This window comes from Xylocopa sonorina, chromosome 8 (genome assembly GCF_050948175.1).
Source record: "Xylocopa sonorina isolate GNS202 chromosome 8, iyXylSono1_principal, whole genome shotgun sequence".
Lineage (NCBI taxonomy): Eukaryota > Metazoa > Arthropoda > Insecta > Hymenoptera > Apidae > Xylocopa > Xylocopa sonorina.
Window position 1 is genome coordinate 11,538,043 of NC_135200.1, and position 144,179 is coordinate 11,682,221.

Genomic DNA, 144,179 nt, shown 5'->3' on the forward strand with positions numbered 1-144,179 from the left:
CTCCTCGGTCAGTCCCTCTGAGAAGCGGCGCTCGTTCTTGTAGCCGTCCTTTCCGCGTCATCCTATCCAGCATCGCCATATTTCTTCCTGGTGTTCCACGTGCCTCGAGTATTGAGGGATTAAACGGTCTCCGGTCGCTATTCGTGTTCCGGCGGGGCCGCACGCGGAAATATCCGGATTTTTACTGGGCCCGACCGATCCCAGGACCACCGCGACCGTGCACGCTCCGTTCAGGTTTCTCCGTTGTCCTCTCGATCGGTCCCCGTCGTCTTATCGGACGTTTTTCTGCCCGATCGAAGCTCGTATTAGTAGAAAGTCGGATCGTCTAAGCTGCCTCGTAATTCCGCCACGCAGGAAGTGAAATATGAACGTACGCGCTCAGACCGGCCCCGTCCCTCTCCTTGTGCATCCCGAGGTTTCACCTTTGGAGCTTTCGAAATAGGAAACGGGACCTTGGGCGGGTGTTGAACGGCATTTAAATTAACTCCTGAATTCAAAGTGCACACGCTCTCGTCGCCGAGTGCCTCGCGAATACTTACTTTATCCCTTAAAGTATAATTTATTTGACGGTTCGACGTTCCACGGACTCGACGCGATCGTTACTTCAAAATTACGTCTGTCATCGGTCTCCACTCCACGCGTCCGTTTTCGCGGCTCCGGTCTCGAGCAAGTATTTTCGAGGCGAGCAATATTTCACGGGGAACGTCCCTTAAGCGCGATTTATTCGATGCGTACATCTGGTAAGCTCGATAAGCGTTTCCACTCGGGATTATACCTGGCAACGATTCCCACCGAAGACATCCGTTTTTACGGGCGGACGGATTACGCGATCCTATTCGGCTGTGCACGAGGAAACGGCGAGATTTATTAATTACGCGTGATTTATCGTAACGCGTTTTACGATCGAGCAGCGGGCTGTTACTCGGGGCCCCCTCCGCGAGCCGATTTTCAACGCGCGCCGGGCATTATCAACGCGAGAACGCCGCTAAGGCCCGACGCTATCCCGATTCTATCGGAAATTTATATCGCGCGTACGCGTTGCTTTATTATTGCTCCTTTTATGCGCCGGTTGTGTAATTACGCTGCACTGTTATAATTAGAAAGCAACGCACGATCGACGCGCGCAACCGTTAGAAACGCCGGTGCCCTCGCGCCCGGCCAGACCTTAATTATCGCCTCCTTCCAGCAAGCTGCCGCACTTTTTTTTACCAGCCTGGAATCGATGAACCGGTAGCTCGTCCGATTTACGTCCGCTCGCCACGCCGGAAGCGCCGTTACGTAACCTGCCCGTTCGACTGACCGTCGATGGACCCACGTCTTATTCCACTTGCGCCTCGAGACGTTTCCCTTCCCTCGCGGGAACACGCGCGTTAAACCCTACACAATTCCTGGAAGCTGTTGCTCTTTTTACGACAGTCACATGTAATTAGTGTTGAGTAATTTTAATTAAAGTTCGCTTCTTCGGTGTCCGATCGGTTCTTGTTGCGTTCTCCAAGCAAGAAGCTCATTACTATTTGTCGCGCATAATCGCTGATATCGCGACACGTCGTTACTCTTCTATTTTTTCTTTTTTCTTTTATACGCGCAGTGTCTCTCACGCGACGCAGACGTCGGACAATACGAAAATATCCGCGACCGTGCGATCCGATGCCAATGAAGGATTGGATATTCATCGAGATCGTGCGTTCTCGAACGGAACGGAAGAAGAAATCGAGCCTCCACCGACGCGGTACCTTCTTCGACGCCTCCGTCTTATCCCTCGTTAAATGTCAAGAGCGTATCGAAACGGGCGAGCGGAAAGGAGCGAGCTAACGGTGTCGAAGCAGCGGAGAACAAAGGATCGATCGACGGGGTTGCGCGGATCAAGGTCACCGTCCAATTTCTCGATCCTATCGATCGTCCGTGAGCCAGCTGTGCGAACCATCCCAGGTGAAAACGCGCGAACAGCACCGTAACGGCCGACCAGCATCCTCCGCGAAGAACCGCAAGAGTACGCGATCGTCCTGGCGCGCGCGCGCGCGCGCTAACGGTAGCCAGCACCGGTCAGGAGCATCTCCGTGAGCTTTGACTTGATACAGTTATGCGAACAGCCATTTTTTTTTTCTCCCGTCCGCCGCGCTCGTAAAGGTGTGGCGCGGCCAGGATGATTCAGGTTCAACGTCGGAGAGGTCGAGGGCGAACGATCGCGAAGCAGCCGTTGCGGAACGAGCGACTCGACGAGTCTTCGCGAGGATTCTCGCGAGGATGAGTAGCGGTTGCTTGGAATTTCTGCCTCGCGACTGGTACCGCGACCCCTGCAACGCTTGCGTTCATCCTGGATATTAAACGTCCGTGGGGAATTTCGCGTTGCACGCGTGGACAACGCGGAGGGATTAAAACAGAGATTGCGGACAGTGGAACGCAAGGGGTTTGTTTGTACTTTTCAGCCGGCGTTTATCCGTGCAGCATCGAACGCAAACGTGAGAACTGGACTCGATCTTTGACTCGGCGATTGGCGTCGGTTTTCCTCGGCTCGATCGCGCGGAAAAGGAGCATCGATAACGTAACTGATAGCGATTATACAGTCGTAATAACGCCACGATGACGTATACCCCCGGTGATTCATTGGAGTAGCGTCGTGGAGGAGAATAACGATCGTTGGAGGTATAAAACATGCGAAACCGATTAGAACGGATGAAAAACAGGATCGATCGGTAACGCGATTTCCCACCGCGCGCCCCGCCGATCAAATAATTCACCACGACGAGCCTGTGTGTTACGCGATCGTCTAATCCGTAACGAGCGATCTCGAGATGGAAAACATTTCGTATCGCGGTCTACTTTTTACGGTCTATCGGTCGGAAATCTTCCGTAATCGCGCGCTACGATCGAGAAGGGAGGCTCCCGCTGTCGAGGCCTGACCTTCCGATCGCGGTGCGCCGCTCTTCATTTCACTTTCGCAATGGCCGCCTGATTAATCCATCTTTGAATTTCGAGGACGCCCTGTTGCGGCTGTCCTTGAATGCTACGCGCATTCAAGAATGGCTCCGTATATCGTTCGACGATCTGCGTTCTCTAATTTTCCCATTTTCCAACGAGTATTTTCTTTCAAAACGGCCGAGCGAGCCAACGCGCTGCGTTAACTCCTGTGAGGTTGGAGAATCGAACGCGTCTCGCGGCGCAGAGGGGTTGCTCGAAATAACGTTCGAAAAGCGAGGAACGTTCGAATGGCTGGAGAGGGTCCAGAAGAAAATCGCGGGAAATGGACGCGGTATCGTGTAATCGAGAGGAACGCTCGCGATGGAAATACCAGGTCGGCCGTCCGGATTGGCGGAGATAGGATCTCTCGAAGCGTTTCGAGGATTTAGCAAGCTGCTGGTAGACTTTCGTTCCGGTGCCCTACGAACACCCACGTAAGGTAACGCCACGGAGTATCGATAGGAGAGGGCACGGTACCATAGATCGAGCCAGCTATCGACACGTTTCGAGAGGAGCACGGAGAGGCATGGGTTCCACACCGACGGGAGGGCCCGTGCACGTGCACAGGCCCGCGCAGACCCGAGGAGCACGTTTCAACGGTTCAGACGTCTACGGTTCTGGTTGTGTGTGCGCGCGGCTAGGATAACGTGTAGACTGAAACGTAGTCTTGCACAGGGCGTGGTCGGTTTATGTAAGGCGTACACGTTTTTTCGTCACCCGTTTCGCGGTCCTCGATTTATCTCGAAGAGCTACTCCCGCGCTTCGAATCGCCGGTCTAACGAGCCTCGTTAACAAGCGAATCGCCGTTTTTCCCCCATTTTTTCCACCATTGGGAAAGATCGAAACGAGCCGGCTCGCGGCTCGTTCCACTTTCGACCACGACATTTGCCACTAATTCGTTGGCTTTGTCTCGCGCTCGCCCGTAACATCGGTTTCCTTTTAAAGCTCGTTCCCACATACGATAACAAACTCGATCTCGAAGCCGCTGTTATTATCCCGGGGTTCCAGAAAAATTCATCGATACCGCCGATTCGACTCGTGGAGGAATCGCGGACACGACATTTCCACCGCGGCACGGATTGTCACTCGGTTCCACTCATGTGAATGGGATGATCTTCGTTCGCCGGCTCGATTCATGGGATCCCCTGACATTTCGCCCGTTGATAAATGTGGAAGAGGCCGGTGATCGTGTGTCAGGTACTACGGGCGCACACGCGCGCGTACATCGTGCTCCTCTACCCACGATCGTTTCCCCTTTGATCCTTCCCTCGGTTCGCGAAAAGAAGAATCGAAGAGAACCGGCGACGAGGCAGGCAGGAATTCTGCTCCTCGCCGTTTGACGAACAACTGACTCTCTTCCATTGCGTAATCGACGCGCGTCTATATCCATCAACGGAGCCGTGGACGGTTGTCGAGTTTCCTTCGATTTTTCGCGACCAGTCAGACGGGACAGGGTGTGGAAAATGGCGGTGCTCCCGTCTCGACTCGCCGCCTAAACCGCAGGCAAAGTTGTTTGCCGTGGCGTAACATCGTTCGTTATTCATCCGCGGCGATTATCAGTAGGAACGCGATTTCGCTGCTAATTTCCATCGCGGATCGACCGTCTCGCTCGGTTGCCAGGGATTCCTTGAAACGCTTCATATATCGACAAGGCTACCGTCCTCGCGGAGATTTATGCGGCCGCGGATCGGTCCGCGGGTTTATCTGATCTGTCGAGTCGCAGCCCTGAGTTTATGCCTTCTGCTACCGATGTCATCGTCGGTGCTGGGCGACGACGCGCACTTCCCCCTTCTGCGTGAATGGAGCCTGGCTCTCCTTCTCCTTCTTCTTCTTCTTCTTCTTCCTTTTCTTCCTCTACTTCTTCTTACTATAGAATCCGATTCACCGTGGCGTTGCACGCTGACATTTCGCCCGCGTCTAACCGATACGCCATTCGCGTGTTCGCGCGTTCCACGCGCCCGTCCGCGCCGCTGTCCTCTAATCGTGACCACCGCGATCCGGTCCCGGTGATGCCTTTGCTATTCAAACGAACGACGAACGAGGAAAAAAGAGCCTCGGATTCTCCTCTTCCTGCTTATCGCACGGTAGACGTACATGCATAAGTGGATGTAATGATCTCGTAACTTGGAACTTTGATCCACCTATCGATAAATATGTAAATCGACGCTATTACTAATACCCACGAGATCCAATCAATTACGCGCTCTCATCTGATTGTTCTTGACAATTTCCAGCCATCATCCCGCGCTCTTCTGGATCGTTTGCCATTTGCCAGCCAGTCCACGCGCGTAAAATCGCACACGTGTCTCCGCGCTCTTCCGCCCGACTCCCACACTCTGATTTGCTCGCGGTAGGATCGCGATTCAGGATTCCTGCGAGCGCGCGGACGATCTCTCGTCGTTCGAACGCGTGCGAGAGAGAGAGAGAGAGAGAGAGAGAGAGAGAGAGAGAGAGAGAGAGAGAGAGAGAGAGAGAGAGAGAGAGAGAGAGAGAGATCGCTCGATCTCGGATCTGGCATAAATTAACTTTTCAATTAGGTCCTTATTGAGACGTAGCCGCGTTCCGTGAAACAACGGACGCTCGCGACGGAGCCTCCTCGAAACCACCCACGCGGGAAACGCGATTACGATCGCGTCGTTCGCGACGCGAGGTGATAGGTCGGCTCGGATTCCCAGCGGATTCACCGCGGTTTTTCGTCCGCGAGCTGTCTCTCGATCATTTGCTGCCGCGATCCGATCGATCGCGATAACGCCATATGGAAATTTCCCGTCGCCGCGTCGGCGTCGCGAAGCGTTACGACGATTCGTTATGTAAAACTGAACCTCTTCTGCCGCGCTTTTTGCGCACGGTCAACGTGATTATCAATGCCGGCCAATACCAACGGTCGAGAGTCCTTCGTGCGTGTGTATGCTGATCTTCGATTAATATTTACCATCTTTTTGCCGATCCTCATCGGTGGGACGCGTTAACGTCGAACTTTACGATTGTTAATGGACCGATCTCTGCGTGTGGCAAGTGTATTCAAGGTTCTCAACATTGGTCTTGGCAATTATATCCGAAGAAGCGACCACGGATCGATCGATCTCGGTTTTTCCAATTTTCACGGTCATATGGAGACGCGAACGTGGAAATTCCGCTCGCCTGGTTCACTCACGGGAGAGAAATTCGCGGAAGTTGATCCGGGCGCGTATATCAGCTTAGAACCAAGATGACGTCGGCCTCGTGTCGAAACCAAGGCGGAGATAAGCTCGTTTTAGCGCGAGATAGTTAATCTTCCGCTTAATCGGCGTGTTTATCTCGACGTGGTACAACCGAGGGAACCGAGGTAATGGAGGACAGCCGCGAGAGGTATCGCGGGCTTCTTCATATTCGACGCTGCTTGCAATTTGCCTCGCGTGCGATATTTCAATCGACTCGATCGGTCGCTCGCATCCACGCGTACACGTCCATCACGTCCGGGAAATTAATTTCCAATTGACAGAAAAAAAAGCGTAGAAACAATTCTAGAATCTTGAACGTTATCTTCTGGAAGATTTCACGAAACACGAAAGCTCTCGACTTTCTTCCAATATCCTTCTTGCAATAACTTCGTTGCTCCATAATTTGATAATCGATCGTAAAGATACGAATTCTACTCGGAATAGCAGGAATCTCATTAAACGCGAATCTTACCGTATCATTCTATGCTCGATCGGGTGAGTTTCATTTCGGTAATCGTCTCGCTGAACGCACTCACCGTTGACTCTCACCGCGTGCGATACGTAACGGTGGTTGAAAACGCTCGGACGAATTAGCGGCGTCGTCGCTTTCCAGGAACGGCGGTTGGAAAAATCTCGCGGATAATCGCAGCTTCGATCGAGCTTCGTCAAACAGTGAAAGTAATCTAAATTTATCCTTTTGGCGGAACGAGGGGAAGCGCGTATCTGTGTGCACGCGTGCGCGCTCGGCGTTCACCGTTCCGGTCTGGACGCGGGAGATCGCGGATCGATCATGCCGCGGGACGGAAGAAGAAATCGATCGCGGTCCTCTTTCCCGTTATACGATCCATGGAAAGCGGCGTTTGTGACGCAAAACGGTTCACCGGCTGGCCGAACGACGAGGAAAGTGAGCGGCGGAGACATATTCCCGAATGGCGATCGTAAATCGTCCGCGCGACGCGTTTACGCGGCCGTTGTCGAACACGTGTGGGCAGTTCGTAAAGATCTCGCTAATTTATTTGATGGGAACCAGCTTTTTCCACGATCCGCTAAGATAACAGCCGGAATTCGATTAGCGATGAATCACTCACGAACTGCGTGGAAACGAGCTTCGCTCTCCGTTTCGGAAACGACGGATGAGTGGACTCGAACGGTTTATTGGCGAACGATCTCGGCTCGATTGTTTCTCGAAGGAAGAACCGTGGCATAGCCTCGACGTTTTCTATTCGATCGTGGCTGGAGCGGCGGTGCGTAGAGCGGCGGATTAGAGATCGGTGGGTGTGTTGCTCGTTCGGATCGGGTGCGCGATCATGCGTTAAAATGAAAGGAGACGCGCGAGACGTGGCGGGATGAGAGACGAGAAAAACAACGAGCTGGCCGGCTGTCAGCTTCTGGCTTCGTCCCTCGAAAGAATCGCTGGATCGTTCGTGACCGGTGACCATCGCGGAAACCGCGTCGATCGCTCTTCTTTTTTCGTTTTCCACGGACATACGGAAACCACCGAGTCGATTGTTCCACGGATCGTCCGGATCGACGCTCTTACGTAGCCACGTCTCTACGAGAACCATTTCTGTTTCTCTTTTTCCTCCTCTTCTCCCATGAATCTTTCACCGTTACCGATACAGTAAGAATAAATCGAAGATCGTGCGAACGGGGGTCCGTGGTATCCTTAACGAGACGCATGGATGCGCGTTCGCGAAGAAAACGACTCGAATTCGCTTGCACGTAATCGGACATCGGCGTGCACAGCCGGGTGTCTTTATCTTAATCGCAGATATCAGCGCCGATAGAAGGACGACGAAGCGTGGAACAATGGAAGCCAGCCGTACGAAATCGGCGTGTCCCGATGCAGCGATGGTGGCGGATCGATTTTTTGCACTTTCTAAACGCGCTGCACGGGAGCGCGCCGGAATTTCGTGATTAGCTCGGCCGTTTTTGCGAGCGTTGGCAATAATGTTCGTTCGCCCGTACAATTGTTGCCACATCGTAACCAGAGCCACCGGTTCCGCAGGGCCCGTCCGGGTGCCGATCGTCGACGGATCTTTCGTGGACCGTTTCCGCCGCTCTTTTCGCAACCGGCGGTCCCAAAGAAACGGCCCGTTTCCGTTTTTACGCGCTCGCATTCCTGCCTCTTGGTCAATTGGATCGCTCTTTACGACCGATCGAAGTTCCTCCCAGCCGATCCCGGTGGCTCGACGTCGTCGCGTGCTTCCCGGGGACATTCCATTCCCTTATCGAGCGCTTTGAACTTCGATGAGAGTTGCATGGACGAAGTGCCATTCGAATAAAAAAAGGGTTCATCCGGGAGGTTTTTCGAGCCCACCGCGGAGAAGATCGTCGAGTCGCGGGTCGTTCCCCAGCGCAATCGAAGTTCCGACAGCGAATCCGCCGTACGAAGAGGAATTTCGAGTCCGCCAAAAACTGTTCCACGTAAACAAGGTTCCTAGTAGCGAATCGAACGCCGTCTCCATTTTGCTGGAAACCGGAGATTCGTTCAAGCCGCGCCGCGCGTTCGCGCGATATTTTCAATGCATATTTACGAGTGTACTTGCGGCGGAACTGAACTCCAGGAATCTTGCTCGCGTAATTGAATTACATAATGAGATGAAAGCCTCTGGCAGCGATTAGAAACGATTAGCTCGCTATTCGAGCTGCGGGATCAAACGATTCGTCGACGGATCTGTAACAGTTTCCATTTTTAGTAGATTTTGTTGACGTAACGGGACGAATTGTAAGCGTTTTGCGTTAATGAAGCACTTTTTCCGACTGCATTAATTCTCGTTAATGTCGAGAAGTCATTGAGGATAGCAGAATCACCGTAGATCGATAGTACTCCATTCACTTTCGCCGTTTGACATTCATTATCGATTAAAGGAGTCTTCTTCCTTTCACAGGGAACTCATGAATCGAACGCAGCGCGCGTGCGCGAGGATCGTTCAATCAAACGTTGTTGTTGAATGAAATCGAGCACCGCGGTAGAACGCAGCGGACTCTGAGTAGGCGTCGAGGGTCAATTCAAACAATCATAACGCGTGTAGAGGCAAAGTTCACCGCTCATTAATTCAACGCCGATTAACTCGTCACTGTGCGACTTCACTCGCGATTTCGATCGTCGCCGCTTTAATTTTTTTCGTCAGACATGAAACAATCGCTGTCGCGAACCCCTCGTCGTTCGGAACATTGGACACTTTGCATCCTTTGAGAGATACGATGGATTTATGATACGATATTAATTAGTAATCGAAAGGACGTGCGCGATAAATTTGAATTTCGAATGGTAGAGACACATGACTCGAAAGTATCAAGCAGCGTAATCTAGTGCGCTACGAGGAAGCAGATTTGAAAAGGGGATTCTTGGAACTTGAACGGTTTACTCGCAGTCGATAAAGCCGTGCTCTACGATAAATTTAAATGACATCAAGTTATTGGCTCGACTTTCTACCGCGTGGATTAAAATACCGATCGTGTATAAATTTGATTACAAACCTTGGGTATTTTATAATTAAACTTTTAATCATCTCGACGATATAGTTATTAATAAACATTGAATATTCCTATGTATAGAATACCAATGATTTGTGACTGATGATAGTTATGAAATTATTGCAATACGTCTTACTTGCAGCATATTGAAATTAGAATAGCTTCAAAAATAAAATGAAATTTTAATCGCTTGGCTGTACGCTATAATTGTTAATAAATACTAAAGCTTACTGGAACGTGAACGTGTAACATTTTTAGTAACTTCCAATGACTCGGAAATAGAAAGTATGCCATTTTGGTGATCACGAAATCAAGTCGTATTTGAAGTGTATTATTTTAATAGTAATCATAATGAAGTTACAGGATGCTTTTATACAGTATGTATAGATAGCGTCATAATATAATCGTTCTTAATTCGATCGACGTAAGTATGCTTAATCAATCCGTAAGTTTATTATCGTCTATTATTCAGAGAGAAGGAAGAGAGAAAGAGAGATATGTAGAACACGTAGCCGTAGAATCTTACGTGAAAAAAGATGTGAGGTCTCTATGCTGTCGTCAGCGCGGTTACCGAAACGCCGTTTGCAGTCCTCGTTTGCGAGACGACCGAACGAAACGAAAAGAAAAAATGAAAAAGATCGTTATTCTTTTTTCTCGCACACGCCTACGCCTGTACAAAAGTCACGAACGTTTCTCGTTCTTCCGCTGAACATCGACGAGCATCGTTCTTGAACATTGAAAACGGGATGGGAACACGGGCGATCTTTTCTTATTAACTATCCAGTGGGAAATAAACGTAACAATTACGCGGTTCTGCGAAGATTTCTTCTCGACTCGCGCCACGATAAATCGCTAAGATCGCATTCGTATTTATATATATGCATATGTATAATATCTATATATATATATATTAAAAATCACGAAGAACTTCTGTATTTTCTTTTTCATTTTTACAAACCTTATATCATCTAATGGAAATTTGTACACAAATTCTCATAGAACCTATCTCTCTTAATTACACTCTCGTTTCGCTAATCGGTATCCACGTCGCTTTGGCTTCGCGTCGACTAACACAAGAACAAGCTCGTGCGTTTTCCCTACCTATCCGAGGACGAGCTCCATCCAGTTCCTTTCGATCCCCTTTCCTCGAGGATTACGATATTTCTTCCTCGTCTACTTTCTAGAAGTGAAAAAAAAAGAAAGAAAAGAAACGTCGATCTTCATCTCGCGTCTCCAAGCAGAGGTCTGATCTCAATTTTTTTTTCCTCGTTTTTTTAATTGTATCACGATTAAATCGTGTCGCACGAACGTACCGCTAAAACAGGGAAATCGAGTTTCACAAACTCGAAACGGGGCTCTTGTTTTTCGCGCGAGGACAGGTTTCGCGCGCGAAGTAACTCGCGATGCGAATAAATAATACTACGATGAGCGATCGATTCTGCGGTCGGTGAGAGGGAGGGGGTCAACGGTTCGAATGATTATTAATTACAAGTGCGCGTGTACGATGAAAACGAGCCTGTAGGAACTACGCTATTGAACAGCTTGCCCGTAACGAGCGCGGATGCGTGTAAGTGTTTCTTTTCTGCTCGTGTACGATTAAGGACAGTGGTATTTCGCTCGGCTCTCACTCTTGCGGTGCAAAAAAATAGATTCGTGGCGAACGAGTTCCCGTCAGCTCCAGGGTAGTCCATGGATTACCAGCGGCGCGGCTCCCTTCGGTTGTCCTCGAAATCTCCGTTCGACCTGTCGCCTGGGAAAAAGTTCGACGATCCCAGCCACGGTCACACACTTTTCACTACCAATTACTTCGATACACGATCGACGGAATCTAGCTACGATTTGAAACGTTACATCGAGACGAACATCCCTCGCAACGGTGTCGCGTACGCGCGTCACTAAAACGATCTTCATCCCCTTCAGACTAACCGACCGCGTGGCTATGTGGAGATCTCGATGACAGGCTCCGCGGTGTTGTTGTTCAGCAGCTCTTGCTTGTCCCTCAGCTTCAGATCGTACTGCGGCGGTGGCGTCGACTCCTTCGCCTCGACCGGCGACAACCCGTCCGTCTCGTCCAACGGAGACACGCCGCCCTCGCTGTCCTCGTCCTCGTCGTACTCGGTCTCCATCTTCGACTCGTGCATCTCGTGAAGCCGACTGGGCAGATACGCTGGATGCGGCGGCAATCCGTAGCCAGCCTCGCCGCCGTACGTCACCTTGCCCATGAACGATCTGATCTCGTCGAAGTACGTGTCCTCCCTCTCGTTCTCGTTGCTGCTTCCGGGTGAATCCGCCACGGAGACAACGCCGCTCCCGTCGTCGGCCTCGTGTTTCTTCAGATGTCTGTCGAGATTGGTCTGCTGCCCGAAGCACCTCTCGCAGAGGGGGCACTTGAACGGCCGTTGCTTGTCGTGGATGTTCCTCACGTGCCGTTGCAGATTGCTCGAGATGCTGAACGACCTCTCGCAGTACTTGCACTTGTACGGTTGCTCGCCGGTGTGAGTGCGCAGGTGTCTGGTCAGATTCGCGGACCTTGGGAACACCTTGCCGCAGAACTTGCACGAGTACCGGTCCTTCATTTTCCCGTGGGCGTGATGGTGGTGGTGGTGATGGTGAGGCGCGATCACTGCCTCCTGGAACGGCTTCACGCCGGGGAACGGCCCCAGCGGCGGCCTGGCGAGCAGGTCGAATCCTCCGCCTCCTGGCCTAGCGCCGCTGAGCCCGTTCATGAGCGTCCCTAAAAAAGGAAGCCCGCGCGGTGGTCCGAACGGTGGTAGCGGTGGCAGCAGCCTGGATTCGGGGTTCGCGCCACCTGGGGGCGGTGGACCGCCTGGGAACCCGGGAAACGAGCTGGTAGGTCCGCGATACATGGCCTCCAGGAACATGGGGTGGATGGGTCTCGGATAAGCCATGTGAGGCGGAGTGTTGGTAGGCGGTTGTTCGGTTGGGATGCTGGTTCTCAGCTGTGGACTCCTTGGTACGTCCTTGGAGTCGACCTCCATCGAAACGGAGGCCTCCTCTTCCAGCTTCGGAGGATCCGGGGGCGGAGGTGCCTCCTCCATTTGAATCGGTGCCGGTGACGGACTGTGACTCTTTCTTCCAACGGTGTTCGAGTTCGTCTCGTGCTTCTTCGTTTGGATTCTCAGGTCCAACGGTTGATCCGCGGTCTCCTCGTTGGAGGTCACAGCGGCGTGCTCGGAGTTCATTTTCTTCTCGTTGCCTCTGCCGGTTTCCCGTTTCTTCGAGGGATCGTCGTCGCTCTCCGGAGTCGGCTGGACAGACGGTCTAGCTGGCGACGGTCTGAACGAGGACGTGGCTTCCTCAGCGGTGGATGGAGAGACTTTACTGTGCTGCGGTAACACCCTCGGCGGGGTGAACCGTTCCTTCTTCGGACTGTCGCTTCTCTTCTCAGCCTCCTCGACTTTCGGCGGGAAGAGAAGCGGCGTGTTCAAGAAATTAGGCGCGTTTGGAAAGATTCCCGGATAGGGTCCCATCAGACTGGGCGGATAGAAGGGCAAACCACCGGGCAGGCTGACCGGTGGTCTCGGGTAGACGAGGAACGGGCTGGGCGCCGAAGTTGGCAGCTGCGGCATGGCGCCAGGCGGTCCCGTTGGCGGGGTCGAGTCGCAGAATCGCTTATGCTTCGACAACGAGGTGACCGTGCTGAACGACTGTCCGCATTTAACGCACTTGATCTGCATGCGACAGTCCGCGTGCATGCGCTTGTGTCTGCATAGATTCGAGAACTGCGTGTACGCCTTGAAGCAGACCTCGCACTGGAACGGTTTCACGCTGCTGTGGATGTGGGTGTGCTGCTTCAGCCCGGAGCTGGTCGCGAACGTCTTCCCGCACTCGGTGCACGCGTGGCTCCTCGCGCCTACGTGGTGGGTCCTGATGTGGCGCTGGAGGTTCGACGGGTCCGTGAAGACCTGCGGTTTGTCCGACTGTTAGCGAAACTTTGAAGATCTCACTCAGGGGACAAACGTGTCAACGTGCCGCCGCGTTCGCCTGGGAGATGATACATACCTTCGGACAGTTCTCGCAGGGGTAGTTTCGTAGATCGCCGTGGACGATCGCGCGGTGTCGAACCAGAAGCGGTCGCCAAGCGTACGCGCGGGGGCAGCTGTCGCAGCGATGCTGTTCCGCCGGGTATCTGTGACAGGTCACCAAATGACTGTCCAATCTGAAACAAACGGAGATCCGCTCGATTTTAACCAACGAATATCGTTTACTTGGTACTGTGAACACCGATCGATGGAGGTTCTCGTAAAATCGTACGTGAAATGTCGCTCGCGGTCGTTGATGACCTCAGAGTCGGTGTACGAGAATGACGAGCGCGTCTAGAGGAACGGCACGTCCGTCGTAAGGGTTAAAAGAAAAGAAAAAAAAAAAACAGCGGCCGTGGAAACTCGTCGAGCGTAATCGCGTCTAAATCTCGCGGCGGGCCTGGCAAGAAACCCCGAGATATAATCGATCCGAGGCAGCGCGGCGACGAAGACTGCGCTCGGTGCAGTCGAGGATGATGACTAAGTGACTCCGGTAGCGCGGCAGCGGACAAGCTCTCGCGTAATAACGGTCGCACGCCCCCTCCTCGGAGGAAGAGGGTGGTGATCGTGTAACGGGTAGAGAGAAAAGAACGGCGCGACGGTGGCCGTTGCGCGGCGTGTGCACACGAACGACGCCTAAGGTAAGAGCGCGTCGGGGCTGTCGCGAGGCTGGCCACGGGTTATGGTCACAGGATGTGCCATGGTGTGGTGGCGGCATTGATTTTACACCCTCGAACACACGTGTCGCGTGAAACCTATTCGTGGTGAGATAGTAGGCTGACGGTGACGGTGCGCGGTGCCAGATGAGCTGCGGGCACGCGACGCCTTCGATGATGCATAAGGGGGTGGCTCGATGCAACCGAATGCGGATCTCGCGCGTACTTTATGTGCCACAACAGGTGACTCTGCCGGGCCCGAGGCTCACGGAAGCGGCTGGTGTCGCGGGTTGTCGCCGTGCCGGGAAACAGATGCCGGAACGGCTCGAAATTGATGTCCATGGACGCTCGAAATTGGACCGGGGCGCTGTTGTGTAACGCGGAAAAATTTTATGCTGCAGCGAATGATAACGATTCTCCGTATAACGCGAGAAGGTGGAACAGTGGGAGTGTTTGGTTCTAATCAGGCGATCCAACCGCGCGTGGTAATTAAGATGACACCGTCCACCCTATCCATCTATGGAATCGTGGGAAGGTATTCGAGGGCGAGTAACGCGAGCTTCCATATGGCGATCGCATCGTTCAAGTATTTGACTTTTCGTTTAATGCCGCTACGCAAACAGCGTCGACCCCTGAAAAAGCTATCGTAATTCTGAAAGCAACCCTCGAAATGGTTCGCGTGCTCGGGGCCCCCCTTTTCGCTGCGGAGCACGAGCAACGCACAGATTTCGAGTGGATAACGCGCCGCTCGTTCCTGTATTTTGACGATTAATGAATTATTTATCCGTCGAATCAAACGATCGCGCGATTACCAGACCGCTGGATGGCTCGACCGTGTTCTTTTCGAGTACTCATTAACAGATATCTAAATTTGACCGTGTCTATCTCGCGTCGATGCGCTGATTACCCGCTCGGAGTGCCGATCTAAATGGCCGGTTGTAGCGAAATGTATCGATTTCGATCGCGATTCGCCGCCAGCGTGTCGCTCGACGGAACTATTCTCAGCGATCTGATTTCGAGAGCGTATAACGCCGCGTCATGAATCCTTCATGAGCCGCGCTTCGTATCGTTGATTCGTCCGCGATTTCTCGGCCAATAAAACTTAATAATAAGGTCGTCGGGTTGACGATAAAGACTGAAACGCATCGCTCGTCGAATTACCATCGAGCCACCAGAGGACTTGTGCGGAGTGAAAGACATTCGTATTCCCCCAAAACACTTACAGTTCGATATCTTGAAACGGTTTGTCGCAAACGGTGCACCTAGTCTCGCCCTCCTCCTCGTCCTCCTTGTCCTCGTCTACGGTGCCGCTGTGTTGCGAGGCTGCAAGCACAAAGAAGAAAAGACACATGAAACGAGCACGGCAGTGTCAGAGACAGGCTAGAAGTCATGATTCCGTTCCAATTTGTGACGGGCTGCGGCTCAATAAATTACAACCCCGAGTACGATGATACGTGACCCGTCCTGGTGTCGGCGAATTACGTGATCGCGAAGCGCGCGGGGAGCCAGCGCGGAGTGGCGTGACAAGTGGACGCCAGGATTATTCCTGAATTATTTAATCGAACCGGCGTTACCGTTTTATCAATCCACCGAGGAACCTGTCCTCTTTCTCTGTCAATTGTACCATCGAAACACGGTCGTTCCAAAATTATCGCGTCGCTGCTTCTCTCACTTTGCTCCCGAAATATTTCAAGACGCGGGTATTTTTATAAAAATTTCGTGGCAAACGGTTTACTCGTCTATCGAACTAACCGCTCGGATCCAAAGCGAGGAGAACAGAAGTTGAACGAAGTGGACGCGTCACTTTCGGCACAAAGTGTCCCTCCTCTGTCGCTAATCGGTCGCGATGCTGCACTCAACGAAGACAATGGTCACAATGATGCACCAGTTAGCCGGTAGCACATTGTCCCGCGACTGAAAACGCGAACGGGGTGCACGGAACTGCTTCCTATTGGTAACGACGAGGCCGGAGTCCAGCCAATCGCAGGTGAGCAGCGTTTGCCCCCTGCGGCCGCTCTTCAACCCCGTCTGACAGGAGAAACGGCAGGTAAAATCAGGAACCCGTGAACGAGATAGCGTATGATTTTTAATGACGGAGATTCCCGCTCGATTCCAACGGTCGGAGTAACGTACTTCGTTTAGGAACAATAACGATTCAAATATTCATTTCCTCTCGATGCAACTGCTTCCGATTGGGACGCGCAGCAACTGGTACGGTTTAATTGTTCAATTTTAAACGAGCTCGCATCGAGAATCGATGAAACGATAAATAGAACGAGTTCGAAACGCGAAAATAATTAGCCAATCGATGTTCGTCGATCGACTATTAGCTGGGCGAATGGCAAAGTCGAAACGATACCCGTCTAACGGTTATTTAAATCTGCCGCTACACTTGTCCCAACCATATGGTCGAGCGATGGCCCCCAACGGACCTTCATGGGAACCGGGCACAGCCCCTACGCCACCAACTACGCCCCATGCCCCACGCCACGCAGCCAACCCCCTATAGAACGTTAATCGTGGCTCCATCCACGACTAATTTCAAACGGCACGCCGTGAATTTAAACAATGAAGGATGCGGTCTACCTCGCGATCCGCTAAACAGGGCCCTGCACCGGTCTCACAGAAAAAGTACCTCGCAAATAGCTGTTGCATGGAGATGAAGAATGTCGATTTTTTTTAAGGAGGAAAAAGATTGCAAAAACTAATAGGAAACGGTGCATTGATACGAAAAGTCATTAGAAGTCGAGACTAGCTCGAATAATGGACGCGTTCTGTTTAACGTTCAGTGTTTAAAATGTCTAGAAAATTTGTTCAAGAATGATACGTGTCCCGAGGATACATCGCGCATCACTCTCGAGCGTGTCACGAAAAAACCTGGCAGAATGTTTCGTTACGGGAAGTCAACAGGTGGGATCCACTGGCAGCACCCCCTGCAGCCGTGTCAGTTGGCGGTTGCATGGGAAAAAGTAACGGAAATCAATGTTACCGTGGCATCCTGACCGTCCAGGACCAAGTAAGTAGACGCCACGAAGAATTCGAGCGAGACGACGAACACCTTCGAGCGGAACTAGCACCCCCTCGTCGACACGATGCTAATCCCTCCTCGTTGCACGTGAGACATTGACGGAACGAGAAATTCGTGCGGATATAAAAACGAAAGAGGATCGATAAATTAAAGGAATTATTACATCACGTATTATCCCACAATACAAGCATCGTAACGCGAGTGAAACGTCAAACAGGACGTGTCATTAGTTCAATGATTCAGATAGGGTTGTCACGCGTTTTCGCTTGGCCCCCGCGCGTGCCACCCCCTCGGAAAACAGCGTCGCGTGCCCTTTTATGCGCGGATACCCCTTTTTTTCTCCTCGATCCGCTGTACCCTTTCTCTTTTTTCCTCGCTCGACCCCGTGGCCCGGGTTACGCGCGTGTTAATCGACAATACCAGGCCATAAATTATCCACGACCCTAAATAGAGCCATCCAGGGAGAGAAAGCGATGCGTCTCGTGGCTGGAACGAAAAAACTGCGGTACGACAGAGGAGGAAAAGGCGGGCGCCGCGAAAAATCGGGATCATAACTCACGTTAACTGCTGTCGCCAGTTGCATCTACGCCCCCCGATTCACGGTGGCGCGCGGCGTGGTTTACCGAATCGTCAAAAAAAAAAAAAAAAAAAAAAAAAAAAGGAAAAAGAAAAACACGGCTGTCCCGTCGTCATAAAACGTCCTATCGCTTGTCATTCGACGCGGGATTAGCCTGCTCGCGGAAGTATTACCAGGAACGGTTCCGTCCGCGTTCGTACGGCTCGCTTCGATCGCGATAGACGACGGAAACAATCGAGCGTAAATAAAACCGCATGCCCACCAGCGCGAACGCGGCCGTGTTTTTTAACCGCCCCTCTATAGAGGAACCGTGTAAAACGCTCTTTTCTAAATCTGTTCCGAACGGGTATGAAAGAGATTTTGTCGCCGGTTTAATGCGATTCCATACGCGCGCCCCTCGCGCGAGGCTTTTGCTAGGCGTGCTCCGGGGATTCCCTTCGTGCACGGGTTCAATCGCATCGGCGAGAAAAAAATGATCCGCTCGAGGGAGACGGTGCGGGGATGCCACTCGCCAAGGGTTGCCACCGGGTGTGTACGTCGTTTGTTTGACGTCGTTATTCTCGCGTTAAATTTCTATGAATTTCGTCTACAAATTACGATGTCGCTCTGGTACTATTTACATATTGATACTTTATTGTTCTGTAATATTTGAATGAATTTCTGACGAACGAAATAGTGTATCCAAGTACGTAACAGGGTTGGTTGCGAGTAAGCGTTGACTAGAATGGTCGGAGTTTACTTCCGTTACGACCACTCCGGTTCGGAATTGGGACCGTTGTCGAGAAATCCGCCCCTTGGTCGCAGATAATTTATAAATGGCACGGGAAGCAAGTGGAAATCTTCGAAATTTTAATTGGCCAGCGGGTAGAGGGTGGCTTAATTAAGAACGAGTCGGCTGCGCTCCGTGTCTTCTGTCCTCGTAGCGAGACGTTTACGAGCCGGCGAAATTACGAGGAAAAATCGTCGGCAAATTAACCGTAGACACCGCGCCGCCTCGAACTTCGACGATAATCCCGGTTTTAATTACCGCGACATCTGGGTGTCGCTTATAACCCTCTTTAATCTCCGGCTCGCAGTCATCCGGATCCTGACCATCGCGCAGGAGTTACAACCAGATAATTGTCGAGCAGTCAGGCACCTAGCCGCCACCCCCTTTCGCAAACGCGCGGAATATATTTCCCCAGTTTCACCTAATGAAACTCGAAGACGAATGACGGTTGGGCTCGAAACTTTTCCACCCGCGCTTTCAATCTCGAAATTCACTTTCACACGAAAAGAGACAAATAATCTAACGCATTGATGATGTCGATTTCTTCTTTTAAACGAAACCAAAGTAAAAACGAAGCCTCTCGATGTTCTTTGAAAACCGTAACAGGGTGCGACGATATCCTTTCCCTTTGGTGTTTATGCGTTCAGTGACAGTAATGATAGTTTCGTCGAGAAACGAGGAAAAATTGAAACAGTTTACGAATTGGTACGTTTGCACGCGAGCACGGAAACGTGGTATCGACAGTAACGAAGAACGATTTTAAACAGAGGTTTTAAAGCGGCACGGGGTAAAGTAACACGCGGCACGAGTGCGTCTATCTCGCGATAATCAGTGCTTATTACCACGGACAGGGGTTAATACGCAACGGCCGACCAGGTGAATCACGCCAGAATCAAGGGTGCATGACGAGCAGCTCGTGCAGTCAACGATTCACGATTTACCCTCTGTCCTTCCTCCCATCACAGCGGTAATTCCGCTTTCCGAAGACACCTGCCCTCCCCCTTCTATGTGCTTTCCTATTCCCGCGCAAGTGCGCACGAGTCACGATGTGTATCGGCCCGAAAAGTCGTAAAGCCAGCTTGTCCGTATGTATACTGTATCGGGAATGCTTGAACGATTTCGATTACATTTCCATTCGCCACCGTGCTTCCGCCCTCGCGTCAGTTGGCCAACACTTCGTTTCTGTTTCGAATCGTTTCGCTGTTCCTTCGAACGCAGCCACTCATTTTTAAGCCAATGAATCGCTCGTCGAAGGGATGTTCGAGGGATAAGAGCGTCCGCGCGGTAACCGCAATAACGCGTTGAAAGAACGGACAAACACACCCCTCCTCGTGACAAGATCGTACTGTTCGATACTCACCGGTCTCTCTGTCGCTTCGATCCTCGGTGGTATTTTCGCCAAGCATGTCCTGGAGCTGAAGAGGTTCTCGAACACCGAGAAGCAGCTCTTCACCCGCCGCTATGTCCCGTACCGCCTCGTACACCATCTGCGGACAACGACGCCATTGAATCTTCCGACCCTCTCTCGTTACCTTTCATCGCGAATTATCTCGAGCTTCTTCCGTCCTGCAACCTCGAGTGCCGCTCGAGAAAGAGTACCGACACGACGCCTCGATAATCACGAACACCGTGTCAGATTGTTTTACCACGAGTACTAAGAGGATAGATCACGTTCATTACCGGGTGTCGATCGAGATCGTAGATTCGCGCGACGCATATTTCCCGGATAAATTCGTAACGTTTGAAAGCAATGAAAGGATGTTTATGGTGTCGTCAGAAGGCCCCCGTAAAGTCATTACAACGGCGATTCTGTAGGGCTCTGATAGAGCGGGCCACATTCCCCATTCCCACAGCGATTGCGAACGGGGCGTATAGGAAGTCAGCGAAACGACCCCATAGGGTGACTTAATAACTAAACACCCTGTATACACGTAGCTTAGGGCGCGCCCACGACGCCGCGCGTACACCATGTGCCAAGGTTCACATAGAGGAATCGAAAGGACGCGGGGCCGAGATCAACCCCAAATTGACACCCCGATCTCCATTGCCTCTGTTCAATTTATTGCTACGCGCGCGAGATTCTCGCGGTTTCCACCAGAAGAACGCTCTTAACGCGCAATTTTAGGTTGCCTCTAACGATCGCGATTGTAGAGAAGTCAGGTAAACTTTTCACGAAGTGTGAGCAATTTTAGAAAAGTCTGATCTTTGAGTGAAACGTGATACGCGTGCAGCTACGTCGAGGTAACTGTAGTAATAATTGAGGGAGCTGCACGAAGGTAAACGGGAGAACTAGAATTTTCAAGCAGTCCATTTGGCAGTTACAATTCTAAACGTAAAATCGCGAACTTAGTCGTCTCGTTACCGAGTCCACGGGCCAAGCGGTTGCACCCCGAGCGCGCGTTATTTTTTGTTAACCCCGCCGGCACACGTGGAATTAACTACTGCATCTGACGTCGTGTAATTATTCCTTCCTATTAACTGCAACTGTCGATCGAGTGTCGGTTGCGTTCGCCGTCGAAATTTGTAAACGACCGATACCGAACGCCGCGCGCGAACTTCCCACCGACCGGTTGAAACGAACAATTATCGAAACACGGCCCAAAAAGGGCAACGTTCCTCGATCGTCACCGGAAGTTTCTGCCCGTTACACGAACCGATGACAAAGTTCGACGAGCGCGCGTTCCGCGGTTCTGTTTCGAATTTCTCGAGAAGTTCTTTCGTGCGAACGAACGTTCATTACCTGTCCACCAATCAGCACGTGTCGCATATTAACGGAGTGCGGACTGTTGGTGCTTCGAACGTACTTCAACCAATTATTCGTTTCGTGGGATGCGTCCAACCACCCCCTGACTCCGCTTCCAGCTGTACGAACCTGAAAAAAATCATTTCCTGGTAACGTACCATTGAAAAGAAGCTTCGTACTCAACGTCATCGGTCGCACCTGACGTTGCTCTGTCGACGCGACGAGAAACGCTTGTTCGAGCGTCGTTAACGAGCGATAAATTTTCGTCGGGAACGCGAGGACGCGGTGCACGTGCGAGAAAGCAGTTCGAACGAATCAGTAGTTCCGGAAAGGCGAAACCGCGATGTCGTGGATCCGGGGCATTGCGTTTAACGGACTACCGGCCACGGATATCGCCCTCTCATCGCCCACGGAGTTGCTCGCTCGCTCCAGCATCCACTGGGGTGGTGCTCTCCCTAGTTTCAGGGCGAGACAAGTGATTTTTTCAATTGTCTTGCGCGACCACGCAACGCTCTGCGACGCTTGGCCAGCCAAGCGTCTCACCCTGATACGCCCCTTGGACAGCCCGCCTTTCGATGCGTCTCCCGTACGATTCTCACCCTCGTCTCACGCTGTAAACACGTTTCGCACTTCCACCCGGGAGCTACTTAGCTGTCTCCGATTCGTCGTGGAAATACTCGCCTCTGATATAACGGTGAATTTTCATTCGAACAAGAGAAATAATAGATGATAAAAGGGGGCCTTGAGAAGCAAGAAATATGCCATCGACGTTAAGTAATGGGACATTTAAATGGATTACGTGCGTCTTAAGTGACCGATAACAGGGTGATTAAAAAAATCTCGTGTAAATCCATGAAAGTGTAGGTTTTTGATAAGTAATGAGATATTTTATTTTTGCCAAGGTCATCAAGGTGAATGATAGGGGAGTCTTTCGTATTTTCTTTAAAGGTACATGCGTGAATGTCTAGTTCGCGTGTCTATGTAGCTTTTCACATGGAAAGATTTTTTTAGACAAATTTTTCATTGCCACGGAAATGAAGGAACCACTCGAACGTTCTCTTATCACGGATATCTGGCATAAGAGCATTTCGTCCACGTCCAGTGGCGAGTTTGACCCTTCCACCTGCCGGTAGCGGGTGCAACTAGGTGTGCCCATAAAAATCAATGAATCTCGCAGGTGGATAAGCGTCTACTTCGCAGGTAAGAAATTACGGTTACCGAGCCTCGAACTACCCGGTGGTTTGTTCTCAACGGAGAGTTTCTCTCATCCGTATCGCCCGGATAATCCGCGGGCCGAGTAAACTCTGAAAACATCGGATGAACCGGCAGCCATTTACTCACGCTTTGACGCTTTCCGCGATCGTGTCTCTCAGCGTTGACAAAATGGCAACTGTTTCGCGTGATCGCGTTATCGAAATCTCTATCAAGAGAGAGACATTATTGACAGTCGAAGAAATATTTAGTAAATTTCTAGAATATTTCGATTAAGTAGATGCAGTGGACTTGCCAGGCGGCGACTTCAATGATTTCCCAGAACACGTTCGTCCCATCGAGTATCAATGATCGACGCATGGGTTCAGGTAGACGCGGCCGAATAGCAGCACCCCATAATACTGGAATAAGAAGTGGGACAGAGTTGCGGGAAGGATAGGCCATAATGGCCAGTTTAGCTACCGGCCTGCTAAGGAGCGTTTCTCGAAGATAGGCACGAACGAGCCGTCACAATGGGACTTCGAGCTGTGTAACGCGACAGATTAGGATCTTACGCGAAGTGACACCATTCACAACGATGCGCCAACTCGGATGGTGCGCACTTATTCGTGCAGAGAGGAGTACTTTTACAGCGGAGAATGGGAACTCGTTAAAGCTTCCACTTCATCGCGGATCTCTATCAGCTTCGTTCGCAAAGTGTGGCTTTAAATAGTTTATTACACGATTGAAAATTTGTTAAATCACTCGCAAGTGAAACGATCGTTAATATGGATGGATCCGCGTTTGAACCAGATTTTCATTGCAACTCGTGGAATTTTTGGACGGTTTCCAGGAAGAGACCGATGACTGGCCGTAAACCTCTCGGTTGGAACTTCTATCCGCTTTGTCGGTCGTGCTCGGACATGTGCTAACAATTCGAAGGACAGATTTGTCTAGCCGTGGATCTCGTTCGGTGGCGGCCTTCTGCGTGACACGAGGGGTGACGGTTCCGAGAGTTCTACGCTCGCAACCGAGACGCGCATTAACATCGGAACTCTTTGACATTAAGAGAGCAGAAATACCTATTCCGGGAAACGGCAATAGAGGGTACACTCGAATTCTCACTGTCGGCGCGTCTGTTCCCATTATCAAATCGGGAGGAATTAATTACGAGGCCCGCGCATTATCTTCGCACAATGACGACGAACACCCGAGCAAAGCCGTGGAAAAACCGCGGCTCAAAGAGGGAAAGGAGAGCGAGGCGAGTTAAATGGAAAAGCGGAAGAAGAGGGCGGAGGGGGCGAACGAGCCGTAGCCGGCGGGCGACACGCGAATAAATTATAATTGCATGATTCCTTGAGCCTCTTTACCGGGTTGCCGCGCGTCGCCGCGAAATTGCTAAAATTGGCAGAAATGCGCGACCATTTTAATTACATCCCCGGTGTTCCTCGTGATTTTTCTCTATGAACATTCATCCTGCGCAACGGCGTTCACGAGTCGACGGGTGGAGCGCAACGATGATAATTGAACGTCGACTTTCGCGCGAGAGAAACGCACCGGGGAAATAATACATTAATTTCAAGAGAAATCCATAGAAGCGACGCTCGTAACCCAGAATTTTTTCTCCTTTCCCTTCGAAATGCCATTATCGATCTTTCGTGGCCGCGAGCCCACGTAAACTGTCCGTCGAGAAAATCCTGCAGGACGAAGACGTCCTAATTTGTCGGTACAAGAGGCGAGAGCCGTTCGAACCGACGAGAAGGGAAAGAAAGATCTACAGGGACGGACGGGAAGAGACGCGGACAAGGCGCATCTCAGGCCGTCTGGTCGAGGTGTGGGACACGCGGTCAGGGGAATCCTCGTTCGCCCAGTATGGGGCCCGCAGGACACAAACGTGTCGCAGAAAATACGCGATCTCTCCTCTATTGCCCCTTTGTAACCTCACACCTCCAACAAAAACGAGCCGACGAGAGATCCCTACGCGTCGACTGGGTTTTACCGAAAATACCCCGCCAGAAAGGTGACCGGGCCAGACAGCGCGGCAGATCCTCCTGCATCCTCCTCTCTCAATGGACCCTCATAATCGGCGAGGTTCCGCGTCGTTTTCCACGTTTCTCGAGGATCAACCACCCTACGGAGGGGTACAGGGCGATCGTGATCTTTTGCCGTCGAATTCGACGTTTCTTTCTCCTGGCAATTTCCGAGGGTACGTCAACGGTGGAACGTGTCCATTCACAAATTAAGATATCGTCGGTTCGGCTCGAGTTCAGTCAGCTGGATCTCTTCCGCTCGCTCCTTCGTGGAATCCCTTCAAAGATGACTCTCTTCCTTTTTTTTTTCACCCGGGCAAATTGTGGTTCGAACAGAAAAATGATTTCGAACGAGCGACGCTTAATGGCGTATAGGTTCGTTTCCACAGCGAGGAGAGGGAAAAATAAGTCGTCGAAAGTGGGAATTTGAAAATAAACGAGAGCCGTTGTTCTTGCGTAATTTCAACGCACAACTGTAACGGCCGCGGGGTGAAAAGTGGCGAGGGAGGCCGGCTCGTTCTACGAGGCAACGAGGGACAAAAGTTATGAATAAAGTGGATCGATAGTGTATGATAGTCCCGTGATGGCCGACGCAAAAATGCTTTTAGCCGACACAGCGTGTCCTCCCCCTCCTGCGAAAACCCATCTCGCGCTTTTATGATTCGCCGATCTCGCGGCATCGTGGCTGGCGTATCAATTCCTACTACCTATCGGTAACGATTTTTATTACAGTTCCGTGGTAACAGCGCGCTAAAAATTTCGGTGATAATCAGGGTAATACAGGCGGCTGATAAAGAGCCCCGTTGAATACTCTCGAATCTCATCAGCGTCACGATCCAAGCGCAGATCGCGCCGATGACAATGAGCCGTTATTATTGTCGTGTGACGCAACAATTCCGTATCGAATTTCATTTCCATCCCCCAGGCAGTCGACGCCAGGACGAAAGAGAGGCTCGTAAACATCGTGTGCCCCGGTGCGCAGCGGTGAATTTCCCAGAGTTTCGAGAAATTCGTTGGGCGCCGCGCGCCCGGGGAGACTGAAACGGTCAATTATCATCCCCTAAATAACAGGGCTGTTTACGATTCCGAGCGTCGTATAGCGCCAGCGCGATTCCCCCGACCGAACGTCGCATTAGCCCTGGCGACATCTTTGCTTAATTTCCTCTTAGTTTAAAGCTCGCACCCCACCAACACATCGAGAGAAGATCGTGGACTACTCTCTCCGGTTACTGGAGCCCCCTGCCACCCTTAATTAATCGGATCTTAATTAATTTCCGTCGATCGTTCGAGTGCTCGTTGAACACTTGCCACGCGTGCCACTGTGATCTGTATTAAAAATCATTGCATCGTCCAGAAGAGTTCGCCTAGCGTCGAAACGAACTTCCAGATAGATTGGAATTCGAAGGAAATCATTATCGCGTGAGCGGATCAAGCTCGATTAGCCGTTCGATAACCAATCGCGCGAATGATAAAGGGACGAGGCGCGCGAGCACGTATCGTAAATCAAAGCACGCGTTACGCAAGTGTTTAATTGCGCGTCTGAGTCAAGTCGGAACGAACAGATACGATAACGGAAACTCGATTTGGAAAGAGTTAGAGGCGTCGGGGGGTTGGTCCCCGCGTCAGTTGGGTCGGTTCTCCCTGATTCATAGTCGATTCCTCGTCCGAGCAGGGTTTTCTCCGCGATTAGATACATATTTCCCCGTACTTGACCCACTTGACTCGTGCCGGGAAAGTAATGCAAGTAATGACGAGGCAAACGGTGCCCTACGACCCGTGTCTAACGCGCAGCAGATGCCACCCCCGACGCGCGTTCACGGAGAGCCAGGCCTCCTTCTCCCCGTGTTCCATCGCGTTTCTAAGGGAAGCTACCCTCGACCGCCCTGTATCTAGCGGTATAAATTATATCGGAGTCGCGTCACTGCCAGCCCTTTGTATGATCGATCATTAGAGAAGCTGGTCTGCCAGAAAATTTACCAAAATCGTCCGATTCCCTTGTTCTCTCGGAGATCCCGGAAAGAATAAGACTTTGCTCGACGTTTCCTCGTTTGACGGATGATCTTCGAGCTTTCGAGAGCACTAACGAGCCGGCTCGTTTCTTAGCCGCACGACTTCCCTTTCGAACGCGTCCTCCGAACTATCGATCTCCGGGTAAACGCGATGGAGGCAACCACGATTCGACGAGCAACATGACGCGCTCGCCAGCGGGAAGGTAACCGCGACAGGTCGATGCAAGTGCATCCCAATTAACGAAACCTTGGCGAAACGGCGCGGGACAATTAAGTCGACGCCGGGACCCGTGCACCTCAGGCCCGCAAGCGGCGTCGTGATTAATGCAAGCCAATAGCGGAAGGCACACACGAAACGCCTCCGGGTCGCAGTGTATTCCTGTGTATATTGAACTTAGGCTACCTCCCTGGAACCGGACCAGATTAGTTCGGTCATTGTGACGGAGCCTGCGCGCTCGTATACACACAATCTGTTAACCGTGCGCCCGCTAAATTCTGCCAATCTCCGCGACTAAGTAAGACCCACACACGGTGCGAAACCGTCGATATTTCCGTATCCGTTTCAATTTTCCGCCGATACCTCCCGTACCGTAATCCAAGGGAATTAGACGCTCCGAAGGCCAGAACGGTTTGGTCACGCGATCGAACGAAGTATCGACGCGACCAATATGTGTCGACTGGAAATCATTGAACCTATCAAATATTCCACGTGAAACGTGATTTCGTGTTTTTTTTTCCTGTGTTTTTTTTTCGCCCAGGGATACCGGAAAACAATGACTGCCGCTGATTGCTCGTCGATTCATAGCCGGGATATTGAGTTTGCATTTTGAATGGGGCCGGTCGGTGGGCGTCAACGATGAATATTATGAATAACGTCGAGCGGACGGGTGTACTTAATGATAGGTTCATTACGCTGCGGCTGGGAAATCATTTTCAATGGATAACTGGAAACTTCGCTCCGCTTGAATGGCAACGCGACGCTCGAGCTTTCGCGTCGAGGCAATTTTCTCGTCTCACGTTTGCCTTGGCCAATTCCGGAAGATCCGACGCGGTTCGCGTTCTCCTCGTCGTTCTTCGCGGCTCCTCCGCGCTCTTAATCGAGATTCTTTTCGAAAATTTCAAGTCCATCCAGAGCGGTTCCATTTAAGAAACGCGACCCGACAACTCGACGAGAGCCACGCGCGTATTTGGGAAACGTTCTTCAAGCGACGGTTAATCCGGGGGAAAGTCTAACAGTCGCACCGTTGCCCCGGGGCCACCCCTAAAGAGTAACAGTTCCGCAGATTCGAGACAATTGGCGGGACATCAAAGGCGCCGATTGTTTCCCGTAAATTATAACCGAGAGGGCACTTGCTCGACTTCTCGTTATGAGTTGGCGAACAAGTTCAATTAAGTTCGCGCGCCGGCGAAGACGAGGAACGGCTTCCTACACACGGCGAGGCCCTATCCGTAGGACGTGGAGCGGCGTCAACCCCGCCGCGGTGCCCGAAAGGGAACGAGAAACGGATCTCGGGAGGGGACGCGCGGTGACAATGTGAAACCAGGAAGGCGACGTGTTAGTTATCAACTCGTAAAGTTTTAACCGCCGTCTGCGACCGTCGAGCGTTTCGCATTCACGATCTCGCATTGTTACCAACTATCTCGACGAGTCGTGAAATCGAGCTCGGTTAACGGTTAACGAGCTTCGACGGGAATCTAATAAACTTCTTTTACGCCTTCAGGGGGGAGGGGGGGGGGGGCGAATTTCCAGCGTTTCGCAGTAAATTCGTGGCGGGTCGAAGGGTGAGCTACTTAATCGTGGAACGGGTGGACCGTGCCAAGGAGCGATCGTCCTTTGAAGACGACGCGTCTCCACTGTACGGGACACCCGGGTCAGCTTGACGACCGGGCAACACGTGTCTGTTATGTCTATTATCGACAGATAGTGGGGTAACGAGCGGACGAGATTTATCACCCTCCGTAGCCACCCTAGAGGAACGAGAGGCAGGGATGGGGCGGCGAAGCGAGAGAGGAGGCTGGTTTACAGCTGGTTTGACAGAAAGAAAGCCCGGTTAAAGCCTTACAGTCGTGTCTAGCGCGACGCGTGCTCGTTCCGACGAAAGTACACAGTACGCGAGAGGCGAAAGGGAATTTATTGGCCCGTTCGGACACGTGTAGCGATCTCATCGCAGATCAGGATGAAATATTACAGTCTTTATTAAAAGCACGATCTATTAAGGAAGAATTTTGTCAAACTCTGTGATCTTAATCGTGGCGCGTTTCGTATATAAATTAACCAGGGGAACGTTTACACGGCGCGATGCGATCGAGGGGTGGAAACTCGTTGGTAGTAAATTTAAATGTCAAAATATACGCGTTAACGATTCAGGGTGTACAATGATGTATCATAGGTTGATTAACATAATAGGAGAAGCCGAAGCCGCGAGCAAGCCTGGGCAAACCTGTCAATCAAAAACCCGATCCTCGAGAAAAGGGTTAGTTAGCCACTGGCCCTTGCATTCCCATCTCTTCGTAGAGGATAACGTATGCGTGTCCTCGGTGGACGTGAAGTTACATTCTGTCCGCGTTATTACGAGCTTCCACGTTCCTATACACGATCCTATACAGAAGAGAACACGGTGTTCCGCTTTCGAGAAAGGCTCGACAGTTACGCGTGTTAAGAGTGCAATTCTCCGCGCAAAGGGGTGCAAGAATTCGCGGTGCGCAAGCGATTCACCCCGTTGACCGGTAGATTCGCATAGATGACCCAGGTTAAGGCCTGGAACCGTCCGTCCAGTTCCACAATGCGAAACACTCCCAGCGTCACTGATTGTCACTTGTTCTCTGCCGATTCCGACCGCCGCTTTCTTTCTTCCGATTTCGAATTCATATGCCGGAAATCACCGGCCGCGTAACCCTACGCCTTGAGAAAGCGAAGGTCACCGCATCGTCTCGAAGAGGAAGCGCAGCGTGAAGCACGGTAGGGAGAAAAGAGAGAGAGAGAGAGAGGAAGGAAAACGCGCGTTGCGAGTCGCTCGCGCATTGGCCGAGTTAATAAGAAGCGAACTGAATCGAGGGACGAAGGGGTGGCGGAGGGTGAAGGAAAGGGAAGAGGAGGGTAAGCATAATGTGGCTCATTGTCGAATCACTTCCGGGGCTTGACCTCCAGCAACGCCCTAAAGACCAGTTCACCTGGACAATGTCCACGAATAATGGGCACCGGTGTGCCTGTGCATTGTACGGGCGAAACGACGGACACGTCGATTGTCTAGAATCCGTGCTTCGAGATCGAGCGAGAATTTAATAACATCCACAATAAGACTCGACGCTTGGTACCACCTACATAGGTGTAGAGCTGCGGATTCCTTCGGGCCTTTCCACCGTTTTCGACGCGATTTAAGCGGTAGGCGTGCGAGGTGAAACGCTCCATTATTGCGGGGACATTGTTGTTCCAATGAGGATCGTCTCGAAGGAATTCGAGAAGGGTGCGTTTCACGCTCGTTGACGGCGATTAAGTAACGCTTCGAGGACCTACGAATTCTCAATGGAAACGCGTCGAGCAAACGGTGCACATCCTGCCAAGGATGGATTCACCGTTCCTCTCCTCGCGGCGTGTCACGATTTGTCTCATTACGGGCAATCGGGGTGACTCGTGCGGTTCGCACGAGGACAGACCTCGCCATTTATATGATTTGTCAGCGACATGCGCCGCTAATGGTGCAGTTTTCCAGTTGATTTGTCGAAAAAGTGCGGCCGCGCGATCGGCCAGGCGCGTGTGCCCGCTTCGATATGAAAAACAACCGATCTTTCCTCTCACCCGTGGCTGGTCGAGAAAGAAGCAGCCGGTTGGTTCGTAACGCGCTCCTACTCGAGAGGAGACGTCGAGAGGGGTTGTCACCGATCACGTGGAAAAATCGACGACTCTTCCAATATGTCGGCGAGCGAGCGGCTAGAGAAATGGGGTTGACGGGGGTGGATTTCAACCCCCGTGTCCCATATGGAAATAAACGCGTTAGAGGGTAAAAAGAAATCTGGACTAGTATAAGACCAATCGTATATACTATAATATAGAAAATGTACAAAAAGAATGGAAACATCCCCCAAAAATATATGATCAGAGACATCGCGTTTTTCAAAAGCCACGATCGAAACGCGAAAGGACGGCTAATGCAATAAACGCGACAGGATTGATCATTTAAGGCGGGTTCTCGAGATCATTCGGTAAATTGGACCCGTACCCTCGACGGGAGGGTCTCACGGCCGAGTGAGCTAAGCCTAAGATTGGTTTAGTCGCCACGAAGGCACGCCGCGAGCCGGCAGTTCTGCGGATCACGCGTCACCGAGCAAAACGCAACCGGAAGAGAGATGTATCTCTCCCTTCTGATTTCCACCGGTTTTCCACTTCCCGCCCTTCCCGGGAGGATCCGAGAAACGAGGTCTGGCCATCGTGGCAGGTGGGGTACCAGCGATACCCCGACTGCCACCCCTCGATACCACGACCTTCCCTTCGTTCTGCCTCAGGTGTGTACGCGGCGAATAAGTGTCCGCGAAATTTGGGGAAAAATTTCGGTTTGGGTTCCTTTTTTTCCCTTACCCCTCCTGTATTCAATCGAACGCCATTCAGACGAGATACACACGTCTAATTCTGATTTTTCGGTGTCTTCTTTTTGCTTTTTCTTTCGTTCCAAGTATTTCTACGTATATATCCATCGTTCCGAATCGATACGCGGTTCATGTTTTCGACGAAACGCCGAGTGAGTCACATTGATAACGGTTTATCGGTAATCCAGTTTTCATCTTCCCTATCTCTCCCCTTTCGTTCGAGAAACGCCTTTCCCCGGGAATGTGAGAAAAGGATTAAGAGCAGGGGATAGCGTGCGAATCGAGATCGAAAGGGATCCCTCGTAGATTTCTCGAATTTCAGAAAAGGATCAACCGCGGTCCGCTTAACCGTTCGATAGGTTCGTTACCCTGCGCCACGCAGCGCGTACACATAATAAATCGCATTTTCCAGCTATTTTACGAACCTCTCCCTGCTACTCGTACAAGTTTCTCCGCGAACAAGCGAAAATGCTCGAAATCCTTCTGCGATCGATCTTTCCTCAATCCTCTCGGCCCGTCCTCCACGATTTAAAAAGGACATTGAAAATTTTGTGAGAACTCGAGGTAGAAGTCTCTCTCCCTCTCTCTCTCTCTCTCTCTCTCTCTCTCTCTCTCTCTCTCTCTCTCTCTCTCTCTCTCTCTCTCTCTCTCTGTCGCGATGTTTTCTCCACTCGCGCGCGTCGCACGTTTACGCGCGTGGGGTTGATAGATCGGCCCGACGAAACGAAGGGGTAGTTTGGCTTTAATCGATCCTGTAATCGCCGGGTCCGACAGTTGGCCCCGGCTGCCTTTTTGTCGGCAGTTAGATGGATGGCGCCATTTACATTTTGTCAGTGCGACATGCGCTAACGTAACATAACGCCGCCGCTATCATATCTATCACACCCTCTGGACCGGTACGCGCCCGATTTTCGACTCTCTCCGCGCGGTAATCTCGCTACGGAATGGACAAACTTTTTCCGCGGGGTCGCGCAGACAGGGAATTTTCAATCTTTCTTCCACTGACGATTTCACGCACTGGTTCTTCAATTTTGACCTCGTTTATCGATTTTACGGTCGACTTAGGAAGCAACTGACGCGTTTCTCCGAACGAGTCACGGAAAAATTCCTGGCGAAGGGGGGAAGAGGGAGAGGAATCGAAAGAGAACTGTCCGTGGCGAGCCAATTGACAGATCTGTCAACATGGATGACACCTTCGACGAACGAGCCGACCAGGTGTCTACCTTCCAACCGAGGAGACGATTCGCTCTCTGCCCTCTCTCTCTTTCTCTCTATCACCCCTCTCTTTTTCTCCTCTTCGCTTTCCTGTCTTTGGCATCTGCCGGATAATGCTGGGGATTATAGCAGGAGGATAGCGAGAGCCCACTGACACTGGTCTCGGGCAAAGTATTCCTCTACCAAAACCCGAACCATAAACAGATCGATCATCTTTCAAACGGTTCCACGAGAATCCCGCGCGAGATGATATCGCATGCGAATCCCTAGTTCCGCACAAAATCCTCGACTCGTCCTTTTCGAAAGGAGAACCGTCAATTCGATCGCTCGTAGTTACGATTATCTATGCGTTTAAAACCACCGTGCGAAACGCGAGTAGGAGGTAAACGAAGCGGCAACAAAACTGGCTATCATTACGATTTCCCAAAATCCACAGGAGAATTGGCGATACCGTGTCCCCGGTTCGATGGTGCATCGATACGCTTCCGCTTCGTTTACCTAGAGCCCGCTCAGCAATCCCAGCGAACGAGAACGGAAGCGATAAGCACACTCGCGTATCGTAAGAAATGAAACTCACCTCCCACGCGTAACGGGGGTTGAAAGGCTCGCTCGCCCATTTACCGAGGAAAGGGCCGAATCTCGCACCCCTAGGAATATCCTTCCGCGCACGAACCTGCGGACCGCCCGGTGCGGAGCCACCCACCTCGACTTCCGGCACCGGCGACACCCACTCGCGGTTCGATTGCTCCTTCTGCTCCTGTTTCGTCGCGTCCTCTGCAAAAACCCAACCGCAAATTAAACGAACAGCTGAAATCGTGGCTATCGTCTCGCAACCTGGCGGATTACCTACCAGACGATCGAACGCCACGTCCCGCGATGATTTACATCGTAATTCGCCACATTAGCCGACACGATTGACCCAGTATTCTAATTAACGCGATCAGCCTCGCTGTTCGTGACAGTGCACGACGCACAGCGGCAATTTAAAGAAAAATACTAAGAAATCTCTTCACTTACGATACGTGTCGTTTCGATAGCCAACGTCTCTCGATCCCGAGTACTCCCTTCTGTCCTTCTCGGTGTAATCCCACGTAGATCTCTCCTCGTCCCTGGACGAGGGCGGCCTGTGCTGTTCCTGCTCGTAATTCGTCTGCTGCTTGTCCATAGCCGGCGAATAACCGCGTTGATACGGTGGCCTCGACTGCGGATTGTAATCCTGTGGCACGTCGTGCGCGTTGGTCGCGTGAAGGGCCTTCAGGTCCCTGTACACCGGGTTGCTGGCGGAGCTGTTGCTGCCGCCGCGCATGGACCCGTTCTCCTCCATTTCCTGGCCCTCCGCGATTCCCGTTCCTCCTACGGCCGGCGCGCTCGACGTCGACTCGCCTTCGTCGCTACTTCCTGAAAGAATATCGCGAAACCTTTAAGAAAACGCCGTCGATGCCTTCTATTAATAATAAACGCGGCGTCGAAGGGCACGAAGGTCAAAGAACGTCTGCACGTGGCCCGAGGAAGGTTAAAGGTACGAAAGTCGAGCATCGTCCCACGTTCCGCGTACCCCTCGTCGATCATCCACCGATCGAAAGGTCAGACCGCCCACGCTCGCGAGATGAGATGCATTCGCGTACAGAGAAACTGGTTCGCGCGTGTGTGAACTCTGAAAATTCAATTTTCCCGCAGAGACCAGCTAGCGAGCGGGTTTTTTTTAACACGCAGCCATCGACGCTTGGTCATTTCCGTGGAAATGGTAGCCGATCTTTTGAAACCGACTTCGTTCCTCGTTCGCCACTCAACGGCGGGGATTTTGCGTGGGTGCTTTCGCAGGATGGCAAAGTACACGGTGAATGAACAGAATTTTCAACTCGCGCGGAGGAAGTTCATTTAAAGTACCGTGTGATATCGGAAGTTTTGGAGGAATAACGCGAGCGAAGAGCTATTTAGAACATACTTGGAAATTCTTGCGAAGGAACTGTTTGTAGACTCCCCATCGCGGCCCGACGAAATCCTAGACACACGAGAACAAGTGGCGATCGGACGACAGTATCTCCTCGACCCGTCGGTCGTGTTCCCAGTCGAGAGGGCCGCGAGCTGCGAACGATCCGACACCCGAGCCGAGCGTATTTGACGCGATAAGCCGAGGACTTTATTGTTCTGCCTATCACGGCTTTCCGGGCGAAAACGAAAGAGGCGAGCGCGAAACTGCTACGCGCAGCGTTTCCTAGCGCATACTTCGCACAGAGAGAGAGAGAGAGAGAGAGAGAAAAAAATATCTCGACACCCCCGTTATCTGGTTCGCGATGTCTCTCGTTCACGGCTCTCTATTTTTCCCTACCTTCGAACGCTACCACGAAGGGACTATCTTACGAATCTGGATTTATTTATATAACTCCAGCCCCGGATAAGACGGGGCCTTCTAATACCCGAACTTATCTTCGAATCGAAAGATAGCCACGAGCGTTGTATAGGCTATCTAAAAACAAACTGTGAACTGTACACGCGAGGCGTTAACGGTGACGCGGAGGGACCTGCGACGATCGAGGGTCCTCTGTAAATACCGTAAGCTCTCTGTGAATCCGTGGCCGAGCAAATTGCCGACAAGCTCGCAGGTGTATCCGAGAGAGAGAGGGAGCTTGTAAAGCAACCTGGTTCTGGTTTCTGCGTCCGTTTCTGTCCCCGTTGCGACGAACTGAAACCACCCGCTCACGGATCGCACGTGAAATTTTCGCATCGAATCGAACGATTTTCGGAACCTTGTCGAGGATCATGCGAGGGTTCGATTGACGATAAAAATTTGTATTATATCGACGATCGCGGCGTTGTACATTCTTCCGTCGTATAATAAAACGTTAAAAGTATCAATTTTACGAGCAACAGCGTCGATTCCATTCTAATCGAGAAAGTCCACACCGGATTAAGGATCCAGTCGTAAAAGGAAACGGTGATCCTGCGCGCCTGGCCAGTAGACACGAAACGCGACGCGAAGACGGACGATAATATCGATACAGAGAGATATCGGGACGCGCAGGCATCAGCTCTCCCTCAGCGTCGTACGAAACCGTAACACATCCTCCTGGAACCCGATTTCTTCGCGATCGAGATGAAAATAGCCGTAAAGAGACGGTTTCAGCGGCGCGAAGGGATAATCGCGCGGCGACGCCTCGATAAACGGAAATCCGGGGGCTGATCGATAAAACAAACACGATCCTGGCGAATGCCCGTCCCGCTTCCGCGGACGATCGTAAAGAAGAGATCTGCGGACGGTTTAGGAGGGTTGCCAGGTTCTCTCGTCCCCGACTAGGCTCCGATGCAGTCGATACGATGCAACAAAAATATTTAGAAAACTCTCGACCGTCACAGGGGTCTTTGACTCCTGAGCACAAGTGCTCGGCCCGTTTTCTCTCCCTTGACAGAACTACGAGTACTTGTTCCACCATACGCGATATTATCCACGATGATAGCGGCCTCGAGAGGCTTCCAACCCGATTAGAGCGAAGTGCCTCGCCAAGGCTTAGAGAATTGAAAATTAGTCGTGGGAATAATGCCGCTCTACTCCCGCCCTTTTCTTCTTGGCCTGATTCATTTTCTGAATCGACTCTCTCCTTCGTTAAGAGCCGTGCGCGCGCGTGTTTAGAAGAGCACCTCTTGATACCGATACGGAAGGATCAGCGATTTAAAATTACTTGCGTCTCTAAAGCACTTTTCTCATTCTATTCGATGATCGATGGGCCCCGCCGAGTCGTCTCTGAACAATCGACCGCGCGAACAGGACGCGAATTCGACTCGAAACATCGCGAAGAACCGACTGGACTGGCACGGAACAGGGAGATTGGGGAACGGTCACAGATATTTCTTGACGGATCCCGGAAAAGATAATTAAACAAATTGGCAACAGGGTGTCGGAAGAGCGATTGCACCGTGGAATGTGTTCACACGCGCGTAGATTGCGTTTCTTTGACCGCACAGGACATCCTGGCGATACGGAAATCCTGATGGAAAATGAACGCGCACCCATTAGCACGTATCGTAAACGTGAACGATTGCTCTGCGGATCGAGGAATAATTTCGCGGCGCTGATCGAGCAGTCGTCGATCCCTTCCGGTTTCGCCGGGGTTTCAACGAACAGAATCCAGTCGCGGCGGTGTTAAGAAGCGGTCGAACGCGCGGTCGGATTCTGTGTCAAGGATCATTGCTCCACTGGCTCGGAGATAAAACTATCAGCCCGTCAGGGAGTTAGCAGTAAACGGCAAACCGAGGCGGACAGAGGAACGAATCTCTGCAGAGACCAGATTCCGGAGGTTGCGGTTAAGCTCGCTCTTATCCTTTTCCTCTTAATTACAACCAGAGATATAACGCCTTTTATCGTCAGCTTTTTATAAAATGCAACTGAATATTTTTTCGGACACGACGACTGAAACTGGCAGATCGCCGGTAAGTGATTTCGTGATTTCATGTTTCGCGAATCACGTAACGATACCCGTCGATTATATATATATAGACGAAGAAGCTAATTCGACGATCGATCGATTAGACGATTCTATCTAATCGAACGTGAACGGGACAAAAATAGCTGCACAATGAATATACATGATAACGTTGTTATTTTCTGTAGTCCGCAACGAGGTACAAACGGTATCGAATACTTTAACGAGTACTTCACCTTCGATCGTCTGTAAACGCGAACTAACTGTCGTTCCTCCTCATCAAAGTAACTCCAATTCTCCACGATGTCTCATCCCTAACAACCATGCGTAGACTTTCGAAACTTACCATTCGCCTTGCAGTCGGCCGTGGATTTGGACAAATCGAGACCGTTCATCGCGACCGATTCCCAAACGAACGACTCGCTGGAACGAACGAAGAAAATCACTGACTGTCGCACATGCTGTCACCAAAAAGTGTCACGTTAACACGTTTATTAGCACAATCCAGGAGACAAAGTGGTCTGGCGACTTTCCTCGCCGATCTTGTCCATGATCGATCGATGGATCGATACGCAGGGATCGTTGGCTGGATACGATAGACGCTGGCTGGATCGTGCGAAAGGGGCTCGAGGTGCTGTGGACGCTCGCGAGGGGGGTGGAACGCGCGCGATCGTCAAGCCCGTGGTGCACGAAGACGCGAACGGAATAAGAAACGGATGACGAGAGAAGAGCGCTGCTCCGTGTCAGCTGGCTCTTGGCAGACTAGAGGATCCGAAATCTGTTGAGAAGAGGATGGCACAACGAGGGTTCCCAAGGGAAGCTAGGGACGATCCACGGGGTGTGGCGAGGCTGGTTCCATCGAGACCTCTGGTTGGCCCACGGGCGGAGCAACCCCTATCGCATTCAAGTCCCCACCAGTCCGCCACAGCATCCCTCGAGAGTGCGAGCAAGAGGACGAGAACGAGAGAAGAGGCGAAGGTATACGTGTGCCGGTAGAGGAACGAGCTGCGGTTGTCTGAGTGAGGCTACGAGACCGCCGCCTCCGGGAGAGGGAGAGGAAGAATCAGAAAACGTGGCTCTGATAACGAAAGAGACACACTGCCGCTCCGAATATTAAACACCGGCCGGCGTTGCTTCGAGCGATTCGCGCTTGTTTCGCGGGACGATTTATCTGGCAGATATATATGATAACGATATTTCGACCTTCGCAGATCCTTCGTCTTTGCCATCGAACTTGCTTTTTTGATATCAACGCGAACATTTACGACAATTTTTTTGCCAACTTTTCCGAATTCCCTTCAACGGTACACGAAACGAGGTCGAAGCTTCGATTCGACGGCGAGCAGGGGTCAAATGTCAGGCAACGAAGAAATTTTTTCCATCGCGCGAACCCCTCGCGCGCCCTGAATGCCGGCGAACGCGTGGAAGTTGGAGAGGACCCCACGCAGAGTCAGGGTCAGTGGAACACCCATCGATGCCTTTATTGGACAGGCTCGGTCACCTTTTTCTCGTGGAAAGTAGCTGTCACGAAGCTGTCTGGAGGTTTTTTTTCGGCAACCGCCGTTCACAATGGGTCGCGGTCTCCGACAGTGGCCTGGATCGACCTCGAAGTCGATCGAAGGAGTAGAATTTCAGAAAACGTCACTCGCGCGTCTTGTTTTTTCGTACTCTTTCGCCAGCGAGTAACGTTTCTGCATAACGGAAATAGAGCGTGTAACCGAAACTGCGCCGCGATCGTTGCGCGCGCCTCCGTTGGGAACGTTTCGAAAAAGCACTGGGTGAAAGAAAATTCGGTTATTCTCTCGCGTGGTTACATCGTCCGGGCCGGCAGCGTTCACAGTAACGATTTAAACCCGCGCGGCGCGCAGCGAGGGAGAACGGGGCTGCGAAAATGAATGGCGTTGGGAAGGAACGCCGAAACAAATCTTCATTCCCCGCGTGCCGCGGAAATCGGCGAGAAAGAAGGTCGCGGAGGCGACGCGGGTACGTTCCGCAGCCAGGAAGACATGTGTCGCGTGCAGTTATATCATTCTTTATGGCCGGCTACGCCGGTACCCTTCGCTCATTCAACGCAAACGTCGCGCTCGCAATATTTGGCCGGGCGACTTGATTTACACCGGCATAAAAATTCTCCCCCTCGCGCGCCACCCGCCGATGTAGATACCACCTTTTTCGTCTACCTGCGAGCGCGGCTGCTAAATTCGCGCGCTTTTTATACGCGCGAGGCCGTGATAAATGTGACCCAGAATGGGATTCCTCGTGGAAAACTTGAGTTAGAGTTGTGATTCTGAGCGTTCGAGAATTTTCTTCGCGCGGGTATCACCTTCGTTCCACCGATGGGTAAAATATAGTTTTAATACCGTTTCAAATTACATCTTTCAACGAACAAAAATATAAAAAAATAATATTATAAATTAGAAGGATATCTATTATTGGAATACTGTTTCCACGATAGACTTTTTGCCGTTTTAATTGTTATAAAATACTTTTACCCCGTTGGAAATAGCGGTTGATCAATCGATTCGTCGGCGAGCAATGAAATTCCCTCGGAATTGTTCGCGCGGCTCGATTAATACCAGGGTCGTGTGTGCGCCGTCAAAGAACGGGGAATCGATTCGAAGACGTCGGACGTGGGACGCTCGGCTTAGCCGATGATGGTGTCGGCGCAGGGGTAATAAATAACGGGAGTATCAAAGGGTTATCAGATCTAAGCAGAGGTTTTGGGTCTCGCGCAACTTCTGACACGTAGAGTGACGATGCCGTTACGTCGGTGGCAAAGTGTGCGCATGTGGGGTGAGTCCGTGGGACGAAAGGCGGTGGGGGAGGCGCGCGAAGCTATTAAACTGACAGAAACACTTGCCACCCCCCTCCCTCCGGCCCAGCCACCCCCGCCCTGCCCCGTCGACCTCCGACTCTCTATGCCATCCCTTACTCGGAAGCCCTTCGTCCCTTACTGCAACACCGGAGTTATTAATATTTTTCACACCCCCGAAAATTGTCTCCTCTGTGCCCGGCGAGCCGACAACTTTGCTGCGCCGGAGAAGCAATTTTACAGGCGTGTCACCCGCCTGTCGCTGTCAAAACGGCTGCGAGAAGATACACGGGAAGTCTCGGCCGCGCCATTGTTCCCCGCGATCGTTCGTGATTATCGATAAATTGCAAAATTCCTTGCCCGGTGCGAACTCTGGCCGGTGGTTGAAATTCAATTACCCTCCCCTGCCGCCTGCTCTCCGAGGAATTTGTCATTTCGCCGAATTACACGGCGCGAACGGCGGATTAGAACGCTCAATAAAGTATATCGCTACCAGCCAGCGGGAGTTCCTCGTTAAGCGTCTCGACGAGGTTCAACGACTTATTATTCGCATGTAAATCAGATAGACGAATTTCGAGTGACTCTCGAGATCCGATCGTGGTGGGCTCGAGCCGAGGAGTCAGCCGAATCCGTCGACCGTTAACGGTCGAACGGAGAGAAAGGAGTAGCTAGGCCGAAGAAAGAAGTCAGCGCTCGATGCGATCGAACAATCGGCTGCTGCTCGAGTGGTCGTCCAAGAGTCCGCGTAGTCGACTCCTTGATCTACCCCAAAGCGAATTGCGCGCGTCCCTCGACAAAGACACGGTGAGAGCGTAAGGAACGGTCCCGAGGGGTCGGGGGAGAGGGCGAGGCTGATACGAAGAAAGGTAGACAGAAGAAATAAGTTGGAGCGCGAAGGTGAAAAGGATCGAGAGACGTGCGTGTCCCGTGAATGGCGCGCGCGTTGCGCGCCCTCGGCAACGGGCACCGTGCGCCCGTGAGTACCCGAAATACCGATTGGTGAGTCTACCACCTTGGCTGGAGTCGTCTCTCAACGGTCGTCACGGGAGTCTATAATTTGTGTTCGAGTCGAGTTGGTTCTCCGCGTTGCGTTAGCACACGCCTCGACTGCCTTTCGAACGCGCGCTGCCCTCTAATGTGCCATTGAGAGCCACGTTATGTGGCATAAGTAGTCGAGCAGAAGAAAAAAATGAAAGGAGAGAGAGAGAGAGAGAGTAGACGAAAGCAGTCAGGATGAGAAAGAAAGAGAGATGGAGAGAGAGAGAGAGAGTGCTCTCTATGAAGCTCAGGAGCACCGCCCTCCTGCCTCGAGGAACTTGAGACGCGATTGTTGTGCGCCGCGTGCACGCCGTGTACCAGAAGCATTGTCCCTCGTTAGAGGCCACCGGAAGTCACCGGAAGACGATCAACTAACGGAAGACCCTCTACCTCGGAGCTCCTCCTGCCGACGCCTTCCCTTTCGACAGACTTTGCAGCTTGTCTCTGACCTATCCCCCCGCGGAGACCTTCCGTTTATTTCGACTTAACGATCTCTCCACGCGCGCGTACCTCGTCCTGATCGAGGACACCGTGCGATTTCGCACCCTTCGCTGATCGCATTCACGTAATAGGTACGCGCGCGAACTTTCCACGCTTCCACCATCGCTGGAGACCGGATTCGATCGTTGGCTTCGAACTGGTCTCGCGATTAGTGTAGACCAACGCGACGTGGTCCGCCGTGGAGATCGGGGTTACGGGGTCAAGATCGACGGAGCGTAGGAGAAGATCCAGATGCGAACGATAGAATGGTGGCACGCGAGCGACCGGAACAGAGCGAAGCGGGGAAAATCCGGTATACGTTGGGCCCTCTCGTGCGACACCCTCGTTCCTTCGCCGCCGCGCCGTCTCCTCGGCGTTCGCTTCTTCGAGACCAGTCTTCGTCCACGCCTCTTTAAAACTTCAACGGTTCTGACGGTACGAGCCGAGGGTAAACACGAGCGCGCGTTCGACTATCAATTATTTATAACCGGCCGCGAAGTGGATGGGAGCATTGTACCGGCATAATTTCGCGCGAAAGTAACGAAATAATTGCTAAAGGCTCGCGATTGTTATCGACAAATGGCGATCGGTCCGGGCCCGATCAAAATTCAACGACGAATTAAATGTTGAAGCGCGCTCCGTTCGCCGGCGAATTGCGATTAATTTAGGAAGGTTTGCGTATCAAGTTTACATCGCGGGGGGTTTAACAACGAGTCGAGTCGGGTGGTCTCGTCGTAAACCGCGAACAGGGGCGGAGGGGGCGGTGGTCTGGTTATACGAATACATTCTGGCCGATCGACAGGGGGTGGGGTGGGTGCGACGGAGAAAGAGACAGGAGGGAAGGCAATAGCGGGAATCAACAGCCGATATTCGCGTAATATCGACGCAACAAAGTGCAAGCTTATTGGAAAACGCGCAGCGCGTGCAGCGACAGAAAGGCAGGACAGCGTGCAAATATTGATGCATTAACAATGCAGGCTAATTATGTTTTGGTTCGAGCGCGGGCCCTCCCCGTCGACGATGGTGTGGCGGCGACGATAGTGGATGACGGTGGTGGTGGTAGTTAAAGTTTGCAGTGCCCACCAGCCCGGCCATTTCGCCATTGTGATCCGGGCTTCAGTACACAGCCTCCGGGTGGCTCACAGGCGTAACCCGCCGTTAAATTAATTTTATCTCATGTCCGACATTAATTTTCTATACGCCAGTGCCGCGTTCGGTCTACCTCTCGGTTCGCCTACCCTTTGATTCCGGCGCGCCCCTCCTTTTCGACAACGTTGCAGCTACTCGCGATCGTTTCCCACGGAAATCTGCCAATTTCCCAAATTGTTCAATAAATTTCGAAATCCTCGCTTACCATCCTCCTTTCCTTTTTTTTCCCCCCCGCTTAATTTCCCGCGGTTCTCAACGGTGAACGTAAAACGTTACAACAGCGACCGATTCGGGCACGTATAATTCCTGCTAGAGGCGAGCGGCACGGTAATCGCTCCGATTAGACTCTAATTAGATTCGCATCGTTCGCGCTCCGGGCTGTTTAAACGAGGCACACGTCCTCAACGAATCCTCGACGAGCTCTTCTCGCTTAGAGAGGAGAAGATCGAAGGGCAAAACCCCTGTGGATATCAGCCCTTAGCGGGGGCAAGCTGCGCAAGGGTAGAACTCGTACGAAGGAAGGGGAACAGATGTTTTTGAGCGCGAGCCAACATCGTAATCAATGTTCCGCAACATCGTAATTAAGGAAAAATGGAAGTCCTTCCCCCCCCTTCGCCCTCTAACTCCGACCATCGTCGAAACGGTGTCTTCGACTCGATGGCTTCGATAGATTCCCCGGTTATTTTGAGAGAGGACTGTATCTAAAGCACACTTTCCAGCTAGATACCAAGGAGTCGGTTCCATGTCAGACAGAGTATCGCAATAAACTCGTCACTTTCGCGATCGCTGTGCCGATACGATAAGCGGCGTACAAAAGCACCGGAATGATCACGACTTGAAACCATTCTACGCGTTTCGGTCGTTGCTGGAATAGATTCGGATTCGATTCGATTTTCGCGCGCCCATCCGCGAGAGTGCTCTATCCGACGTCGATAAATCGCCGCGGGAAGAATCGAATCTGCCCGCTCGAATCTCACGCCTGGCTCGTAAACAAGGGTAACAATGCGCGCTGACCGTCCCTTCCCGCGTTCACGCATCCCTCGCGCTGGACCGTTTCCACGGCCGTAACGAGATAAAGCGGATTCGAAAAGTCTCGATCTCCTCGGGTCCGTCGATCGTGGCTCGACTTCTCCGCGACTGGAGGGGGAGGCGGAAGGAAAAACGAGAGAAAAACTGCACCACTTTCGGAGGGTGGCCACACACTCCTCGAGACAGATACGATCTACTGGCCGTTTACAGAGGCAGTGCCGACGAATGGAAATACGAGGAGGGCCAAGTGCGGCGGTGGACCACCGTTCGATGAACGAGGATTCTCTCTGCACCTCGTGAAAGACGATCGCGATCGCGTTTCCCGATCGATGTTTATCGGTGTTTACCGTGGCTACCATCGTTTATCGAGTTTGCGAGGTTCGTCATCGAGCCGCGTTACGCGAAAACAATCGTATCTGGAATTTGCCGTTTAATGTCATGTGGCGTTTGATTCACGTGTCGCCTCGAACCATCCCGATAACGAGCGAATTTAATAATCCGTTGGTAGCGTTAAGCTGGATCGCGTTGTTCCTGCATCGCGGCGATAACGGCCTTCGAAAAACAATAGAAATTATCGACTGTCTTGTCCGGCGATTTTTTTTTTGCCTCGACGAAAATATGAAAAAGCCTCCGGACCGCCACGTTATCGGGACGATCGGCAATATCCGACAGTCGCATTCGCAATCGGCCAGATAAGAGTCCAGATATCTCCTCGCAGTCGTCGTCGTTCCATCACGTGCGAATAGACTGCCTCTGGCTCTATTCACGCTGGCTGGAAGAATAGCCCCGTGATTCTATTCAGAGAAAAGAGAAAACGGAGAGAGAGAGAGAGAGAGAGGGAGGGTGAGAGTCTCGGGACAAGAGAAATAAAAGGGGGTAAGGGAATCTAAAGAGGGGGTATATATATACAGCCATCTGGGAATCGAATATCTTCGATCTAACGGCGTCTTTCCATCGAAATATCCGCAATTGTGGAAGAGTAATCGATGGACAGTAGGCTGCGTCAGTTTCCCCGGGAAACACGTCGTCACGATGCACCCTTTGGGACCTTCCGGGAGGAGGGCATCGAATGAAAGGGCGCGAAACGAGTAAGACGTTTTCCACCCTTGCGAGATCGCGCCTGCAGTTAACCTGCGCTCGTTCTGTCCTATGAACATTTTTTATAGGATGGAACCACGTTAGGGGATGGTTAAAGGCGTGAAGTTTGACGACCGGGGATGACGCGACGTCCCGCGGTGACATGGATCGAAGATGTAATTGAAGTTTCATAATGCTGCCTTCGTATTTAACGTTTAGTTCAACTGTTCGACCGTTTCTCTGAATTCGCAGCTGATAAAGCCAGTTTTTTAATCACCTCAAACGATTTAAGCTAGATACGCCATAGTCGGAGGATACTACCTGCGAACAAGGGGATTCATCTTGCCTATAACTGTTGCGAAAACAGTATACGACACTCGACGCGGGGTTGAAAAGTCAAGTCACCCTTTTCGAAATTTCGTCAAGCACAAAGAGTGGAAAAAAGCGGAAAAAGTCGACGGACGGGAAGGGTTCCTCTCGAAATTCGTTCACCTTCACGGAGACGTTCGTTCGCCTCGCGGCAGTTACTCGTCGTGCATTGTCTGCGGTTAACCCGTCGTCGACCTTCCGGGGAAATTTCGATTAAAAAAGTTGCCGCACAATCGCGAGCAATCCTGGGCCGAGGCGTGAGAAATCGTCGGCCTCTTCGGACGATTTGTAGCCAATAACAGGGGATCTATAACTCATCCGTAATTGTTCAGGCGGGGAAGGGAACGCGCTCTTCGTTCCATCCTTCTAATTCGTTTTTGATCGCGCCGACACTCGACGCTCGCGCCGTACGAACGAACAACCGAGCCGATAAATAACTGATGCGAATCGAACTGCTGCGAATAAAGAAATTCGCGCCACCCATGCCGAAAGCGCGAGAAGATTCAATTTCGTCGCCGATTCGAGGCGAGCGCTCATCAAATACGAATCCGAAGGCGTCGCGCAGGGGTTGCGACCCCCCGGATTCCCGGGGGCGTCTCTACCAGCCGCGATAACTTTTATTAAAAATATTTCTCACGTGTCCTATCGACGCCGCGGTGTTATACGCGGCCGTTAAAACGACCCGTCAAACTATCGAATTCGACACTCTTTTTTCCGACGCGACGCAACGAAAAAACGGGTGCCCCGTAACGAGCCCGGCTGGAAAATATCTGTTGCAGCTTACCCGCTGGCCATGGGACGCTGTCCCATGGAAATTCAACTTCGATCGTGAATTTGAATTCAGTCAGTGGCGGACGGTTTGAAATGGTACCGCGTGCGTCAGACATCAAACGCCTGGCTTGGTCCTTTGATCAAGCTCTGTCATTCAGATGACTCTTGTCGAGCATGCCTGATCGCGGCGTGCTACTACGGGCGTTAAAAAATTGATTATTGTGTCATGGACACCGTGCGAATAACTATTGACGGTTTTCGCGCAATCATGATGGCGTCGATTGGCCGGGATAATTTCCTTTTTTTTTTCATCGCCACACCCAGCGTGATTCGACGAATTCGTTTTGAGCTGTTCAACGAAGATTTCGGATGACCGTCATCAGCCTTTGCGGATGAAATCGGTACGATCGAGAACTGCTAACAAGAATCGCGAATTTCATTTCTTTCTACCTCTTCGAATATCTGCACAACGGTTAGTCGTTAACGTTCGCCGTTTAGGACGCCGTGGACGAAGCCACGAAGATCTCTCGGGAACTCGTGCGAGGACCAGCGAAGTCGACGGTGGTCCAGGAGTTTCATGGAGTTTCCCTGGCTCCCTCGGAACTTTCTTTTCAGTGGGCAAAGTTTTGACTGTCGGTCAGAGAGCAGCGATACCGAAGTTCGATTACGTCGACGCCACGTACTCCCCCGGGACTCGAGGAGACTTCCGATTAAGCGACCAAAGATGGCAATGACGTCTCGACGTGGACGATTAATCGTTTCCAACCATGCCCGCGCTTGTATTATATATTTCTCTGTGTGCACGTGCGCGTAAGAGTATAGATATAGCCGTATATAGAGGAATATCGTGGACGTGTACCTGGATATAACGATGCCAATGTCCGATACCCACCACTCTACGAAATGGCTTACATAGCGAAGCACTCAGAGAGGGTTCGCCGTTTTTGCTCGATATCAGGCCAAGACAGCACGATATAAACAGACCTGGATATCTACCCCTACTCTGCCCCAGCTTTACCCACTATTGCTTTCTGCTCTAATATCGCGGACTTTTAACGACGTCCTCGCTTTTACGAACTTCCGAAGGGATCCCGACTCTTTCGGTTGTTCAGAGTTTCGAATGTTGATTGCAGGCGCGAACGAGATTATATGGGAAAAAATTCCATGAAACATTGAAAGCGAGAACGCGAGCCGTGACGATCGGTGGTACTCGCGATTTCGAAAATGGAGCCACACCGCGCGCTAAAACATCCCTCGGCTCTCATCCTAATGGGGACCGGTCTCTAAGGGCACTTGAGGGTGTGTAATTGCTAGAATCCACGGCCCCGCTTCTACACCGCATTTACGCGTTATGCGGGGTGCGTGTTAGCTACGGATCCGACCACCTACTGGGTGTTTCGTAAATTTCGCCGCGCGCCCGCGTCCGACGCTTAGATCCCAACAGGAAACAGAAATCATAATTCCTCTTCGAGAATCTCCGTATCTCTTGTCAGAATATTCTAACCGAAAACAAAGCAAACGGCAGCTGTAAATTGAAACAAAACGAATACGCGAGAATCGTCCGTAACGTGGAACGAGGAACAAATGCTGTTCGAAATTGAACGAGAAAATTGTTCCGTTCCGGACGACACGGGAGGAGCCGACAGAGTTAGAGAACATTATCGACTACCCTGTCGAGACGGGGGCAGCTCTCGTCGCGAGCAGAAGATTGGAGGGGTTAAACGACGAGCCACTAGAAAACAATCCCTCGGCCGCATTTGCGGATGCTCTTTTCTTCCCATTCCCTTTCCCTCCCGGCAATGTTTCTCCCTCGTCCCGTCTCTTTCCACCTTTCAACCCTTTCGACCAGCCTCCTCCCACCCTCTCGCGGTACCTCTCGCTCCGTTCTACGGCGCGCACTCGTTCGACTCGACAGATGGCTCGGTCGCGTTTTTGTTTCAAGGCTCGCGCCAACAATCGTCGCATTACCGGAACAAAACGGCCCGACGATCGGCCCTTTGAAAAAAAGAAAAGCTGCGAGAGGCTCGAGTAGCGTCGGTTGGGGGAGGGAGGGGGGGGATCGCGACGGTTCAGGAAGTCCCGATCGACCACATCATCTCGTTAGAAGCACGCACCACATGTCCAAACATGGAGACAGAGAGAAAGAGGAATGGAAATATTACGCATTATTACGCGGCCTGTGCGAGAGACAATGACCCGATCGGGCGTACACGCGGCACGCGAATAATAATATTCGTAACGAGTCCGAGTGTACTCGTGTGCCGGGACGCTTGTCGCAAGTGCAACGAGCCGACCGGACCGCGCGTATCGATTGTCTTCGCGACGGGTGTAATCGGTTCCCGATTGTTCCTCCACCCAATGGACGCATATGCTCCGTTCATGATCTCATGCCCGAGATTCTCGAGGACACGTATACGTATATACGTGTATGCACGTGCTGTGCCCACGATCGATTAGGAAAAGTCTACGCTCGATGTAGATTTCGAATAAGGCAAACAAATTCCTGATACAAAGTCGTTCTATGTATAAACGATAAATGGTTATCAGTTTCAAGTGCCATTCATTTTCTACGAAATGTTGTTTACGATAAACAAAAGTTGGGGACCCTTCGAATCTGTCACGTTCCGAAAGACTACCCCCAGACTAATATATCCACGCTTCGAACGGAGCTATTATCACGTAATTAAAAAGCGATCATTTTTACGATCATTTCCACCGACTTTCCATCCGGTTCCTCGACAGTCAACCCTTGTGCTCGAGCGCGTGCGCTCGTGTTTTCTTTTACGAGCTTCTTTCCCCTTAGACAAACATAGATAAACCGTCGCGAGCGTACGGGAAACCGTGGCCATTGAAACGAGCACGGTCTCGTTTCTTCCTTGGCAAATATTGTTTTCCATACACGCGATCGAAAGTCGCTCGTTTCTCTCAATGAGCAGAGTCGAAAAACGCATTAGCGATGCACGTGACGGTGCAGTTAGGGGGGTGGCATAGGACCGCGCCAATGTGACACAGACTCCCATGCCTCAGCCGTACCTACGAGTTCCCATCGACTTGGAGCTCGTGTGCACGTGTGTGCAAGACACGACCACGCGCGCGCGCTCGCCACTGGGAATGTACGCGTGGATCGACACAGGTCACAGCCACGGAATCTCCCCTCTAATGGATTTCACTCATTTTTCTCCCCCGACAGCCTCGCGACCGACACCATCCCCTGCGACATCTCGAGCGCCTTCACGGTTTATTCATTCGCTCGCGCCGAGTCGAAGGAGGCGACGACGCTCCAACCGCCTCGATCGGACGATTCTAGACGATACGCTTGACTCCTTTCTATTCGAGACTCGAGCCGATCTAAGTCCATTTTTTACATCGAGTGTTACACAATACTCTTTGGAACGTGGTGTATACGAGTGAAGTTCGCGGAAGGGTTGCTTTTCTTCCTCTATGCAATACTTTCGAACCTCTTCGAAATTCGCATCGTCACCAAATAATTGGGGACCAAAAGCTGGCTCAACGGTCACGATTCTCTCGCTGCGCGGTTATTATCGGACTATCGATAGCAGTGATAACGAGCAACCGTGGCGATGAATCGCCGCTGTGTGATCTTCGGGCTGCGTAATTTCGGCGGCTATGGCGTAACACGGAAATGACAGAGGGCACGATTTTGGGCTAACTCCGCGATAATTCAATCGAACGGATTACGCGCGCGATTGTTCGCATTGAGTAATAAGAAAGGGAACGCTGCGGTTAATTCCAGTTGATTGAAAAGCCATTCGTACAACAAGTTCGCGGAAACACGGTTCAAGAGCGAATTAGCAAATTTCCTCGTCTATTTTTTACATCTATCACGCACCGCTAATCTTATCGTATCCGGCATACGTGAGTTTCTATCCGCACGATCGTGATCTGCCTTGCCTGACCCGAAATAAACGAATCGTGCTTTCTGATGCGGCGGATAACGCAGACAGTCGAATGCTCGTATCGAAGATACCTGATTTCTGATATCTTCGTACCGATGAAACGTTCGGTTACGTATTTGTGAACGTTCGTGTCGGCAATTTCGCGAGAATCGTCGTAACGTATGCATAAACGGTGCGCAACAACGACGCGCCTTTCGAAACTCGATTATCTTCGATATCAGAAGGTTTATGTTAATTATTACGCTCTCTAAATCTACTATAGAGAAAGAAGTAGCTGCCTGTTACACGTGTACCTATCATAAGTAGAATATTTATCCCTGTTTATCCCCGAACAAACACGCGAGTACGATTTGCATCCGAAACAGATCGCGACTTGGTTAAAATAAAAACGCGGATAGGGGTCGCGGAATGCGACGCGAGTGAATTAAATTGAATGCGGCCCGCGAGCATCGAATGGCAGGCTGAAAAGAATGTAGGGCATCGTGCTGGGACCTAATCAGCGATCGTTCAGCGCGGCGATTATCGGCGTAATTCTTCCTCCTATTATCAAGATGCCCGTGGAGGACTTTTTTTTTTCTACGTCGAAACGCAGTGGAAGCATGCGAGTTACGTAGCTTTTCGAGATTGCGTGCCGCGGCCTGTTCTCTTCCTGGCAAGGACGACTCGAGGAAGGCGGAGAGCGAGAAAAAAGCGTGCGAGGCGAGAAGGCGGGTGGCGAAGAGAGAGAAAGAGAGAGAAAAGGGAGGGCGAAAGAGTCGATAAGGCAAATGGCCACTTGGTGAAGTTCGCCGAACAAGAAACGACACAAATTACAGCTCCGCTTCTTTCTATCTTCCCCTCTCGTTGCCCTAACCCCCACCGCCACGCTTAGGTCCTCGTCTCTGTTTCCCTTTTCCTTTTCTTTGCTCCCACTTTCGCTCTGGAGGCTGACGACGGTACATAATCACACGGTTATGTGTACGTTTCAAACAATTCGCGAGATGCTATTATTCACGATCAAAAATCATTGCAACAACTGCTCTCGAAATGTCCGATTACTCGCAGAACGATCGACGAACCACGTTTCGATGGCCATCGATGGAAGATAAAGAATAATCGGTACTTACGATTACCGTGGAAAATCATGCCAATGGCGGACGGGGGTCACCGGCCAGGCAGAAGTCGTAAGGTCACCACTACGCGTTCGGAGACACCGTTCGAACTGGAGGCGCGTTTCGAGTCAGGTGGAACGAACGGGGAAGATAGAACGGCGGCATGCATAGCGGCCGAGTGTTTACCGAGGAATCAGCCCGGAAAGCGTTTTCGTTGGAAATCGTACGAACGTGACGACACTTTCGCGTTATCTGATTCCATCCGTCCGGGCCACCCTTTGTCATTATCATGCCTGAGCGGCGCGAGCGGCTCGTTGCTCGAAAAGTTCGAACGGAATGACGCGTCCCCGGATAATTGATAACACCTGTCCTACGGTGTTACGTCAACGTCCGCGTGTGTCATAGATTAGCCGAAATAAAGGAATTCTTGTGTAACGATCCATTTAACCGACGATTCTGTATCGCTGCTTGATCGTTCGCGAACGATCCCGGTAATCCCGCTCGTTAACACCCACTGGAGGGGAGGCGGAGCGGTTCGAAATAAAATTCCAACGACGATTTCTATGAGCAATCGTTTTTAACGAGCAGCAACGCGGTTGTTATAAAGTTTTCTACAGGGAAGAATCTGGCCCCTTGAAGATAAATTGTATCGCGGTCTGGTCGTAACCGCAACTCGCTGTGACATCGAGAACGTATGGTAATGGCAACTAATGAGCAAGATATGATAGTGAGACGAACGTGTCAGTGGCTCGCAATGGCACCTCTCCTACTGGCACTGCGTATATTACCAAATTTAATTTTGTGCGTACGGTTTCCAGAATGAATCGGTGGCCTGATAATCTCGGAATCGGACTCGACGATACGGCCGATCGATTAATCAAAGCTTCTTACGTGAAATTTGATTGATACCCGCGGCTGAAAGTAGTAAGGCCGCGAAAACAAATCGTATCGAAGACGTTCACGCCGATCAAGGTTCAACTGACAATGAGTAATCACTTGTCGCGGGGACGAGGGGCCCGCCAGTCATAACAATGTAATCGTGTCTGCCAAGTAGGGCACAATCTAGCGACGGGATGTGTGCTTCGTGTAAGTCGAGGCGAAAGGGTTGAATGATAATCCGCCGAATGAATCGCTCCATAGAGAACCTCTAATCCCCGGGACCACCTGTGCAGCGTGGGATCGTCGGATACCTCGTCTGATCTTCCTGAATGTGTCACGAGGGCTTCAGCAGCCTAAACAACCCGGCCGACATCGCGAGATAAAGAAGCACCGGCCTGGTACTCCGAGAAGCCTTTAGGGACACTCGTCGCCCTTGTTTGCGCTACGCCAGATAAAGCTGAAGAGGCCACGGTCGGTGACATCCGGGATCTTCGTGCACATCGCTCCGGTTTCCTGATTACCCCTCTCTTAACGATCCCCACTGTCCACCGGGTATCACGATGGCTTCCTGCTAATTGCTTTCGTCGCCCTGCCGATTGTTTCCGTTTCGAGCCATCGTCGCGATCCGTGAGAACGATCGATTCGACGAACAAGCAGTTACGAGCACGATCGAAACGGTAACATATAGCGTAAAAATGAATATCTCCGTTCCTAGATACAGACTTCCTTTTTCCTGCAGATAAGAACATTTGGGCGTCGACATCGTCGGGGGATCCACGATTAACTGACAGTACTCCCGACGAGCGAAGAGTGTAGCGGGTAGCTACTCGAAAATATTTTGAAACGGTCGTGAATCGCGCTGCTCGCTGCTCGGTGGGCAACTCGCGTTCGAAACCGTGTCTAGTAGAGCTCCGTGATTTATGCGAAGGACCACGAAGGACTCGAGGCGATCCTGGCTGGAGCACTTCGAGCAGTTGTGCGGCAGGCAGGCGTGAAATGAAGCTTCGAATTCGAGAGTGGTGCTCGCCTCTTCGGTGACACAGTAACTAAGAGGGGGGGGGGGGGGGGGGGCCAATGAATGTCCGAGTTCTTTATGGGGCAACCTGAGACCGCAGAGACGAACGTGGTCCAGGAGGACGTCCATCAAAGGGTTCCAAATAATTACCGCCTCTCCGGGTCGTGCAGCTTCGAGAAAAAAACGGGGATACGCGCCCCGCCGAAAGGATCGTACCACTTCCACGATGATAAGTCAGTGAAACGTTTTTTCTTTTTCTTTTTTTTTTTTCTCTTTCTCTTCCTTCGTCACCGAAAAAAGAGCCTCCTTTCTTGACGCGGCTATATATCAGATCCTAAGTCAATAACATCGGCCAATAAAATTTTCGTTTGTAAAAGGGAAACCGAAACGATCGGTTTTATTAACCTCGCCATCGGTAATGCTCTCGAAGAAACGGTAAACAAGATAAAGAAACGCTTGAGAAGAGAAAAGGGAGAAGTCCCTTTCTTCCCATTTCTCCTCGTTTCGAGGGGGTGTATCATCGTTGCTCGAGACGCGTTAACGAGAACCACAGCGACACAGGGAACGTTCGGTCGTATCTGCGGCCGGGCACCGCGTCGCGTCTTCGAGTTCCAAACTGTTTGATCGATGGATCCAACGAGCCTCGGACCGGAAATTATGCGTCAACCTATCGTCCGCGCCGGAAGTGACGGCACGGCGCGGCACCGATCACGCCACTATCTGCCGCGTTTCGCTGATTGCATTTTCTTTCGTGCGCCGGGAAAACTTCCGGCGTGTTTGTTTTTCGCACGGTCGGCCGTCCTCGCAGGGCCGGCGACAATTTCCTTGGCCCGCGACAAAAAGTGTCCCTCTGCCATCTCTCGAGAGGCGAGGAACGTTTACAAAGGGGGCTGGAGGTAGTGGAGGGGGCCAAATAAAAGTGAAGCGACCACGAATTTATTCTGCGCCCCGTTTGCTCGTTCAACGGATGTCCTTATCTCTTTCGTTCCGTTCGCCAAAATAATTCCACGGTCGAGCGCTACGCAAAAACAGCGCCGGGGGATCTCGACGTTGGATTGATCGTATAGAGAAACGCGTCGCGTGCCGTCAGGAACGACGCGAGTTCCAGCCGCATTCATATTCTAATGACGACATTGTAAGCGAGGTCAGATGTTGGTAACCATACGCCATTGTAGTCGATCTTCCAGGTTATCATCATAGTTGGTCATGTGTAACCTTAAGAATGGCGATCCGCCCACGGGAGCGTACCAAGGGGACCCGAAGTAGTCCTCCTCCGCGAAGAAACTGGATATCCCAGGGGGGGTCCAATTGAAAATAACGGTTGCTCCGTTCCGATTGATCCTGCGGAAGCTCGATGGAAGAGAGAAGCGTTTCCAAATACGTTATCTCGTTCTGCAAGCCTTCTCGTTCCACTCGTTTTCGTTAAAGCGTTGAATAAAAACTGAACCATAAATATTGCATGTGTTACCAGTTATCACGCGTGACGTACGATTACGCTTGCGATACAATTTCCTACTCCGCGTCACAGCTGTCGATAATAGAACGCGATTAAAGTAGATTCGTTTCGTGAAGCCAATTGGCTCATCAACATTTCAATTTCCGTCGACGAGCTGCTTGAGTGAGATAGCTCGTAAATAGTCGGCGCAATATCGGCGGAGGGGGTGCAATTTAAGGGCGAGCCAAGGTGGAAATAAACGCGAACGAGCTCGTTCGAGGAAGACACGGGGAAAGAAATCGCGCTTCGAGGCTCGAAGGGGGCCGGGTGGAATCTCGACGGTAACCGGACAGGAACGAACTTTCGGATTAGGACGAAATAACTGGAATTACGGGCAATCCGCGAGCTTCGAAGGACCGATAAATCAAGGGTGGAAGCACGAGCGTCCGGTTGCTCGTGCCATTGGCCCGGTACACGCAACAGAGAGCTGCTCGCGTCGCTTCTACAATAATGCTTCCCTGACAAAACGTTCCAACGATCGGACTGCAAAGAGTCCAGGGACATTTTTCGGGAAAATCTGGGCTATCCCAGGAACGGGCAGTTTACTTTCGTTGATCGAATCATTGAAAATATCAATATAAAAACCGTTGCGAGCTCACTTTTTAGTAAAATTCTAACTTTTGAAGTTCGTACACTACATTATTATCTGTATCCGAATTTCACTCGTCCAGTGATAATAAGATTAGCTACGATAATCAGACAAATCGAAAAATACGAATTCACCCGTGTTTGCCAGCACGGTTTTCAATTGTTACAGAACCGTTCCACCGGCTCTCGATTCTCGAAAACAATTTACAATAATCGTCCCCGATTCCCGATATAGAGAAAGCGTTAACCACCGTTCCGGAAGCGCGTGTTTCACGTAAACAATGGCTCGCGGCCAACAATGGGGAGGCATCTCGATTGGCAAGGTCCAACCGTAAATTACGATCGAGGGATCCAGGCTCGAAAATGCTCGACGCTATCTACGATCACGAGCGGAGGACGACGCGGAGGAGAGACGGAGTAGAGAGGAGAGAAAAAAAGAATCAGCGGAGAATCTGAACCGCCCAGCGGAGGGTAGATATGTTCCGTTGCATCTGTCGTCACGCCCTTTCCCCGCGTGCACGTGTGCGTGTGTTCGCGTGCGAAGTCACATGTCGTCCGGAGACGCGTACGAGCACGGTCGGGGGATGTTTTTCAGTTTGGGCTCGAGGGGGAAAGGGGGGGCTAAATGTTTTATTACTTAATCATAACGCTCGGGGGCGGGTTGCCGGGGAATCTGACGGGAGGGGGAGTTCAACTGTAAATTCGACGGGGCGAGGTAGAGAATTATGTTGCAACCCGATTATTCATACGCGTCGAATGGGCTTCGAAGGATAAGACGGTGGGTCCTCGATAAATCACGGAGATATCTCCGTGGGATAAGAGGGAAACGTGGCGTGAACTACGTCGGACGAAGTTACGTAGGAGATGTTGTAAACGCGAGAATGAATATCGAACGGTTCCGTGAATCGCGAACAACAGGGGTGATTCTTGCGGCAGATACTGGCCGTGGCCTGATTCCGAGAGGCATGCTCCTCTCGTCCCCGAAAAACGCGAACAACTCAATTAGCTTGATAACCACGGGGGTGACTCGTGGCGGGGGCTGTTTTACGCGCGACGAGACATAGTGGATCCGACGAGAGGAGGCGAGACAGAGGGATGATAAAATGGAGGAGAGATTCAATGCGCATTGACGCGAGAACCACCGTGACAAAAGGGCTGAGGCATCCCCGGTTATTGTCGCTCGCGCCGCGTGAAATTCCACGCGTGTGTTGCCGCACGGATGCGTCTGTCTGCGTGTAGGAAAGTACACTATATAACTACATTAGGGGTCGCAACCTTTCCCCCGTAGCACGCGCCAGCTGGCTCATTGTTAAATTACGGCCCCACCGATATCTGTTTGTCAACGGCGTAGAATCTCGATCGTAAAAATTTATTAACCACGTTTTGTCCTTCCACGCGCGATAACGCGACACGAGCTTGTCCGCTGATGTTTCGAGTTTAAGTCCGTTCGATTCTATCGTCCCTGTCCTTTGACCTGGTGTAAATTAACAGATTTTTTACGAACACCTTTGTCAGCAGACATGGATATCATTTTTACCCTTTTCGGTATTTCTAAAGATATTGATTACCCTGCTGATTTATCCAATGCCTAATGAGAGAATTGGATGAATTTAAACGAAACACGTTACATCGACTTGGTAACGTGAAGCACAGCGATTCGATTCGAGCAGGGACCCAGGATCTCTAGGCCACGCCAATGGAAGGATCATCCTCTAATGTATTTACACGGGGTGGAGACAGCGCCAGGAGCGGGGTAGTCTACGGGGCGAGATTTGTCACCCTGTACACGGGACGGTACGTGTCGTACACGGACCACGTTTGTATCACCATTGTCATCCGAGCTGAAAGATTAAGCTAATTTCACACATGTCCGCCTGTTTCGCGCCATTCACCTACATCGACGCTTGACAGTTGACAGTGTCGCGTGACATAATATGAAACTATGCCCGTCTGATGAATGACTGCATCGAAGGAAGACGTTCAGGGCGACGACCATTATTCTCCGGGCAAATTAAACGCGACATTTGTCACTGGCGAACAGACGCGCGGAAGAGTTTGACAGTCGATATTCATTTATCAATTCTCCGAGGATTCGTAGGAATCCTGAGAAGTCTCGTCCGGTTTTACGGAAGCAGCCAGGAGGCGTAGATAAAAATCAAAGAGGATCGAGACCGATGGGCAGTTGTCCGCGGGTGACGGCAACATCTGCTCGAACGTCCCGCTCGATTAGCTCGGGTCCTGTCCGGCTGATCGTCGAAGCTTCGGAACACGCGCGAGATACGACTGCTATTTGCTTCTGGAAGAGGATCCCGCCCACATCCTTCGGGGTTTACAATTACATAACGTTCTACATGTGTCTTACGAAGACGCTAACACGTGTCCCCGCGTCTCACATATTTCTTCCCGTCGTTTTCACCCATCATTGACTCGTCTTGTTTTACGTTCAGAAAAAAATAACAAGACGCGTCACGAGAAGAAACTGTACGAGCGTTCCTCTTCCTCTGGTCCTATCTCTGGGTACAGTAAATTTCTACCAACCGACAACGTCCAATTAGCAAAACCGTGCCCACCGCTTGTCCACGCAGGGCGTAAAAGACAGAGGAACGAAGGGGGAGAAAAAACGAGACGCTAGGCCGTGTAATTTGGCGTTGGAGTCTCGGCTCACGGTGTTCTCTACATTCCCACGCGACCTACGACCTCTCGAATCTCTTGTACGGTCCCATCGCAGCTCCGAATAAGTACCAAAAGGAAAAAAATAAGAAAAAGAAAAAGAGGTAGGAGTTCTGGTAATGGTAGGAGGATTCCCGAGACCATCGCCACGGTCGTGTCCTGCGCAGTGTCATTTGACACAGTCCTAAACCCGATTCGCGCCACAAGCCGATCCTCGCTCTTCTTCTTCGCCGTGTCCTTTCCTTCCTTGTTCTCCCCGACCCCTGGCCCCGCAGTCTCTTGCGAGGCTAGAGTTTTTGTCTCGCGTTCCCCGGTTCCCAAGCGGAGAACAAACGAGCGTTACCACACGTACACGCGTCGACTCGCATAACCACCACCGACGTATGCCCACGCGAGTGCCCGTGCGACGCGCACAAGTACCCGCGCACAACCGATCCGGTGGTACGTAAATGAATCTCCGTGTGTACTGGTAACGAGACGCGTCGTCGTGTACGCGCGAATACACCCGCGGTTCTCACGCGAGAACGCGTACGTTCAAGGGTTGGAAACGAGTTCGCCGCGAAAACGCGCCGGCACTCTCGGGTGTGTTGAGCCGCGCGGTCGCGCGTCTACCGTGTGTGAAACTGCGAGAGGCTGCTGCTGATCACCATTCCCAGAGCGGAATTCAATTGTACGAGCGGTCCGCGAATCTCTCGTGAAGATAAGGAGACCCGCCATTCAGGGAAGAATGGGAGCGTGGCGTAGGAGGAGGGTTGGAAAGACATTCGAAGCCGAAAGACACCACGGAGTCCACTGGGAAGATAATGAACCAACCCTCTTTTGTATAAGTTACTCGATAAGGTGGCTGCATTCCAGGGGACAATGTCCTTTTTTTTCGTTTTTTTTTTTTTGAGATGAACGAGTGTCTGTAGAAGAGGAGCCGTGAAAAAGTATACTGTTCCGCCTGAGAATTGGAGGCGAACCCGATATCCACTGATACCGAATTGAATTCCATCGCGCGTACGTATCCACCTTGCCAGAGGAGCGTTACCCTCGCGCACGTACCTCCGGGTGGACAAAATAGACGCAACAGTCGTACGTGCCTCGAAACGGCAACATGTTTCTTCGTGTACGTGTTTATTCTTTCCTCTGTCACTGTACACTGGTTTAAATATTGCGAGGTGTAGGATTGTCGAGTCGATTGACAGGAAAAGAGGCACGCGGACCGCGCGTTGGAAGCTCCAGCGTGTCATCTCGTTCCCGTGAGATCATCTCGAGAGTAATAAACCAAGTACTCGAGATACTGGACTATGTTGCGGTACGAGAGTGGTTCTCAGAACACCAGAGGTGTACCATTATGATAGGCAAGAAATATGTTAATGGGGCCGCGAGAGGAAGAGATTATCCCGTGTTTATTAACGGAACGAGCGTATCGATTTTTACGAGCGAGGGCTGTCAATCTCGGTACCGCGGCGTAACATCGTCTTCGCGCGCGTAAATTTCCAGCATCGTAAAAGCCGAGTGTCCGTAGTCGCGATACACAAACAATCGGGCACAGTAAGAAGTATTGTGCGCGCGCCGTTGTACGAGGGCGATCGTAAAAACGGCGTCGCTATCGATAAATCTTTCGAGGCTGTCTAAACATCGATCTTACGATCGCGCGACGTGACCGGTTCTTTCTGCCGGCGGAATAAAAGCGATCGAGCAGCCCGCGGAGGTGCTCCCGGGTGAACAAGGACAAGGGAGGAGGATAAGCGTTTCTCTTTAACCGCGAGCGGTAATTTAATCGCCTGCCCGTGGGTCGTTACGATCGCGGGCTGGTTTATGCAAAATTATGCGTCGGTCCTGCTCCAATGAAAATTCACATACCTACGCACACGTCATGCATTTCGTAGCCGATGCGGTACAACGTGTGCTGCAGGAACAACGTGGCAGCGCGCTAATGCGATAGACGTGCCGGAGGAGGGTAGTAGGGGGCGGCGGCGGCGGTCGTGCGCGATGTGTCGTGTGTCGTGTGTAAGAGGTTTTCCTCCTTCGACGTTGTCGCAACGTCGTCGACTAGAAGTGGCAGCGCGAGGGTGACGAGGACGGAGACGTACGGCACGGAAAGCGATGGAAAGGGGCGGCAAGGGAACGTGGGGGATGGTTGTCGAAAGAGAGAGAGAGAGAGAGAGAGGGGGAGAGAAAAAAAGGAAATCTGTAGAGCTAATTCGCGTGCGAGATAACGCGGTGGCCGAGTAAGGTTGTGTGTGCTATCGTTGAAATGGTCTCCGCCGAGTCACGGAGGGGGTTGGTCAGGGCAGGGAAAGGCCACTGTCGACTTATGCCAGGGGGTGGTAAGACGATCTTATCGCGGCCTCTCTCGCCTCCCTCCGTCTCTCTCCCTGTCCTTCCTCCTTCATTTTTTCCTCCACCACCTTTCGCTCCCCTTCTTTCATCCCGCTCTTTCTTTCACCCCTTTCTCCCTCCCTCTCGCTAACTACTTTTATCCCCTCCTACCCCTGATGACAATATCGCGTGGCCAGTGAGATAACCGGTCGTGTCATTCCTACATCGACTACCTACTTCTCAGTCCGACCAACACCGGCCGGGTTCTTCGTGCGACCGGTGTACTCTCCCCGGTAGGGACACTTTCGCGCCGCACGAGAGGCTCCCGAGTACATGGTCGAACGGGCGATTGTCATCAGGAAAATCTTACGCTTACGTCGGACACCAAGGAAATGAGAATGGAAGTTGTTACGTTACAGAACAGGGGGTGGCGCTTGACGTTATCGAGAATTCGATTCCCTTTAATACCAGATTCATTAGACTGTTATCTGATCGAACGGCCGGGAGAGGTGCGCTGTTAATGCTATCTACCGGCGAAAAGAATGTTACGTCTAAATTATGCCACATTTTCGCTAGCCGCGATATTGCACGCTTTATGTTTTACATTTTCTAACGGCGGAGCTGTAAATGCTCCTTTATCTCGCCCCTCCCCAACAGTCGACGCTTGTCCCCACGATGACTTCCATAAAAATTCAATTCAAATTCAACCTCGAATGTTACGTGACCGCCGCGGCGGGGGCGAATTTACATGAGAATTTATATTATCGGCTATGAATTTTTCACCGAGTCAGAGAGAAGGCGTCAGATCGATTATAATCGTGGAATTTCTGGCCCAGTTCAATGGAAGCCGAGATCGTGAACTGACCAGCGAGAACCGATGGTAACGTTGACGGGAGCAAAGCGCTGGTGGTAGTGGAATGACGTTGCGGGAAATGAGCCTCGTAAAACAATGCTGGACACGCGAACACCTCGAGAAAGTGGCCCGAGTCCACCCTTCGAGCGATCGCGGACTCGCTTCTGAATGTACTACGTTTCATATCATCCTGCCCGAGTGTCCTCGACATTAATTAATGTTCTATCGATTAATCTTGCCGATCCTCGGGTTGCATGTCCTCGAGCCGCTGCACGCGTTGCACATCGCGAACGTCGCTCGGGAACTAAAAACTATTGTTTCGAGACGCGAACTCGATGCTTTACGCGAACTCGAGGACAGAAACGGCGTTAGTCACCGCGGCAATGAAGGGTGAAAAAAATCGTGCGAACACAGAGTGGGCAGACGTTTGTCACGGCGAGAGACAAAAACGACGAGGATGGTTCTTAATGTACGAAAGTTGATGCGCGAACACGCGTGCTCATCCGTTACGGTATTCGAGTCTTTCTTGCTTCGCGTACACGTACGCCTCCACCGAACGCTCGTTTCACCTCGCCTCTCCTCGTTCCTTCTCTTCTCGCGAATGCCATACCCGGAATCGTCGAAATAAACGGACGGTTTTCAGCTTTAATGTCCGCGTCGCGAACGCGACCGATGCGAGAAGATCGTAAAGTTGTCGATAATCGTCGGAGCACCAGCTAACGATCGAAGCAATTATCCTTCTTAAAATGCTCGCGCGAGACCTCTTCGAAGATCGAGCGAATAAGAAGCAATCGCGTATACACGATCGAAGAGCCATCGTTAGCCGTCGGTTTCATCGTCGTGCACGACGCGATGACTTATGACTCCCTCGATGGAGGAAACTTTCCAAGAAATCTTGCTTCTTTAACAACGTCCATTGTCCCGGTTAGACAGCACTCGTATTCCACGCGATCGCGTATGGCCGATCAAGTAAGACACCGCTGCAATCACGCGTTCCTAATTGTGGAAACGATTTCGCGTAATAAAAGTTTCCTATTCCCGGAACATCGACCCGTTTACATAATTCTCCGCGAGTCCGTGAGAAAAACTGGGAAGAGGGGTTACGGGACGGTGAAAAGTATAACGGGTCGAATAAAATCCTTCTCTGTTCCAATCCACTTTTCATCCGCGTCGATAAAAACAAGAGCGGTGCATTCGACACGGCTCCTTTCCAGGCAGGCTCGAAAATATCGAGGCGAATAAACGTTCGCTCTGGCTCGCTCCAACATCCAGGCAATCGCAGTGCTCGCCCGCGTGACGTGTCAGTCGCATTCAGGCGCGTAGAGCTCCGGGTAACCTGTCTGCGATCGGTACCAGCACCGGTCGATTCGTAATCGCGAGTTCGCGCGCCTCTTCGCGCGATTTCTCTGCTCGTGGAACGTCGGCGAATCGCGCGAACGAGAGGGTACGCGTCGAATCGGCGCGGAGGTTTTGGCGCGCGAGCAAGAAACGGATATTTATCGGTAGAACGATCGTTGGCGGTGGAAAGAGAATCGTGATAGCGGTCGTGGCACGATGAATGCCTAATTAGATGATTAATCGTTCGATGGCTAGGCCCCGGCAACAATGGCTCGCTTATCGGGCGAGCGTGCTTTTCGACGGCAACACACCGTTCGCCGTCGAGCCTAAATTACACCGGCGGAGGACGATTTTCGTTTGCCCGGTTACGATCGAAAAAGATTGTCAACCAGCCGATCGATAACGTTCGAGCGATCGCGGTACGCGTGTTATACTATCGATTAACGTTACGGCCACGGGCAAATGCAGCGGAGAAACAATTCTACCGTGAACGATCAATTATCGGTATTATCGCGAGTGGAAACGTGGCTCGATGCCGAGGAATCTGGCCGCTCTCGATGCGTTTGTCCGTCGCGGCTGATTGGCCGCGTTTGTTCCGGCCCCGGCCTGATTGCATTCCACTGGAAACGGCAAACAAATGACAAACAGCGACCTTATCGTTAATTGGCGGGGGGAGCGGGTGAGCGGGAAAGAAAAGAATCGAGGAAGAGTTGTGGGATTATTGCTGCGTCGGTGCGGCGGGGCGGGGACGAAACGGGGAGGGCTAGAAGCTTGGAAGAAAAGGGTGAAGAGGAAAACCGAAGAAGGAGCGGAGACGATTGTTCCTACTTTCTGTTATCGAATTTGCATGGCCGCGTGCAATTACTCGAGAGGGTATTGTCGTGCATTTTAATTCGTACGACTCGAATCGATCACGTCCAGTCATCCAATAACCGCGCAGCACCGTCCCAAACCAATCACGTCACGACAGAGTATAGGATCCAACGATTTCGTTGTCTGTTTTTCTCCAACCGTTCATCGTACACGTCGCGACAACCCTCCTCGCATCGCCCGCCTGACGCTCGCCGGTTGAGATCGCACGCCCTCTCCGCCTGCACGATCGTGACTAATTAACTTATAACGGTCGATACCTCCGTCGCACGAAGTGATCATTTTATTAGCCGACAAGCGTCGGGTTCGTTGGGAAAAATTCAAACCGCTCGAAATTGTTCGCGTGACTTCGGAACATGGTATGCATACACGCCTGTACTCGTATGCAAAACGCTGATACGTGACAGAAAATTATTGGAATAGTGTGTCACTCGTGGAACGTAATGCTTAAGTGCTCCTAAATCCATCCCACCCCCGTCCGTTGGGGGCAGCCGCTCCGGTATTCAACGGCGCAGCTGAACGATAACAGGAAACGACAGGAAAGTTTCGTCGGCGTTCCAAGATAGACCGAGGAATCTTATTATTCCCGGGCGTACGTCGAGCGAATCGAGGAGGAAGGCGCTTTTAATTGGGACTGTCCGGGGGTGGAAGTGCGCTGTACAAGGTACAAGAAGAAGAAGAAGAAGAAGAGGTGGGATCGGAGGTAGCAGGAGTCTCCCGCAAGACGAGAATGGACTGACCTACCTTAGGATCATCCGATCTATTCATGCTCCTTATTCAATCGTGCTCTCTCAGGATGCGAGACAAAAGCACCGATGAAACAGAACCTCTCCCCCGCGCCCCGCCATCCACCGTATCCTAGTGCCGTGGCACTCTGTGCGTATGTTTCTTTGGCTTTGTCTCCTCTCGGATACGACTTCCGGTGCCGCGGCTAGACGCAACCCTCAATGGGATGATGCGCCTTTGAAACGCGTGGTAGGTGGATTCCGCGATTATTCCTGCGGTTTACTCTCGAGATCGCCCTCCTCTCTTTCTGCTTCCTATCAGTTTCAAAAATTTCCTGTCTGCCTCCCCGAGCACAATGCCTCGAGGAATAGTCTCTGTTCATCGGCGATGTCTGACGGATCACCGAGCACCGATCGTCCACCGCGATCGAGCGTTCAATGGCTAACGGGAGCTCTCGTGTTTCGTCGACGGGGTTCTCACGAGCAACCGTTGACGAGAGAAGATGCGATTCGCATAATATAGCTCGCCATGGCGAAAGCGCGGGTTAAGTAGTCAATTGTCCTCAGGCAGGGCCGAGTCCTCTCTTTTCCCACCTCTTTCCCGCCGTGTCTCGTCGCGAAACAGAGGGTAAGTTCGTGGATGGATGGCCCATTGTTTCGCCGACTCGTGAGTCAAGCGTTAACGGATTTTGTCTTACAGATTGCTAGATCCCTTGAAAGTGGCTGCCGTCGTCGTCGGAGGGTGGCAGACCGTGGGAAGCGGGGGCTTTATTATAAATCGCGAACACGATATAAATCATCCCTCGCGCAAAACACGAGCTCTGACAAGCGTCTCAGAGAATCGAAGCGGCGACTCCCTTGTCTGTCGACGATGATCTCGCTTAATTCCTCAATTTGTCGTGCGATTTTTTTTATTAGAAAATATGAATCCTACGAAAGTCTCCCTGTCGAGATTGAATGTGCTTTGGATCAGAAAGTTGACTGGTAGCGGCTGGAAATATAGGCCAGCATAAACAACACCGTGGAAACAAATACCTTTACCCCCTTGTTCTCCTAAAGTGCGCTATCGATGTCAAAGTATTGTACAGGAGGGAGACACCGGACGATCGAGCAACCGTCTCTCACCAATTTGCCTATCGTCCCATCCAGAGTCGTCGGTAAAAAGTTAGCCGCGCGCCGCCATTCAGGATATAACAATAAATTAACGTTGGCTCGTTGTACGGTCGAATCTTTTGTACGGGAAGCGATGCAGCATTGTTAACCATCAAACAAAGGAAGATCGATCCGCGTTCTTGTCGGGCGAATGTTCTTTGACCGTCCGAAACTATTCAAAACGTTGACCCCTGATAAAAGGAATACGTGTGCGAACACAATTTCTGGCCAACTATCACGGGAACTTGTCGACCTTTCCGACTTTCCCAAGTAAATTGCAATTAGAAGTACCGTTCTGATCTCAGTGATTTTTTTTTTTTTTTATAAAAGAAAGAGCGAAAAACGAAAAGTGCTATCGATCTAGCGCGTAATTCTCGCGGGACTGTGCAATCTGGTGCAAACATGGTGACGGATAAGAATGGGCGGGACTTTTGAAAGCAGATAACAAGGAGGTGGAGGCGGAGGACGAGCAGGGTGACTAGACAATACAGGAAAAGAAGAAATGATATCGACGTTGCCACTGCGCCAGCGCGAGAACCGCCTACCAGTCTTTCCTCTGTCGTTCTGACGACACGGACGATATTCTGAACAATGACACGTTAACGGCAAGTGACAATGTTATCAGAACTGTACCGTAATATTCGTATCCAATCGAATGTTCACAGATGATAAAGTTGACCGTTTAAATCTCTTCTCATTTCAATACGAGTATTTTCGATTTAATGTTCAGGAAGTTGTCGGACTACCGACGGTGATATTATGGAATCGTCGGTTGTGAAAACATAGAAGTCCATTTCGAAACGGTAATCCCGAGAATAAGTTTTATACAGGCCCTTGACGTGCCGTACTTTTATAGCCGCGTCGCGTAAGTTTCACGGAAAAACTCGCAACGTCTTCCGTTTTAATATAATAGCTTCCAGTAGTTGAAATGAACTCTTTTCCCCCTCGACTACTGTCTGTCAACTTTGGGAACGCGTAATATGTAATGACAAAAGAGGAGGAAAACATCGAAGATCACAAATTAAATATAGAATTGATGCAATTAAAATGCATACTCGACGCGTCATCATACTTTTATGCAACCCACTATATGCACACGTGCTACGTACTTCATTAAAATTTCAATTCAATTTACGGCGGTAAAATATTGGTGTCTATAATAACAGAGAGCACTTTTAGACACGACGGTCAACTTCAAACCTCGAACCCTCCCCAAAAGTTAGAAGAGAAAGATGACAGATTACTCACCCTGTGCCAATCTTCTAGCCACCGGTTTGGATCTCATCGCTGCACGATGGGTGGCAGATTCGAAAACAAAACACTAATCGTAAGAACGCTGACAGTCCTCCGAGCCATGCGAGTTTATGCACGATCGTTTTATCCTGTCGATTATTTCACTCTAACCCACCCCCTTGCCCCGTTCGAAGAAACAGTTCGTTCGATCGAACCGATCGACGTCGTCTTCGGCACAAGCGTCTCCAACCCCCTCTCGCTCTCTTTCTCTCTCTTTCTCTCCCTCTATCTCTCTATCTCCCTTTTTCTCTCACTCTCTCTCCCCCTTTCTTTCTTCCCGTCTCTCTCTCCCTTTTCCTCGGTTCACTCAGATCGATGATAGAATGAAACGGACACGTCTCGATCGGAGTACGAGCCGGACACTGTGAAGGGTGCACAAAGAGTCCATTCCGGCGCGTGGGTTCCGGTACACCGGGTCCCCCGGTTCCTCGGCGATCCGACGGCAGCGTCAGTCCGTCCGACTGGGATCCTGACGTGCGTTGGATCTGTCCTCCGACAGTGGAGGCTTCTCCTGTCCTCCGCGCTTCCTCCTTCTCCGCCACCTTGTCCTCCACCCTCGCGACTCTCCCTCACCTCCCTCTACTCTCGTCCAATCTCTTGTTCCCTCTTCCACCGGTTCCCTCTCTCTCTCTCTCTCTCTCTCTCCTTCTCACCCTCTCACCCTTTCTTTCTCCACCCCGATGCCGCGCTCTTCGCTCCGCCGCTACTTCTGCCGTTACACCACCGCTTCTTCCACCCCCTTCTTTCTCCTCTTTCTCCTCGTCGTGTTGCTTCGTGTTACTCTACTACTACGGGCCACTACTACTACGTCTACTTCGCCTCCACCTCCGCCTTCTCCACCTTCTGCCTCCTGGCCTTCCCCACCTGCGGAGTCGACCTGCTCGCTTCCCCACCACCGAACCGATCCGGCTCCGCTGTCCACCAATGATCAGCCGCTGTCTCTCCGCCGCGTTCCTCTCTTCCTACGAGAGCGCAACCTCTCGTTTCTTCGCTCCCGGGCTCCTCTCCTATCGGAACAACCGTCTAGCCGAGGCTACGCTAGCGTGAAATATCGATGGGCAGAGATAAGATTTTCCCTCCTGGCTTTACCAATGACTCCGCCGTCGCGTATCGTTCTGTTAATCCTTTGATTCGGGACCAGAGAGGACTTTTACCCGTTGACGAAGTGGTGGCTATGGATTCGATGCTACGCGGTGGATCGTTATTCACGATAGAAATGGTGGTACCCGACCACCCAAGCATACTTTCGGCTACCCGTTTCGATGATGCTTCTGTTCCCAGATTAACTTTATCAATGTTTATAGTCGATACGGAGAATTCGTGGCCACCAGTGTCACTTGCTCGATATCGCTTGTGTTGCGTGTTCTGCAACATTTTAAACAATTTACTTGTACGTGTGCTGGCTGCCGGAGGGTCTGGGAGCCAGCGTCCAGGCTCTCGTTCGCTTATGAACAGGTGTTCGCCACGTTTAGTCCCATTTGCTGACCATGCTGATCACTGATTCACGACTTCGTCCTTTCGCGCTAAGACCTTATCGCCCCTTATTGCTGACATGTAGTCTGTAGCAGCTCGATACGAGGTATCTAACGTGTGCACTGATTATAAACATTCTTGTCTGATAATTTGGTTGTGTCTCGGGCCATGCTCAAGTTCAACTCTCGGATCGGTCGTTGTGCAACGTTCGTTGTAACCAAAGATCCCATCCTTGTCCACGGTGTACTCCAAACGCGAGAGTATCGCGGCTCGCGCGAGCAATCGGAATCGAACCGAGCACCGGCGGAAACACGTTGCCGAAAACACGTGGCGACGAATGGCGCAAGATCGATGTACAGCCGATTAACGGGATAGGAGTAGAGTAACACTTTCCGCGACTGTGACGCGAGCACTCGTCGTTTTCACGTGTCGCAGTTTGGCATCTCCTCGCGGCGAAATCGATCGATCCGCCGCGATTCAGCCCCGCTCGATCAATTACTCGGCGGCGCGTCGTGTCTGCCTCGATCGAGATGCCGTCGCGATGCGTCCGTCGCGCGATGGACGACGACGAGAAAACGCGTGCGTCGCGCGCGACACGGAGGCAGGAAAATGGAAATCGACGGTGGTAACACGCGTCGAGTCGGAGGCTTGCTGGTTGGCAACTCGGTTCACACCGACACTTCGACTTTGCATTTCTGGGTGCGTTCGCTCGACTAGACGCCCCTCTTCGCCGTCTTCGTCGCACCTGAACGCGACCTCCGACCCCACGGATGGTGGTTCGGCGTGAGGCGCGCCCGCGCACCCTTCCGAGCGCAGCTCCGCCCTGCTCCTTCGCCCTTTCGGGACCAGAATCAGCACCTCTTCTCCCTTTTTTTTTTTTGTCGGTTTTTCAACGCGTGTTTCCACCGGGACACGCGGTACGCGCGAATAAAGTAGAACCAACGAAAATCGGGCTCGTCTGAAAGCTATTTCACCTTTTCCACGTACGTTCCTTTCTCTCGAATATTTGTTAATTATCACAAGCAGCGAGCTTGGATTGTTAAACATAGTTCTTTTATTATCCTTGGAATCGAGAAAGTGAGAAGCTGTTAAAACTGATCTCTCCTTTTGCTCGAATCATTCATAGGGCCTTAGGATGGATAATGTTTTAAGTGGAATAGTTTAAGCGGCCACTTCTCCGTTCGACTGTACAATTATATATATATAAAAGTTACGAGCCGCACAGATTGTAAGTAGCCTTTATTTTAATGAGGACTACGTGCAAGTTGCGCGATCCGCTTATTGGCGACGGTTTGCCCGGAGACGTTGGGTCTCGAATCGCTCGTAACGCACGACGTGTGCGGAGTGCAGAAATATCGCGACATATCGCGGGGCGAGCAGCTCGCCAATATGGTTCAGCGTTTATTTTCATCTCGGGAAATCGTAAAAGATTGTCGCGCGTTTTCTTTTCCGTCGAGCGTGCAGCGGGTATGCCCATGAAAGTGACGTTCATAATAAAATTCGTATCATTATCGATACTCCTTAGATCGTCCCTGTCCTGTTTCAGGAGGTTGGGAATTATACGATTTCGCTGGAATCGATAAGAAAGATTTGTTCCAGTTTAACGTCGACCGAGCGTTCCTGGGAAAAGTGAAGTTCCCCGCGCGAAACGTGCGCCAGCTCATGTAAATTCGTTTTCCTCTCGCGCGACGATCTCTGCCCTTTATTTTCACCTCCGGTACGTTTTCTTAGAGGCTGCCGCGCGTGTTGCACAGGCGGCCGGGGACTGTTTCACATAGCATACCACCATCCGGCCTCCCCGCGCTCCTTTTCGTTCACCATTCTATTTTTTCCCTTCCACGTTCTCCGAGTCACCTTCTCTCCGCGCGTTTCCACCCCGCGCCGCCTCTCTCGCGCTTTCCTCCGCCAATATCGCCTCCTCCTTTCGCGAGACTTTCTTTGTTTCCCGCTGCACGTGCTCCACCCGCGTTTGTACACGCATAATAACGCAGCCAGCGCGACACGGCAGGAGAAAAAGGAGCGCGCGCCCGAGGAGACCAACCCGCGGCACGAAGGATACGCGCGACTTCATAAGGCATCCGTGTTGTTTCAAATGGATATAGTATTTCGTGCGCGGATTCACGCGTGCGTGTGCACGCTAGCCCGCGTTACGTTACGCTCGCTAACGCGGGGCAGGTGTTGCCCGCTACGGTGTTGGCGAGGGTCAACGGAACCAGTGGAAGAGAGAACGGAGAGGGTGGAACGGAGGTACGAACGCGTACGTACCAACGTATCTACGCGAGGCGAACGCGAACACGTTCTGCGCGCAAATTGAATACGTGCCTGTCAGTGGCGTAGGAACCGACGCTAACCTCAGTCGTCGCGCGGACACGTGTACTTTCGAGCAACTCGTTCGACGTACAAACTCTCCGTTCCATTCTGCTTGCCCAGTCCCTCTGTAATCAGCGCGACAATGATTTTCAACCGATTCCTCGTAGCGATTCCATTTCTTTGGAATCTACTGGACGGTCTAGTTATCGACGAGCGTTCAGAGAGTTCAATTAATATCGCTTCCGAAGAGCTTACCCTCTGTTTGCTTTACGATCCGCGCGTAGGCGGATCGAGTTTAGATTAGAAAACGCGGTCCAGAACAATCGCGGCGTATAACGTGTACGATCGGATGTTATTGAAAATGTACGGGGCGGAAATATGTATCCTTCGCTAGTGGAGGGAGGAAGGGAACCGAAGGGTGAGGACGGGGACCAATCTCGAGGGTAGTTGTACGAGGCTACTCGAGATCTCGAAATCTGTAAAGAGAAGGAGGAAGTAGATTTGGCCACTTCTGACCAGAAGCAGAGATCGCCGGAGAGAGGGACGTAGGAAAGTGCCGCGGAACGGATGACGTATATTAGGGATACTCTGGTCGAGTAAGGCACCCGAGGATCCCGGGACCCTCCCTGTCCTTTTGCTGGCTATAAAAACCACTCGCTTTCCTCCTCGACCCTTAGCTAAAAGGCCAATCCGCCCTACCACCCTTATCGATCCAAAAGGAACGAGCGTTCGGTTACTCTTCGGCTTGTGGACTCGACTTCTTGTGCGCGACCACCCGGTCGCCTAACCCCCCAGCGTCTTTTCTAGATTCATCTTTGCGAGCGTAATTAACGGCCTCCCGCTTTTTCCGCCGTTACACGCTAAAACGCTTCTTTCTGCTGGACAACTGCGAGCGCAAAAGTGAAACTTTCCCGTCGCGAGCTGAAGGCGGCTACGTCAAAGTTTAATGTACCTATCGGTGGAATAAAAGAGAACGCGGTCGCATAAATTTCTTCTTGTATCGTTGCGATCTACCAGAGGATCGCGGTTGAATGAAAGCATCGGAAATTTTGTAAAAAAAATGTACCAACGAATCACCCTTCTTTCGCTGGCAATCGATATCGCTTGAGACATTACCTGGCCAGGATCGTAGAGGAAGGAGTTTACAGCGGCTTTTACATCCGCCTGTTTTCCGCCCCCGTACGACTTCGCGGAAGCGAGAAACTCCCGAATGCTTGTCCATCGTTCTTGTGGTTAAAAGTTTTATCGCGCGACTCTCCATATTCATCGCGAATTTCCACACCCCCTTTTTTTTCTCCCCCGTCCCACCCTCGTTACCGAAGTATCACGGACGGCGGCCACGACTCCCCCGGTTTTTTTTCAATTACGCGAACATTTCGAGCGGCGGAGATCTCGCGCATCGATTCGTAATATGTAATTTTGCAATATATTATTAGTTCGCCCGTAATGCGGCGCAAGTTATGAAATAATGTTTCTCATGCGTGTATGCGCGATTATCTTAAAAGTATCTTTGAATAAGAAGAATGAGCTTTTACTCTTAACATCCATTAACATAGGAGTCCTAGTACCATGAGTACATAACTTTTTTTATCCTAGTGCGTGACGCACAGCTATGCAGATTGCCGACGGGATAGCACACCGAGCAAGACGAATCGAATCGCATTTACCCGCGGCAAAGTACCAGCAATAATTGCCGAGGAAGCAAAGAAGAACCCTGCACTTTAGTTTGAACAGCTCGTTACTATTTACATCGTCACGTACGCGTTCTACCCCCGTACTATTGAGCGTCCTGCGTACCTACGGATTCTCCAGGTTTACGATCCATCGGATTATCGGTACGATTGCTCGATTGCAGGCCTCGCAACGGAAGAGTGCAGCGGAATTTCTCTATCGATAAGGTCGATTAGGGCGTCATTCAAGTGCACCGTTTTCCAAAGTCGATGGCGGGTTTTAAGGGGGTGGGAAACAAGGGGAAGGGCTACGCTAAACAGAGGTGGGAGTAAATTGTAACGGTGGGAGAAAGAGAGCGAGGCATGTCGTGCAGCCTATATCTAAGACGGTCGCATGTCATATCAGCAGTCATCGGGCCGGGATATAGGTATGTCTGTATAATGCCGCGATAGTACCTCGACGGTGCCCCTGTGTGTATATTACGGGGATTTAGCTCGAGGGCCCTCGCATGCTCGGAGACTGATGTGACCACGGAGACCGCCTCGTCGAGACATGCGAACCGACCTGTACGAGAGACCCTGTATCGCCTTCCAAGACCGCAGAAGCAAAAAAAAAAAAGAACAGAAAGGAAAAATATCATAAATGTTCTCGATCGCCTTGCATACTTGACTCGAGTTTACACAATTCCTTTATGGAACATGTGTCCACTCGATGGGGCACACGCGTGTATTTTACGCGGCATTCCGTATAATAAGCGCCGTTTGCGCGTTAAAGCGCTATCGGTGCAAGGTTCCCGAGCGATCGCGATGCGAAAAGAAATTTATATTGGATAACAGGCACGAAACAGAAGGAGCCGCCATCAAGAAATGCACGAAGCGTTCTTTAAAAGGAGAATACGAGTGCGAATATCACCCTGGGATCACTCGGTGATTCCCTCTCTGCCTTCCTCTGGGATTAAGTACCGTTTTCATTCTGTCGTTAACGTATCTGATTGTTCAATAATCACGGAGATATACGCGCTGGATATTCGCGTTACAATGTATATGAATGAGGGTGGCGTGTATCAGCGGCAGAAAAAGTAGGTTGCCCGGCTGACTAAGCCGCGCAAAGATTAAAAGCTTTTGATGTTTCGTATTTAAATTAACTCGTTATCCCGGATCCTTGAGCGTTGCCTGCGAAATCGCGAAATCACCGCAGGGACCGCATCGGTGTCTTGCCATAGAATTCTATCGCGCTCGACGAGATTAATCTAACGTAACCATCGGAGGATGTTATTTTAAAGTCGTTGCGAGTATGTAAAGGTACTATAAGCGGAGAATTCTTTAGAGGGTTAAAAGCACAGGTCTAATTTATAAATCTCCGCTACAATTACGCAAGCCTTGGTGCCGCGCGGCTAGCCATTCTAAATTAAATGCGAATGATTAACGAGATGCACAGAGTGACCTTTACTGCCGCGTATTAATAAGTCTGCTCGGCTTACTATTCTGACCAAACAAGGGTGATGGAGGCGATAGCTTATCGATGCAGAGCGAAACGTATTTCGCGTTGAATCGGAATCCCCTGTTGGACTCGGAATACCTTGTCCTTATATCATCCGCGAAAAGTCAGGCGTGCGCTTGGTACTCTTAAACGCCCGTACCCGCGAGCTTCGTCACCTAACGACAAATCACTCGACCTAACTGCCTTTTCCTTTGAAGCCTGCATGGCATTACGGTTACAACGCTTTCAGTTATTTCGCTGCAGAAATTATGCACGTTCAATAAGGTGGACAGAGAAGTATAGCGTGACTTCTACGTTTCAGGTCAGGACAATATATTTTGTTATTATATTATTACGTGGCTGGATGGCAACGAGAATTATGTATTTATCGCCGGAGCGTTATTTTTATCGCAATACATACCAGACATATACGACGAGCTCTATCCGACCGTGGCCAACCGAAGATTTATTTTAACGACCGCGCCCCCGAATATCCGATCGATAGCTCGTGGAATCAGCATATGCCACCGTGTCATCGATTTTTACAGACTGTCCAGCTCACATCTGCCGGTGAGCGCAACTGCTTGGTAAACGGAAGTGTCCTCCTAGATCTGAACAAAACGTAGCGCTCGACGTCTTTTCGAGAAAATAAAACTTGATAGTACGTGTCATAACTATATCATAACCTTACCTTCATATGGACAAAGATTAGCCGCAATCGTTTACGCAATCTCTTTATAGCTGTTTCTTTTCTGTATATCTTGTCGTTTGGATGCCCGTAAGAACCAATGACCGCCGTAAGAAATGGAATGTTCTTATAACACAATTAAAGAAACTATTAGGGTAAAGACGCTCCCAAAGTTTTACGAATCAATGCACGCGCGCGATCATCCATTGTTTTACCACGTTAATTGTTACAGAAGACCCGCACAATATCCGGATAATTAAATATCGAACGATTTAAGGATCGAAAAATTTTTACGACGTATTATTTTATTCCTATATGATTACTTACTTATAGTTAAACCTAAAATTGTAATATATTATTAGTATTTAAAATGAAGTAACCGTTGATAAACGTAGTACATGACTAAAGATAGCCAACGTCCTCCATAATGTTTACGCGGTAATCTCCGGTGAGTGCGTGGTAGTCGGTGCTTTATGTTTCATTTTAAAGTCTTCATTACGTACAGTGCGGTGTATAATTGGTGCATGTAGAACTTAGTGAAAGAGTGTAGTGTTTCGTGACAAAAGGATAATTCGCTATTGGAGTAACCTCGATGTCTGGCAACAGTTCAAGCGAAGGTAAATCGCTCGATCTCGCATCGATATTTACTGCTCTCTCTCTTTCTCTTTTCCATCTCGTATTAAGTCAAGCAATTCGTACAATTATTGTATTTGCAACCTTAAAACATATGAACAAACTTTCGAACGAATAATTATAATATAAATGTAAGGTTATGTTATCTTGTTATTCGTATCGTCCTTCTATAAATCCCGATACGTCAACCAAAGGATCGTTTAGGCGGGAATTTCAAAAATAATTTTTGCTACGATTGCCGAACGACGATCGAACGTAATCAATCACCGAATCTGTGCCAATCCTCGAGTTATGCATTGCAAATGTTCGACTGGTCTTTTACGAGGGAATTAAGAAATCGTTCGCGTGCCGCGCGAGGGAACCTCATTGACGAGAAAGTTATCGCGTCGCTATTTAAAGGTTAGTCGAGGCTCGAGTGAGCTTTGTAGCGAGAATTTGATTGGTAATCCTTGGCGTGGCACCCAGTCAATCGTTACCCCTTGTCATATTATCGGGCTCGTACAGACGTTCGCATATTCGTCTCCACGGCCGCGTGTGTACGATGCCCGAACACAGCCGCGCACGTACGAGCGGATCAGGTGTACGCGACCGCGTCAGTGTGCGAGCGCGCGTGTTGGTAAGTGGGTTTGGGTAACTAAAAGCCAAGCGCGGGTCGAGTGTGCGAGTGTATCATAGAGAGGGCATTCGAGCGGAAAAACGCAACTAAACGCGAGTAATTGGAAGCCCAAGGGGGGTACATTCGAGCCGCACTGGGTCTGCCGACACCCTTGCTCCGCCAGGGACGAATCCATCTCCGTTTATTATTTCGTCTAAATGTTTATTTCGCGTCGAACAGATTCACTTTGCCGTTCGCGATGTTTCTTCGACACTGTGGGTCACCGCGGTTGCTATCGCGCGACTTTTTCACAATCTTTCTAGTATACTCGAGGATTCAATGGACGAAATAGTTTTAGAAACAGTAAACGTAATAGTGGAATTTTTAGTCCATATCTTTTATCATAAAATACGTGAAATTATAGTACTGTATGCCGTCGAAGTGATTCTCCGACGAATGATTATTTTTACGGGAGGTTGGTTTCATCTTTTTAAATTTGTTAACTGCTGCCCTGGCGGGGCTTTCGAAGCTCGCAAAGAAGAGAAAAAAGAATTTCGTGTCAAACCTTGCTTCACGTTCCAGTTTAACGCGAGCCCCAGTCGTCATCGTTAATATGTTTCCGATTCTTTTTCTTCGCCAGCGAGAAAAATTTTCTCGTACACCGATTCCCGGTGTGTGTCGCTAGATTTTCCTTGTTTTTTTCCCCCCTTCTCGACCCGTCCAACAACAAGCGTTAAACGCAACAGAATTTCACGCGAATACACACCGCGTTAATACACGCGCTTGGTCTTGCGAGGGGGATCGATTCTTCAAATTGCCGATTCCACGCTCCCGCTTCCGCGTAACAGCCTCCGAAACGATAAATTCGTCAATGACCAGCCTTGTTCCACGAAGACGGTCCATGTTGGTTACTAAAAAAAATTGCTCTCGAATTTCACTGCCGCTGTTTCCATAACAAAATTCAATCTCACCACCCACGGAACCATTATCATACGTGTTTGGACGTGCCTCGACCGTGACGTGCCTGCTCGTAAAAGTCTCGTTCGTCGTCCAACCTCGAACGGCTCGAGAAAAGCCTCCAGGCTGGTACAAAATTGATGCGAAACAATTACACCGGTTGATAATCAACGTTTCACGATAGCGGAGGAAGCTAGGATAATGCGGGTTTATAACCGGATTCTATACACCGGAATTAGTGTGTCGTCGGCGTCGCCCGAGGGGTTGCCATTCGAACGCTGGCCGTGGTGTAGAGGCAGAATTTGATAAGGAGAGAGAGAAGTGATTTAAGACGGCCTCCAACCCTCCGCGCGCTTCTGGTCCCATTCTGTCTTCACCTCCATGGTTTCCACCCTCTCTGCTCTTTCTCTCCCTTCCTGTACATCCTCCCTCTTGCTCCCGCCTACGCGCCACATCTCTTGCCTTCCTCTCCATCCCTCTTCCCTTGTGTACATGCATCGTCCCCGAGGAGAGAGAGAGAGAGGGAGACAGCAGGGGGTTGTTTCGTGGCTGCCGTTGGCTTTTCGTTGCGGTTTGTGCGGGGGATGTTTCCTTCCCTTGTGAACATATCCATAGACTTCCCTCTTCTCCCGCCGTACACTCCCTCGTGCACCGTTTCGTCCGCCTTCCACCTTCTCTTTCGAGTCAGCTTCTCGACCGTAGCATATTACCGGCATGGCAGTGCCTTCAGTTCAGTCAGTGTAAACCCCCGAAGGCATTTGCTGATTCAAATTAATCACAGCCGAGGTAGCCTGCCCGACCCTCTGGATCTTGCCTCCTCGGCCTGAAAGCCACCAACAAGGCTGTTGGTCGATGGCAGACACCTATAATCAGTCGTTCTCGCTTTGTCTTTGAAACATTTATTTCGTCGCTGTAGACTCGCGATCTCTCGATGAGAAAGTAGTAATTGGAGGAACGACGAACTATTTCAAGTGGCGGAAAGCTACCTGGTTCGCGGGCTCTGCCCGTTACGGGCACGAATTCTGTTGGTAGAATAACTAAGAATCAAATGCACGCCTTTTCACCCCGATAAAATCATTTTTTGCGGTAATATACGTTCAAAGTAGCACGGCGCGGAGCGCGAGCATTAAAAGCTCGTCAAACAAAGGCGCCTCGAAATCGCGTGGAATCATTTTCCCTGTGATTCCATCGGCGCCTAAACGGGAGAAGGAAAAAGGGATGAAAAAAAAGAGGAGGACTCGTCGTCGACGAGAGGGAAGTCCAGGTGGGAAGGGACGGGAAGAAAGGAGAAGAAAGGACGAAGAAAATGCGTTTTTCATCCCCATGACACGACTGCCGGTGGCCTGTTGGATTTTCGTCGCGCTGCAGAGCCCGTTCCGCAGGATTGAAAAAGAGAGAAAGACAAAAAGGTGAAGAAAGGAGAGGAGAAAAAGCGGGAGAGAGTCCGACGGGAGTGCTCTTTAGAATTAGAGCAGAGCCAGCTTCTGCATTTCTGTCTCCCTTTCTCCTCTCCTCCATCCCTTTTTCCTTTTTCTCCTCTCCTCTCCTCGATGAATCCGCGAGGCGTCTCATCACGCAACATTACCCACAAGCCTCCGCGACTCCTACCTTCTTCATCCCCTCTATTCTTCCCCGTCTCTGTCCGACCCACCCGCGTAGCCAGACCTCCGACAGAACCCCTTGCATCCCGGCCACGCAACATTAAGCCTACTCCTTCCCATTTTTCCTTGGACTCTATGAAACCTTCTGAAAGCGGCAACGTTTTATTTTCCCTTCCCCTTTTCAGTTTTATTTTCCGTTTGTTTTCTTTTTCTTCCCTTCCTTATTGTACGGAGAGAACGAGAGAGGCAGGAAGAGCTTTAACTTTGAGAATATTAAAGACCAACAAACGAATTCGTCTCGTTTTTTGCGACATAGACCTTTGCCAAATTACCGATCTCTTACTTCGATAAACAACATTTCTCTCCACTCTATGATCCTACAAACAATTACGTCTGCGATAGTCGCTAGAAGATTGGAGTTCAGATATTTCCATCTACTCATCCTCCATTTTTTTGCGTTATCCTCCTCCATCGTACGGTCCTCGGCATCGACAGAGCACGATAGGCAGGGGTGGAGGGTGGTTCACCAAAGCAAGGGAAGAGGCGGAGGATACCGGGATGTTGAGACGCTGCAGAGAAGCGGGAGGGGTTGTTCTCGAGGGTGCCGCTATGGAGGGATGAGAGTAGAGACGAGAGAGAATCGGGGGTGGCGCGGAACGGAGGGAAAGAGGTCTCGTCTCCCTGTCTCTATTGATCCTCCGAGGAGGAGCCGCGCGCACCTCGCCTTCCATCCCACCTCATCCTCAATACCACCCTATGCTCTGAGAGACGACGACGACGACGACGACGACGACGACGACGACGGCGACGACGACGACGACAACGACGACCACCGCGTAGTCGACGAGAGAAGGAGGGAGACAGACGGAAAGAGAACTGTTCTCTCTGGTGCTCGGTCTGTGTTGCAAGCCTGGGCAAACGCATCGACAAATGCAGCCTCGCACAGTGCCACGCGTTTTACTAAATGTGTGGCTGCCGCGTATCTGGATCAAACGGTCCTTTCATCTTTCCACCGGAAGTCTCGTAATCGAGCGTATTCCCAATTACTTTCTACAGTTACCAAGCGAAATTCTGTTGCACGTTCGTTCCCGGAGTTTAAAAGAGGAACTGCCAGCAGTCCCTGCTTTTAAAAATCTACCAGAGCCGATGTTTCGCAAAGCCTTCCACTGTAGCCATGATTATTCGCTCTCTGGTTTCCTCTACCACGGCCTGATAACGGCGGATAGAGTTGTCTCCGCGCGATGATTGATCGCGGAGGACGACATATTTTCGCCGTGTTTATACTTAATATTCTTCAACGAGAACACACGTGGACCGATGCACTAGGCCACTCGCGGTTCGCTCATATATCACTTGGAATATCAGTTGGACAGTTTGTGATGTATTAGCCTCATTAGCTTTACGACTTATCGTAGCTGCATTTCATCAAGGTTTATGACTTCTTCCTTGTAACGCTTCCCCGGTGCTGGCTCGGGTTCTCGTACGAGCAACTCGTTCTCCCGTTGTCTCAGCCACGATACGCGATCTTGTCTATGCAGATGCGCGCGGATATCAAAGAATCCTCCATCGCGTGGCGAGTAACCAGCCGGCGATCGCGCGGGCACGATTGGTGCAGAAGTCGCTTGCTATCTTCTCCCACTCTGCACGGGGCTCTCTCGTCGGCTCGGTCTAGTCGCACACCGCTGCCCCTCGCCGCTATAACTCGACCCATCGTTATCTCCGACAAGGAGAGACTCCCCATTGGTCGTCGATCTTCCCACTCGTGGTGATGCCTCCCTCGCTCATCGCAGCCTTCCTCCGTGTCCCTCGGCTCTTGAGGCTCGTCGAACGTGTGCGTGCGTGCGTGCACGCGGCTCCGAGCTAGCCGGATTGGCCCAGGGGAGCATCCTCCGTTTCTGATTGGACCGGCATCGCGAGCATCTCTGCTCATCCTCGCGTTTGCGCGTCTCTACGGCCGATCATCGTGCCTCGCCGCGTTATCCAAAATGGTGGTCCTCGATGTGACAGCGTCGATGCGATTCTGCGCGACCGTTGTAACTGCGAACCGTTGCTCAATTACGCGTGCAATTATAAACCTGAAATGGGTCGGGTAAAAGAGGTCAAAGGCGAGGATTCCTCGAGGACCGCGTTTAAATAACGCTCGCGTCGCGCGGGCTTTCGAAGATCGAATTCGTCTCCCAGAATAGATGGTAGCGTTAGTCATACATCCCGTCGTAGATCGAGCTATAACTGGCGTCTGTGACGGGCCAACGCCATTATGGCAGACACGCGGAGAGAAGCGATACGTGCACCGCGACCGGAACGAAGCCAGAGGGAGAGTAAAGACATTTACGAGGAGGAAGGCAGAGGACGCGAGGGGCGCGGGGTGGTAACGGACGAGAAACGGAGAATGCACCGGCAGCGTTCATTTGCGACGCCAGTAACACGCTGCTGCATCTATTCATACACACCGGGTGCACCCACGCCACGACGGCGCGCAGCTTGCGTGTATCCAGCCACGGCGAGAGAAGACCGCGGTGGAGAGCCGCCGGTGAAGAGAGACGCGGGGTAGGGAAGGAAAAGACAGGCTTGGCAACAGTGGCCAACTTCTACGTTCTACCTTCTCTGATGTTCGCATCCCTCGGCTCTCCCACCATCTCCGTCTCGATGGTTCTCTTCCCTCTCTGTTTCTCTTATTTACCTACGAGCCCACCGCGTTCAGGTGGGAACACAGTGACATCCAAGAAGGGTGAGATCGAGCGAGATAGTACGATAATTGGAAGAGGAAACGGTCGGAGAGGTGGGAAGGAAGGACAGAGAGGAGCGTAACGCAGGTGGAGGCGCTGTTTCATGGTTGGTGGGGGCTGGAGGTGGTGGCAGAGCCCCCTTAGGAGGTGGAAAAGGTGGAGGATGAGGTCGGGGAGGAGGAGGTGGTTACCATGGCTACCAGAAACCACAGCCGCCGCCACCGACGATGCGAGAGGTGTCACTGACTCCTGGCAAAGCTACCTCACACTCGTACACCTGTACGAATACCCACGTAACCGACGAATATCGTGTGCACGGGCACGTTCCCTTTGCCTGTACCGCACGGTTGTGCCTGTTACCCGCTACGCATCGCGAGATCATTTTTCTCGAGTACTTCCTTCCCGCGCGTCGCTGCTCGACTCGCGAGTAACGAGTTTCATCTTTGAGTAGTCGAACGTTCGATCCTTGTTTAAATATGAGCGTACAACAAGCGTAAGTCTTCGAAGACCACTCACTGGGTTTACTTACTATCGTTTGAACTTGAATCGTTGCTTATCGCGTTAAAAGACGCGCGTGCAAGTCTCAGCTGCACACCGCGGACTGCTCGGGACTAGACGAGTGATCTAACGATCGATCGCGCATAACGGACATAAACCTGGCCACTCTCGTCGAGTCGACGTGACTTAAAAAGACCATCTCGAGCAGGAGAGCGGCAAGAAACAAAAGATCCGCCTCTTAACCGCGACCGTTCGTTCCGTTCTTGCTCTCGCTCCTCTACTCCTCTACTCGTACACCGTTCCTGTCCCTTTCCTGCGGCGAGTCTCGCTCAACAGGACGGGAATTAAATTAAGGCTTCCGAAAATAAACTCGGCGACATTCAATTGTTTCTCGCGGGGGCCGAAACGGCACGAAACGGCGGCGGAACGACGGTGGCGAGCCTCATAAAAGATGAGAAACGATCCAGCAAGATGGCCGACTTAACGATGTTGAACGCCCGTTTTCTAGCCAACACCGGTTATATCAGGGATGCTTGAGTGGCTCGCGGAACGTAAATATATAACCATCGAGAGAGAGAGAGATAAGTAGAACCCCAAAGGTGCGTGTCCAAAAAATATCGAGCTCGAATGTCGAAACGAAGGGTGAAATCTACTTTCGAACGTATGGATGCAGATCGAAAAAGGTTACGGAATTTTTTCCCCGAAACGCGGACGGAAAAAGGAAGAGGTGCGCACACACATAGGGGTTGGAAGAGTGGTTACCGTAATGGCACGATGCTCTTTCTACGTCTTCGTCGCTTATCGTGTGTACAGCACGATTCGCTTCGCGGTCTCCATGGGAACCCGCGGAAAAACCTATCGATTCTCCCTTTGGACTCCTCTGAAAGAGAACTCTTTCAAGAATCCTTTGGCCCCTTTCCGTTCCTCTCATCCTCTCCGGATCTCTTTCGTCTCCTCTTTCTAGACGGAACTTTTCCTTACTTGACAGAGAGCCTTTCGCCTTGCGCTTTTCGCCGCCGGCTCTCCTCGGAATAAGTAGAAAGGAACAGAGGAGACGGCGCTGTGGAAGGAAGAAGACAGAACGGGAGCACGGGAATGCCGTTAAAAGAGGTTTATTTCGCTAATAAGACCGGACTTGTGCTGTGCTTATTGAAACAATAAAGAATCACCCCTGTGGGCGGAGGGAGGAAACCCTCAAGATGGCGACCCTTCCTGGTCACGGCGTAGATATACCAGTGGTACGTGCGCTGGTTGCAAAGTGTCGGCTGATCAACTCCCGATGGATTTATGGCTACGATATTGTGGTCTGCCCTCCTCCCTCCTTTTGTCTCGAGGTTTCGCGTTTCCATCGTATCGTTCCTCGCCATCTGCCTCCGAGCGATTTCGAAATCATGGACCAATTTGGTTCGATAAAGCATCGGAGGAACGGACGAGAGAAATGTGCCGAGCATAAATTCTCTTCTTAAACGGCTGCATCCGATTGAACGCGACAATAAGAGGAACGCGGCCGACTGAACGAAACCTGTGCGACCCAGTTTATCGTCACGTAATTTGGGTTACCGGTGAGAAGATTGGATTAGAATCGGAGGGTCGTAAGTACACGGGTGCACGTCAGAGTTTGCGGCGCTCACGTCCCTAATATGCATCGTTATCGTAAAATTTATCGGTTATCGGTTACGTGCACTTTCCACGTTGCGGCTCCGTCAGGTTCGCTTCCACTTTTTCTCGCCACTTTCGCCACCACCGATGGGGATCCTGTTGCGGGCGTCTATTAGCTGCGCGGCTCTTTAAAACATCAAATGCTCGCGTGGACTGTTTTTCAAAGACGTTAACGGCATTAAAGCAACGCGTCCATTTACCAGCGGCGCGTACGATTTCCTCCCCCCTCTGAATAATGGATGGAAAGATAGAAAGAAAAACGACAAAAATGAAAAACGAGAGGAAACACGAAGACGTTCGTGGGGCAGAAAAAAAAAGCTATCAGCCGGTGAAAACTTATGGCGCTGATTTCGAACTCGGTCACGTTCGTCCGGTCGAAAGCCTCGAACTTTACGTCCTCGTCGAATCCCTCCTTATCGCGTTGCCGCGCGGCGTAATAGCGAAACTTTCCTTTTGTGGACCGAGCCGAGCGGTTTTGCGTAAACGAGTTCCACGGTACAGAACGGCAAGATACAAGCAGGGAGGATGGTGTGTCTCGTTGAGAATCGATCGAGCTCCTGCCGAGACTACCCCGCGAGACACGAATTCCCGGATTCCATGTCGCCACCCCTAAAAACCCCATCTGCGAGGAACGCTCAGCCTGTTCGCCTCCCTCGATCCACCACCCGCCCCTTTCGGTACTCCTCGAGGCAGCCACATTACCTCTGGACGAGAGGACTCGGCGGTATGGAAAGAGAGATCGACCACGAGGACGAGGAGGAGGAGGAGTGGAGTCGAGCTTCAGTCACGGGGGGAGAGATAGGGAAACGTGGAGAGAAGGAAAGGGCTGGAGAGAGCAACGCGGAGGGCCGAGCACAATGGACCGCCTCGGAGATTCGGAAATGTCGGGACTCGGGGATTCTGAATGGGAGACGAATGAGGAGTTTGCCCCAACTGGATCCCAGGGACAATGCGCCGAGGGAAACGAATGTTAACGTTGACCCGCGCCGGGAGATAGATCGTTTTCTCGAGTATCTTCGAGATCTTTCTTCGATTAACTCTGTTCAAAATGATGATGGGTACTATGGGGTAAAAGGCGTTGGTTAGGATCAAGGGTGGTGCGAGTAGTACCGCGCTTATCTCTTCGAACGCGTAAGAAGCTCGAAGTGTGGCGATCGGCAGAGCAGTTTGCGTGAAAGCTCGAGTCAGGTCGAAGCTAATTTAATTTTACGCTCACTCGAGCGTTGGCGATCCAAATTGTAGCCACACACGACGCGGGGTTAAACGTATCTCGCGACTATTTATAATCCGACAAAGGCTACGCTAAATCGCGCGCAAGTGACAGATGCCAGGGAAACGCGAGTTGATGTTTCGTTTTCATTTTTTGCCGTAGAATCGATCGATACCTCGTGTGAATCGACGAGGATGAGGGCATGCAAGACACGTCATCGAAGGGAACGACAAGGGATGCTACCCCTGTTTGACTTCTCGCTACAGGTTGATCGTCGTACAAGGTAAACGAGCTTATTAGTCGATAATATGTTTGAACGAGTATCATCGTACAAATGAAGACCTTCCGTCGATGGTCTTCTCCGCCCACGCAGTGGTACGAAAGGTTACCCTTTAATTAGCCCGATGTATCTATAATTTATGGTGGATAATTGCACGTAATGAGAGAGCGTTCACTGTTCTGTATCGTCTCGGGCGTGATAAAGATGACAGCGAGGCGAGCGCGGGTGCAAATACGCGATTGGGCCCGACAAGAGGAACGGTAATTACCGTGTTAGCGTTCCGAATTAAACCTAAACATGGTCGTCTGGTTGAGAAACCTCCCAGCCGATAAATTTGATACTCTTATCGCCGGTTGCACGTGAAAGTGTCATCGAAAATGGCTTTATCGCGCCCGGGAATAAATTTACGAGTTATTCTCGGCGGTGTATCTGGCGTTCGGCCCGATTCCAAAGATCGGGGCGGTTTCACCGCGTTTCGAGGGCCGGCGTCCCTGAAATTCACGATCCGCGATTCAGGGTGGTTCTCCGCTCTCACGAGGTAGTCATACGCCGCGATATTATAGGGCGAAAACGGTAAATGGCCCTAATAATGCGAAATCTCGGTAGCCATAAATACGAGCGGACGATATCTGGTTGCTGATCTCGGTGGCATGTCCAGGAGCTGCGTTGCCGTGTCTCGCAGCGTTGATACCGGCTGCCCCACAGGGTACTCACGTGAGTATCGTGGGTACTGGAAGTACTCACGTCAAGTATGTGCACGGCTTATCATACCTCTCGCGACCAGTATATGGTCTTCCTGCTCTTTATGCGAATACGTGTTGGACTTGCGATGTGCTGTGCTCCTACCATTGTTCGAAAATATGCCGGATTCGTTGGCAGGGGGGGACAGAACAGAAACGGATTCTTTGATCTCCGTATCGTGGAATCGCGTTGAATTTCCATATCGACTTGGTTCAACCACAGATAGCTTCGGAAAGATTGTCTTTTATTAGCTTTTTTTTTTACTCCACTTATCATTCTACGATGCAGTTAATACGAAATCGCTGTGCGGGAACAGAAGGGGACCGCGGACTTTATAATCGGTGGGATCGAAACGACGCGGTCTTACGGCGTGCGTCCAGCACAGAATAGGAGTAGATTTCTTGAATACGAGAGAAGGGAGTTAGGAGTCGAACTTGTAAATATGTCGCTCAAAGTCATTACGCGTCACACCCCGCTTCCTACGCGGCAACTCGAATTTCCATTCATTGTTATTCCATAATCCGTGATGAAACACGAGGTTGTCCGTGTGCCGCGGAGACGATGAAAAACGAACGTATTAACGTGGCTCAGGGGTCGGGGATAGATCGATGGTCGGAAGGAAAGCCTACGCGGGGACACGATGTTATTAAGAACCGACTTGTACCTTGCGCACGCATGAACAATCTTCTCGCGTCCACCGTGATTACAGATATTGTAATTGTTTTAACCATCGACGGTAATGGGTATTCTTCGCGACGCCGCGGCACGTCTCCAATTTATTCGCTTTTACGTACTTTCAAACTGTCGTAAAGTAAAAAATGGTGCTCGTGAATTCCCGCTGTAATTAACCAATTAGTCGCCATCTTGTACTCGCAATTAGTGGTACCGGTTAACGATCGTACGCTTTCGGTATCCGCGACTCGTTTCGATGTCCTCGAAATTTATCAGCTCGGTCAGCTCGTATAAATCGTACAGCGCGATACCGCAAAGAACGATGTTAAACACGACGTTATTTACGATTCGTTCGGCAGTATTCCTCTTCGTGAGAGACAGGCCGAGCCGTGCGTGTCAGGGCAATTCTTTCCGCGGCCGAGGCAAAAATACGTTCGTGGGTTCTTTTATACACCCTCCTCCGGAGACAATCTCGATGTCTCCGGTCGCTGTGTGGCGTGTCGTGTGGTGGACATCACCCGGGGCCACTGGGAGGGGGGTGGTAAGAGAGAGCCTCGAAAGGGTGTAGCGTGTCCGGTATCTTGTGCTGGGATCGCAAGAGACATTTCGCCCCCCTAAGAAATCAGTTCAGCTCCCACAAATGACCATCGCCGACCACCACCACCAACGGCATCGTCCGCCAACGCCACGTTCGCCACGGCACGAAGCTACCCCTCTTGCGCCATCAACCCCCGTCGCTTTCGTATCTTCTAGCCGTGTTGTGCACCGTTCGCGTAGATGAAACGATAAACGAATTTATTATGCTCGAATGAACGAAAGAGAGTGTCCTTAGCAGGTAAAAGCGGCCCTCGCGGTTTCTACAAAGAAAAAAGCGCAATTATATCGCATCGCTTTCTTCTGTTTTCGGGCCTCGACCAGCCGAGAACGTTTCTTCCGTGTCGTGTCTTCGGTTCTCGGAGCACATAGTTGAAGGTTTCGTCGGACTTGTTATGTCTGACGGCGAACACCGAGGTTCTCCAGTTCGATTATGTCTCGATACCACTGACAAACACTTGGGGGCTTGCTTCGCTGCGTTTGTAGACCAAGTTTAGTCATGCTACCAGTTTGACGTCCCGTTTGCGTTTGCCTTCATCAAACACCAGTGTTTGCTCGTTATCTCTTTTTTCTCCAAGTCTTCTGCCACCCTAGAAATGGATTGCGTGTGGATCTGGCAGCTTCGGCGGTGATAATTGTACGAGTGGTAGTTTATTTGGTAATCTAGCATATTAGCGCTACCATGACAATATCAGATGATATTTTCCTTTATTTACCTTAGAAGCTCCGTATCTCTGGCTTCGCAGACTATCCTAATTCTCAGCTCTTCCAATGTATAAATACTGGAAGGCAGACAAATTTATATTTCTGTATAAGAGTTAAATTTTCTTTACAAATATTTAGTGAAATATTTGTGGAATTTAGTAATACCGCGACAAAATTTCTCGGTTTACAATCGTTATCCACTGCAAACATAAACGGGATACAGTTTACCAAAGGAGGACCACGTTTTACCATTTTTGTCGGTCTCAACATTATCGATTCGAAGATTATATCGCCACTAATAAATGGAATAGAAACCAAATATATTAAAAATGTTATTTATCTTAAAATTAAACTTTCAAAAATACGTATAAAACATATTGGAAGAAACACCATTTGCAGCTAAAAAAGAAACACATTTGTAGCTAAAATTAGCCTTAAATTAAATTTATCTCTTTTAACACGAGTACTTCTCTTCAAGGTATCATAAAACATTTCACTTATTCTATTTCTAACATATTATCAGAATTATATCTTTCGAGATAACTACACCTATCGATCCACGTATCAAAAGAAACCGGATATTTGGTTTCTATAAATTGCGCGAGAGACCGCTTCGTGGGAAATATTTGTGAAAAAAATATTCGATTCTATAAAAAGATTGCGGTGGTAATCGTTACGAAATCTTAGTTAATATTTGTGGTATGTGTCGTAATAGCGGACGAAAAGAATTGTTTATCAATTCAGTGGCAACGTGGGTGATGTTAGGGAGAGGAAAATACAGACTGGTGCTACCATCTCGGGGCAATGTTTGCAAACATTCGAGTATCGGCCGTCGAGCAGGGATGCCAACGAGACGCGCGCATCCACGGCAGACCATACGCGGAGTCGCGTCGTAAACAAGGACTCGCAGCATTCGTAGTCGTATTTCCAAAGTTGCGTCGCAGATCGGCCCGTTGTTTACGCGTATTTCTCGGTACCTCGAGCAGTATTGTTCGTACGTTCGCAATATACGGACGCTCGAACTCGCGGGGCACTGTAAACGCGACTTTTCCGGACGTTTTCACGTTAGTGTGAGTGCGCGAGTTGGCAAGCGTTGCTCGAGTGCAGTAGGGCTGCCATTTTCCGTGTGTTGCGGTGCACGAGCGAGAAAGAGATAGCTGGCCGTGTACCGAGGAGGACAGTGAAGATTCCGAACATACTTATTTTCGCGGTGCAAAAGACAGAGGAGTTTCTCGTGCGTTAAACCATCCCAGGACTGCGTTTTATCGTCGCCAGTGAAAGTAGAGGAAACAAAGGCAACGGTGGAGGGAAAAATCCCAGCAGCGCGCGTTCGAAACTGGCCCAACGATCAAGGTTAGCTCCACTTTTCGTTTTCGTATTCTTCCTGGTTGCCCCGTTTCAGCGAGAACGAGCACGTCTTGCCTGTCCTCGCGTAAAACGTATCTCGAGTCGACGAAGACTGTCATCGCGGAAAATAATACGCGATAACAATCCTTTATCCACGTCCATATCGTACCGTAGACCGATCAGCTGATTTTTTTTTAGACGACCACCGCGTGCATCTCACCGATACACGTTCCAATACGGACTCGTTCGTTAAAGGTACGCCATTGAGGCGGCTAGTAATAAGCGTAGAAACGGTGGTAGTCGTGGGTATTTAAAAGAATACCGCGATCGGACGCAGACGTTCGCACATCGAGCGGGGTATCAATGAAACAATAGTTAATAGTTACGCCATATCCACGATACGGTTACATTGATTCCCTCCGAGTGTTTGTCCGTTTTGGTAAATTGCCCAGGGCTTCAAAGTCCGTGCACGAGCGTGGGCTGTCGCATGAATAGCAAATTTAAAATCGTGTCGTCTGAACGTGATTCAATCAACCTACGTGTAATCAGTCGCGAATTCGCCAACCGGACCCGCGATCGAGCACACAGTTTACGCATTCGCGATGAATCGCGTCTTCGCCTCGGCCTTTTTTTTTCGTAGCAAGCGCGTTTTAACAGACCGACGATAACCTCTTTACGAGGAATAAGTAATTTCTGGTTTCGGTACGCGAGCGATTTCGGCGTTTTTCACCGCGCAGCTGACGCTCGTAAAGTTTCCATTCGGTTTACGCTGGTTCTTTACGAACAGCGCCGGTTCTTTTTGTGGCCGATCGAGGAAAGATTTTACGATCGTTCCTCGCGAGGCCCTCCGTTGTTTCCGTGTCGCTGGGACAGGCGTGCCTTGTTCGCGGTAAAAATTTCACCAACGCTGGACGACGCCGGTCCGCGAGCCGGAAGCTGTTCACAATGCAGAAAAGCAATCAAATATCAATTTCGCCCGCGGGCATCTACCGTCGGGCGAGCGTGCATACACGCGCGGATGAAACGGGCCGAGATCGGAGTGGGACGATCATTTTCCAATTTACACGGGGCGGTTTCAATTATGAAAGCGATCTTGAAACGTCACGTACGTGCGAGGAAGAAAAAAAGGGGGCCATGCGTCGCGGCGACCGTTATCACGCGCTATCGCGCGTGTTTTGCCAGCCTTCGTTGTGTTTAAGCAATTAACCTGTAATAACCAACGAACACACCGTATCCGGTACGTAATCGGCTTTCGCAAGAATTTACTACTTATCTATATACCCGGCGCGCTAGTCGTAAACAACCGTTACCTTGTGGCGTTGCGTTCCTCATCTCTCATTCCCATTCGTATGTATATATCACCTACAAAAATTCCAGTTGTCGCCTCGCTCCAATAGCGATAACGTAACGTTAACGGTTCGATGTTTTCGTACGTTTTCGTCCATCTTTGAAGAAGTCGACGCGGACTTCGCACGCGAACGATTTCCAACCTTTTCAGGGGCCACTGAATCGATAGATCGCGTGTAACGCGAACTGGTAATTGTATTATTACCTGTCGCAGCAGGTTCCTTGATTACCTTACAAGGCGATTTCACGTTAATCGGCCGTGTTGTCGCGTGTCTGATTCCAATAATCAGCTATACTTCCTGATCTATGACTTCCTGCTACGGAGCTGGATTTATTATACAAGATCGGGGCGTGTACAGACGGCGAAACGTTTCGAACGTTTGTCGAGAGCTCGTTACCAAACATCCACGATAATCTCTATCTTCTTACCATTTTCACGTCCACGAAGAATACTCCAAACACGAGTATACGAGTGGCATTGTATCTTGGAACGGTTCTCGTATGGTTTTCTCGGGTCGAACGATTTTCATACGACACGGGAGGGATCGATTAAGGTGGGCGCAGTTGGTAAATCGCCGAGGAATAAATTAGGCAACGGTACTATATCCAAATTCTTGGTAGGAAGGAAACGATCCAGACGCTCACGGAACCGCGATAGTTCTCCGGATCGCTAGCGAGCGAAAATCGTTGGCCCCGCCCCCGTTAAACTAACGTCTGGGGCACACGCGGTCGTGATAATGCGAAAAGTTATTTTAACGAGATTCGATGGGAACGCGGGACGGCGGGCGCAGTTCCGCGGTTAGAGCGCCCGGTTACTTTTTCTAATTTAACCGGGCAAAGGGGAAACTAAATTGTGCTTCTATTGCTGGAAGGCTCTCCGCGCAACGACGGAACTCGGCTAACGTCGTTCAGACTAGACGGCGTAAGGGTAACTCGGGCTAATGCAGCCCTGGTTCACCGCCGAAAAGCTAAGCAGCTTTTCGCCACCCGCCTCTAACTCGCGATTTAAAACCCGTAAGGCTCGCCGTGGCTACGTTCAGACCGCGATTACCAGGTCTAAGGCCTCCGCTGGAGGGAAACTTCGAGCGCGAGCGACGCTGCTCTCGCCGACCGAGCATCCCCTCGGGAGCAGCGTTGTTGGTGTAAACAAAGTAGCTCGACTTACAACAACGGCTTCGTTGCTTCTTCGCTCTTTACTCTACCTTCGCGCTGGTCACGACGAAAAGCTCGTTACTTGCACGGTGTTCTCGAAGCTGTTGAGAAGTTTGTTATCCTTGGAATAGAGCGATGAAATTGGTTTATTAACCATCGAGGCTGTTATTCGAAGATGATAATTCTGCGATAAAATACTCTTTTCTTTTCTATTCGAAAACAATTCTCGGTAGTATTAGGAGTTTGTGAAAATGTACAGAATTGTATACAGTATCGAGCAATAATTCATTATCGCGAAACGAAAGAGAACTCCACAGCAGTGGCGTGATCCTGGCGTGTTTCTCAGCAGAGAACATTTCGTCGGTTCTCTGATTAATTCATCGTTTGGTCGCCGACGCCGAATCTGGCCCGGGAATGGGTGTTTCAGCGGGGCCACCCACACCACTCGCTATCATCTGTTCTGGCACGGACAGACTATCAGGGAGCGCGCTTGTAAACGTCTGTAACCAGCCACGTGCGTCTCTCTCCGCGTTGCACGGCTGGTCTATTTAGTCGATGGAAGCAATCGGGTCAACGGTTCCATCCCGCTGTTCCTGTGCCGTGGCGGCGATAAGAATCGAACGTGAACTTCATAGGGAGCTCAGCCACGTGCCGTAGACGCGTCCGCGTCGTCTCTGAGAGATTCAAAAATCCCCCCGTCAGCTCGGGAATTGCCGTCGTCGAATCGCGTCGTCGAACTTTCCGCGAGATCGAAGCCACCGCGCGTCTCCGCTCGCTGAAATTACGGAAGTTCTTCTCGCGACGACTCCGGGCTTTCTCGATTCCCGGAGAAAATACGCGTCTAGCAGACCAAGGGGAAGAGACGTACGAAAGAAAAGGCAAACGTGGAACTCGTATCGACCCCCGTATGCGCGTCGTCTCACGATGTATTATACTCTCTGCGCGATGGAAGTTAGCGGCAAGATTTCTCACGTATCATTAAGCTCCACTGCGCGGCGATAAAATGATAAACCTTTGCTCCGTCATGCATTAGCCCGTCTACTTTGGTCGGGTAATGTACGCTCCTCGTGCCCTCCTCTCCCTCTCTCCCGTTCGTTTCTATCTAACGAAGACACCGAAGAACCGACCTATTACACCGACTTTCTCGCTGGGAATAGGAGGATTACCCTTTTCAGAGATAACACAGGGCCGTCTGTCATTACCCGGGGCCGTTTTTAGAGTGCCCGCTCGCGCGTCTCTTTCGATCCACCGTGCGGATTCATTAATTTTTATCTCGGGGATTAACAGATTCCGCCTCGAACGCAGGGATCGTAATTTAATTGCTGGGACGGCGGAACTCGAGCAGCTGTTGGCTAATAATATCCTTTATGGAACGGTAAGAATTTCAATTCAAGCAAGTTCCAGTCACGTCTCGCGTTTCGAGTAACAAGAACACTCTTGCGATCGCTTAACAACTCTATCGAGAACACGCATGGCGACATCGCGATTCGAAACAGCTGGAACGTTATCATTGAAAAACGAAGAAACCGATAAGCTACGTTCCACAGCTTCTTAGCAGCGATTCACGGGCCGCTCCGTAAGGATCGGCCTGTACGACGAGAAAATGGTCCCCGTGAGCGCGTGTGCGCGTGCGTCCCGTGTACCGTAAATTCTGTTTCCCTCGTGCAGGCTGTCGGAGAGCAGAAGCGGTAGCAGAGAACGAGTAGCACTTTGTACAAAGTCCGCGCCGTTGAAAATGGCGTCTCTTTCTTCGGGCAAATGCATTTCGCACTGGGTGGAAGCGGTGTCTGGGGTCTGTCGCGCGTGGGCGGTGGATACGCGCTGATCGCGGCTCGAAAAGCTTCGATTCGCTCGCGAGTCTTCCCGAGGCGAAGACGGTAAACGCGTCCTCGATGGCGTCGTAATTTCGTCGGAGTTGTTTCGTCGCTGATCGATCGGCAATGACGACGAGAGGCTGCTTCGTTTTCGCGCTGCTCGAATGCTGCCTCTCGAATCGCATTCCAACGAGGCTCCCATTCCTGCTATCTCGTTTAGCGAGGAGGTTGCAAAGTATATTTAATAATTCTGTATCTGCTCTTGATACATGAATTAATCCGCGTTCATTTTCCTTATCCTTCGAGAGTATAATATTCTGACATAAATGAATCTTATAAGAAGAACTGCGTTAGTCTGGCTCTCTAATATAGAGTTACTCGTTCAGAGAATCATAGAGCTCTAATAGAAATGCCATTGAATCATAGAGCGATGAATAATTGATAGTTTGCATTTAGCGTTCGAATTTCAACCGATATTCGACCAAACCTCGCGAGCAGCGGTTTTCGCGTTGTTCACCGTTTCCCGTATACATCCAGCGCTCTGTACGCTCTCGACTGCGAAAATTCGCCGGATTCGCGTTGCTCGCCGATGCTTTAACCCAATTGCCTTGACCAACATGCGTGGTCCCTGGCGTTACGCAAGTGTAGCGAAACGAGGTATCGGCAGAAGCTGTAAGTCACGTCCGCGTGACACAATCGGGAGAAAACAGTAGGGGAACTATTTCCATGGGTCTCGTTAACGACGAGCCTGTTTCGTTAATTCGTACGGCAACGTTCACCCACGCTTCACCCACATACGATGGCCTACGGTCGGATTTCTGAATCGCTTCTCGCGACGGGTTCGTTCCCACCGCCGCGTGTGCCTTTTCTTTCCACCGTTTGCCTATTCCGACGACCTCAAGTCGTGTGACATTACGAAATCGCTGCCGAGGACGTATGAAACGTACAATCGGAGGCATTGAGAATAGAAAGGGAGACGCGGACGGTATCAGTTTTTGTGGAAACCAGCCGCGAAGTTTGCCATTACTTAATTTCACATTTCTTGCGTTTGATACGTGGTTACTCGCAATTAGACTTAGTTATCGTAGTTAGACGTTATCACGGTTTACCGGCGGTGTTGGCTGGTACCGCGGAATTGATCAAATACGGTGGAGAGTTAAATTGCTAATACCGATTTCCATTTTCATTAATACCAACGCTTCTCTATTTTACATGCGCTGCGTCTCTCAATTTGCCCTCCGCGTATCAGTCGAGCGAGGAACGCGTCTGCGATGCACTCGCGGGCAAGACAGCGAACGCGTTAAAAAGATGACAAATTGTTGCTTAAAATGTTCGTAACAATGTAACGAGATGTGTAACGTACACGTGAAGCGTGATGAGAAAGTCTAGAAAAGAAGTGTAACGACCGTTCGTTCACTCTGGACGATTATCAGCCGCGCGTTATCCGAGCGTGCCTTCATTATGCGTGGCTTCTCGTATCAGCCCGTTACCGCTGAAATATTGCCGCGATTTAAATAGTTACGCGGATAGTGGCATTCCTTACATCCGAGTTGCGCTTTACGCCGGCGTAATTTTTTAATTCCGCGCCCGGCTTTACGCCGGGGAATATAAACGCGCGATTAAAGAGAGGCGCGGCCCGTTACAAAACGATGCGCGTTCACGAGCTTAACGAGCGCAATAACGCGTCGCGGACGCCGTCACTTTACGCGCGTACGCGTCCTCGCGTCTGCCGCGACTTTCTGCTCTTCGACGAGCTGGATGGTGGAAAACTCTAAAATCGTACGAAGATCGACGGAAACGCGGCGGAAAACGTTCATTAGTTGTACGAAGGATTAATTTCAAACCGCGTTCCTAAATAGTTTCCACTCCTATTAAAGGTAAGAATAAAACGTTTAAATTTCTGTCACAATTCAGAATTTCCTATCTTTCCAATTGAAACGAAATTAATTGATACGCCCGATTTATAGACCACCAAATGGATACGTATAGATAGTTATATAGAAAATTCGTCGATATTTGCATTAGCAAACATTTGCTACTCGAATGTGCTAAACTTGCGGGCATATCTTGGTACGTGTTCGCTAATAAATTATCGAGCTATTAATAGTCATAAATAAAACAAGAACTCTCGCGGGGTGCCTCGCTGTCGTCAATCAGTTAATTAGCTAATAACGATGGCGTTTACTGTATAGTTAGCAGCTACGAAAACTTTGTGAAATACGCGCAGTCGTCGAGACTATGTACCGTCTTCTTAATTAAATCTCGAAATACGAACCGGCGAGGTGACGTCGTATAATCTCCGTTAATTGAGTTGAATGTCGGAGCAACGCGTCGCGCGATGATGTATACACGCACGCTTCGTTACAGCGATCCCCGCACCTCGTTCACTGGTTGGACAGTTTGCAACTGTGTTTTTTGCAGTATCGATGACAGGTCGTATCGAATCGTATTGAATATGGCGCACAGTTTACTGTCCAGCTGGTTCTATGCAACATTTTTTGGGAACCGCAGGTGTTTCGTTAAATTTCGCGGGAAAAACATTTCTTTTATTATTAAAAACAAGTGAAAAAAAATACCCGTGCATTACAATTACTATCGAGTCGCAATTGTCAGCGTGCATTTCATTTGCGCGAGCAAAATTTTAATTGGTTCTCTCGTGTGTCAAACAAGCTGGCACATAACTTATATGAAAGCAATCCAATTAAGGCTAGGCGAAAGGGTTGTTGAAAAGTAACGGGGCTGGCAATAACCGGCGGCGTGTTCTCCATAAAATTTCTACGAAATTTATTCGTCGTCCATTTTGATAACACGTTAAAAGAACTGGGCTGGGTGTAGACGGTCGCGCGATGCGGGGGGGCGATGAAGACGCGGGATCCATTAGCGGGTTCCATTTTGGTACACGGGTCCGCGCGAAATCATAAGGCGGTCTATGCAGACGGCGTTTATTTATTTAACGTTTGCTCCGCGCGGTGGATCGGGCGTGTGTGTGTGTGTGCGTCGAAATGTCACGCGTGCCGCGTTTACGTATCGCCGTATTAAAACGCCCGCATTGCTTTCGATCGGGCGTGTAAAGCAGAAAGGAAAGAGAAACAGGGGCATATCGGAGACGGGCGGCGGTAGCACGTAGGAAAGAAACTTGTCAGCATCAACGTCTACCCGGCACAATGTTATCGACCGCAGGAGTGGCCGATACCTATCCGACGCGTTTTCCTTTTTCACCTCTTTCTTTCTTTCTTCCTTACGACGGCCATTGTGTCACCGTGCTTTATTGAATGTTGTTCCACCGGATAGGGACCGCGTTGTTGCCCGGCCGTGCTCTCTTTATCGCGAGACAATTTGAGCCTGGGAATTTGAACTTGAGAAACGAGAGAATCCCGTCGCGTCCCTTTCGTTCGAAAATCGAAAAACTTCCCACGAAAGCATGCATTTTGTTTCGTTTTTCTAGCCGATTTATCACAACAGAAATACTCTAGAATAAATATTTTGCCAATCAAGAAAGACTGTAGTCGAGTCAGTTTCATTTTCATATTTAGCCGTTCGAATAACGAGAGCACATCCTGCCGGAGCTCTCCTCGCGATTCGATAAGGATGCAAATGGAGAGTGGAAAGTAGCAACAAAAGTGGAAGGCATGGTAGACGATGTAGTCAGTCCGTGCTTCCCCTTTGGTCTAATTCACGCGAGATCGTTCATGCAAGATCTCGCTTCATCCTGTTCGTTCGCGGATCAGGGGGTATTATTAGAGAGCTATTTAATCGTGCATGCCCAGCTATTTTCACTATACGGGCGAGAGAAAAAAACAAATAGAATTCGTCTTCGAACTATTCTCACTGAATGCTCCAGTTATTATGCGAGGTCTATTTGTAGACAGACCGACGAACTCTGGTGCCTCCGCGGTTTGTAACGCAACAACAATTTCAGCGACGTATCCATCCTCGAATCGATTCGAATAATAGTTGTTCGATGCAGAGGGAAGCCACGTCGGACACGGTGGCTCCGGACGCACGCAATTCTAGTTGGTATCGATTTAAGATTCCCGTCCGTTCCGGGGCAAAATTAATTCCACGAAAGGCGTACGTGTTCGCGTAATTATGCACCCCCGTTGCAATCGGGAGAAACTCGGGGTTATGAATCTATGAATTTTCTACGAGGTCGTAGCGTTTTTAGGAAGAAGAAACAGTTTGAATAATTCGATGGTTAATTTAGTAATCGGGCGATATTAAATGTGTAGGAAAATGGAGCGATTAAATGTTAATTAATCACGGCACGCTCGGAAAGTGGCGTGGTGTAAAGTGCAGTAAAACTTGCCCGATAAAAGAGTCGCTATTTTATAATTAATTTCGTAGTCGATTAATAATGTCGAAAACGGTTACCTTACTTAGGAACATTTTACTCGCGGAAATAAAAAGCGTTCAAAGGTGGAACAACTTTGATTATTCCGTTCTCTAGGCGTTAAATTTACACCGGAGCGATTTCGTTTGGATTCCAAGCTCGTTCCAGAATTTTTCAACTCCACCGTCTGCTTTCGTTCCCCTCCGTTGCTTCGATTGGACGATAAAAAAGTTTCGGGTTCGACCAAGATGTGAAACGATCGAATAATTAAGAAATTTGTCAAACTTCTGAACGCGCAGAAACGCGTTTCCCAATCGTGGCCGAAGATGTGTTAATAACAGAAATTAGTCGATACGAATTCCGTTCGCCTTGACCAGATTCCGCTCGCTGCACGAGTGCACGTCGGCACCGAATAAATCGACACTTATGCAAACCGCGATTCAGCAATTCTATGTGGAGCTTTTTGCGCAAATATCCGGGCGGCAATAAGACGAGTATTGCCCAACGGACCCCGCTATTGTTTCCCGTTGTGTCCTCGTGTTAATTTCCCGAGCAATAATTTTCTACTTTATCGTTTTCTCGCCAAGCGAGCGTATACCGTGCACCGAGTGCGCTTGATGCCTCGAACGGACATTTAAGGCGCGGCGGATATAAGTACGGTGGCTTTACGTCGGCCGATTTAAAGTTATGGGATGCTTCTTGGTTATAAAAAAAAGAAAAAGAGAAAAAAAAGGAAAGACAGAGACGCGAGAAAGGGCGTTGGGAAAAGCAAGCGGGGACATCGATAAACGGCGAGCCTCGAATCGCTCTCGCGCTCTGGACGTTTGGAAAAAAATTGTAAGAGTCGCTTGTTTGTCGTGTGCACGCGTGTCTGAACGGTGTCGGCCACTACGTTTCACCGCACAAGCTCCAAAGACACTTTACGGTTCGTTTACCCTGGCTACCAGCGCCTACTGAAATACTCCACAGTCTACGAAGCTTCGAAACCGCCTCGAGAGTTTCTCCACTTCTCCTCTACTCGCCACTATCGAAGAATCGATGGATCGGACGGGTTAGAAGTATCGTTTTAATCGCTGCTCTTATTTTTTCTCATCGCTGCGAGCCTGATCACCGTTCGATAGTTCGCTGGGATTCGAAAGGATAAAAGAGTAATTATTACAGAAGAACGTAGGAGGAATAGCGGTCGCAGCGATGAAAATCGATCCGATTGGATCGTTACGAGCTGCGAATCTGGCGCGATTAGATTCTGCTCAAAAATTCGTTCGCTAAATCGGCGAAACGAAAGCGTACCGGTGCGGTGCCGCATTAATTTCGTCGAATGACGTAACGCCATCGAGTCGATCGATCGATCGTCATTAGCGAGTCGATTCTCCATCGCGCGAGCGTAATTAGAATAAACGTTTCGTGAATGAGCCGCGCTCGTACCACGAGCCGGACAATAACAGCCGTCCAGTGAAATATTTAGTGCAAACTTAAACCGGTTTCCAAAGTATCCGATACGATTTGTTTTACAGATCGCTCTAAGAGCTCGCGCGGTGCTCGCGATAAGCGCGAGCGCGCGCCCTCAGCGATCGGTGATTTGTTTCCCATCGATACTCGGCTATTATTTTTCCTCCACCTTTTTTATTTTTCGCGCTTCACGCGTCAGCGACAAATGTCCGGTAAATCAGACGCAGGGTGCTCGTATATACGCGTCGACGAGGGTATGCCGATCCCGATTGCCGGTGACGGCCGAATATATTTATACGCGTACACATTTCGTCCGCGTGTTTTCGCAAATTTTTTACGACACGATCGTTGACACCGGTGCAGTCGAAAAAAGGAAAAAAAAAGGAAAAAAAAGTCAAGCCGGAGAAAGCTGCACGAGCTGCCGGCGGTGTTTCGCGAACCGCTCGATCATAAATGTTCATCGACGGTGGAAACTATAAAAGTCAAAGGTGGAAGTCTATCGATTCGCGTATTTATTATCAAACGAGCGAGCTACCGGCGATCCGTGGATCGTAAAGTAGCCGCGCGCGACCCCGTAATAGCGGCCACGGTGCTAGTCATCCCTGTGACTGGTGCATTAATTTTCATTGCCCCGAGACCTTGCCTGTCACGTACCTTTCGTCGTCGTTGTCGTCGTCGTCGTCGTCGTCCCATTAGCAACAACGTCGCGCGCGATATTACCCGCTCGCCCCGTAAACCTTTTATCGTATTTTCCTAACCAGGATGGGGGTGAAAATTGGCCCGGTTTCAGAACGGTCGCGTGTTCCGTAACCGCGGGGAATTATTCGATTCCTCCCGCGGCGCGGGCGTGGCAGCAGGTAAACCCAGCACGCGTGCAACCGGGAGAGAACGCAGGAACGATATTGTTCGTCGAATATTCCCATTGTGCCGTAGTTGACGTGCATACGTCGCGTTGGTTAATCTGGCTTCGCTGGTGAAATAGAAATCGATGGACGCGGCGCAGCGTTGCTGGCGGAGAAATTTTCCCGCGGCTCGTTAGGAAAATGCCTTTTAAAATTCGTCGCGTATCACGCATGCCCTGCGGAAACGAACGACGCTTCTGTTAATAAACTCCAGTCGAACGGGTCCTGTCTTTTTCTATCGTCGCGCAGGTGTCCCGCGATCTGGAGCGGTCAGTCTCGTGTCGTGACGACGTTCTCGTCGCGACGATACGAAAGGGAGCAACTAGGGAAAATGCAACGCGACCCTCGAGGGAGATTCTGTCGTGGACGTAGCTGATCGTTCGACGAAACGTGACCTGGAAGTAGAAAAATCGTGCGAACGCGGATATCGCGTTGTAACGCGTCATAACGCGTTATATACTTACCAGGGAGCGCGAACACGCGCGTACGTAACGCGCGCAGGCTTAACCGACGCTCTCGACCCGCTTCGTTTCGTAACGCCTCTCCTCTCGCTGACATTTGACGTATCCAGTATAAATAACGTTCGTTGCGTCCAGTGCAAATAATCATTTAATAAATGCCACGTCTGTACGCACCTGCGGCTTTGAAACTTGACATTTATTTTGCGCGGGTTTCACCTCGGGAACAGACTGCCGGGAAAAATGGCCGGTGCGCGCCTTGGTTGCGGTTCGCCGATGAGAATCGGCAACCGACCGCTCGGTATCCGCGGCATAAATGTCACGCCTAAACGTCGCTCCGTATTTAAGCTGGCCGTTAAAAAGTTTACGATACGAAAAATGGACCGCGACACATTTTGCGCCTCGGCTTAGTCGAAGTTCAAACGCGGCGAGCGCACGCTCGCCTATCGAACCGAGTTTTGCTACCAACTTCGAGTCGCGAGCGATGCAATTTTTGCCTCGCTAATAATCGCACGCGCTTCGAGTTTGCTTAATATAATATGGCCACTCTGAACGTGGCCACGCTTTAACTCTGAGAACTTTCTACCGTATCGATAAATACGTGATTAGATACTCGGATATTTACTTGGCTGCGGATACGTAATGGCATCGATTTTGTAACTTCCTTTAGGTTGCTGATATCACGTGTATGCTGCACTTTGTCCTCTATCTCTCTCTCTCTCTCTCTTTCTTTCTTTTTCGATAGAAAGAAACCAGCGCAACGTTGTTCTCGTCCGATTAAATTAATTGAATTCGTCGGCAGTGGCTTCAGGTGTGACTGCACGGCTTCGAAACTGGTCGACCAGCCTGACTTAACGGTGCACGCAAGGGCCAAGAACCTTCGGTCGTTGCGTGCACCTGGAATACATATTGGCTGCGCGAGGCACGGGTCACTCGTTCCTAAGTAATATTCCTCCACTTGATTGTCTCGGACGTCGTTCGACCTTCGTCAAAATCGACTGCGGAGCAAGCACTTTCCGAGCGTTTCCTTCCGCCCTCTCGTCGTTTCGAGCACGTTCAGACAACTCGCACTTGTCACAATGCGAATTCCATCATTTTTTAACTCTTTGACAGCGAGCAGCGTCTGCGGTACACGCCCTCGCGCGATCATTCCTACGTATACGTTTATGTTCCCTCTAATAGGAGGGATGATGGATCGCGTTCTTCATTTCGATGAAAACGAGTATCAAAAATGTGGAAATAACGGGAACAAAAGTTTGGTTTTATAAATTAGTGATAACATGGAGCAGAACAGATTATATAATATAAGATTGAAACACGTTCCTTTGTTATACCCGTACTAATTACATGTAAAATTGCGTGTACTCGAGGAAAAACATTTTTTTAATTGAAATAAAAATTTGAAACACAAAAAATCGGAAACAATGAAACATAAATTATAGTATATATTTTATAAATGTCGGCTATTCTCTAAAATAAGTATAAAATAACTTGGTAACATCACCATCTCTGTTTGCTTGTACATAATAAACCTAATTACTATTGCACATGCGTATCTTTAAACGATTTTAAACGACGCGTCGAAGTACGCGATGCTAATAATATTCCGTCAGAAGGTACGGCGCAACCAAAGGGTTACGAAGATTAACTTCCTTCCGGGACGGTTCACACAATTCCACGGTTCGATCCGTCCGCCCGTAACCTCTCGTTTCTATCACCGCGCCGTTTCTCTTTTCATCGCGAGAGAGATGTATACGTTTTCCAGGATTAACCATTATCGGCTGGCATTTGAACTTTTTTCAGCGCGTCCGCCCCGCGAGTATCGACAAGCGTTCGACACCGGAAAGCCCGTCCTCGTTGCGAGAGACGTCGGACGCGGAATTTCTATCTGTCGCTATTTCGAACGCGTAATCGGGGAACGGGGTGGAAACGTTCATTTCGGAGAGCTTCGTTTCAGCAGATTTATCGACTATTTGCCTGCGATGCTGGCGCGCGCGTGCAATCGTAGAATCGCCACGGAGAGTTTTACCTCGATAAACGAGCCGATCGGGCCGAGTGACCTAATAACATTAGCGACTTTCATATTTCGCGGCGGTTCGCCCACCGCGCGTCGCTGTATTTCCCGAAGACAGACACGCGTGTCAAGAAACCGCTCGAGAATGCAAGCACGAACGACCCTTCCAGCTTTACTCCCGAAATAGCCGCGCCATCGATGGTGCAGGTGAAAGAGAGAGAGAGAGTGAGAGAGTGCGTTCGTTCGAGCTGGTGCGCGCGCGGGGATATTGAATTTGTATCGACAAACACCCATCGGCGATCGATCGACCCCCAGGGGAAGTTTCTCTTCTGCCTCGAACACAGGGTCGTCTTGAAAGGTGGAAAAGAAGAAGAAGGAGAAGAAAAACGTTGTCTTCGTTTCCGTCGATAACGCTATTAAGGAGAATCCGATACTTGGCATCGCAGTAAATCGATTTCGCGCTTTTGGCACGACCAGCATCGAAACGCGACCATTGTACGATAAACTGTAGACGCTTGCTACGAAATTTTCCGGATCTCCCTATCCGTCTCTCTACTCTCGCGCGAGATACACGCCAGGGTGAAAACAAATGGCGTACCAAAATTATCTTCGTTCGGAGACTGGCGATTTTACGCTCCTCTTTTCTCTTTTCGCGGAAACCCGCGGATTGCACCGCGGGAAATTTCAGGATACCGCGGTGTCGTTCGCGATCCCGTGACGCGCGAACCGTGGCGAACGCGGGAGGGAAAACCCCGTGGCTGAACAAGGACGCACGGCGTAACGAGCCCACGAGGAAGTTTCCACATCGCGGATGGTAGAGGCGCCTCAGGCGGCGCCTGCCTGCGAGTCAATCGGGCTCCGAGTGTAGCTTCGGCTACCATCGAATTCAGTTCACGGTGTTGGCTGCTGGTTCGTGCCTCGCACCGCCACCTTGCATCGTGGTCAAGGTGGACTCGTTGTCACGTGGCCGGGTTGCGATAACCCGCCGATCCGACGAGAACAGAGGAAGATATCGGCGATGCGCGCGTGCAGTTTCCTCGGTTTTCCTTTTCTTCACGTCCGTACGCCGGTCGCGCGATGGTACCGTGACGTTTCCTCGTTCAGTCGCGTGTGAACAGCTGTACGTACGGCAGCTGCCGCAAGGTTGTTGTCTAGTTCCTCTCGCGAATCGAGAGAAGTGATTTTCCACGACAGGTGCCGAGAGGAGCGAGGGTGCCGCGCGTGTCCTCGAGAATTCTCGGCGACACGCTCCTCGGACAGCTTGTCAGAATCAGGGGATACCTGTTTCCTCGCGATAATAATTGTCTAGAAAGGCTGCGCGTCGTGCTTTGGTAAGTGGTCTGTGCTACACGCGCGCGACTCTCGATGTTACGCGACGGCGTGGCTGGTTAAAACGTTTCCGGGATGATTAAAAGGGAACTCGACGAGCTGGAATTAATGGCATCCAACGATAGGTTTCGTGAACGTAACCGACCGCCGTCGAGCCGCCCCCGTACGCGAGGGAGAAACACGGAAATCCACCGTCGCCGGATCCGACGTTTAATTTTCAACCGCGGGAAAACAGGGTCGATCGATACGGACGTGTATTTTTGATACGCGCCGCGTCCCGTGCAACGTGGCCAGCCGTGACTTTGAAGTTATTCAATTTGCAGTTTCAGCTCCGGCGATTCGATTCTAATGGATCGAATAAATACGACGACGGTCCCTCGCGATCGTTCAACCCCCGTTCGCGTCCTATTCCGGGGGATCTTTTCCCTGGGAGCTCGGAATTTCGGGTAACTTCGCCGCGAACCGTCGTCTCCGCCGCCGCGTTACTCGTGAATAATCATAGAGTTTACGAGCCGCGTTTTTCACGGTTCGCCCTGTCTCCCGGAAGACGTCGTTCCACCGTTCATCCGTGCCCCGCCGTCGACACAAAGCCCGGCCGAGTCCCCGTCGGAAAATTATTCCCCCCGAGTTCCGTAATTTCCTCTCGACAACTTCTTTTGACTTACAAATCGTCCGCCGCTACGGCTAACAGTTGGAAGTGGTATTTCACGGTCCCTTTGTGCCAAAAATTCCCGAGTAGGCGACGCCACCGGGAACCTATAACAACGCGAATAAATTAACCAAGTTGGAACGAGGTAGCCAGGGGTGTTTGGTTTCGCCCTCGGTTACCCGGAAGTCCACGGGACTCGGTTTTTACTTGCCCCGCTTCCACCGGGCATCGCTTTTCCTCCAGGCTTACGTAAGGGGTGAATATCGACGATGAAACGCGGAAACTTCAACGTTGTTTTATTTTAACGCTCGTACCACCGCCAGCCACCGATGATGTACACGTTTATACCAGCGGGCTCGAAGCTCGCGGAGTGGTAATAAGAATTTATTGGCAAATTCATGGAACAGCAAAAGGTAAATTCTAATGAATTGCTCCGTTATTAACACCGATACCACCACGGGCTACCGTCGTGGCAACGCCTGCTGCTTTCTTCGTCCTCCCTCTCTCTCTCTCTCTCTCTCTCTCATTATGCATTATTCCTTTGTTTTATCCAACGAGACGACTAATTTCTCCGCCACGACTTTTCTTCCGCGCGACTTGAAACCACCGCTGGGTTGCCGCGCTTCCCGTTGGCTCGCGTTCAGAACTACTTTTTAATAACGCTCTTTCTTTTTACGGGCCGCTGTTAAATCAGTCTGAGCGCACCCTCGAGCGTCAACGGCGGTACCGTTTCGTCAACTCGCGGCCATCGAGCACGATTCGCACGGGCTCGTGAATTAATTAGACGAATCGAACGTTATCGAAGCGAGGGCTGGTGAAAAATTGAACGGTTTTCCTTTCCGTTCGAACGGTTCCCGCCTCTCTGCTCTCGCCACAGCTTCGTTCCTTCGAATCGATCGCGCGCACGTATGCGGGGACGATCGGTTCGTGGCCCACGAGGGATGCAACGAGGAAATTACGCCCCAGGAGCGAATCGTTGGCCCTACGTACGTACGTAAGCACGTAGGTAGCCTGGCGATCAGGCAAATAGACCGTGTGCTCTGCTCGGTATCTTGTTAAGGCCATTAACAAATGTCGCCCGTGCGGGCATGTGACACGTGCAATATGATATCGTGCTACGATAACGTATTCCGATCTCGCCGGCTATCTGTTCGCCGCTGGAATTCCGATATTAATTTGTGGCCGCGGGATTCGCGTCGATGTTCCTGGTTACGGCATAATTAGCGAGCCTCGATGCCAGCGAAACGACGATTAGTTCGCCTGCCCACGGAAAAGATAGAGGATCCATTAGAGACGGAGACGTCGCCGCGCTGTCATTGCGTAACTCGTAGCTGGAAAAACACGTGGATCGTACCCGTCGCGTCCGTTCGGACGAACCGTGGAAAATCGCGCTGGCGATCGCGAGAAACGGCTGAAAGGGATGCATTCGAACGCGCGTGATTTCGTTGCCGCGCGGCTGCTAGCCGCGAGACCCCGATGTTCCAGTGTGCATTACCGAGCGCGAGAAACACGAAAAACGTTTCACGCCCACGAGAAGTACGCGCGTATGTACGCGTCGAGATCATTTCGGAACAGGCGCGACGAGCACGGCCGCGAACGTCCGTGAACTACGATTATCTGGAACGAAGGAGGGAACGACCAGCTTCCTGCCGCGTCCGATATTTTATCGCGCGCAATAATGACACCGGTGCGTACTCGATAGGCATCCCCACGCGGTGCTTCGGTTATTCGACCGCGTAAAATCTGCGATAGACAGCTCGTCGCGACTCGTAACGACGAGAGAAGCTGAGAAGGGACCACAGCTGGAATTGTCGAGGACGTACCGATCGCGATGTGGTCGACGACGAGGAGGGATAAGAGTGGATGCTGGCAAAGAAGTTCTAACGACCGAGACGCGTACTGTCATTAATCACCAGCGACAAACGTTTCAACTCTGTTCGTCCGTGCTGACCGAGGCATGCCTGTAGGTGGAAGAAACGCGGAGAGTCGCTCGCGTCTGATGCTTTACTGCCGTTTGGTAAAGCGGGAAGGCCGCGTTTCAGCTCGTGGCCTGTTAAACCGGCGACAGAAGTTACGTACGAGCCTGGCCCCCCGTCGCCATGCTCGACCTCGTAATAATACAGACGCGTATACCGAGTATGGAGCGCGTTCATGCTCGCGAGCTCTCGAATCATTTCGCCAGTTGGGTGACAACCTTATAAAACTTTTATACACCCGAGCATCCTTGCCGGTTCGCGAATGTTCGCCCTCGCGGTCCTCCCCCTTCCGTTTTCCGTCCGTTTCGTCCTGCACGGGAAGCCAGTTCCCACGCGGAAGATGGCTGCTGCGGAGTCGGGAGTTTCAGTTTCCTAGGCGAGACGGAGCCGGTCGTCGGAGGACTTTGGTCGATCGATAGGAAAATTCACGAGCGATCGAGCAAATAAAATCGAACCGGATAAAGGAGATTCGCAGCCGAGAGATTAAATCAACCGTGGCTCTCGACGTACGAGGCAATTAATTCTGAAGAGAGGGATTGATCGCGCTAATTTCGAGAAAGCGGCGCGCACTCGAGGCCCCCCAGCCCCAGCTCGAGAGTCATTCATCGCGCGGGGAATTCTTTCGAGCCGCGAAACATTCAACCGGCTGATCTCGCGGGTGAAAAGCGTCCTTACCTTGGTAAAGAAGGATCGAGATCTCTAGTCGGTCGATGCGACCAAAGAACGCCACACTTGTTTCTTCTCTGACGAGGAATCCTCCGCCTAATCTCGAGGAAACTTCAACGCGCTCGATCGCGTCGCCGTGTTGCTTTTAAGGGAGAATGACCAGTATCGCGGGGAATCGAGTAACCGCGCATCGTTGTTCGACGATAACGACGGGCGAGCAAGATGGTTGCGAAGGGGTGGAGAGAATGCCCGTGCAGTTGTAGCCACGTACGAACAGTTCGTAAATTACCCGCTGTTTACGTTGCACGTAGTTGCACCAGTGTACTTACGCGAGCCTTTTTACGAGACCCCTAAACAAGCAGTTTCTTATATTTCACCCGAAGGAAGGTATTATGCTGTATTATTTATATGTAGAAAGGTATTATCGTGTAAGCTAAAGATGAGTTACATCGGAAAGCACTCTGCGGGAGATTTTTATCATCGATAAATCGCGATATTTCATTAGAAATATTGCGCGTTAGTAAGTTGCCTGATATTTTCTGCTACGCGCTACTTTACGTTTCGTATTCAGGGAAGTGCTTCGAGCAGTCCAGCACGCTTCTTGTGATATATTAATAGTCGGATAGAGAGATCGACTTAAAAAAATTGCGGATTCTGTCTGTCAATCGAAAGGTTCGAAGATCGCGAAGGAAATTTGTTCCCGCGCCTCTTCCGGTTTTTGCAGCGGCCACGTTAACGTCACTCGCATAAATCCTTGAAGGGTGGAGGAGGTTTTAAAAGTTTAATCATCGTGGGTTACCGGCGTTCTACGAACGACCCGGCATCAATTTTATCCGAGCGTAATTTTTTACTACCACCAGTTTTTACCACCGTCGAGCCACCCCCGGCGGAGGATTGAATTTCACGGTAACCGTTACGGTCAGACACCCTGCGCACGTTCGAGTGCAACGCGTAGCGCAGCTAGCCGAAGCGTGGACGCGTCCCGCCACGGGAATCGCATAGATTACTGCATCTCACCGCGAGCCATTAGCCTGACCTCTTTCACGTTCGACACCGATGCACCAGTTTCGACCTGGCACATTGCACGAACCAGCTGATCCCCGTGCTCCGCGGCGCTCGTTGGAAGGGATGAAAGAGCTGTAAATTATAATAAACATCGATATCGAACCGGTTAACGCCGCGAGCGCGTATCCTTACCACTTTGGCGAAAAGGTTTCATTTCTCGGGGTGAAATACTCGTGGAACAAGGAAATCCTCGCTATAGCCGCGGAATGAAATCACCGCGCGGTAACTGCGCTCTGCTTCCTGGACGCGCGTTAGCTGAATCGTTAGCTGGAGTTATGACGCACCCGCTGACAACGCTCTACTAATTTCTTCCTGCTTCCTTAACCTGGACGTTAAGGAATGCTGTTAATATCGCGCGTAACTCGGTCCTTGCGATCTTTTTTATAAGAAATTCGTTTCACTGGCGTCGATCGATCGGTATCAGGAAACAGTCTCGAGGACACGAGTCTTTCCCGTTGCGATCGATAATTACTTTCTTGGTCGTGCTGATTGCAATTTCTAAGAAATCGTAGTTCGCTATCTTCGAATACGAACTGTAAGTCGCGCTGGTAATTTTTCGTCGAGACGCGGAAGGGGATGTTGGTTGCGCGCCGACGCGGTGGTTGAGGTAAAAAGGGAACACGGGGCTGGAACGTAACGAGGCGCTCGTAATCTGATTTGAGGAGCATCGCGTACGTAGGATGCGTTTCCATAAAGCGGCGCTGTGTACACGAGTCAGCTGTTTAGCTACGTAGGATCGTGGAATCGCGGGGGTCGAGGCAATTCGCTCGTAATAACGGAAGCTGCCGCGGCTCGACGTTGGTTAATCGGATGTCGCCAGGAACGCGCCATCCCGCCGATGAAAACAGTCGCCGCGTATCCTTGTTTGCGCGCCGGGTACAATTCGCTGAGAGCTTCGACGACTCCATAGCACCCCTCAGCCGCGAATTTAATTTAACGTCGCCGCTTTTTTTGGATCGCGCGACTCGTTTCGCGTTCCAGTTTGCCCGGTGTGTAGAAATATTGGTCGAGAGATACGTTTTTGCACCTTGGAAATTTTTTGCGCGCGTTTAACCCTCTGTAACGCAGTTCGCTGCAAAGTCTACTTGTTAGACGTTTCATCGTTGACGGGGAAGGGTTGAGAATTATAAATGCAGGACAGGGCGGCGGGAAGGTTAATCGCTCCCCAGAGTGGCAGAGAAAAGAAATACACTCGCAACTATTAATTAGTGAAATTTAGAAGATCGTCGTTTGAATAGCGGCGAGAGTGTCCTCTCTCACGGATTCCATGGTTATTTTCAGCGACGATCAAGCGAAATGGGCGCGCGTTACACCGCGACGAACGCCGGCGATTCGTCTTCTTTAATTGGTCCCTTGTCCAGATAATTAATCGCGCGGAGGTCCCGGGAACGGTACCTCGGCAATTAGCGCGGCGATGTTATCCGGAATATCGTGCTCCATAAGAATCTCTCCTCTCATCGAGATTCTCCTATTCCCGCGAATACTAGCACGTATTCCGTCTTTCCGTTCTCTTTTCTTTTTAAGGCCGCGAGAGGCTCAACCCTTTCCCCATGGCGCCGCGAACAATTAATTTCGCCAGTGGAGGCGGTGCCTTTCCAGAAATTGAATCGCGCTATCTGTAGAACAAGTTAATTGCATTACGCCTAGACGAAGCGGTGCCGTGGCTTACGTAAATGCACCGACGCTTCGAACTCGTTCCCTCGTAGGCGTCCCTGCCCGCCGCCTCCGCGCCGTGTCTCCTTATTTCAGCTGAAATTGAAATTTATTCAGCCGAGACAACGGGCCGGGAACCTCCTCTTTGGTATTCGACCGTCGTACCAGTGACGATGAAGTCGCTCGCCGATCCGGGACACCCGTTATATTTTTCGAAAGTCTAACCACCGAACGGAATACAAATGACGGCTCGTCCACGGGGGGTGGTCCTGAAGCGTGGAACGACGATGGTCGATGGTCGATCGTCGAGTCGACGGTTTCTCTCTTCGACGACGATCCTCGAGAAATGTTGTTAGGCGGTGAAGATCGTTCGAATTTTTCATACACGCATTTGGAGCACGGAGCCGATACGTTCAACGTGCTCCGCGCGAAAGTTGGAACGCGAAGCATCTCCCTTGGCATCGAGATATGGACTTGTATAATACAGAGTGTATTTATAAAACGAGTGCAGTGAATCGAGGAATTTGGGAATTCCCACGTTTTCGTTGTTGTGGCGTTCGCATCCAAGGTTCCTCGAAACTGTCTGAATCTCGACGAGCATTATGCTCCGTCTTATCGCGCCGAGAAACTTGGGTACTCAGGCTGCTGGCTAAATGTAGCGTCGACTGGTAGTTATCGCCGAAATTCCAAACGGCATTACGAAAATTGCTCCGTCAAATTCGCGACCATGCTAATCGATCCACGAACGAACAAAGGTCCCTCGGATGCTTCTCTTTTTTTCTTCTTTTTTTCCCCTCGATTTCGTTATTTCAGAGAGAAGCCTCGCACAATGCTTCCGATGAACGACGACGGCGACCAGTTTTCCAATTTACGCTTTATCGAGGACAGATTGCGCGCTGACGCGAAATAGAAGAAACGGAAACGCGAACGCGTGGCAGGTTTATAACGCATCGTCCGGTGATCCGTTGCCGTCGATGTTCCTTTTTTTCTTCTCTCTATCGGTGAAAAATAAGTGCATCGATCTCTCGTGCACGTCTGCAACAGCAGAGACGACGCGGGGATCGTTGGATCGGCGTTTTTCGACAGTCGAAATCGATCGTTTCCGCCATTTCTTTCCGCTACCGAGGAAACCAGTCTCCTTTCCGCGTAATTTTCTGTAATTTCCATGATCGGGTCGCTTACTTCTTTTTTTCCTTCTTTATGCCCTCTCTCTCTCTCTCTCTCTTCTTCGTTCTTCTCCCTTGTCTGCTCCCATCTTTATTACGACGATCCGTTACCGAACATCAGGAGTCGCGTACGCGATTCCCGGTTATTTTTCGGGTAATTCGGTTACCGTGGAAAGAGCAGCGTTTTGCCGGTTCCATTAAGCCGGTGGCCGACATTAGAAGAGGGAGGAAAGGAAATCGATTATGGGGCTTCACGACGCGTCGAGTCTGAAAGCTTTGTGCCTTACACGATAAATCCTCCTCGGGAGGGAAGATATCGCGTTGTATATCCCCTCTGACCGGAAGTAGCTTCTACTTTTAAATTCCCTCCTCTCGGCACGTTGCGTCGCGGCTCTTCTACGTCTAATCGTCGAGCAATCTTCACCGTAACGATATTCTAATTTAACTCGCTGCTTAGTTACTAACCTCGGTCGAATCAAACGTAGAGAAGAGGTACGACCAATTAGTCGATTTAGTTATCGTTGAATAAAGTTATCTTTGATTCAGCGAAACTTATTCTTTCCCTAGTTCGTGCATAATATATATGAGATTCTGATACATTATTCGTCAGCCATCTCTGCGGTGCAAGTTGGTATTCACCTCTTCGCGATATCGACGAGTTTACATAAGAAGATTGTAAATTATTCCGATTCGAAAATTTCGTCTGGCCAGGGGGTGAGCGTGCCAACGTTAGAGCGTAGGAAAATAATTGAATTAATGATATAGGATGGTGTTGGATCTCGAGGAGCAGTAATTAAGAGCCCTGTACGGATTCAAAGGGTGGCTAGCTAGACAGCCGCGAAACACGATCCCGCGTCGACGTTGGCGAGCTATCGACACCAGGCGATGGTTAAAAAGGACGGAAGTGCGTGTCGCGTTCGCAGGACAGGTCGCGCCGCGATACCGATTACACTTGCGGGTCGTGAACGCGGTCTGCGTTGCGTCACGGTGAGCCACTTGCACTTAAAATAGAAGCGTTTCCACCAGCGACTTCTAAATCGCGTAGTCGTGCGATTGGATCGCCTTCACGCTCCTGCACCGAGCGCGGTGCACCGGCCCGCCGTTGCAATTTACTACTTTAGCTTCCTATCGGATGACCTCTGCTACTCGTCCACTGCCGGAAGCGACGCGTCACATCGCCGCTCCGTATTTTTTTTTTCTGCTTTTTTTTTTTTACCGCGTTCAATGAACAATTTATAAATAAACGGCTCGGTCGCGTTACACGGGTGCGCGAGGATCGCTCGTAAAAAGGAGCGACCTTTGGGGGAAACAAGTTTTTCGCTTTATTTTCATCCGCCAATCGTACGATCGATATTCTTGCACGCTCGCGCTTCGATCGCCTCCTCGTTGCACGTTCGACGTTAGAATGTTGTTCGAGCAATCAGTTGCGCTGTTCGACTCGCGAGCGTTTCTCATCGGTACGGTGATTCCCGACCGATTTACATTAACACAATGCGCCTTTTACATAACGAATCGCGGGCTACCGACACGTAAATATATGTAATACGCGCCTCGCATACGTACAATAGGCCGGCTGTTTACATAAGCGTAATAGGTACGCGGCCCTGTGGCCCGTTTGCGTACACGCGTGGCTCATTAAAGTCGTAACACTCGTTTCAAGTACATCGCCGCGCGAAAAAGATACCGCGAATCGCTTCGCTACAAGGAAACGCTCTTCCCTCGCGCTGTTGGTCTAGTTTGAAACTCGATTTTTCGTCATTTAAAAAGAAGGAACACGTGTCTTCTGGAGTATGGTAGACAACTGGTCGAACGGTGGTCGTGGAAGTACTCTTAAGCGACAACGAGGAACTTGTTGACACCTCTCGTTGTGCATGTCCCAAAACATTTCGAATAAATAGAAACTCGTCGAAACGGCGCTCCCTGAACGGACGTTTCTGCTGGAGTAACGAGCGGCGACTTTTTGTCACTTCTTGCCGCCGCGCGTTCCAAATACGTCTCGTTCACGCCGAAGGAGTATTCGGATTTCGTTTCAGTCCGCAGAGGTTACATTTGTTTCCAGCAACAAGTACAGACGGAAGTGATCTATTTCTCGTTGCTTTTGATCGCTCCAAATGGAAGCAGCCAGCAAGCAGCGACATTTGTTGCTGACACTCGAGACTCGACGAGACATTCGGCAACAAGTGTCGATTTTCTCGAGTTACGTGTGCCACGTAAACAGAAGGTAGCCCTTTTATTGGCTCGAACGAGGACGTCGCGAAGCGGAAGCTTCGAGGGTCGAATATTTCCGAAAGAACGGGCAATCGATCGTGAAAAGATGGTGGCCAGCGCGGGGTGATTCACGTCCCCGTAGCCTATCAACGAAACAATTTCACCGATCGGATTACAACGGCGGTGTAAACGCGACCGGTTGCGTCAGCGTTTCAAGAGACGTGACGAGGGAACGAGAGCAGTCGAGTCCTCGGGATTAAGTAATCCACCGTATCCGTCTACGTGTACGCTCGCTAGAAACGGGGGAGAAAGCGTGGCTCGTCACCCTGCGACGAGGAAACCGCCCTGAGACCACTGTGAATATCAATCGGTCATAGTTCGAATTTCTCCGATTTATTCGCGGCGATCAAGTCCGCGAGCTGCGAGTACCTTTAAACGAATCAAATCGCAAGTTCCATCCCTCCGTTCCAACAACGGAAATCCTTTTAAATGAAGGAAGTATACACGTACGCCAGATGTAGTTTGAGTGTTACGCGGTAACAGATAAAAGGCTATTTTGGACATTCGCCATTCAGCGTTTAGGTGACTCTCGGCGGAGGCAATCGGGACTCGTGCCATTTTCATTCGATGTCTAGCGTCAGGATTGTCCTCGAGTGTCCTCCGCGTCCGAGCGACTCCGTCGAGGGAAGAATGTCGCTTCGAACGGAGCTGGAATGAAAACTGCGCGAACCTACTCTGACTGGTGAGGTTCGTTACGGATAAAACGAGAATGTTCGTTAAAATTCTTCCGTGGCTAGGTAAGACGCGTGCTGCGAAATTGTTGGTTCACAGCGAGACGATAATTATACTAATTTCTGATTCTGGGTCGGTACTTCGCGTACGTACATCTGTATATACGTGGCTCCCTTGGTACTCTTGGGCGCAGTCGTCACCGTCGTCGCGTAAAATAGCGTGATTCTATTCATTCTTATGTACACGTTGATGCACACTCGTCGTCGTCGTCGTCGTCTCCTCGCTGGTACACGGCTCCACTCGCGCAAAGATTCGCATCTGCGTTCGCGGCACGTAGGCGGGTTCGCGAGCTCGCCTCGAAAATTCTATCCTTGGCCTCCACTGCTCCGTTGCATCCTCCTTCGTTCCGAAGGCAACGCACGCGCCCATCCATGCACCGCTTCGTTTCCCATGCACGCGTGTTGGTACACATACCATCGCTGGGGGCGGCTCTCTGCGATCGGATTTACCACCTTTATTTACGTCGTTACGCGCTTCAGGAAAACCTTCTCTCCTTCCTCCTCTCCTCGTCATTTTTCTTCCATCTTCTCCCTTTATCTCTTCCCTTTCGTTCGATCCTTTCTCCCGTTACCCGCGGCGGGAGCGCGTTTCAGCCGCCTCCGATCGGTTCGCGCGAACATTTCCAACGAGCGTCGAGGCTGGGAACCGTTCTCAGCGGAAAATTATGGATAACGCGTATTTACCGCGGCTACGTAGCTCCCGTTTACCAGCTATCCGATGGCTCCTCGCGATGGGAAAAATATTCGTCGGAAAATGTGGCGGAGCGACCCTCCCAGTGCTCTCCCATGGAACGACCTCTCCTTCCGTTTAACGATGTACCCGGCGAAGTCACAGCGGGGATCAAGGCGCAGTCGGAATCCTCGTTCCCTACGTTGTGAGAGGCGATATTTTCGAAAAGTGATTCTCATACCGTCCACCCTGTGGCCGATAACAATCCTCGACGGTGAGAACGCGGCTTTACATCGATACGATTCCTGTTTCACGAGAACCTGTCTTGCTAATAGACGATGCCATGTAGAATATTGCGCCGCGTGTGTAACGGTAGACAAGATCCTCGCGGTGGAACGATTTCTACGGAGCGTTTGAGAAAAAGCGACGACGGAGGAAGGATGAAAACATTTAAATAATTTATCGCGGAATCCATTTCGAGGAGATGCAAATTCGATGGCCACAATCGAGGTTTCTTCCGTCAACACGGTCGCCTTTGGTCGTCTTGCGTCATCTCTTCGGTACGCCAGTTCGTCTACGACTCTTCCCTCCCTCCGCGTACATATTTACAGCTGTTCCTCTCGTACGCAGCAGCTTCTCCCGCTTCGAGCGTTCGTTTCTTCAAGGACCGCCGGTCTCCGGGGGCCGCTTTTACTGCCGCGTTTCTGCCGTTTTTTCGCCCGCGCCTCGCGCGCAAATACGCTCGGTTCCCCACCAGAATCAGACGCGACACGCGCGACAAAATATCCGCGTTCCGCTGAAAACGGCTGCCCCAATTTTTCGCCGGCACTTTTATCGCCGCGCCTTCGATCGGCCGATTCTCGCGTTCGCACGCGCGTAACTGTTTCCTCGGCGCGGATCGAGGCTCCGCGGTCGGCCTGATTCGAACGGATCGGCTGTTTTTCGAAGTCTGTTAGTTGCTCTTGGGAGATTTATGCTTTCCGCGTTACGACCAACGCGGCCAGTTTATTTCCCCTCTGCGCGCGTTCGCTTTTATTTTCGCATTAACGGCGTAAACCGGTGCCGGAGCGCGAATATTTATGCAGTCCTTCTTTCCTTTAAACGCGAGATTCCGCGGAATGCCCGGAGGATGTTTGAGAATGATTAATCGACCTGGCGTTAGAGACAACGTTTATCAAGCTCCGTTTAATTTCTGCGGCAAATATTTATCAGTCGCGCGTAGTAATCGTACGTGCCGTGTCGGAGAAGCGACGGGCACCACGATTATACGTCTCGTAAACGGACTTGGGCCACGCTCGCGATCTTTGCCAGCCAGGCTAAAACCATTAGCCTGATTGCGCTCGAAATGTCGATAAACTTGGACAGAGACCGTTCGCCGTTCGATGAACGGAGACGGGGCGATTGGCGCAGTCCGAAATATCGCCGTGGAAACAATCGGGGACGGATAAACATTATTCGAGTGGAATTCGAGTCGGGAGTTACGAACCGGCCGATATTCGATTCTAATAAAGCGCGTCGCGTTTACGCGTCGTCGGGCTTATCGAACGGGTCGCGTCCCCAGGGATTTAATCGGAAGTTCCAGCGGAGTTTCCGCCTGGACAAAGAATTCCTTCCAGATGGCAGATTAAAGGGAAAACTCGGCCAGCGAAACTTTCCCATCGGATCGCTGCCCTTTTCGTTCATTTTCCATCGACGAGAGAGGTGTCCATTTGGTGCCCGCGGGAGGAAAGAGAGAAATATAAGAATATCTCCCGGCGATATTATCGCCTTCCATTGGCGGCCGCCGATGAGAAACCCCGTCCATCTTGGAATTTACGCTACGAGCAATTCGTTCGAACGCCACGCGATATTTCATCCTTTATGGCGAATGGATACGCGAACAAGACCGAACGTCCCGGCCCATGAAACTTTTATACCCGCGGCTATTTGTCTTCGAGAGGACATTACGTTTCCACCCGTAAATGAATACATTACGGAGGATACGGAAGAGACAGGAGAGAAAACGGGGTCGTAGAACGCCGTGGGAGGGGTGTAGCTACGGTACACGGCTAGGAAATACTGGTTTGAAGGTTAGGCGTGTTTCTAGGTCGATTTAATTCCGACGATCAAGTCGAGGATCGATGAATAATTCCGCCGTATGCATACATAAGTTCAGCTTGCGTTCGAGTTTAACAAACATCCTTTGACGGAACGGTTCCCTCCGTTCGCTGTAACGATACGCTAAGGACGCCCATCAAGTAGCTATTTCGTATAATCAGACGATACAGATCAGCGAAGCTGTCTCATTGTTCCATTCTGCCTCGTCCCTCCGCCCGCGTCTCCTCAGTGACGTGGCATTTGCGCGCAAAAAATATTTCATTACGACATAATAACAGTCGATGAATCACCGGGGCTCTGTCTTCGGTACGCCAATGGCGTACCAGCCGGCCGAGGTGCAAGAGGCACCGGAAGCGAGAGAATGGACGGGGAAAGAAAAGAGTTTCCCCTTTCGTTCGCTCGCGACGAAGCGTGCGGGTGTCTTGTTTCTCTCCGGACAGGAGGGGATCACCGATTACGGTAGCAGGGAATTACCAGAGGCTCGCGATTTCCATTCGATCGGCGATCTTTCACCCGCGAGTGGCCCTTAAACGTCCGTTCGCTCGAGCGAGAAGAGAGCACCGTTCGCCAGAGGACCAACGGGCGTCCCTGGTTTCGAAATCCCGGGCAAATGCTCCGCTCCATGCCGAGACAAATGTTTGAGGAGAACTTGGCTACACGTACACGTGTATCGACGAAACGGTTGCGAGCTGGAGAACCGGCGTTATAGTTACCAGGCTAATCCCGGAGCCCCCCGGCTTAACCTGAAAACTTGTACTTACTTAATCCCCTGGCGCATGAATTCTTGGCCTCGATAGAACGGCTCGCCCGTTCCAGTTTAATCGCGGCTCATCTGATACACGGGGCTCCGCTGTTCCGCCGAAATTAACGATCCGCGCCAGCGACTGTTGCGAATTCTGAATCTGTACGAGCAGCGGTGGAACACGAGAAGGGAAAGTGATTAACGAGCGATTTCCAGCCGCCTCTCGAGAGACGCGAGATTTCGGAAAAACGAGCTTCCCACGCTCCCGAGCAATCTTGTCCTCGCCAGCGTTTGTACGCTGTTGACCCGTCGTCGTCGTCGGCCTCTTTCGAAGTCGCGGTGCTGGAAAATTTCGCGAGCACTCGAGGTTTTTCATGAATTTCCATCCGGCTCCTTCCGCGCAGCGCGAGCTTTTCTTTGTCGCGTCGCGTGCCTTGAAATTCCGCGTCCCGCATGGCCTTGATGAGAGAAGCTTTTTCATCCCTGTCCGCGGGAGAGCCTGGAAAAGAAGGAGAAAAAAAATAAATAACACCAGCCTGCGAAACGAATAGAAATAAACGGCAACCCTCTCTCTCTCTCTCTCTCTCTCGCCCACGGTCCGCATCGCGTCGCGTTCCGCTCCGTCGATGAAAAACAGAGCGATAACGCGCCGCGGTTTATCGCGACGCCCAACGACCGCGCCCCGATTCGGCCAAGTGGAATGTTCACGGGCCCACTTTATAACGTTATTATTCGCAATTAATTTTCTCGTTAATTCAATTGTTACGCGGCCCCCCCGCCGGACGATCGCGATAACGTTCCGTTTCGCTTCTGCTGTTTCACCACCGATTATTCGTTTACTCTGTCGCTAATGCATTTTTCGAGCACCGCCGCGCGGCTATCGACATTCCGTATTTTAATCAGCCGAAATCCGCGCCCGGGACGTCCCCCGAGCGATCCGATCTGTTATTTCGCGAACGAGCACCCGACGGGGAACCTCCTCGCGGAAAGTTTACCGTTTAATCCTTTCGTTACCATTGCGATATCGATTTTAACCAGTTGGACGGAATCGCGCGGTATTTCCGCGCCTCGATTTATGTGCGAGGTCTGCGTAAAAATATGCAGAGACGCGCGAGGATGATGATTCGTCCATTGAGAAGCCTGCGCAACCAAATTTCCCCGAACTTCTCGGCGAGACCTTGCACGTCCAAAGATTCGCCTTGGCCAAACTGGTATCCGCTTAAAGACGCTTTCGTTGCCGCTCAACGAGCCAAGAACGCGCTCCTCGATGCTTTCGAGGGTGCGAGGAAGCCGAAGCGACGAAAGACGATCGAAGAACGAGGCGAGACGTCATCGACGCTCGATTTTAGGGAAGGAGGCCGCGGTCTCGGGGACAACTCGTCCGGAAAATACGGGACAATACGCGAGAACAGCCCGCCGGCTACTTTGCAGCGCGATGGAGCACGTTCCATCGTTGATATCGTCGAGGGAACAGCACCTCGAGCAGTCCATTTGCCTGGCCGTATTTGCAGAGGGTGCACAGCCTGAAAGGGCATCCCAGCTTTCTCTTCCCTTTGTGTCTTCCGCGTCTTCGTTTTTCTCGGACCCCTTTCACGACGTAAGAACGTCCACGAGAGGGCTGGAACCCGGTCGGTCGGCCATTGCCACCGCGATGTATCGCCTCGCCACTTCTAAACCGCTTTTCGATGGCTTTTCGGATGGCATTTTCGATAAATGTTTCGGAGCCGATCGTCCTTTACTCGAGCGGGTTCGACGACGTTGAGAATCGAATTCTTTTTTTTCCCCTTTTTTTTCGCAACCCGGTTCGAGAGGAGCCAAGTGTTATACGGCTCTCCCGCGAACCTCTGCCTTTCGACGACGCTTGCCAAGATACTGCCAAGCCGCCGAGATATCGCTCGAAAATTCGATCCGATACGATTTTAGATTCCGTCGACGGTCTCTTGAAATGCTTCCAGTTTCGCGTGGCCGTCCGTCTCTGGCCCCCGCTCAAGAGCCGTCCCATCCGAAATGTTAATCCGCCGGCATTTTAATTCGCCTGTCGCTTATCAAGAACGTCCCTGACATTCCAGCCGGAATCGCGATTTTTATCTGAAGATGGCCGTTTCGCCCTTTCACCGATTTTTCGTCCAAGGCTGCCGACGTGTTTTCGATTCGCTCGGAACGGTTGCGCAATTAAACCGGCGCGCGATACCTCGTCGCTCGTTACACTTGCAACATACGAGCGACAATCGATCGCGAAGGCTATCTTTTCTCGTTACGGGTCGATATTCTCGACACAGTTCGTACAATTTTTTTTCCTCTCTTTTTTTCCACCGGCATGGTCACGTATCTTTTTATTATTCCCTCAACGCGATCGAGCAACATCCGTTGCGGTATTGCCTAACGGGGGCGCTCGCTCGCGCCGATTCTATGTAGGCCAAGTTCGCGTCGATACGATGGCTAGAAATCGAGACGAATAAATGGTCGTCTAACGTCCTCGACGGAGGCCAATCGGGTTCGCATCGTATCGCGTACGGACGAGGAAAGTCAGCGCCACGCGATGCCCCGTAATTGCACGGAAACGTAACCGCGCGCAGCCTGCGCGCGGTTTATTCCGTCGACCGAGTCCAATTTCGCTGCCGCGGGAGAAATTCAACCACCACCCCCCCCACCGTTCATTTCCAGCCACATTCCGTTGACCGAAGGCCCGTTCTAATTATCAACGGATAACCCGGATGAAAATTTCCAATCGCGCCAGGAGGAATATTCTTGCGTCGAGCAACGTATCTTTCAACCGATGCGACCCATTTCGAGATCGATCGGTTCCTGGTTACCCTGCCACGAAATACACGGCGCCCCGTGTACCACCGGGGCGCAATCTCCTCGCGTGAACTTCGTCCCGTCGAACGAGCGGCTGCTGGTACCACTGGAAAGAACCTCTCTCGCCACCAGCGATCGTTAATCAGCCGAGCATTGTCTGCGCGTCGATATCAATTGGACCGTGCGATTGGTACGGGCCGGGGAAAAATCTGCTCGATCCGGAGGCCAGAGGACAACGTTCGATCGGTGTTCAAGGCCCTCGTAGAGATGTTCACGGTCGGTTTAGACGGCGCTCGGATAGGCGAGTCGGAGCAATTGCCAAGGATAGGTGAAAGCCACGGGTCGCGCTCGGTTTGGCTCGCGCGTGGCGGCTTCCTGTTCGCCGTCGCGAGCCAATCCGCGGCTTTTAAGTCCCTCCGCGTGTGTTATACAATGAAGAAGCCGGTTTCGCGTTGACGTAATCGATGCTCGGTTGTAGTTGCTACGCCGATCGTGTCGCGCGGCGAGTCTGTCGACGTGTTTATATGGCGAACGGGGAAGCCGTCGCGTCGAGCCGGCTTTTTAAAGAGCGAATCGGAGGAGGAAAAAATTTGGTGAAAGAAGGATACCGGCGCTGGTCGATTATGCACGCGGTACCCGTGTATTTGCTCGAAGGGTATTCGTGGCTCGACCGATGATTTTATAGTAATTAGCCGGGCCGATTCGCAGCAGCGTTGTATAATTACTCCGCCTGCTAATCGACCGGATAAACGGCCATTGTTGCACGGCTTAATTATCGAATAATGCGGTCTAAATTTGCCGGGAGGTGGGCGCAATCGGAATAGAATGTCGGTTCGAGGAGGGAGATACGTCGGTGCGGGGCAACGCGTTTTACACGGGATCGTTAAATCGCCGCTCCTGATTGATAATTGGCTCGCGCGTATCCGGCTTCTGATTTAGGAATGGAAAAGGTAAAGGGCGGGACACTCGGGGAACGTTTCCGCGGTACGTGGACGGGCGATATAAAATTGAAGAGCCGTTGAATGAAACGGCGCTGAAGCCGTTCCTCCAGCGGGCTGGTAAATTTTTCCTCTGGCAATTATTCGGTTCACGCCGGCTTCCGTTCACGACTGACGCGCGCCAGAGAGAAAACGCGAACGAAAGCTTGGCTGCCTAGCCTCCGGCCCTCTCTCCTTATTACCGTATTTTAAATGCCTCGCGTTTCCCGGGCCGATGTTCCCCGCCTGCGCGATTTTCTACGTCGCTTGCTTTTGTGCTCGCTCTGACGGGTTTTTCCATCAAATTAGCCACTTTTAATCGGGCTGTCGTGTAGCGCCGTATCCTTGCCTGTATTTATGCATGTGCTCGTTGCACCCGCCGTCGCCGCCGCCGCCGCCGCATCCTCTCTCTTTCTCTCTCTCTCTCTTCGTCGACCGGCTCTTTAAATCGATATCGCGTAGCCCAGTTTACCGACGACGCGCGGGCCAGAGGTTTTTAGCGCGAACCTACGGTCGGTTCCCAAGCCAACCATTGGTCCGTTGGTCGCGCACGCAATTTTCCTCGCGGCTCCGTCCAACCGACGAGCCTAGATCGCGGCTCGTCCGCTCGTAAAAACCACCGGAACCGTCCGTCCCGCGCGCATCCGCTTAATTCGTGCGGTGGCACGCGCGACGCGCTGTTTCTTCCATTTGCCCCGGCAGGTTCTTCCGCCGCGAACGCTGTGTACATAATTATGTAAACACGCGCTGAAAGTGCACGTAAGCGGTTTTTGCGTGAACGCCATTATTTCCATTTGCTCGCTTCCATTCGACGCGGTAGTTTCTACACCGTGGACAACGGGAGAACTTGTCCGCGGGCGTCCCCGAGAAACTGGAATTTGCGAAATTTCTCTTTTCCATTAAAATCTTGAAAATTTTATTAAGTCTCCTTAACGAGACTCTGTACTTATCGGATAGTTTTCTCTCTCTCTCTCTCTCTCCCTCTCTCTCCTTTCACCTGTGAAAAGAACGATCTCATTGGCAACGGTTGGTTCGCTTGGTGAAACCGTGGCCCAGCCTCTCACACGCGTGGAACGTTTCGCGTTAACGAAACACGGCTCGCTTTATTCGCGCAATTTCGCGCTCAAAGGTGATCGTTCCGAGCGGTTCGTGCGAACTGCTTGGTCTCGTTATTATTTCAAAGTGTCCGCCACCGCGGACGTCCCGTGTAACGCCACCGATGGGACGCTGTTTGTCGTTGTTTTAATGAAGAGACAGCTTCATCCTGTCCCGCGCGGGTTCGCCAGAGTGTTCGCGTTCGGTTCACAGCGTTCCATTTTGGAATGGAAGGATATTCGTGGAAACTTCGACACGATAACGCACACGGGAAACCAGCCAGGGCTAATTACTGCGGGGATCTCGTTCAAACGAGATTCGATTTTATGCTTCCTCGATTATTCCAGCCACCATTATCCGTCCCTACGAACGATCGTGTGTATCTCACGGAATTACACGACTCCAGCTTCTTTTCACCAGCGAAAAGATTCGTCGTCGCTTTAAAAGCCCTCGAGACGCGTTTAAGTGAGCGAAACTGGTTTAATTTCTTGATTGTTGGATAGTTCTCCGTTTAATTAACCTGTTCGGACGGTGAAGCTGTTTAATCCGGAGGAGAGAACGCGAAATACCAACCGGAAGAACAAAACGAAACGAAGTAACCTTTCCGTCGAACGAAGCGTCGCAGAATGAATCGTGAAACAACCACGCGTAATCGCGAGACTTCAAGTTCACTACCATCGGTATCGATCGCATCGAGTAGCGGCGAACGTTCGCGAAAATTCGAGCGAACGTGGGTGAGACGGTGGACACGAATCGAGCCTTGGCATCGTCCGTTTTGGCACAGCGTCGCGAGGCGTCTTCGAACGTGTCACGAACGAGCCACGGCTGCCTCGTCAAGGCCGCGTCACATGCGATATTTCAGGTGAACGCGGGTTTGTGTAATCGCGGCTCGTTCACGGCCTGCGAGAAAGATGAACGGGCTCGTTCCGAGACGGCTGGAAAATTACCCTCGTCCGATGGGAACCAACAGATACTCGTCACCGCGTCACAGCCTCCGTAGAAGGACGATAGGCCTCGTAAATCACCCGCTCCTCGATACTTTCGCGGCCTCGTCTGGGGAAAATGACGAGTATTTCTTAACTGTCCCGTTTCTCCATTGAAACCGAAATCGAATCGCTCGAGAACGGGAGCAGGTAGATGATAATTCGCGTTACATATGAACGATGACCTAGATTCTTCGAGTTACGTTGTTGTTCGCTCCGTTTTTTTAAAAGGCCGACCTTTCACGTTTTTTTGCTTTATTGTTTTTTATTCTACAATCTCTTTGCAACGTAGAAGAGGGACAGGTCTCGTCATTTGAAAGCTGGAAACAATAGAATTCTTCTGACACGGCGTTTATAATAAGAATCGAAAGCCCCTCGAACCGTCTACAGCCGACAACCCATTTCGCCAGGCCTTTCAAAAATTTATCTCCCCCGCTGACACTCATGAAAAATTCAATGCAACGCTCACGTTTTTCCCGCCCGTGCGCCAGCGCTCGACGAAGCAGCATCGATGACTAACTCAAACATTCTATTCGTTTCGCGTCCCCGCGCCACTAAAACAGAAATAGATTCATCGGACGTTTCCCGACAAAGGTGGAAGACAAACGACAGAACTTTCCGATGGGGATCTAATACGTTTCCATCGATAGACGGGAGATGGCTCGTTTATCCGGACGTCCCTGCTATTTTCCACAAAACTCAGAGAAAAAAAACGATATATATATATATATATATATATCCATCGATCTCGACGCGTTTCAATTTACGCCTACTCTCGACTCAGTATTTTATCCTTGCAGCCGGAGTATTAATTAAGGGAATAGCAGGTGACACAAAGGGCGACGGGGGTAAATTCGCCGCGCAACCACCCTCCACGCGTTGCATTACCCGCTAACGAGCGTTCATCGCTGGTTATACTCTGCCAACGTTCGTTACGAGAAGTTGAATTCGTCCACGCTTTATCCCATATCGTCGATACACCTCTGACTGTGATTTTCGCTAGGACGAAGCTCTCCCTTCTACGGCTTCTCTCTTTCCCTGCGACGCAGCCAGGTCCCACTGGGAAAACCGCCGCGACGGTCGCGATAATTATGCAATTTCTGTCGAGGAGAAGTCACGAGTCGAGGGCAGTAGGTCACCCCTGGGAATCGGGATAAGTTCCTTGCTCCTGGTACGCTAACCCACCAGGCGTAGGCCGATTTTATTGCGTTCGCTGGGACGTACGCCTTAGTCGTATCGCGGGAGTCTCTTGCTCGGAGGGGAGACCTCGTGGACTCGTAAATTTCACGAGCTCCCGTATAGTTGCGTTTCCACTCGACAGCGGGTGGATAGGTCCAATAACGAGCTGGCATAAAAAAAAGAGAGAAATAAACCGAGAGCACGGAGAACAGCCGAAAGTTTTCCGCTTTATCCTCGGTAACCTTAACGCTTCGTTTCTAGATACGCTGGCTATCCGTTTCATTTGCATACAACGCTCTTTTCACGGGTGCTAGGAATTCTTGGGCACGGAGGAAAAAACGATCGCGAGATCGAAGATCGTTCCGTGGAATAGGGGCGGAAAAATGCGTTTCGCGACTCTCGCGTAGCAGGGAAGAGGGTGTCGCGTTGCGTCGGTCGCCAGCAACCCCTTCCGGCGTATCAGATGCCTTCGCGCAATTCGGATAATTGCGAGCGCTGCGCGAACTCGTGTTCAGAGGCATTCCGAGATTCCAGCCGTAACGTCGACGACCGTTCTATAAATATTCACGCGGGATCGCGATACGGAATATTTGTCTTCGCATTGTTTCGCCTACGCCGGGTACGCGTCCGACGAGTGGTTCGGCTCGTGGCTCGTCTTCCGTTCTCACGGAGCGAGATTAAACTGTTGTCGCGACGAGCTGGGGGAATATTTATTCTGCTGATGAGAGAATAACGTTCGTACAAGTTTCATAACACCGCGCCCGGCGAAATTTAATAACGATCAACCGTCCCCAATGTCCGCCCGCTTTTTCCTTACGGCCACGTTCCTCCGTCGTCGAACCAACGCCGCTCCGCCAAATTTCTACGAATTCCTCCTCGGTAATTCACGGTTTATGGGATGTCTCTCGCGATCCAGGCGAGGCTCGCCGTTAAATTAGCACCGTTAAACGCCACCCCTCGTTGGATATCGTCGACAAAGTTGGTTGGTTCTAAGCCTTGCGAGCCGACCCGGGGTCGCGTATAAATATTCAGACGGCACTCGCAGCGTATTCCGCGGCCAGGAAAGTCCGCTGCTCCTTTTCGCGGCGCGACCAAAGACCCGGAGATCCTCCGAGCAGTATGCAAATGTCGCGTCGCGGATTCTCGTTGAGCGACACGATGAGAACGTGGGAAAGTCGGATCTGTTCGACGCCTTATTAAAGCCGGACGATTCGGCTGCGAAAGCACCGTCGGTTTGCGCGCGAGAGGGTTACACTGTCGACGCGCCGCGGGGACAACACGTTGTTGGTGAATGAAATATCGGCGGGGAAAGGTAATGAAACAAATGGAGCGTAGGTGAATTATTGGCCGGCAATTTTATTACTCTTTCGAGGTCGGCGATTAATCATCGTGCAACGACGAGCGGGAGGCTCCGAGTGTGTTTGCTCGGTTTTATCGGTTTTCAGTGCCGGTGTTCTACCCTCTCCCCCGCCCCCTTTGTCCGTTTTAATAGAGAAAAGAATGTCGCTCGAGTTCGCAGCCTGTCGAGAGGGAAGATTCCTTTCCCAAGGAACTCGCCAAGAGCCGGGAGCCAATGAAAATTCAAATTCCAGCCTTCTCATCTCCGCTTGCACGCGGATCTCCTGCTCGCGCTACTTTGACGTCACCAGTGTCAACAGAGAAGCGACGCGACGCGACCTATTTTCCTCTCGATACTTTCTCGCCCCTTCGTCCCTCTCGCGCAATCCCCTCGTTCTCTCTATCGCGACTCGCTTCGCCCACGTCTCGTCGGTGAAACTCTATCCTGGCCATCCTGCGCGAGTTTTCATCGTTACGCGCGACGACAATTCCGCTGGCCACGGCGATTCCACGCGATTGACCCCGTTCACGATTTCATAGTCCGCGCTAACGACGAAATCGCGTCGAAACCCGGATAATCCATGGACGTCCCCTGACGGGATTGCTCTCTTAATCGGCGAGCATCGTCCTGCTGATACTCGCGTTTCGCTTTGACAGAGAGAGGCAGAGTGTGCGAGAGAGAGAGGGAATACGAGCGTGTAATTTCCTCCATCGATTAATTATCGAGGCGGCGGTTCGAATCGACGCGGTTATGTCACCGCGATTACAAGCCCGGCCGTGATTGTAACGCGCGGACGCGTCGACTCATTAATTAATCGCGTAATCGTAGACGCGGGACCGCGTTTGCACGCGCTTACACGGATCTCCATTGTGCCAAACAGATTCGCGGAGAGCGAACCACGGGAAAAATGAACGCGCGTCAGTAACGGACGCGTGTCGCTTAGACAATTCGCGTATTCGCGTAAGAGGATAATAATCCTCTCGTCGACGACAGTGCCATTCGACGCGAATTGTTTAATTTCTCGAAGCAGTTCGCATGGTCGAGGCTTGACGCTTCTCAATCGAGAATACAAAAATCGCTACTGGACCGATCGCTCTTTACGATGGTATCTTTCATCGAAACAGCCGAAGTGCAATTTGTACGCGATGCTCGCGTGGTGGCTATCGATCGAACAATACCGCGACGTTACGCAATACCACGAGGAATTCGCGTCAGCGAGCTCTTTGATAAAATTCTCCATCGTGATAAGTTCCCAACGCGTATCGTTGCCTCTCTAAGCTCTTTTCTCTAATAAGTGGCTTTTATCAGCTCGTAAACTGCTCGCTGCGTCGGACTTATTTATTAACACCTTCCGAGTCGTAAACGTAGATAAAGACAATACGCGCGCGCGCCGGAGTAGCCGATACGGTTCTCAAGGAGATACGTCTGTTCAGTGTCGAACGGTGGAGAACCACGCGCCAATAAGAGACGTCTGTTTTTGCCCAGACCTGCAATTACGTTCGTTTCTCTTTCATTTTTAAAATACCCAAACTCTCGTGGATCGACGATGCATCCGCAGGAGACGGCGCGGTTCGAAGTTCGCGCGCGATTAGTATAATCGGAGGAGGAAAAGTTGATCAAAGAACGGTTATCGCCGGATGAAAGAATTTAATTCACTTTGCCCGGCCTGGTTCGCAGGCGGTCCGCGCTCGAACCTAACGTCTCTATTATCTTCTGCCATCCGGGCTGAAATATTGGACAAATCCTCTCGGGGCTTTGCCAGGATTATTGGAAGCTCCGGACGAACGATACTGTGTACCGTCGGTGTAGCGGTACATATTCAACCTTTAAAAACCATAGATAAATTTAAGCCGCACGCTCCCGTTCGGAAACGCGCCGCGATCGACTGTACCAGCCGTGACAGTAAAAGGATAATAAATTAAGGACCGTTCCGAGGAGAGCCGGGAGTGGTAGCGAACAATAAATGTTTCTCGATGTATACCCGCGTAGGTAGGTAAGCGGTGCGCGCGTATAACCGGTTACCGTCTCTCGTCTCCGATTCGACGATATCCGAACTACGAGGCCGTTCGGATATCGGAACGAAGAGAAATCAATTTTTTCCCCTCGGCTCGATTTCAATTCCGTTAACCCAACGATAACGCAAATGGACAGCGAGATAAGCCAACATTTATTTTTCGACGTTTAAACATCGAACGAGACCAAGTTACATCGCTGGGAGAGGAATAGAGAGAGAGAGAGAGAGAGGGAGACGCGTCGTCGTTGCTCACTGCTCTGCCCTATTGCCCTCCCTGCCTCGCCGTCACGTTCCCGGTTTGGCGTTGGAATTTTAAAACGCGCGCATTTCGCCAGGATCGATCGGCAGTTCCCGGCGCCCGGTTTAATCGAATATCTCCATAATATTCGACGATTCGCCGATTAACGGCCGGGTTAAATAAAATCCGTGGAAAGTTCCCTCTGGCGCTCGAATTCATCCGCGGCACCGATCACCCGCGTGTTTACCGATGGCCTGTTCGAACGCGATAATTCTTTCGATTAAATAACAGCCGTATCGATGCCCCAGCGAATAACTGTCCCGTCGTTGGAAAACCGTGAAACGAATTACTCGCGTCGCTCGTGCATCACGGTTACGAATTCATTGATCCAGGTGATTTCAGACGGTTTCATTCAGGGAATTATATAATCTCGCGCGCGAGGAACGTGCTGGAGGAAAAATAAGCACGCCTCGAGGCTGGCGAGTCCTCTGGACGCGCTTTCGATTCAGCCTGGGATCGGCCACGCGCGCCACACTTACCTGGAATACGAAATGCGACGTGCCGCGTAACAACGAAGCTTGCAAAATATTTGAAACGTTAACGAACGCAGAGATAAAGGCATGAATATTCGAGGTTCGATCGTGGCACAAGAACACGGCGAGCGATTAGTTATTCGATGGCTACCGGTGAACGTGACCGCTGAGTGGCTCTTTAATATACTTACGTATGCTTCTCGGAAAGTAACCGTTCCTCCTTTCGTTCTGCTTCTTTTTCCTCCTCGATTCGCGGAATTTCACGTTTTCGAAATCCGACAGATTAATCGAGGAACACGTGAATAACTTGGACGTCCGTCGCGAGACAGATTTATACGCTGTTAGCAGCTTCGAGTATCGTCGATTCGCGGGAAATCTCCACAGAGTTTCCCTTGTTTCCTATACGCGCGTATCTTCTGTATCGTTCGATGCTAATCGCCTGAGGAATCACCGGCGAAAACGTTGTTCGACGCGAACGGACGAGAACCAAGCGCTGGGTGGATGGTCGAAAAAACTTTGGATTCGAACTTCTTTACCAAACCTGTACCGTCGTAACGAAAACCACGGTGCACAGAGAGCTTCGAAAAGAAAGAACGCGGAGTCGAAGCGGCGTAGTTTCAGGGTAGCTTCCGACCGAGAACTCGTCGAAAACCCTTTTGCGTTGCGGTACCGCACGCCGGAGAATTCTTTTCCGCTTCCGTCCAACTACCACAGAGCGGAACTCTTCTCCCCGATCCGCCACCGCCGTTTACAACCACGTACTCGCGAAACAAACTTGGCCCCGACAAAGCCGAACGATTCCCCATTGTTTCCCGGGGACGTGGAACACGCGTTCGCGCGCCCTCCCTATCCCTGTTCCAGCGCGGAAAATTCGCGTCCCCCTTGTGGAACGACGCCACGCTCGAGCACCGAACAAAGGATGGAAAAAGCTCGCGCTATCGATGGAAAATAAATATTATTCGGCCCGTTTGTTTGGTGAACGCAATTCCACCTCTTCCGTTCGACTCTGTCGTTCTTTATCTCGCGAGAAGATAAGGGCACGCCTTTTGTCACCGTTTCTTTATCCCACCGTTCTTCTCATCGGGAATCACGCTGTCAAGAGGGCGGAATTTTCTCCTCCCGTCCGGATTTCCAACGCGCTGAGAGTTTTAACCCGTTTCGCAGTCGATGGATATCTCTTGGCGGCTATTACCATCGACTCGACGCGTGAGATTTATTACGCCATTTCGAGTACTCTTTCTTTCTCTTTTAATTGTATTATTTTTCATTTAGGATACTGCTTGGAGATTCTGTCGCTAGTCGACGGTTTAAACGGGTGACCCTCTCGATTGGCAAAAGCTGCTCGTCTCCTTTTAAATCGCGCTACTAGTTGGCCTTGGCGTTATATTCGACGGTCGTCCCGTTCTCGTAACGTCACGCTCGCTGCCTGGTCCAGAGACGAACAAATACGTCGCGCGTCCCGGCCTCTCGCGTAATTCCCCGTAATTCGACGGAATATTTTATCGCCAATTTTCGAGTCGAGTTATTCGATTGACTCGAACGGAAAATCGGATGAAACACGGTCGACGGTGAACGCGCGTTAATGGCGGTAAATTGCTGGACCTTGGGCGAAACGACGACTCACGGAAGAGGCACCTATTACAGTGCGTAGGTCGAGGTGGCTGAACCACGACCGGTACCCAGTCGGAGCGCGGTTCGAACCAGAGAGGAAGAGGGACGAACGAACGGGCCCCAAGGTCGTCACGAGAGATACCAAACGTTCTCACGTAATCGTCGGATATCCTGTTTTCGTGACTCTGCAGCCCAGCGTCGCCTCTCCTCGCGATCCTATCTATCCTCGCTTACCCAGACATCTTCGACTTTATCCCTCGGACGGATTCCGTAATTTTTATCGCGTCACACCGGCAACCATCCGAAAAACCATCGACGACGCCGTTCGCCGGAAGTCGAAGATCCTTCACTCGCGATATCTTCTTGCTCGACCACCGCGTTGCGCGTTTCCTCGCGACTTTCGTGAAGTTTTACGCGCGGATCATGCTCCGGTGGAAATTGCCCCGTGATCCACTGCGACGAGGAGGACTATCGTCAGGGGTGGGCTGAGGGAAGGGTTGATCGCTCTATCCGTCTCGAGGAATCTCGGACGAGCGAGTCTGCTACGGTACAATCAGGGCGGAAGCCTTTGCCTCTTCCCGTCACTTCTGTTGCTCTTTTCTCTCGCCCCCAAATTGCGTTTTCAACGGCCGATTACCTGCTATCTCCTACTCTCGCGACGCTGCCTCTCCTCTATCGAGATCATGGGGTGAAACGAGCCAACGGACGGCTCCTCCCGTTCCTCCTCGTCCTTTTCCTCCTCTTCGCGCGTCCTACGACCCGACAGTTTGGCCATTGAAAAAGCTCGGTAGACGTCTGTCTTTTTTTTTCTCGTCGCTGTTCTTCTCGTTGCAACCAGAGTGGATTTTTTTTTTCTCTTTATCGACGCCTATCCATCTTCGCGCGGCGGATATTTATGAAAGGGCGGTTTTATTAGACGTTTTTGCATCCCTTCCACCGCATTGTACACGACTCAACGTCGATCGTCCGACATAGCGGGCCAGCTTAACCTGGAAATTTCTATCCTCGAGCCAGCAACCACGCTCCAAGTACATTTCTTCGTCGATAATACGATCCATTCGTCCTCGATGTCCGTTGGAAGTTCGCCTTCTCCGCGACTTCGACGAGGAGCAGGGCTTCGCGTCCCGATAAAAAGACGCGGCTCGACTCGAGACGCTATCGAACTACGAGCATGTCAATTGGCGATAAAGGATGTACGTTCGAGGGTGGCCTCGAGAAATCAACGCTTGGAATAATCAGTGCAATCTTCGCGATATGTATGCAAAGGAGAAACGTTCCTGAATATTGGAGTCTTCGAGCATGGATGCGCTGTTGGCAGCTAACGTTCCACCGACATCTGCGGTCCTCCTTGTTCTTGGGCCATCGCGAAGAGTGCGATAAAAATGCTGGTTGGAAAGACTACGCGCTCGCGCAACGAAGTATCCTGGCAGTGTAGGCGAATTTCAATACTGAGACTTCTGTCGATGTAAGCCGGAAAATGAGAAGCAAGGATAAACTGGGGGGAACTCGAGCGCTGAGAAAGAAGAGCGGTCACGGGGATACCAAAATGGACAATTCCGGTGGTAATGGTAACGTATCTGAGAGAGCCGTTGAATCCGCTGCTCGGTAAACCGTATAATTGCCCGACGTGTGTACGAGCGGTAAACTGAAACTGGAACTGTGAACTTACCAGCTCTCTGAACAGAACAAACTTGGATTCTCCCGGGTGCATTACGTTTTAATAGACAATGCGGACCCTTTGTGACCGCGTAAATTCGCTAGTACCTATCAGCGTTACCGCGTCGGGTTAACAAACAGAATTAACGTAATCTCCTCGCCCTTGGTGGGAGTTACGGAATTAATACGATTAATAGCGGTTGAAGCGGCACCGCGAGGCGAGAAGGAAAAAGGAACCACGGATAGTTTTACTCATCGAGGAAAAATGTCTCGCCTACCTGAATCTGTTACTCACGATTGATTCCCGTTCGAATTCCATTCCGGTAAATCGAACAGAGCGATTCTTCTTTCTCTCGACCGAAATAACAGAAAAAGAAACGGACGCAACGCAGTGGCCTCTAAAGTGGCCTCGAAAATAGCCACGAGAACCGGACCACTCGAGGGAGTCGATTGATCCAGCGGACTTGAATAACTCGACCGATGTTATCCTTCCCCTCAGGAAATGGCCGCGCAATCTCAATCGGAAACGCGGTCCCAACCGATCGAGGGTTCTTAACCCTTTTCCAGACACTTTTGTCGCGCGGTACGTCTTCGATAAACCTTCTCTACGCTCGCGTTAGTTCGCTAGCGTCGTTACGCAACGAGGAAGGCGAGAACAACTGGGATACACGCCTCTACGTGACGCGAATGAAGGGTTCCGGCTCGATTTCCGGTAGCCAGTGGCGTCGCGAGCAAGGTCCCGTGATCCACGGCCTGTTCGAGAGTTCGCGGTGGTTGTCGCGATCGATGCGTGTGCGTGCGCGTCGACCGGATCGCGCCTGTAATTAGTCCTCGGCCAGGGGAAGCCTGTCTCTCGCGAATTCACAGATCCCACGGAATTACCTGGCGTGCGAGTACGTTTCGACCTCGACGAAAATTTATCGATGCCTCGAGGAGAAAAAGAGAAAGAGCGCGGACGTCGATGCAATGTTAATCGCGACCTTAACGCCCGTTAAGGCTGCTGCGTTTCGTCGATTATTTCTGATCGAACGGATATAAACCAGCTTCTCTCGTTTCGATCGCTGGTTCGTTAAGATCTGCAGATTTACGAAAACGACTTTCGTGCGGATCCGCATGACTGACGCGTAGAGGATCGATTGGAATTTACTCCGTTTCTCGTTCTCCAGCGTGTTCCTCTCGGCGAGTCGTTAACTCCGTGGACAGTAAGTAAGTTTAATCGACGGCCAGATCCTTAGGTCCCTATCGGAGCCGAGGTCGAATAAATCTCCGGATAATCGAGTCGCTGCTATCTTCTTTCTCGCGATAGCGGTCTGATCGGGTCGTCTGTCGGCCGTGGAAACCTGTCGCCCCCTCGATCGCGCGTAAAATTCAAAGCGACACGGTGACTAGCAAAGACGAGGGTGAATCCCTCTTCTCGTCGAGGACGGCTCCTGTAATTGAAACGAAACTGGATACAGGGGGGATCTGTAAATGAGATACGTCTGTTTCCCCGTTTCCTTATTCGTTTACTCTCGGTCTGCTAATTCGCTCCGTACTGCGAGGTACGGTTGGATTCCTCGATCGAGTTCCCAATAACCGTTCTTGATCACCTTTCATTCGCGTTGTTCCAAGCTTGGAATCTTCTGCGCGAGGACTCCAGTTTGGAAATTTTAGTTATTACAAATAATCGCGCAGCTGTCGTTAAAGCAAATAGAAGGAAACATTTGTTACGTTTATCAGGATCTCTCTCTCTCTCTCTCTTTCTAGGTCTCTCTCTACATCAATTTCGCGTTAACGTTAACACCAGGCTCACCGAAATCCCTACCGGTTGGCGGGGCTCGACGCCAGCTGCCCTTTCTTCGAATACGTCCGACGAGGCCTGTAATTACGTGGCGCGTAATTTGCAAACTGCTCGATCGCGTTAGCGACCGTTCTGGTTGCCGGCCTTTCGACGACACGATCGAAGCTAAACCCTCTCGCTAAGCCGTCGAGCGTTTGTGGGGATCGCGGGGTATTCGTATTCGCCGAGGTCAGAATTCGCTTCGTTTTGCATATCCAACGACAGCGCCCACCTCCGCCTGCCCGCTTCCATCGTCGCGTTTCAAAGTTCGCGTTTCGCCAAACAAGCGAATGCGTCACCGCGAATCGAATTGTTGTACGCGCGCGTCGATACCGTCGATCGACGCGAGAGTCAATAATCTAGTCGCTTCTCGAATTTTACCGCCCGTTTCTGCTCCATTTATTACTGTAATCGCGATCGACGCTGGTGTTCGTTAACGACAGCTCGATTCTAATTCAACGCGACGCGATTCTGTTACTAATATCAAAATGGCGATTGCTAATGGCTGAGATTAACCGAACCGCGGTCTACTGTGAATTTTGAAAGAGGCACTTGGTATTTAATGGACGCGATTAAATAGTCGATGAACCTGAAAAAGACAGGAGCATAGCCGATCGATTATTTCGCGTTTGAATCGGTGGAAATCAGGCCACTCCACTGAGTTGACTATTAATGTTGCATTAGCGAGATGTGTCTTGCTAACTGCTGGATAAATACCCTTTGACCTTTCACTGATTGCTTTCTAAATATAAAGATGTATTTCATTGTGGCAATTGTACAATAATTTTGATTATACGGTTTACCTACTTGTAAAATGACTCTGGATTTTGGAGTTTGAACTTTCCTCGAGCAGAGACCGTCTTTATCGACACCTGTTATCAAGGTCTCTCTTAGGTCGCGTAACCTTGTAATCTTTATGAAAAGTCTCGTGAAAGCTATAATCATTGTCGTTTCCATAATTACACGATTGTGTCATTTTATCGACTTTAACTCATTTTGTCTTTAATTTCAGGTAGGCCATCCAGATCCATGGATATTTAGCATAGCGCGAGCAAAGCGGAACTGCGACGTCCTTCCTCCTGAGAAGGTAACGTAGATGTTGGAGTTATCAACACCGAGCCATCGATCGATTTAGAATTCCATGGAATTGCGAGACTTCTCTGGAGAGAAGAGCAAGTTTATTATTTTATCGATCAGCAAATAAATAGTGCTGCGTCGATGGTTTCGTAGCTCAAAATCAAATCCACTGATACCGATCAAATGAATTTGCTTGGCGCTCGCAGTTCTGTTAGATTTCTTTCATCGTTTCGTACGATAATTCGCTCGAATTCGACCGCTGCGAAAGCTGTTCGGCGTTCGCGATCGCTCGCGAGATTTCGCTAGAAAAAAATAATTTGGAAAATCGCTGCTTTACCGACGGTACGAGAGAAAGTAACGGATTGAAGAATTTCTATACGGATGGCGCCACCGAAACCAGTCGTGACCACGAGAAGTCCGTATCGACCACCGTGCGCACACGTGCTTTCAATTTTACCGGAGCTCGACGCGCGCGCTTCCGTTACCGCGACCTCTCCAGCTAGCAACCAGGCGGCACGTTAGATTGCATTTCCGGTACGTGGCTCTCGGCAACACCGGAACCAGCAAACTCGAATTTCCTGAGCCAATCTTTTGGCAACAACCAGATAAACGATTTCCGTTGAATTTATCCGCGAACCAACTTGCAGTCTCGTTCGTACCGAATGCGATTTGGAAACACGATTTTCCTCTCGCTGGGCAGCAACGATCGTTTCACCCCCAAACGATGGGACAAGTCGACGTACTCATAAATTGCATCAGAAAAGTGTAGCTACGTATCGAATGCAACTCGTTCCACCGCGTGGAATTTCTAATTGAACGATATAAATTTCTAAGCTACGAACGCGTGTGTCTCGAGCATTGCTGCCGCATGGACGCGGCAGAATTAAACGCATTAAATTGTTAATACCCTTCGGAGCGGACTTAGGTAAAGGGACCGATAGGGTTGCGCACGAGCCAATCCAGGGGGCCAGCACGTCCTGGGGGAGTCCGTTCCGCTCCACCCTCCTCGTCGACGATTCTGTTTCACCAGCCTCTACCGACAGACTCGAGTCACGACTACCAGTACAAACTACTCAACAATGGATTTCAAACAGAAACGCGCTTTCATTAAAAAAACGCAACCAACAACCACTTCAATTCCTTCATCGATGATGCAATCGTTGACAAGACGATGCATAAAGTCGCATCTAGAAGTATCAATTCAACACGATCGAATGTCCTCCAACCTTTCGATCAACGTTCAAACCCTCTCGCGAGCAGGTCGCACTCATCGCTGCTTCCCTATCATCGCTGCACCGCCAGACTCTTTCCCCCTGCCCTCCCACGGGAGAAGGGTTCTCTCTTTCTCCCCGGCTTCGTCGATCTCTCCGAGCGTGCCATGTGACGCTCAGCTGTGTGTTAAATCCCAAAATTATTGCGGGACTCGATTACTGGCGGGCCGGTTGCACCAAAGCGTCGGTTGGGTGCCGAGGGGTAGAGTCGGGGGCCACGTGGCCAGGAAAAAATCGCAGCCGATTGTCACTCGCACGAGCTCTCTCTCACCCCGTCGCGCGTGTTACGAGCATCGATTCGTGACGCGGAACGGACTGCGAAATTAGCACGTCCCCGTGCGCCGTGACTTAACCGCCGCGCGTCGCCGCTTCGGCTTTTTCGACGCGGAGATGACGCGCGCACGAGATACCGCGGTTGATAAAACACGAGCCCGCTCGCGATAGATTATCGCACGCGCCCCGGAGATTTCACCGCGGCGTATCGTTAGCTGGGATAGAGGGACTGGTTCTGACTGCGGTTTATCTGCGTTTAGGCTCTCGTCGCGACTGTCCTGACACGAATCTATGGAATGGTGGCTTCGTTGCTAGGGTTTTCACGAGAACTGCTTGACAGCGTAGTAATCGTTTACGTGTTCGTACACGCGGTTGCTATAGCGTTTTCATGTAGGATATGATTTAGAAGTGTTATCGTTTTCAAGCTTTCGTTTTTTGGAATCGTTATGCGCTTCGATGTAATGGATCGATGAAGAGGCCTGTCTACTTTCGCAGCTCGCTGAAGTTTTTACTGTTCGCGAACATGTCGATACGAGGAATAAGGAAGAGATGAGACGGTGGTTTGAGAATTTAGCACAGACACACCTTTGATCCTTCCGTTTGAATCGATTTCGCTTATCACAGCGCGGGGGAGTTCGATCGTAAATAGGATTCGGTGCAACGGGGACGCTAAAAATACCGTGACAAGAACGCATCTCGTCGCGGCGCTCGTGGCCTCCTTTCGGTCCTGCTCGTTTTTGTCCCATTATTCCACCTTCTCTTATCCCCTACTTTTTTCTTGATTTTATTTTTTTTTTAAAGCACCCTTGCCACGCCAGGGGAAATATAGGCGCGCTCGCGAGCTTCGATCGTCGTCGCTCCGGTTAATTAACGGAGGAAATCGAGAACGGAGGAATTTCTATTTCGTTTGCCACGCGCGCGACGGTTTGCGGCCAGCTCTTTATGAAAATTCTCCGCGCGGTGCCCTCGACATTTTTCCATCCCCAAACCCCCCCTCGCGCTAGTTGACGAAATAACATCGCGGCATTTTTCATTTCCGCGGACCCGGGATTACTTTCGCGAGCCTCGCTTCCGACGTTCAAATGTGTCCGCTCATTTGCCCGTCAGCCATCGCGCAACAGATTTTTATTACATCCAGCGACGTTGGGGGACGCTCTTTCACGCGACGGCAGGATTTCGAACGAGAAATCACTATTTCCGTTGCTCGTTAAACGTGTACGAGGCGCGCGCAAAATCGATCGCGTTATTAATAAAACGGCGGGCCAGCAAGCCCATTGACCGTGACCTTCCGCCGACTATTCCGGCCCGTACGCCATCGAGAATCCCTGGACTTTCGCAGGAACCTCCTGCGCTCGGTAACAAACGAGCATGAATATTCGTGCCGCGGATCGCTCGAAATTTATAGCGACGGGGTGCCGTGAACTCGCCCTCTGTCGCGTCGAATCAATTCCGTTTCGACCGTCCCAACGGTAATCTGTCGTCGAGCTCGTTCCTCCGGATCGACTCCACTTAAAGGGGGGTTCGTTGAACACCGTTGGTAATCGGGTCTAGATAACCGTAGCTATTTCAAACAAACAAAACCGATAAAAGAATCGCAAAATAAAAGATTTATCTCTCGACGCGTATCTTAGATTACAGACTTTTCTAAGAGCCGAACGCGCGGCGGGAATAATTTCGAGACTCGAAGGTACAGATTTCTCTGACCCTTTCCACGCGCTGATAACCAAGAGCTGAGCGATAAAGCGTTCCGTTATCGCTGAAAGGAGGAACGTGGAAACGGAGGGCGAAGGAATCCGGTTTCGAGAGGCGTCCTGAAAATTCGGCACGCGTTCTCGCAGCCGCTCGCGATCGTTCGCGGAATGTCGTTCGCGCGTTGGCTCGTGCGCGTACCGGCTGACAAACGATCACGGCGGTGGAATATTAAGACTCCACGACCGGGTGGAACGATAGGGACGACGGGAACAAATGTTCTCGACCGCGTGGCTACTCGAAAAGAATGGGCCGGCGTTGGTATCGCCGTGGCTGATAAATCGCCGGGCCACCGGCGACTATCCGGGTGGTGCGTTGCGCGGCGAGTCGCGCCGTATCGGTTCCTCGGCGTGTCCGCGGATCGCGAGATTTATTCGCCGCGCAACTACTGGAAGTACGCTGTCCGGTGTTGGGTTTCGCGGATCGATCGGACGAGATTACGCCCGGTCGTTTCTTTCTGTTTCGCGTGCTTGCTCGGCTACGCGATTCGTTCCGCCGTATTTGCTCGGGACAGGGACCAGCGGTGAAACGCGTGCGATCGCGAGGCGTGTCGAAGGTGTTGCGAAGGGTCGCGGCGAAACAGAGCCGTCGAAGGGAAAATACGAGCGCTGAAGCGTCGAATCCTGCAGCCGATGAATGGCAACTGCGACTCGAGACGAAACTTTCGCGTGCGCTATGAGAGGTTTCTCACAGTTTCGTCAGGGACGACAGTGCAAAGGGTGAGACATCAGTCTTTTTGTTTCGTTTTTGAACGTTAAAGATGGATCGATCACGCGAAGGGATGCTTTATGAAACGCATTTTATCGCGTGAAAATTGAGGAGGAAGCAAGGGAAGGCGAGGCAACGCTGTTATCGCGGCAGCGCAGTGACTCGATTTCGCGGAGGAGCATCGGACGCGGTCAGAACCGAGAGAGGTTTCCGTTCGAAGGGATCGTTCTTTGGTAATTTTCCGGGACCGGTCCGTCGCGAGGGGCGAAGCGGAACGCGAACAGCAGAAAAGAAAAGCGAAGAGGCTGAGGAGGATGAAGGAGGATGGAGGAGGATGGAGGAGGATAGAGGAGGATAGAGGAGGAGGGACCGGTCTCGAGAGGCTCGTCCAAGCGGACAGGAATCGGCGATCGCTCGGAGCGTCTCCTTGGCTCCGGTCAGTGGCTGGCTACGGCCAACTTTTCTTCACCTTGCGGGCGAATGACCGTTACGTTTTTTCGCTCCAAGGCTGGACGTATCCTTTCGTCGTGGCCTCCTATCCCTTCTGCGTCTCGTTTTCGCAGGCCTGCCGCCTTCCTTCGCGCGATTCCTTCACGGAACAAAGCTCACGGTCTCCCTTTCGTTTCTAAACGCGAACATCTTCGTCTCCTGATTCGATCTTTCCTTCGTTTCCGCGAATTCTCTACGAAAATTTCCGCGCTACGTCCTCAAGATGTCGCGGTTAACCGTGGGTTAATATTAGGCGACACTGGAATGCAGCGGCACGCACCGACTCTCGGTGCATCAACGTCGAGCGATAATCCTCTCGTTTTGTTCCGTTTCGTTTCGTCCACCGCGAGAGGGTTCCCTCGCAACCGCGCTCGAGCGAAAGGATTAAGCGGCACAAGACGCATCGTTATCCTCTGCCGCGCCGTAAATTTTTAATATGGCCTCCGCGTGGGCGTTATTCCAAAAAACGTGCACCCACGAAACGATCGGACGCTTGGAGGTTCGCCAAACGTGTACTCTAGCCTCGCGTCAAAGATGCGCGCCCGGTACCGATCAGCATCCGCTCTAGCCTTCGAACGTTTTCTTCCGCTGCGCTTGGTACAACTTTCGCGAGACCAACTTCTCCAGCAAAGACTAGCTTCTCACTTCGTTCGTTGAACGAACGCTAACCACGAGTTACGCGAACGATCCTTCATTCTCACCCTATCCGAGATCGATCCGAAACATTTGTCGAGAGTCGTCTAGATGGATACGTAGATGGGTAAGAGCCGTGGATTTTGAGGAGCGCGCGTTGGCCTCCCTTCGAGCGTGGCACGCGAGAGGCCAAGAGTTATCCGCCGCCTATCTAAGCTGGTAACAGCCGTGTTCGAGCATGCTCGTCGCTTCCAGACGGACCAGCTCGCGTCACGCGAGCCCCTGCTCCCTTAAAGGGCACTGCACACGCGATTATACCTCGTCCAGAACCACCAAAAATCCTAGGCTAATCCTTGCCGCGGTGGATCGCGCGGAGAACCGGAACAGGAACTCTGATCTCGTTTGTAAAGTTTATTCGCCGCCGCGATACGTACGCGTATGATGTGCCGGGAAAAGGGGCATATCCGTCGAAATCTGAACGAAGATGAATAGAATAGTAAATTCTGCCAGGATACGGGATGAATGGACCGTTCAATTTCGATCAGTATGCTCTGAAAACGTCCGCCGGTTACTTGAACGCGCGTTTACGTGCACGTTTCAATCAGCTAATTGAAAAAACGAGAATGAATCCGGGGATGGGCGTGCAGCGCGCCGGAATCATTAGCAAATGCGTCTCGGGATTGAATTTTTCATGTATCGCGGTCATTCGAACGCGAGTCGATCCGTTTCGTAGTCGTTATTCCGAGTCCAATTAGCTAATTAACCTGACAGACCGCGCCGTTCCGGTTATCCGTTCATTTTTTCCCCGGGTCGATCGTCTTGTTTTCGCGTTTTCCTCGACGTCTTCCGCGGTGGTAAATTCAGAAGAAAAAAAACAGCGAACGAGGGAAAAAATAATTAGCGACGCGATCGGTACGCTTGCGCGCAGCGAGCGGAACTAGGCGAACGAGGAGGGATTAGAAAAAATAATGGGAGAGTGCAACGCGCGTGGGTATTCGCGAAACGAAACGGTAATGAAAAGTTACAAGTTTGATGAGCCATCGATTTTTCCATTTTTTTTTTTCTTGTTCTTTCTTTTTTTTTTTCGATACGCTCTCACGAGTTCGTTCACCGCGCGTCGAAACGGGCATACGTGCCGCGTATATTTCGCTTAAGTGCATGCACGTTTTCATTCATCATCCACGGGGAGCTGGCGATGAATCACCTTCTTCGACGATCGGCACAGGTACAAATTTACCGCTCGTCAGTCTCTCTGTACGCAGCCGGTCGACCGTTGTGTATCCCATGCATTATTAATTGTAACGCCACGCACGAGATGATGATGCGTCGACGCTCGTCGCTCTCCGGTAAACTCGCGAACGAGACGATCGCGATACACTTGCCACAATTTATCTGTCCACTCGTGTAACAATCTTCCTCGAACGTGAAATTTAATTCTTCGAGTCTTTCGAGTGGCGCTCGATTCGAAGTCGGATCTTATCGAGGTCGATGCTCAGCCGCTAGAAATCGAGCAGCATTAGAAGATTCCTATCACGCGTCTGCGGAGTCTTAGATTTAGTCGCGTGTGTCGAAACGGATCGAGAAAACGGTGTATCCTGTGGGACTCGACCCGTGCGACGCGCGCGATAAATTACAGGACGCCGTAGGAATAACTTTGTACTTCTCTCGAAACGAGTCATTCGGAATTGTGCGCATCCACTCTTACGTAGCAGTTCGAAGTTACCATTTTTCAACCAGTACCTCGAGTGAGACGCGATTACTCGTTAAATTCAGTCTCGTCATTCTTCTTTGTTAACGAAAAAATAGAGCCGGGTACCGAAATTTTCAGAGGGGCTATAGCGAGCAGCGTCCCCGGAAACTAGGCCTTGGGCGGTCTAGATTGGACGGAGTCGCGCGAAATTGCTGAATGCACGAAATGAAAGTATCACAGCTGACGGGTTGGGGCGGAGAACGAACGTGGAGGGTGAGGAATGGCCAACAGGGGGCGAGGGGGGACAGGATAGAGAGGAGGGAGAGAGAGAGAGATGGGGGGGGTGGTTTTTGCCGAGGGTGCTCCGGCTTTTTCATAACCGGCGGAAGAAGGGTTGCGCAGACAATGGGTCTTCATCTAAATTGTAAATGGCGCGTTGTAAAATTGTAAATGGTCATTAGTCCGCGTGTCCGTCGATACCTCGCCGCCGCGATTTATATTGGCCTTTCAGCAGCGCGCTCTTTTGCATACAACGAGTGCCGCCGCGTAACAGCGTTCGATACGCTTTTGAATCGTTCTCGTCGGCGCGAGGACCCGCCATCCCCCCGGGGCGCGCGCTCAATATCGGCTTCGAATCGTTCGGTCACGGGAAAATTGGATAATTTCTCCATCGAGATTTCCCACTCGCGATTAGAAATTACGATTCGACGTCGCTCGACGTCGGGGCCAGCCGGAAAATCGAACCGTGGAACAGAGCACGAGCGCGAAAAAAGGGATCCGCGTGGAGGATGGGGATGAAAGGAGGACACCGTCTAGAGAGGCGGAAGAAAATCAGAGAAATTGGTCGGTGGATTTGCATTTTGATAAGAAATCTCTTGTAAAGTTCCCGGGGAAACTCTCTCGCTCGCGAAACAGATAAGAGAGGTCCTTTTATCCGAGCCCTCTCCGCTCTTCCGGCAAGCCTGCCACGACCGCCTTCTTATTCTTACCTCATTACGCCGGATTAGCCTTCTCAAAGAGGCGTTGCCTAGCGCGCGGTTCACGGTACACTCTTGTCTTCGCCCTCGAAAAACGTCGATTAAGACGGATCGTGGACGAACCAGAAAAATCGTACGCGTGCGTCATCCTGTCCAATTCAATCTCGACTTCATTCGATCTTGATTAGCACACGGTTGCATCGAAACGCCGTCTCGAAAATCGTCGCACTTTTCTCCCCTGTTTTATTGCGCTAAATTTAATTAGTCCACTAGGACGTAGAAAAACTGACTCCGCTAGGCGAGCGTCAATTAACCTGCACCGCTGGGACGATAAACTTCCGAGGGTCACCTTTGGAATAAGAAATTCAGAAAGGAAGTTTCCTCGCGAAAGCTCGCGGGAGTCATCGACGGAATTAATTTTCTTGCGGGTCACGCGCGTTCGCCACTTCCGACGGCTGGTACCAGGCGAGTTCGCTCGACCAGGACGGATCGACGAGGGCTGTTGCGCGCGGTCACGCCGTTGGTCACCTCTGACACCGCGCGGCGAGGCGGCCATTATCGGAGGACGCTGTTGGGATTACCTTGCGACCGGTGTGACGCGTCTTCGCGAGTCAAACAACCGAGGGGATCTAACGGTTCCGCGAGCGGGTAGACCGCGTTGATGTCTCGCGAGATTATCCTGCGACGCCTCCGGAGGATATTCGTACTACGTGTTTGCGCGGGGCAAACAGAAAAACCGGGAATAACTGTTTCGGTTCGGCTCGAGGTGGATTCCAGTTCTATACGCGATGGAAACTAACGACTGCGCTACTTCTCTGGCTACGCGTGATACTTTCGTACGCTTTGCTTGGGCTGGTTTCGCTTTACACTTTGTTCCGAATCCAACGACACGATTCATTCGATTTATCCTCGGGTCGGCGGGACGAGGAGGATTCTTGGGTGGAAGTTGGAAATAGATCGTGCTAGACTATTGATTGTCTTGTACCATTTGTTCGCGTTCAGACACGAAGCCTGTGGAAGGATTACGTTGAACGATACGCTTAGAAGCGGTATTCTCTTTACGATTGTCGTATTCTATAGCGAGCCAGTCGTTACTCGCCGTTTTTGTTGCCTTCTCTCGTTTACCGGTTCTCCCGCTTGTCATGTTTTACGCATAAAAGGGTTCGTCCGTTGAATAAACGGGGAAACCGCGAAAGAGAGCTGAAGAGGACCGCGAGGCAATTAAGGATATTGGCAACTCTCGAACGGGGTTGCGAATTAGCAACCCTCGCAGCGGTAATAGCGAAAAAAACGCGGGGATCCGAGTGCGCGATACTTAACGAACTTCGCGGCTGACCCCCTCTCGACTTCGAACCCGAGAGAACCATTCGAACCGGTCGATTTTTACGCGTGCGTGTTTCGTTCGACGCACGTGAACAACGCGATCGATGGCTGAAAAACGCAGCGCTGCACACACGGCCACGTCGCTCTCTCTCTCCACTTGGCAGAATCCTCAGCCCTGCATCCACCCCAGCACTCGTTTCCTTCCACGAACAGCCCATTTATATTAATGAACGGAATCGCTCAGAGTTTTTTTTTCGTTCCTCCTTTCTTTTTGCGAGCGAGCGCGCGCGCGCGTCCGCGTGCACCCTTGCCGCTGCATCGATCGAAGCGAAGAGGATAAAAGGAAAGAGGACAACGCGGAAACGGCCGCGTTGTTCGCATCATTTTAGGCGCCCCTATTTATTCAGCTGAAACGTGAACGCGGCGAGTCATCGCGCGTAGAAACCGGAGGGATGACTCTTTCGTTACGCTGAAACCACTCCGGCAGAGATGACTGGGGGTTGATCGGTTCGAATTTCCCTGCGCTGGATTCCGTCAAAGGTTTCACTGTCGCTTTTCACGTCGCTCTTGCGGCAACTTTTTCACGTGGGCGGTAGCGTTTCTCTCTCTCTCTCTCTCTCTCTCTCTTTTTACGCAATGTTAAATTTAGAACGAACGAAGCTGACGTCCGTTCGGATAGACTCTGTCGGGGCGCGCGCGTTTAACCTTCCTGATACGATATAAAATGTGCAGGATTCGCTTGTGTATTTTTCGCTGTCGAGCGTCGCTTTGAAAAATGACGTCGCTGCGAGCACGGAGCGCGCACGGAGGGCGAGGAAACGGAGAGAAAGGAAAGGAAAAAAGGAAGAGCGGGCGCGGAGAACAATGGTTCGATGCGGAGGGCGAATCGAGGGAAGGGAGAGAAGTATCGAAACGGCCGCCAAATTACGAGAGAGACCGAGCTACTTTGCATCGAGCCACTCTCACCCTTGCCAGCAGTTTCTCTCTACCGTATCGCCCACCCTTTCATCCCCGTGGCTTATTTCGGTCGAGGCAAGCCTCGCCTGACGTTTGCACCGTCACGTTCCCAGCCGCTTCGACCGGATTTCGATCTGCTCGAGATTATTACGCGACTTTTCTATGATTAATCGGCAGAAATCTGCATCTATCGCGGTTAACTTTTTGCCAACGTCTACACCACGTACGTTGAAACGATGCGTATCGAAAGCAACTTTATCGCGACGCATAAACGTGCAGGGCAAGAAATTTCCACCCCTGTCTGCGTGGCGAGCGTAAAAAGTTTTCGCAGCAGCTACCGAGGTTGACCCGTAGTATTCGATAGTTCGTTATCGAGTCGCTGGTTTATTATTAACGTGGAAGTAGTTGGAAAATCGATAGGTTAACCGGGCACTCGCGCGAATCGGTTGATCCTCGGAGAAACCGCACGCAGACGGGACGCGTTAACGCGATATGTGTCGTCTGGAAATTCCGCGACCCTTCCGCAACGCTTTGTACAACGTTGAGCCAATATTTTCGTAACCCCGTTCCACAGGAACTTCCCCTCTTCCGCGGAACTTTTCGAGCGAGAGCGCGAAGATCCTCGACTCGCAGAGACGGCACGGATTTGACGTGCT

General features: G+C 51.0%; 1 protein-coding gene across 3 annotated transcripts; it reads right to left on the reverse strand.

Annotated features, from left to right (window-relative positions):
* Positions 1-11,543: 11,543 nt before the first annotated feature.
* On the reverse strand, positions 11,544-65,902 carry LOC143426473 (transcription factor hamlet). 3 transcript variants are annotated; one of them, XM_076899957.1, is made up of 8 exons: positions 65,772-65,902; positions 33,498-33,878; positions 33,058-33,254; positions 21,452-21,583; positions 20,072-20,198; positions 15,561-15,660; positions 13,662-13,818; positions 11,544-13,564 (listed from the first exon to the last, which is right to left on the reverse strand). In XM_076899957.1, the coding sequence occupies exons 1-8, from the start codon at positions 65,806-65,808 to the stop codon at positions 11,576-11,578; spliced, it is 3,120 nt and encodes a 1,039-aa protein (XP_076756072.1). In that variant the 5' UTR covers positions 65,809-65,902; the 3' UTR covers positions 11,544-11,575. The 3 variants fall into 3 exon arrangements, with proteins under 3 accessions (XP_076756072.1, XP_076756071.1, XP_076756073.1); XM_076899956.1 differs by having other exon boundaries at positions 11,544-13,579; XM_076899958.1 differs by lacking the exon at positions 21,452-21,583 and having other exon boundaries at positions 11,544-13,579.
* Positions 65,903-144,179: the final 78,277 nt, after the last annotated feature.

What these genes read in the sequence shown, in the direction of transcription:
- LOC143426473 (XM_076899956.1), bottom strand. Translation starts at nt 65,808, where the DNA reads ATGAGATCCAAACCGGTGGCTAGAAGATTGGCACAGG. An exon ending in ACCCCCGTTACGCGTGGGAG is followed by an intron (nt 21,584 to 33,057) that starts GTGAGTTTCATT and finishes GATTTTTTTCAG; the next exon opens with GTTCGTACAGCTGGAAGCGG. An exon ending in TCGAAGCGACAGAGAGACCG is followed by an intron (nt 15,661 to 20,071) that starts GTGAGTATCGAA and finishes TTGTGCTTGCAG; the next exon opens with CCTCGCAACACAGCGGCACC.